This window comes from Mytilus californianus, unplaced genomic scaffold, assembly GCF_021869535.1.
Source record: "Mytilus californianus isolate M0D057914Y unplaced genomic scaffold, xbMytCali1.0.p SCAF_6, whole genome shotgun sequence".
Taxonomy (NCBI): domain Eukaryota; kingdom Metazoa; phylum Mollusca; class Bivalvia; order Mytilida; family Mytilidae; genus Mytilus; species Mytilus californianus.
Window position 1 is genome coordinate 113,675,467 of NW_026262712.1, and position 116,515 is coordinate 113,791,981.

General features: G+C 32.1%; 2 protein-coding genes and 1 long non-coding RNA gene across 4 annotated transcripts; 1 reads left to right on the top strand and 2 right to left on the bottom strand.

The window, feature by feature from the left end:
- The first annotated feature begins 21,377 nt into the window (after positions 1 to 21,377).
- On the top strand, positions 21,378 to 80,588 carry LOC127706728 (uncharacterized). The gene is made up of 10 exons (XM_052211386.1): positions 21,378 to 21,433; positions 25,763 to 25,841; positions 27,195 to 27,273; positions 59,649 to 59,699; positions 61,731 to 62,045; positions 62,608 to 62,967; positions 66,136 to 66,231; positions 76,498 to 76,563; positions 77,238 to 77,339; positions 80,521 to 80,588. The coding sequence occupies exons 4-10, from the start codon at positions 59,651 to 59,653 to the stop codon at positions 80,586 to 80,588; spliced, it is 1,056 nt and encodes a 351-aa protein (XP_052067346.1). The 5' UTR covers positions 21,378 to 21,433; positions 25,763 to 25,841; positions 27,195 to 27,273; positions 59,649 to 59,650.
- A 15,409-nt stretch (positions 80,589 to 95,997) lies between these two features.
- Positions 95,998 to 101,704, bottom strand: LOC127705128 (uncharacterized). 2 transcript variants are annotated; one of them, XR_007983703.1, is made up of 4 exons: positions 100,278 to 101,704; positions 98,544 to 98,684; positions 97,194 to 97,365; positions 95,998 to 96,128 (listed from the first exon to the last, which is right to left on the bottom strand). It is a non-coding gene; the product is annotated as an uncharacterized LOC127705128 (long non-coding RNA). The 2 variants fall into 2 exon arrangements; XR_007983702.1 differs by lacking the exon at positions 95,998 to 96,128 and having other exon boundaries at positions 96,401 to 97,365.
- Positions 101,705 to 103,221: 1,517 nt separating this feature from the next.
- Positions 103,222 to 105,877, bottom strand: LOC127705208 (uncharacterized). Its single transcript, XM_052209527.1, has 3 exons — positions 105,651 to 105,877; positions 105,098 to 105,222; positions 103,222 to 103,324 (listed from the first exon to the last, which is right to left on the bottom strand). Exons 1-3 carry the CDS (start codon positions 105,778 to 105,780, stop codon positions 103,226 to 103,228), a joined length of 354 nt encoding a protein of 117 aa, XP_052065487.1. The 5' UTR covers positions 105,781 to 105,877; the 3' UTR covers positions 103,222 to 103,225.
- Positions 105,878 to 116,515: the final 10,638 nt, after the last annotated feature.

A 116,515-nucleotide genomic window follows, 5' to 3' on the forward strand; every position in this document is an offset into this window, starting at 1 on the left:
GAAGAGATGTTTTCAATTATCTTAAGTAAAAAAATTGACACATATATTGTTTACAAGATATACATTTTTTTTACAAAATGAAGAAATATCAATAAAAATATATGGGGAGGAGATTGTATTTACAATTCTTTTGCCACAGACCAAAGAGGGGTAGCAATATTTTTTATGTAAACTTTGAATACATAATACATAGAATAAAAAAAGATGACCAACATAATTTGTTAGGAATTGATATGGAAACTGAAGGGAAAAGAATAACTTTGATAAGCTTATATGGTCCAAATAAAGATTCACCTGAATTTTATACTAGAGTTAGCGACACAATAGAAAACTTAAATAACCAATCAGTCATTATAACTGGAGATTATGATTTAGTCCAAAACCAAAATCTTGATACACATAATTACCGAAATGTGAATAACCCGAAAACCAAAGAGAAAGTTTCAGATATAATAGAAAATTATGATTTAACAGATCCCTATAGGTAATTGTACCCTGAATTAGAAAAAAAACATACCTGGAGAAAAACTAATCCCATTGAACAATCAAGATTAAATTTCTTTTTAATATCACAAGGCTTAATCAACATGTACATGATGTACACATTCTTATAACATTCTTATAACAGTTATAGATCTGATCACTCCCCAATAATGTTACATTTAAAGATGAATAATTTTATGATTGATAAAGGTCTATAGAAATTTAACGATTCACTTCTACATGACATTGAATATTCAATTGCTGTTAAAGAGACTATAAATAAGTAAAAGAACAATATGCATCAATAGTATATAACAGAGAAACATTAGAACAGATAAATGACTTAGAAATTCAATTTTTCTATAAATGATCAGCTCTTTTCAGAAGCTTTATTAACAGAAATAAGAGGAAAATCAATTTCATATGCTTCTTTTAGGAAGAAACACAGTTGTATGAGACAATTTTTATACCGTTATTACTCATTTATTAACAATATTTACTTTTATAGCAGAGCAATAACTTGAGATTTGATAAATGTATTTAGACCTTATTGTCTCAAAACATATTGTACATATACAAATAATAGCAAAATCCATCAAAGGTCAACTATGCCTTTCGGAGTTGAAATCTTAGTTTTAGATCATTTGTAAATTTATCAACGGCCATTTTTAGAAACGTATGTAACAAATCATGAAAACACCATATGACTAACTACTGAGGTGGCAGGTACCAGTTCTTAGCCTCTGTGTCAGTGTCCCACGTAGAAAATTAGTATTAAAAACTTTGGCTATCTTTGTCACTTCACTGGGCAGTGATAAATAAAAAGATTAAAATTCCAAGTTTCCATTACACAATGATACCTTCTCTGTTTACATTGATATGCAACATTCATGGTTTTACATTTGTTTGACATGAAAAAACTAGAGTCCCATATCCATGCTGTATGAAAGTTAGCTATACATTTTTATCATGTTTTCCATTAGTCAAAACAGGTGGTTCTTTAAGGACACCGCAAAGTATCAATTTTGATGGTAAGAATAGGTTCAGCTATTGTTTATTCGAGGTGCAGTTGTGATTAAACAAGATGATTTTGAATGAATTTCTTGTCAGTAATTAGCAGTTTTGATGCAATGAGGTCTGGAATAGGGTGCAAAATTGAAAAATTTACATGATTTTGTCCGTTGTCAGGACAAAGGAGCTAATGCGGGATAAAGAAACAATATCAAAAAAACATTGCCCAGAAGTACTTCATTATTAATTTCAAAAAGAGGGGCGAAAGATACCAGAGGAACATTCAAACTCATAAATCGAAAATAAACTGACAACGCCATGACTAAAAAAGAAAAAGACAAATAGACAAACAACAGTACACAAAACACAACATGTAAAACTAAAGATCAAGCAACAAGAACCAGGGGTGATCTCACGTACTCCGGAAGGGTAAGCAGATCCTGCTCCACATGTGACACCCGTCGTGTTGCTCATGTTAGTACAAACCCGGTAAATAGTCTAATTCGGTAGGTCACATTTGTGAAAATGGAATCAATTAGTTTTTAACACGAAAAAAATATCTAGGCATGTTTAAGTCTTACAGATTTATTTACAGAATTTTTTGAAAAATTTGGCATGCACTTGCACGTAAATTAGTGAAAAAAACTGGTTTCTGCCACCTTTAACATATATAATGAAATTAAAATGGAAGGCATAAGGTTAATTTCACCTTTTAAAAAAATAATTTCAAGTGTTTTTACTCTAAATCACCCCCAGAACAATAAAAACATACAGTTTCAGGATGGACTCATGGTTTTTGTAAATGAATTGAAATTCAAGGAAGATAACTCTATTCAGATAATGATTTTTAAGTTTTATTCACAAGTTGAAAGAGAGTGTTTTCTGCAAAAATGTTACTTCCAGTTGACTTTTTAGTAAGCATATGATATTCCAAAATGTAAAAGATGTATTGTAATCAATAATTTACGATGAATCAATGTTTTTCTGCTTATATTTTGAGTGGAAAACATCACTTTTTGTGTATTAATAGTGAAAATAAGTAAATATCCCAAATGTCTGACTTTTTTAATGAAAAAAAATAAGCTTAAGATTTAGAGGGAAAAACATAAAAATAATTTTCCCATCGACTCAGCTACTTTATCTATGACAATTTTAATCCAATGGATCATAAATTGAATGTTTCACATTTATGTCACAATGAACTGTGCGTAAGGAAAGAACATTTATCATTTAAACCACAGAGTATAAATAACAAGCGCAAGACTTGCAACAAAAAATGCAGAATGTTTGTTACACTATGGATACCCAAAATGTTTACTGTAACATTCAGGTAAAGTCTCTCCTGTTAGCATGTTGATGCTCATTTATCATGTTCTCGTTTGCACAGTTAAATAATGAATTTGCCATTAACTTCCTATTTCCTTTGTTTCTTCCAGTTTTAAATCTAATAAACTTGTACTGACGAGTAGTTTTTCTTAATGTGTAGTATTCACCCGTTTTGTCACGCAGTCTCATATTTTTGATAAATGGGTCTGTCTTTCTGTATTTAAGTCCTATGGCGCTTGCAAGTAAAATACAGGATTTCCCATTTCCCAGAGATGAGGAATGAACCGCAGAATGACATAAACCTTCAAAATTCCTGGTCCAAATTGTATTTTTTGGTACAAATGAAAATACCTTACTATGTAAACTTTCACACTTGTTGGTTGTTGAAAGACGGGAAATTTTCTGTATCTCAGAGTTGGAAAAGTTCTTTACTAAGATTGATTTCAATATATTTATGTCATTCTGGTTCAATTCATAATGCCTGCCATATGGCAAGTAGCTTGTATTATACATAAATAAAATAAGCAGAGCAAACCAGATAATCTTTTCTACAGTTTCTATGATCATTTGCAAAACACTGAATAACATTTTCAACTGCTCTCCTGCAGCGCTCAATACAAATACACTCATTGGCAGAGAGCCTTTTAATTCGAGTGAACTCGATTCTTATCCTGGCCCGTTTACCACTTGCCAACTTTCTTACAAAAATATCCTCGTCGAACACATGCATTGAGCTGCCTAGTTTTACATTTCTCACATGTTTTTGTAAGGATCTCAACTTGTGGACAAAGCATTTATAATGGCGAATCGGTATGTTATTACCTTTAGAATAATCATAAACAGATTTGGAAATTTGGGCAGAGGCATCACTGGTAACAGAACGTACTATTAAAATTTTCTTACTGTTAATTTCATGTTGTTTTACAAACTTCCCTTGAAGTCAGTTGAAGCCATTGACTAGTCAGTACTGTAGTTTTTTTTACATTTGTCATTGTAATGGTTTCAATTTGATTTAGGACATAACGTGTTGGCTGCTATTAAATTTACTGGTAGCTTCCTACTTGTATTCTGCTCGATAAAAGGACAGAATGTTTAAGATGCTGCTGGGGGGGGGGGGGGGGGGGGGGGGGTTGTTGTTAAAAGAAGAATCTTCCTTCGCCTCAAAGGAATAGTCTTGTCCTGCCAATTCAAGGACTTTTTTTCACATATTCCTGGTTCTCCATCATTGTTTATTTATTGATGTCAACCATTAAATCTGAAACTTTGTTAACCTTTCTTTGCATTACCGTCCGACTTAAGCACTGAGTATTAAGCCAAGACATTACTGTAATAATATCTGAGATTCCAACTTTTGATTTGATCACTGGTATCAACAAATGCATTGTTTAGTACACCGCTGTCTGGGCCTCAAGGAGATTTCAGTGTTGAATAAAATTTTACAGATTCAGATGAAAAGCCTCAATTTGTACACACTACTTTAACTGAAACACAAATACCAGACCTTTTCGACATTACAACATCTGGATTAACAAGCGAACAATTGGGCGGTATAAATCCAATGATTAGGTTTGTTAATTTTTTAAGTGTTACAATTATATTTTCCTTTGAATCTTCAGAAACTGAAAAATCATTAAAATTTTCACAATCCTTATCTTTTTCATGTCTCATTTTTGAAGGAACCAGGTGTTTAGTGTCTGCTGTTTGACTATCAGTCAGAACTTTTGCAGCATCATTGTATTCCTGTGAATTTGGACGTTTGAAATCAGAAGAAAAGGTTCCCACTTGATTTGTAAGAATCCTGTGTATTGGAAAGTGTTTATGTCCCTTCTGAAACACTGTTTTTTGCATTGAACGATTTCTTATGAAACTTCGACGAGAATAAACCATTTTCAATTAGAAACGACTATCACTTTTTCAACTTGTTTGTATGAAATGGAAAGGAATTTATGATGGGTCAATTTGAAATAATAGAGTGCAATGAGAATTAAAAATAGAAGGGATATAGTTTCAACATCTCTGAATCATATGTGTTGATAGATTTGGAACTTTATGTCCTGTGCTGAGTCATCTTAAAGAAATTGATAAATGCTGTCAAAATATTTACTAATTACACCCCTTTGACTGTCATATATTAAATCTAACATAATATATCAACTTTAGGTATATAGATTCTGAATGTAACATTATTTAACACAAAAAAACAATTTCTTCTTCATTTTAAAGGACTTTTTTAATGGGCACATGCCTTGGATAAAATTATAATTTTATTACATATTTTAAACTGAAAATCTTTGAAAATTTGAACAGTGGGGTAATATTTTTCATATTTTTTCATACACAATATAATGTTCTCGGTCTTTTTACATGTTTTCTTTTAATAAAATTTACTGCATAATCAATCTTTATGGTTTTTATTTGTGCAAAATACATTGAAGTATTTTTAAGTATTTTTCTGTGATTGTCGTTGACGGATGGAATTCTGAATGAAATTCCGCAAAGACACCATCTTCCATTGAAAGCCTGTAAAATTTGTTTCATGAAGAAATATAACTCTCATTTTAGATTTTTTTAATTCAAAAAAAGACTAATAAACTTGCATATAACATCAAAAGTCAAACACATGCAATATAAAAAATGCTTAAGGTGGCAGGTACCAGTTCTTAGCCTCTTTGTCAGTGTCCCGCGTAGAAAATTAGTTTTAAAAAAACTTTGGCTATCTTTTTCACTTCACTGGGCAGTGATAAATAAAAAAGATTAAAATTCTAAGTTTCCATTACACAATGCTACCTTCCTTGTTTACATTGATATGCAACATTCATGGTTTTACCTATGTTTGACATGAAAAAACTAGAGTCCCATATGCATGCTGTATGAAAGCTAGCTATACATTTTTATCATGTTTTCCATTGGTCAAACAGGTGGTTCTTTAAGGACACTACACAATTACAAATTTTGATGGTAAGGATAGGTTCAACTATTGTTTATTCGAGGTGCAAGTGATTAAATTAGATGATTTTGAATGATTTTCTTGTCAGTAATTAGCAGGTTTGATACAATGAGGTCTGGAATAGGATGCAAAATTGAAAATTTTACATGATTTTGTCCGTTATCAAGAAAAAGAAGCTAATGCGGGATAAAGAAACAATATAAAAAACATTGCCCAGAAGTACTTCATTATCAGTTTCAATCAATTCTTAACACAAAAAAAAAATATCTAGGCATGTTTAAGTCTCACAGATTTATTTACAGAAGGTTTTAAAAATTTGGCATGCACTTGCACGTATATTAGTGAAAAAAACTGGTTTCTGCCACCTGAGATCATGATACCATTGAGAAATGGTTGTCTCACTAGCAGCGGAATAAAAACAAAAACATCATGTAATTTTTTTTTTTTTTTTTCAAGATTTTCAGCCAGCAAATTAACATTTACAGCCGATTTAAATTATGTATAAATACACACGACTATTTTTATTAGAAGCATATATATGCAGTCTCTGTTGTAAATACCTATATAACCTACTATCATATTTTTGAAATTTTTTAATTGTACAAGCGTTTTTGTGTTCGGTTTTAATTGTATAAATTTCAAGATTATAATAGTTAAATCAGAATAGATTGATATGATTCATTTTACATCATAATCATACTGATGAAGAATATCTGTTATAAATATAAATATAAAATAACAAAAACACCAAAATTCAGACAACATATGTAAAAGATAGAGAACTTCAATTAGTAACGTGTTCCGTTTTTTGTTCGGAGAATGAGCTGTGAATTTATTCGAAAAATACCTATATGGTATAAATACCTATATGGTCCGGCCCGTTAATTATCAAACAAGTATAATACTTATATGGTCCGACAATACACATACGGTCGGACCATATGATTATACACATATAGTCATGACCATACGCGTATGGTCCTAATACTCATTTGGTCTGGAACATCCAATGGATGGATCTGTCGTAGAGTTGTCACTTGTTTAGACGTACTTATTTAAATAATTATTTCTGTGACTGTATCATACGATCTTTTACGATAGATACATGTATTTAGCTAATCTGCAATCAATTTTATCTTCATGCCTAATATATCATGTACTGTGTTACAACTCTAGATTCTGCTGACGAGGTAACACTAGGCCACCGAAAGCTATATTATTAGTTCAATCTAGGTGTCCGAGTGGTCTAGAGCGATGGGCACAGTGCAGGCGGTGTTGTCTCGATACCCTAATAGCATGAGTTCGAATACCGGTGAGGGAAGAACAAAAAATTGCTTCCGCACATTTGCAAATTTAACATTGTTGTGCTGATATTTAGAGTAGTTATATATATATATATATTTGGTCATTTGGAAAATGTTGTTTGTGCCGTATTTAGACCCCTCTACTGAGAAATTTGTTTTGCATGCACACGTATAAAAACTGCGGTTTTTATCCAACGCAATCATACGTTTGAACGTTGTTTTCAATTTAGACTTGTAAATCAAAAGAAGGAGATGTGGTATGAATGTACGGTATTATTTGATTATTTACACAAATAAAACAAAATGAGTGTGTTTATCTAATTCTTAAATTAAATTAAAAGTCAAAGCCAAAATAATTTTCCGTATTTGGTAGATACCATTCTAATCGGGTTTCGCTTATAAGTCGTGGGATAATAAAATGAACCATGGAAGTCTTTGCAAGGAAATCTAACATATTTTATTACAAAATACATTCATTAAGTTCGGATTAAACGTATCATATTTCAGACTTTCAACTGTTAAGAATGTGTCAATACAATAGCAGACAGCGTTACGACTTAAAACAACTAGATGAGACAAATCAGAAAGTGTTAAGACTTTTACGAGTGTGCTGAGACACTTTTTGACTTAATTCTTTTTAGAATGTTAAAACAAACTTCAGACATAAATTGGTCATTTTACAATCTGGTGTTTTTGTAGTGAAGGTTACTTTTATTTTTTAAAAAGCTGGTCCTTTGGTCTCTGGTAGAAATATATCCCATTCAAAAATTTAGAAAGTTGCTTTATTTTTTATATTGAATGTTGCATGATATCTAAAAAGATATATTCAGCTCAATTATCCTGGATTACATAAAAAGAGGCTCTCAAGAGCCTGAATCGCTCACCTGTATTTCAGAGGAGAAGATTTTTAAATGTTAGCAAACTTGATGAACAAATTGTGTAAAATTGTCTTTAAAGGGCAATAACTCCTTAAGGGGTCAATTGACAATTATGGTCTTATTAACTTTTTTGTAGATCTTACTTTGCTGAACATTATTGCTGCTTACAGTTTATATATATCTATAATAATATTCAAAATAATAACAAAAAACCGCAAAATTTTGTTAAAACTACCAATTTGGTGGCAGCAACCCAACAATGGATTGTTCGATTCGTTTGAAAATTTCAGAGCTGTTAGATCTTGACCAACTGAACAATTTTACTCCGTCAGATTTGCTCTAAAAGCTTTAGTTTTTGAGATATAAGCCAAAATCTGCATTTGACCCCTATGTTCTATTTTTAGCCATGGCGGCCATGTTTGTCGATGGATCAAAACTTCGGATACAATTTATAATACTAGATACCCTAAGGAACATTTAGTTAAAGTTTGAAGGTATTTGGCCCAGTAGTTTTACCATGTGTGTGGAGGGTAATATTTTCTTTTTATTGTAAATCATTACAATTTTGGCATGTTGAGAGAAGTGTTAAATATAAAGCAAGGAGAGAAAAAAAAAAGATTCCCAGACGTATAATTTCTTAAAGAATAATAATAATTCAAAACATGGAGGACACATGTACCTTCTTCCAAAAATTCATAAAATTAATCTAGAAATAAGTAATGAGGCATTGCGAACTGGTCAGCTAGCAGGACACATTAATGTTCGTTATCGACCAATCATCAATAAGTGTAACTCTCCCGCGAGAGTTACTTACTTGATCTAATTATAAATATAAAAAAGAAGATGTGGTATGATTGCTAATGAGACAACTCTCCACAAGATACCAAATGACACAGAAATTAACAACTATAGGTCACCGTACGGCCTTCAACAATGAGCAAAGCCCATACCGCATAGTCAGCTATAAAAGGACCCGAAATGACAAATGTAAAACAATTCAAACGAGAAAACTAACAGCCTAATTTATGTACAAAAAATGAACGAAAAACAAATATGTAACACATCAACAAATGACAACCACTGAATTACAGGCTCCTGACACACAGAGTGGACGTGGCCGGGTACTTGTATATCCCTACAACAAATAGACACTAGGTACAGATCTGAGAGTACTCGCAGTTACTGACAGCTAGTTCAAAGCCACTAACAACTAATTAAAAAAATCATGCATCTAAGACTAAATTATCAATTAATACACATCCAACATCCAATTATTGAAGAGGCATAACTTTCACATTCAAGATACAAAAAAAATCATTAATAAAATAGTCACACGAGGTAAAAAAGTATGCATTCTTATTGCCTATGATGTACGTCAATGTACACAAATATGATCATTGATAATTTAGAAGAAACTGTTATCAATGCATTAGAATTTATTGACACACAGGAGAATATACTTTAAAGATTCTCAACAAAATAGATTTAACTGCATTTGTTAAATTATTTTTTAGAAACAATGAATTTGAGTTTAATGGACTGTTATACAAACACATTATAGGAGCGCCCGTTGTCACCAACATACACAGATCTGCATCTGTCTACCCTATTCATTAAAATCTTAGATTAGATAAGTTCCAAATGAATGAAAACATCAAATTACACTGTCAATAGGGATGACGGTTTTATGGTCTTCACAGGCAAATAAGAGCAATTTGAATATTTCTTTAACCTTGCAAACGAAATTGACCATCTACTTAAGTTCTAATATGAGGTGTCGACATCTAGTATGACCTATTTAGAGGGTGGTAAAGGGTTATTTTCGTGCAACGTTTTCGGCCTTTTTATTTCACGTGTTTCCGTGTTTCGATGTTTTATTTCTCGTTTTCTCGTGTTTGGTTCGATGTGCGGGCTTCGTGTTTTCCCTTAATTATTTTCCGTGTTTCGTGTCGGTACTCTTATTTTCTCGTGCTTGTCCCGCATTTGATTAAAAAGTAAACCGGGACTAATTCAAAGTCAGCCAAAATATTGTTTTAAATTATAAACTAATTAACTGGTCCCAAGGTATTTATTAATAGCCTATTGTATTACTATGATAATTCGGATGCAACTAACGGACGCTAAAAGGTGACCACATGCAGGTTCGCCATGTCCATTTATAATGACTGCATGATCTCCAAGAACGGCTGAGTAATAACTTTTGGTACTTTTACCTTAATATTTACGATTGTATTCCTTGGCTTCGTTTTTCAAGAGTGTTTTTTTTCCGTGCAACGTTTTTGCGATTTGTTATTTCACGTGTTTCCGTGTTCAGACCCTCCCTTTTACCACCCTCTATATATATTTAGATACCGAAGTGTACGAAAGTGAACGATTCCATAATAATAGAATTCTTGATGTTAAGTCACATTTATTAAAAACACAGAAACGTATCAATATTTACCAATCACTAGTGCACATCCAAAACACACATAAATTTAAGAGCATTACAGTGTGTGAATAATATAAGAAATTTCTACTTCTACCACTAAGTGACCACCGTCATTTGGTTGACTATCCTATCACTGTTTGGTGTGCGCTTGCATACTTAACAAGTCCAAAAATAATTTGAACAGAAAGGAAATAATTTGTGCTGTTCATAACATTTATACATGGCGCAAAAAAAAAAACATGGGACTTGAAATTTAATGTGCATACAGTAGTCTCTTGAACGAGTCAAGACTTTCTGCAGCGGTCACTGAAATAATAGTGACCTCAATGAATTAAATAAACATTTAATTAACTTACAAGATAACTTTATTGATAGAGAATACTATAAAAAGGAAACAGTAAAAGTTGTAAAAATGTATATTAACGAACAGTCTTTATTTTACTTGTTTTATTTTCATTTGAAACAGATTTTTTTTATCCGATTTGTCAAAATGACAAGTGTGCATAATGATTCTATTGTTACAAATCAAATCCCAAAGCCCACTATAACTCATTATGTAGAAACCACAGCACTATTTTAAAATATCTCTCTGTGAGTATCTAGACACAGATGTTTGATACCATAGGTCGTTATGATTAAATCTTGACCATTTAACTTTCACTTGTTTATCAAAGGGTACAACTGTCAACTTTGCTCAAGTCAGTAAACCTTTGCAATGCATAAAATGTAGCTTTACAATAAATATACATGTTTGAAAAGGATCTATAGATTGTTTATTATCATGTATCAGATAAGTGAATTAGCGATCTGTGAAAATTCTTTATTGCCATGTTTTAAATAATTAGATACACCGTATGGAGGTGCTCTTAATTGCAGGAAGCTAATACAGATAAGATGAATAGGTGTTCTGAATGAACAATAATTTAGCTTCCGAATATTCCTCCATAGACTATATTTCTAACTAATAAATATGCGTGAACCCTCAGGGGTTCACGCAAAAATAAACGTTGATACAAAATGATGAGTTTGAATAAAGTTTTAATTGAGACTTTTATTACAATTGTTGGTATTTGTAGATTTGGTGAGAAAATATTATTCTATTGATGTTCAAATCTCTAATATAAAATAAGGAGATGTGGTATATCTGTCAATGAGACAACAACGATCCACTGAAGTTCAAGTGAAGTGGATGAAATCAATTATAGGCAACCGTAAACCCATTACAAAGACACAAATCTAGTTAAAACAAAACATACTGATGGAATCGTTTGGACTTATTATATAGAATTGAGAATGGAAATGGGGAATATGTCAAGGAGACAACAAGATATGCATACATCACCTGTCATGCGAATCACATTCAGTCAAAATGTCACAATTTGGAATAGGACATAATCACAAAAACATCAAGGTAGAAAGTTTTAAAAAGGATTTTTCTCTTTTGATCGTAACAATTATTCTATTTTTTTGTGAAGGTAAAAAATAAAATAAACCAATATGTATCTGTTGCAAGGGACGGTGACAATGCCAGAACTGTAACTTTTATAAGCTGTTGTATAAACATGATAAATGTAATATCTTTAGTATAAAAAAAACAATTTCAAAAAGCATTAAACACTACGTTTTTTATGTACAATTGCTTTACATGGAAGTATTTAAATTGATATTTTCCTGTTAAACTGTATCCTCATTCATTGACGGTGTCATCAATAATTATCCTTATATATCATATTCATAATAAGCAAACAGTTGAAGTCACACTGCACAAAAAGATAGATTTTTGTTTAGTGTTTTGTGGACTTGTTCGTTTGGCGTTGTCAATTGTTCTTCAAGTTGAGTTTTTGAAGTCCCCTTGGTTTTTCAGCCTTTTTTGTAATAGAAAAATGTGCTTTTTTTTACTTAATTTGGTGGATGTTCAATAACTTTCCTAGAATTATTACTATTACAACAAATACTGATGAATCCATAATATTTTCGTAGAAACATTTTTGATATATGAGTTTCCTGTAAAAGCAATTCCTTGCGTCTTAACGTTGGTGCATTAGAATTATTGCATGTTTCTATAATTTGTAATTGGGGATGTTAAAAAACTTACCACGAAATATTATAATAACATAAAATACCACATAATCCATAATAGTATCATGGAATAAATGTTCTTTATGAATCATACATTAAAGCACAAATGATAAATAAATGAAACCCTAATACATGCGTTTCCTGTTTAAACATTTCCTCGTTTGTTAACGTGTATACACAACGGTCAATCCAAATTAGTACATGCATATAATGGTAGGGTTAATAGTGCTCAGTTATTAGTTTTCATTGTAGTGTTTTCTGGATTTACTTCTTACTGACAAGATAGCTTCATACCAATTAGGTGATCGCAATATTGTGTCTTCATCATATGAAAATCAACCACAATCCTCCGGACATGAGTTTCTTAATTTGCCATCATCAATTATATTTTTTATACGAGTAGAACTTAACACCAAATTATGCAACAACAACTGGTTTTAACTGCTAGTAGTCCTATGTCATTTAAAATCATTTCAAATAAGATTTCAATTAAGGTAACAAACAAAAACTGAGTGAATCACAACTCTTAAACGAGGGTGAGACGGATGCATGGACATGATTACCGTCTCCTTCAAAACATGCATCACCCACCATGCAAATACAAATACACACTCTCACTCAGAAGTGTAGTAATCGGTAATGGAACATTTTCAATAAAGTGAAAGATAAGACTAGAACCTCGTACCTTAATAACTCCAAGTTGATACGATATTCCAGGGCTTGTATTTCCTATAATGATTTCCTTGATAGCGGATAGCTTCTCACAAGGAAGCTATTAAACCAATAGTTCCAAATGGTGTAGTTGAAGTAATTTCTTCGTAAGTTTTACAGACGCCATCACGAGTTAGTTGACCGGTATGGAATTTCCGTTTCACAAATGATAGCGGATCTGTTTCTAATGTCGTAACTACAATCATGCCCCCTTTTCTCGAATGTGACCTTTCTAATCAGACTTATTACCGGGTTTGTACTAACATGAGCAACACGACGGGTGCCACATGTGGAGCCGGATCTGCTTACCCTTCCGAACCAGCAGATGACCTCCAGTTTTTGGTGGGGTTTGTGTAGCTCTATCTTTGGTTTTCTATGTTGTATTTTGTACAATAGTTTTGTCTGTTGGTGTTATTTTTTTCTTTTTCAGCAATGGCGTTGTCAGTTTATTTTTCGACTTATGAGTTTGAATGTCCCTCTGGTATTTTCCCCCTCTCTTGCAGAATGGACAAACATACGAGACTATTTATTGCGATTTCAGGAAAATCTGCATACTTATGTAGGTATCAGTTATCTGAATGCGAGTTATAATTATTGCGATACTCACCTTGTCGCATTATGCGCAATAATAAAAACCTATCAATAATTTCTGAATTAACAGTACCCCAATTTTGAATATTCCTGACTTGGAACAGACATTTCCGTATGTATGAAATGTTGGATTCATCCTTGTTTTACAGTTAGCATAACCTCTCACTTGTATAAATCTGTTATATTGACAACAATGTGTGAACAAAACAAAGAGACATAATAGGTAAAAATGTCAAAAATTGGTGTACAGCAGTCAACATTGTGTTATAATCCTAATCACTATATAAACAAACAAATATATTAACAAAGAAACACAAAATGGCATGTATACACTCAAAAGACAAAGTACATAAGAAAAAAATGAAAAACAAGAATACAATGACCATAGCACAACAACACAATGGCAGGATGTATAAATACCGAGTCACGCCTTAAAGATGTTAGCAGAAATGGACTAAACAAAAAAAGGTTAACAAAGACAAATAAAACGAATACTATAACATGTAGTTTAGATAACGTCAGTAGTACCTAGAATCTATATTTCAAGGCCACCATGTAATTTTTGTGAAGTTAAAACGGAATATTTATCAACAAGGTCTTGGTATCTTCCAAAGATTTTTTTTTTAAAAAACGGACGCCACGTTCTTTGACCCTGGTTCATCAACTTTCTGCCAAGACATTGATGAAGTTTTATAAAGTCTGAGTAGCAGCTGCAATCTCTTAAATACCGAATGAGTTGTGAAATGTATATCCCATAGGCAGGTGAAATTGGTATGTTGCTGCTAAACTTCTGGTACTAAGATGACCGCTTATGTCACATTCGAGGTATAAGTAGAAGAATAAGGCAGAGGAAGCAGTATCTGTTTTATCTTTAAATTTTAGTTCTGGATGATATATTAATGGAACCCAATCAGAAAAGATTGGATTGTTAATGGAAAGAACATCATAAATATATCTGAATGTAAAATTAAATGTTCTGGCTTCTTTGATCTTCTTGTTTTTGACTGAAGTGTCTGAAGGAACTCCCACTCGCATTAAAATAAGGTCGGCAATGAGAGTTCCCATAGGAATGCCGACAATTTGTTGAAAAAGTCTACCTCCAAATTCAAAAAATATGTTTTCAATAAGAAACTTCAGCATACTGATCACTTGTTTCACGGTGTATATGAATAAGATGTGGTATGAGTGTTAATGAGACAACTCTCCATCCAAGTCACAATATATAGCATATTTTACCTTTTTCCACTATTGACAAAATATGCGGTATTGTATCCCAAAGCAATAAATCTATAGCCTATGCTACCATTTTTATATTGAAAAGCATTGTGAACTATTTCTTTTAGACATTGGTCGATCATTTTTACAGTTTATTCACTTTTGGATTCGACGTTTTATCAGACCTTATAGCTTTGGCCTATTGTGACAAAGTGTCCAGTTCAACTTCTTCTCGTTCCAGGACTAGGTGTAGTCCTCAATGGAATCCATTATTATTTTGAAGTTATGGTTCCAATTGATGTGTTGTGGTTCTTTGAACTTAGGACCATGAAATAGTACCTTTCGGAGATGTTCATGTTGAATTATGTTTAGATTCCCAGTAATGACGTGGCAAGAGGGGCTGTAAATATTAGTCGAGTGGGAACAGTCACATGTCAGTGGTTTTGTTTAGGTATTCTTCTAAATCAATGTCCTGCAATGCTCCCTTATAGTTAAATACTTTAGGTGCAATGGTTTTGGTGGAACTGTAGCTATGATACAATCAGAACATTCTGATTTTGAAAATGGAGTGGAATTCTATATGTAACATCTTTCGGATGAAGAATGTTGCTGATGTTGATAGCATCTACTTCCTTTTTATGAAAACTTAACTGGAAGGAATTTCCTATTTTCATCATGTAATGGTTCCGTTCTGACTGCTGTAAAAAAGCAGTAAAGAGCTACATCACAAATTATACTTACCAGTCTGTATATTGGAGAAAATGTATTTATGAATCTCTTGTCAAGTTCATAATCCCTAAAACATTTTTGAAATAACAGGCATTGAAAAAAGAAAAGTTCTAATGTAATGTAACCCTAGCGGATAATTAGGATGTGAAGGAAGGTCATCAAAGCATTCTAGATTTGGCAGACTTTTTTTACTTTGAACCGATGGTAATGATGTTTGCCATGACTATAAAAAAGAAGATGTGGTATGATTGCTAATGAGACAACTCTCCACAAGAGACCAAATGACACAGAAATTAACAACTATAGGTCGCCGTACGGCCTTCAACAATGAGCAAAGCCCATACCGCACAGTCAGCTATAAAAGGCCCCGAAATGACAATGTAAAGCAATTCAAACGAGAAAACTAACAGCCTAATTTATGTACAAAAAATGAACGAATAACAAATATGTAGCACATAAACAAACGAAAACCACTGAATTACAGGCTCCTGACTTGGGACAGGCACATACATACAGAATGTGGCTGGGTTAAACATGTTAGCGGAATCCCAACCCTCCCCCTAACCTGGGACAGTGGTGTAACAGTACAACATAAGAACGAACTCTAAAAATCAGTTGAACGAGGCTTAACTCATCAGATGGATAAAAATACAAATACTACAAATACAAGTGAACGTGGCCGGGTACTTGTACATCAAAACAACAAAAAGACACTAAGTACAGATCTGAGAATACTCGCAGTTACTGATAGCTATTTCAAAGCCACTAACAACTAATAAAAAAAAATCATGCATCTAAGACTAAATTATCAATCCGTACACATCCAACATCCAATGGATTTAGTGTAAAGACGTCATAAACAGTCAGAGAAAAACATGACCATGTGCAATGCCAGATTGTAGATCCATGAATGTGTATATGTATATAAAAATAACATTTAGTTAGGGGTCTTAAGTTAGTATTGCTGGGGTCTTAAGTTAGTATTGAATAAGCTTATTACATTTACATCACGGCAGCCTGGACTTAAAACAAGTTTTTCTCCTTTGATGTTTATTACTGCAACCATATGTCATTGCAGTACCTAGTTCCCTTATCTAGAAACTTTCTATCTTTTCGGTAAGGAGTACTTAATATAGTGCTATTGGTGTGGAGATAGATTTTCTCGATAATAAAGAAGGATCATGGTCAAGTGATAAAATGGTTATAAAGAACCCTGAATTGCGGATCTTTATTATTAGACCGGAGTTGATTCATCCTTTTACGCAAAGTTTGTCGAGTTTCACCAATGTAGCCCACACAAAGTACATTCAATTCCGTAAACGACATTGTCCGTGGAACAGTCCAGAGGCTCAAAAGATATGTATAATAAGTTTTTCCTGTTAAGTTATTCATGTTACTAGTGAAATCTGCAGTAGTGATTAACATATCACATATCTAACATGTGCTCCTTTTTCCTTTTTTATGTTTACAAGTAGAAATAATAGGACTCACTAGTAGCGAATATCTTTAAACAGTCAAAAATATTAACAGTTCATGGTTTTAAGTTTCGAAAAGTATCTGAATTTCAAAAGTAATATTTACCTCTAGGCTGTACATGAGTCCCGTAGGATGTTCAGCGGAACACATAAATCAAATGCTACAGTTTTCCGTGTAGCAAAACTAGCAGAGGACTTTGATAACCCGGGCGACGTCCTAGCCGGTTTGTTCTTTGTATCCTTTGTATTCATCATGCATACCAAGGTAATGATCATGATGCCCTCGGGGAATAATTCGCTAGCAGTATAGTTTCTTCTAGGAAGAAATTTGACAACGACTAGATTGTAGTAAAAAGTAGAATAACAAAAATACCGAACTCCAAGGAAAGTTCAAAACGGAAAGTCCCTCATCAAATGGCAAAATCAAAAGCACAAACACATCAAACGAATGGGAAACAACTGTCATATTCCTGACTTGGTACAGCATTTCCTTATGTAGATAATGGTGGTTTAAGCCTAGGTTTATACATAGCTAGCTAAACCTCTATGGTGTTATTTTATGTATTTTCTAACCATGACAAGAATAATAAATTGGAATTGTGTTTGTAATGCTTATAAGCAAAAATGAAAGACAAGTATACAAAAAAAAAAAGACCATAGCACAATAACACAATGGCGGGATGTATAAATACCGAGCCACGCCAAAAGGATGTTACCAGAAATGAACTGAACAGTAAAGTTGATAATATACAAAGACATAGATAAAGAACACTATAACACGTAATTAAGATGAAAAACAATATCAGTTCATAGAATCTATATGTGAAGACCATCATGTATTATTTGTGAAGTTGATACGGAATATTTATCAACAAGGTCTTGGTATCTTTCGATGAATAATGTTATTTCAATTTGACATAATTTCATTACATTTTTATTATTATTATTGCAATAGTCCATACAGAATACAAAAATGTGGTAAGACAAATAATGAGAACCAAGATGTTTGATAATAACTTTACGGAAAGTAGCTGCTACTATCCTGGTTGAGTATGCTTTATTTAAGTCCACTTGTGCTGCGATAACTAACTTATTGTGAAAATGTTATACTTTACATACCACGAAATTTCAAATATCAACATGATTTCACAAAAGACATAAACACAAAGAGATACTTACAACAATTGACAAGATTCGTTTTTGATAAGTTTGTTAAGATTTCTAATTTGTTTATTTATTGTCATTGTTGTTTCCTTATTTGCATTCACATTGGAAGCCATTGCATTAAGACTACTAAGCTGTTGGTTTTTCTGTTCAAATCGAAGTTGAAAAATAATAGCAATTATAACTTGATGTCTTTTTATTTATTGTATGATATGTTTGAAGCGTACACAGGGAAATATCACTCACAGGAATTTCCCATGAATTTAGATTCATGTGAATCTCATGTGAAATTGAAACACAACAAACTTATTTGTGAATATCAGATAAAACTGATTTCACAAGAGTTCACGTGAATTTAATGTGAAAATCACATGTTTTTTTTCACGTGAAATACACGTAAATTTCCAAAATAAAATTATTCAAATAACATCTGAATTTTCAAATTTGATTAGATCATGACAAATACCAATTCTTTTTTTTTTGTAAGGTTTATGTGAAATTCACGTGAAAAAATTCACATGAGATTCCTGTGAAAATTATGTGAAAAATCTCGTTTGAGGTGAATTTCACGTAAAATTTTAAGATTAATGTGAAGTTCACATGAGCATTCATGTGTTATTTCTTGAAATGCATTATTTTCAAGGTAAAAACATTTTACGACATTATAATTAGTATAATTACTGACCAATTATAGAAAAAAGCTCACATATTCAGTTGTTTTTACAAAGACAGTGCGTAATGTTTGCAGCTACCTAAATATCTTTCGACGAGTTTAAATGAAACCACTGATACTTCTTGATCCATTTCAAATAACAAATCAAGGTAACGTGCAAAATTTGGGGGGATCACATGAACTCCAAAATGGGAGCGAAACAAGGTGTGTGGATAGGGTTAGTGTCTCCAGCGCTGCACACATCACCCGCCATGATTAAGATCAGTCGTAAAAAATGCACCCTTTCCCAATTTGTCACAGTTTGACATCGCGAAAAATAACATTTCAGGTTAGCAACCCCATCCCTCTCCTGTAACTGTGATGTATGCCTTTAACTGTATAAAACTGGTCTACGGAGATCAGCTTCTTTAATTCTGTTGAGAAAATCTTAGAATTTTTACACACCACGAATTTTCAAATGACAACATATTTTCTCAATAGAGATAAACACGAAGGGATAACAACACAAGATTCCTGTTTTATTCATAGTTTAAACTTGCTGAAATTTTCATTTAATGACATTGTTTGTACATTAATTGATTTCGTATTGTTAGCCTTTGTATTGGGGCCTAGTATATTTTCTGTTCACAACGAAGTAGAAATATAGAAATTAAATAATTCTACTAATCGCGGACTACTGAAAGTTCTCGTTCATGTCTCTGTGTGTTGAGTTTCCATATCACGCCTCTGCAGTGATATTGGATTTTCTCTGTCTAGGAGAAACATATTGTATGACGTCATAAGCCTTCGTCATTGACGTTGACTAGGAATATATCGATAAAAAGCATGTAAATATTGTTTCTCGGATACATTTCATGTCAAGGCTATGGCCGTTGATGAGATCGTAGCCGAAAAACTCATCCCCGTATATGATGAACCATTGATGAACATAAGGTTTTTTAATTTAATTTATGGGTTATTGGCTGCATCAAAAATAAAATTGAGAATTGAAACGAGGAATGTGTCAAAGAGACAACAACCCGACCAAAGAGCATAAAACAGCGCAAGGCCACCATTTGGAGTAAAAATGTGTACTAGTTCAGGCCCTATACCTCTACCCTAATTTAGAATAAATAAACACGCAGCAATACGCACAAAAAAAATCAGTTCTAAAGAAGTCCGAGTCCGATGTTAGAATAGGTAACAGAAGAAACTAAGCAAAATGCCAATGATAAACTTAAATTAACACATGACTACTAGCAGTTACTGTAATGACATCCCAGTTCTAGACCTCAATTAAACTGATTGAAAGATAATGTCTTCATCATATAAAAATAAAGCAAAATCCCTCCCGTTATAGGTTTAGTATCATACCATCATAAAATATACGAGACGAACATAATCCGTATCATGCCAACAACTGGTTTTAGAATCAATGTGTTTATTTCCGATGAAAACACCCTATGAGTGAATCAATATACATTTCCAAAGATGCCATCTTTGATGAGCTGTCAACAGTATCGTAACTGTATCTCTTCTGAATAAGTCTGTTTGAAGGTTTAGTTAGCTTTTGGGGTGAATGGCGACATTTGTGTGCTTTGTATAGAATATTACCATAAAAGATTTAATGTGAAATACCTGAACGTATAAGATGTCTAGTTAACTATATTTCCTTCAAAGTTTACACATTTGTCGACCACTTTTAGAAAGTACCTCTTATTTATATTCTGTTCCGTTCAGACTTTTTTTCTGTGCAGTGTGCATTTAGGGTTTGAAATTGCCGTTACCATGACTCCAGATTGAATGAAATGTCAGGAAATATAATTCGTCATTCGAAAGGGTGTCATCCGTCTTTAGAACTCTCAAAATGGCCATCGTTGCCATGGAAACAGTCTAAATGTGAAAAAAATGAAAATTCAACTTTAGCTACCTGAATAACTTTCGACAATGAAAAATGGAGGAAATTATGTTTCAAAATTTATCTCAAATAACAAATCATTCTAATCAATCAATCTAAGAACCAAAAACTGTGTGAAACTCATAAACTTCAAAATAAGCAAGACAGGGTGGCTGGTTAGGATTTTCGTCTACTGCTATCAATTTTCAGCAACGTTACACATAAGACGACTATCTTGTATTTGAATATCTAAAGCAATACTCGTATTAAATGTCTAAACATAGATTTAATTATTATTCTATTGATTAACTGTTCTAACTACATGTAACTAAATTGTTTGTTTTTTACCTATGTTATAATCTTATCATACAACCAATATTGTATCATTTGTTCGTACTTATGAACCTATATATTTGAATTTTTTCCATTTAAATGACATGAACAGTGCATAGTTTGTTAATCTAAAAATAGAAAAAGTCAAGTTAGAACAACTGTGGTGTGTAACTAGATTGTTTAACATTGATATTCGCACAGAAAAAGGTAAGACCAATTATCATCTTTCGATCGACATTTTAGTAAATCAATGTATTTTATTTAAATTTAAAATTATTTCATTCGGATTGTTCTTCCAGTGTTTAACTCTTTTAGTAATTACAGAGGATATACACTATCTTTCATTATGCGATTTAGTTTAATATATATAACATCTGTAAATTACATATGGTGGTTAGAGAATTCTTGAACAAGAAAGAGTAAAAGTTATGGCCATATGATTCAGTTTTGATCGTACTCCTTGTTTTTGAGGGAAATTGGTATACAAACTGTTTTACCAAGTCAATTAGAATACGTATTAAAAAAATTAACCAAGTCAATTAAAATACGAATCAAAAAAATTAACCAACATATTCTACTTTTAAAAGAATAGGGTTGACATTTAAGGCATTTACTAGACATTTCTGTTTCGTTGACAGAAATGTGTTATCCAAAGTTTTGAAATACTGTGAGCCTAAATCAATCAATTGAAAACACAACTTTAAAATACTAATGGATTCAGTCGGGGATTATACCAGAAAAAGAATTAAACGCGAGAAAAATGACGTAGATAGTGTTTTCTAATGGATTGAGGCTGAGGGGTCGTTGATACAAATCAGAATTAAAAAAACTAAATATGTCTATGAATACATAAACCATAAAAACATAAATGTTGCAAACCAGTGTCTTACCTCCATGACAAATGTGTTGTTGTTCCCGCAGATAAAGCCACAAACAACATCGTGTTTGTGTATAAATAACATTACAAATAATGCTTGATAAATGAATTAGGTATTGACAATTCAGTTGGAAACTCAACATATACCTCTACGACACTTACCATGGAGGAAATCCTGAATATTCATAGGTCTGTTCTATGTCCTTTTGGAATTTCAACCAAAGATGAAGAACATGATCTCCCTTCACTGTATTGGATACCCAAGTTACATGAGTGGGTCTTCCAAGTGCTCCACGAAACTCTTATTAATATCAATTTGAAAAGGAATCAAAGCTGGGCTTTAGAGTTATTGTAAAACTACCTATTGTAGAGGCGGCGAGTATCAGACGTAAATTCTAAAAACTTCCAAAGATATATTAAAGGACATACAATCTTAGACTTTTTCATCTTGCAATAGTATTAAAACATTTGACTTTTAAGTATTCACCATTTCAAACTAAAAGACAAATAAAAAAAGTTGGCCCTGCTAGCGAGGGGTAAAATATGAATATAAATGCCCAACACATGGTTAAATGAAACAAATCTACGGCTGCCATGAATTATTTCGATTCTAACAGAACAAATTCTGAAATTTTGCCAACCGTAAAAGCCCTATACAAACGATGCTGTTTTGGTTGTTCCGTTTTATCCCCCGTATAATCATATTTATAACATTATATTATTCAATTATCAATGAAAAAATTCATATTCCTCACCTAAATTTGTTCTTTTTTGTGTTATATTACTACATTCTGAGGAGTACAAGAAGCCGTAAAAAGCCCGGTGTTTACATTTGAAGCCGGAAGCATACATATGACGTCATTTTCAATGAGATTGCAGCCGAAGAACTCATTCCCGTATGATGACCCATGATGAAACATAAGTTTTTATTAAAACAATTTTGTGGTTTTTTGACTGCACCATTCAAGTTAACTATATTTCCGTCAACATGTTCAAAATCTACACATTTTTAGACCACTGTTGGAACGTAACTCTTACTTATATTTCTTTTCGTTGAGACTTAAGTTTTTTTTTTTCCTGTTCTATGTCCTTTTGGAATTTCAACCAAAGATGAAGAACATGATCTTCCTTCACTGTATTGGATACCCAAATTACATGAGTGGGTCTTCCAAGTGCTCCACGAAATTCTTATTAATATCAATTTGAAAAGGAATCAAAACTGGGCTTCAGAGTTATTGTAAAACTACCTATTGTAGAGGCGGCGAGTATCAGACGTGGATTCTAAAAACTTCCAAAGATATATTAGAGGACATACAATCTAAGACTCTTTCATCTTGCAATAGTTTTAAAACATTTGACTTTCAAGTATTCACCATTTCAAACTAAAAGACAAATTAAAAAAGTTGGCCCTGCTTTGTTTCATAAAAAAAGGCCAATGTTGAGACAAGTTTCTTGTCTTAGGGAGGGATAAATTGTACTTTGTAAAAAAAAAAAACTCTGATTAAAAAAAAAAATCTCTGAAACTGACATTATCAAGATGCTTGATTTAAGAAATAATTCATGGCAGCTGTAGATTTGCTTGCATTTAACCATGGTTTGGGCATTTATATTTGATTATTTTATCCCGAGCGATAGCGAGGTGTATAATATGAATGTAACTGCCCAACCCATCGTTAAATGAGAGCAAATCTACGGCTGCCATGAATTATTTCGATTCTAATAGAACAAATTCTGTAATTTTGTCAACCGTAAAAGCCCTATACAAACGATGCTGTTTTGGTTGTTCCGTTTTATCCCCCATATAATCATATTTATAACATGATATTATTCAATTATCAATGAAAAACTCATATTCCTCACCTAAATTTGTTCTTTTTGTGTTATATTACTACATTCTGAGGAGTACAAGAAGCCGTAAAAATCCCGGTGCAACCGATGTAATACAGTACATTATATATAAGGTATGAAGATGGAATTGTTATTTTTTGAGTTGTATATACAGAATGTACACAGCCATGTATCACCATCACTGCTGGTGATCCGATGGATAAATCTGTTGTAGAGTTGTCACTGGTTCAGACGTACTTATAGATATAATTATTTCTGTGACTGTATCTTGCATTAATTTGTAGGATTCTTTACAATAGATATTTCAGCTGATCTGTAACAATTCCATCTTCATGCCTTCTATATCATGTACATGTACACCCGGCCACCGAAAGCTTTATTATAGTTAAGAGTAGTTGGTCGAGTGGTCAAGCGCGTCTAATACAGTGCAGGCGATTTGGTGGCACGATATATCAGTAGCATGAGTTCGAATCCCGGCGAGGGAAGAACAAAAAATTTGCGAAAGCAAATTTACAGATCTAACATTGTTGGGCTGATGTTTAGACGAGTTGTATATATATATATATATATATAAGCAAGTCTGAATTGAAAACAAAGTTCAAACCTATGATTGCGTTGTGTGCATGCAAAACAAATGTCTTTGTAGAGGGGTCTAAATACAGCACAAGCTACATTTTCCAAAATACCAAAAAGTAAAAAAGCATTTGCAGCGTTTTTCATCACACGAACGACATTCTCCAGAAGTACTTCTATTATCAGACACTTCAGCCCGCACCAGAATGTAAATAAAATACACAAAATATGTTTTAGATTAAAGTTTCTGTAATATCGATTAAAGGGTATATCTGTCACTTGATCATATATATAAATATATACAAGATATTCTATGTAAATAAAATGCACAAAAGATATTTTAGATTTAAAGTTTTTGTAATATCGGTCTAAGTATTTAAACCGTATATTTTAAATGCACTGCAAGTTTACGACAAAGGAAATAAATTGACATAACAGGTCGATAACATAAATATTTCACGCGAGTCATTGCTTATTCATTTATGACTTGTTTTTTCAAAGATAGTGCGTAATGTTACTAGCTACCTGAATAACTTTCAACGAGGCGAAATGTAGGAAATTATGTTTAAATATTTATTTCTAATGACAGCTGCTATCCATGCATATCGATATGCGAATCCAAAGTGTTATAATCGGAAATATAATATTTTCAGTAACGTTGCAGATAAGTCGACTGTTTAACTTCTAAATATATAAGGCAATACCCATATCAAATTTCTAAACGCAGATTTTATTATCATTCTTTGAATCAACAGTTTTTGGTAAATATCGTATCATACTATGAAGATTTAAATATTTTCTTTCGTACAAATGAACCTATTCATATTAGTGTTTCAATTTAAACGACATAAACAAAAATGTATATCTCGTAAGTGCGATATGGCCCTGAAGTGGCCCTATTTCTAAAAACAATTTCAAATTAGTATTTTTTAAACAATATCATAATACAGATGTAAATCATAACTAATACAGTTACTAGATAGACAAATGTATGTTTTTGTTTGGTTCAGACCTTTTTCAATACCTGATATCCAATATGAGTAAATAGTCATAAGACATATACCCGAGCAAAATCAGAGATTGTCAAAAGCTTTTTCCCAATGATTTCAATAACTTTTTTTCATATTTGTTTAGATTTTCTGGTATAATTGTTTCTTGTTCAATTTATTTTTAATTTAATAATGTAGTGAATTTAAACATATGTGTACCCATTAGGAACTTTACTTTTTTATTTTTAGATAAAAGAACTTTTCACCAACTTACCCAACTTAAGTATGTAAAGACCGACTAAAATTGAATCCGCACAGACAGAAGACGGTAAGACCAATCGACGTTTTATTAATCAATGTATTTCATTTAAATTTGACATTATTTCATTAAGATTGTTCTTCCAGTGTTAAGTCTTTTTTTTAGGGGGTTGGGGGGGGGGGGGGATAATTACCGACGATATATGCTATCTTTCATCATGCTATTCAGTTTTGTATATATATAAAATCTATATTAAATCATTCAATAATTACAATTACAATAACCATATAAATTAAAAATACTGGTTAGCGAATTCTTGAACAGCAAGGAGTAACAGTTTATGGTCACACGATACAATTTTGATCCCATTTTTTTCTAAGTTTGTAATAAAGAATAAATAAAATTAAGAAGATGTGGTATTATTGCCAATGAGACAACTCTCCACCAATTCAAGTTCAAATGAAGTGAATGTAAGCAATTAAAGGCAACCATACGGCCTCAAGATATTTCGTTCCATTTGACAGACATACAGACATACTGAACTTGTCTTATTCGAAAAGTATTCGAAAAGTAAACACAAGCCGATTCACGTAAAAACATAAACTTAACAGGTCGATATCATGGATATTCACGTGAGTTATTGCTTATTCATTTATGACTTGTTTTTTCAAAGATAGTGCGTCATGTTCCTAGCTACCTGAACAACTTTCAACGAGGTGAAATGTAGGAAATTATGTTTAAATATTTATTTCAAATGACAGCTGCTATCCATGCATATCGATGCATCACTCGGTATGCGAATCCAAAGTGTTATAATCGGAAATATAATATTTTCAGTAACGTTGCAGATAAGTCGACTGTTTTACATCTAAATATATAAGACAATACCCATATCAAATTTCTAAACGCAAATTTAATTATCATTCTTTTAATCAACAGTTTTTGGCAAATATCGTATTATACTATGAAGATTTAAATATTTTCTTTCGTACAAATGAACCTATTCATATTAGTGTTTCAATTTAAACGACATAAACAAAAATGTATATCTCGTAAGTGCGATAAGGCCCTGAAGTGGCCCTGTTTCTAAAAACAATTCCAAATTAGTATTTTTTAAACAATATCACAATACAGTTGTAAATCATAGCTAATACAGTTACTAGATAGACAAATGTATGTTTTTGTTTGGTTCAGACCTTTTTCAATACCTGATATCCAATATGAGTAAATAGTCATAAGAAATATACCCGAGCAAAATCAGAGATTATCAAAAACTTTTTCCCAATGATTTTAATAACTTTTTTTCATATTTGTTTAGATTTTCTGGTATAATTATTTCTAATTCAATTTATTTTTAATTTAATGATGTAGTGAATTTAAACATATATGAACCCATTAGGAACTTTACTTTTCTATTTTTAGATAAAAGAACTTTTCACCAACTTACCCAACTTAAGTATGTAAAGACCGACTAATATTGAATCCGCTCAGACAGAATACGGTAAGACCAATCGACGTTTTATTAACCAATGTATTTCATTTAAATTTGACATTATATCATTAAGATTGTTCTTCCAGTGTTAAGTCTTTTTTTTTTTTTGGGGGGGGGGGGGTGGTAATTACCGACGATATATGATATCTTTCATCATGCTATTCAGTTTTGTATATATATAAAATCTATATTAAATCATTCAGTAATTACAATTACAATAACAATATAAATTACAAATGTTGGTTAGCGAATTCTTGAACAACAAGGAGTAACAGTTTATGGTCATACGATACAATTTTGATCCCTTTTTTTTCTAAATTTGTAATAAAGAATATATAAAATTTAGAAGATGTGGTATTATTGCAAATGAGACAACTCTCCACTAATTCGAGTTCAAATGAAGTGAATGTAAGCAATTAAAGGCAACCATACGGCCTCAAGATATTTCGTTCCATTGGACAGACATACAGACAAACTGAACTTGTCTTATTCGAAAAGTATTCGAAAAGTAAACACAAGCCGATTCATGTGAAAACATGGAATATCGTACTTCGTCGCAAATATCCCAGTGAACTTGAAATAAAGGATACTACTGATACTTGAAGGACTGGTTCATACCTTGATATATCCCTCAATATTGACACAGATGGACGACTTTACACTAAAATCTATGACAAACGGGATGATTTTAACGTCCCTATTATCAATTTCCAATTTCTAAGCAGTAACATACCCTCTGCCCCATCTTATAGTGTTTACAAATCTTTTAAAATTGATACACTATGCTCGTGCATGTTAGTACTATAGACTTCATATACAGGAGTATGCTCCTTACGCAAAAACTGCTCCAACAGAGTTATGAGGAGGAAAGATTTAAAATGACACTCCGTAAATTTTATGGACACCATCACGAATTGGTTGATCTATACGATGTGTCTGTGTCTAAACTAACAAACGACATTTCTACCACGTCTTAGATTGTGGTTTATTATCTACGTCGTCTTGTCTGCTAAGTACCGAACGTGACCTGTTCCCGAATATGACTGTTTTGCCGAATGTGAATTTGCATTGCTATACGACGTGTCTCGGTATTTATACATTCCTGTATTTAGTTATGATGTTTCTTTTGTAAGTCTCGTTGGATATTGTGTTTTATTATACTTCATGTTAAAATGCCAGATTTTGATTGACCAATACGAGGGAGACAATTTTCTCTATCCCATGGCTGAGCGGGAGACAATTTTTTGATTGTCACCCTCTCCTGCAGACCAATCAAAAATCGATAATGTAAAGGACAATATGTTGCATTTACATCAATTAATTGAAAACAATGATCAAGTTCTACGTTTTGGCCCAGAACATTTTCATAGACTGTCAAAATGAAACAAAATAAACATGTTGCTTCACTTCTGTTGAATTTTCTAGTATCTGTAACGATTTAATGTACTTGACGTCATAGTAAAATACTTTAAATTTAAAATTCAACAGTAAAAGACAATAATGATAGGACATTCAGTATAATAAATTAAATTACACATATCTGAGAGGGTGATAGGGCAGATTAGTACCAATCGAAAAAAAAACATTGTCAACCTTGGCTTCGCCTCAGTTGACAATGTTTTCCCGGGGTAACAATCTGGAATATCACCCTGTCAGTTATGTATTATTTGTATAATGTCTTATCGTTTGTGGTATAAATTCTGTATGTTCGGTACATTTCACATGTCTTATTTGTCTGTATAGTCGAGCTACTCGTGGTTCTTCTACAGTTTTTTGTTTTATGTTGTTTGTTTGTTTACTGTTTTGTCTAACATCATCTTGCATTATATAACAGTTATTTTTTTTAATTTTCTATATGTCTTTAAATAAAGGCAACAGTAGTATACCACTATTCAATAGTCATAAATCGATTAAGCGAAAACAACTCCGCGACACAAACCAAAACCGAGGGAAACACATCAACTGTAAGAGGAAAACAACGGAACAACAGAAACAGTAAAAGTTAAGATAATAAATCAGCTGTTTCTTTTTTATGAGTTAAAAGCTACTCTATGCACGGATTTTTTTTTTTGTTTATACACAGTTTTGATTTATAAAAAAAACCGACATGGTTATTAAATAAAACAAATAACACATTTACAAACACATTTCCCTTTAAATATTCTTGTCATGGTTAGAAAATACATAAAACAACACCATTACAAACTCAATCCTAATTTTATATTATAGTTCGTGTCTACAATAAAACAAATCTATTCTATGTTTAGAAAGTAACATGTGATAATATAAACGTCACAAAAATACGTCACTTTTTGTGACGCTGATACATTCATGTGACGTGCAGTTTGAACTTCGTTTTTGGAGGACTGGTGTACTGTGGTAAATTCATTGGAGGTGTCCGTTGTTATTCTGTGGTTCACATGTTGTAATGTACTATTATATATTTTATGTATGTATTTCTCTGTCCTGAGTGTTTATTTATACTGTATTCCTGTCACGTAATGTTGTCATTTTAGCGATATTTTTAACATTACCATATAAGCTGGAGGTTTGACTAGCCATAAAACCAGGTTCAATCGACCATTTTTTCGTAAAATGTCCTGTACTAAGAATATGGCAGTTGTTATCAAATAGTCCGTTTTTATGTATGGTGGCGTTTGTTCATGTTGCAGTTCAGTGTTTCTATTGTCTGTTGTTTTCCTCTTGTAGTTGATGTGTTCCCCTCGATTTTAGTTTGTAACATGGATTTTTTCGATTAATCGAAAATGACTATTGAACAGCGATAAACTACTGTTGCTTTTATTTCTATTTATACCTATGCTCTAGATAATGCTTTCTGAAAAAAATCCATTTTTTATTAAATTTTCATGATTTAAAATAACGGCATTTTTTGTTGTAAGTTTTTCTAATTTTTATTAAAAAAAAAATCATCGCTGATTTGTTTATTATAATTGGTACAACTTACTTTCATACATAATCAAGCCAAGTTTCATTTGAAAAAGAAACCTCCATGTACACGTTTTCTAGTTCATAATTAAGATCAATCTTAAAAAAGATGCATCAGTTCCCAATATGTCAGAGTTTATCTTTTTTATAGCTTTACCAAACCATTGCAACATTATTTTTTTTTACAATCACGTGTTGCAGAATCGCAATATTGAAGACTTCAAGTCAAAACCTTGTTCCTGTGCTAGTTCCACTTCTATTTACAATCTGACTGGTCACGTTATTACTGTCGACCTAAACTTTGTCAATAACACTTCTCTGCGAAATTTTTTATCCAACGATTAAAAATATCATGACCTTAAATCAATCAATTGGAAACACAACTTTAAAATACTGATGGATGAAGTAAAGGATTATACCCGGCAATGAGTTAAACGCGAGAAAGAAGACGTAGATACTGTGTCCGTATGCATTATGACCGTAAGGTCGTTGATACAAATCAGAATAAAAAAAACCTAAATGAGTCTATGAATAAACATGCGACCTCAACCTTTAAATGCCTTAATCTTGCAAAGTACCTGTCCTATTTCCGTAACCAATATGGTGTTGTCACTTTAGATAAAGCCCCAAACAACATCGTGTTTGTGTGTAAATAACATTACATAAACTGCTTAATTTTCACAAATGTCTTATTTGTCAGTATTTTTGAGTTAATTTCCATTTTCCATGGATAAAGTATTGTGTTAGACCAAATAATTATGATGTCGTCACAGCATTTATTTAAAATACCGTGATAATCATAATAATTGTTTGGACTAGTATTGTGAAAATAATTGTATGAATTTCAAGATTATATATTTGTCACAAAAAGACACTGTTTGTTTTGTCCTGTGTTTTCGTTAATGGAATATGTTCGTTGTTATTCAGCGGTTTACATATTGTAACGACTATCACATTATTTATATTCGCGTTTTTCTGTGCGGAGTGTTCTTTCGTTTGTTTGTGCTGTATTCCTGTCACATAGTATTGTCACTTTAGCGATACTTTTTAACATTGCCATATAAGCGGGAGGTTTGGTTAGTCATAAAACCAGGTTCAACGCACCATTTTTTTCTTAAAATGTCCTGTACCAAGTCAGGAATATGGCAGTTGTTATCAAATAGTTGGTGTCTATGTATGTTGGCGTTTCTTTTTGTTGCACTTCAGTGTTTCTGTTATTCCATTGTTTTCCTCTTATTGTTGATGTGTTTCCCTCGGTTTTAGTTTGTAACACCGGATTTGTTTTTCTCTCAATCGATTTATGACTTTTGAACAGCGGTACACTACTGTTGCCTTTATTTAGTAAATGAATTTTAGGTATTGACAATTCAGTTGGAAACTCAACACATACCCCCACGATACTAGCTAAGGATAATCATACGTCTGTTCTAGGTTCTTCTGGAATTTCAACGGAAGATGAAGAACGTTATTTTTTCTCGATGTATTGGATACCTAAATTACATAAGTGGGTCTTCCTAATGCTCAAAGAACCTCTTTCTAAATTATTAACATCAATTTTAAAAGCAATCAAAGCTAACCTTCAAAGTTATTGCGAAACTACCTCTATTCCAGAATTCACGGAACTTCCAAAGATGTGTTAGATGACATACATGTACAATCTAAGACTCTTTCATCTTGCAATAGTAATTACACTGTTGACTTTTTGAGTATTTACCATTTCAAACTAAAAGACAAATTAGAATAGTTGGTCCTGCTTTGTTTCATAAACAGAATGAAAAACGTTGAAACAAGTTTCTTGTCTTAGGAAGGGATAAATCGTACTTTGTTAAAAATAACTTTGATTCAAACAAATTTGTTTCTGAAACTGCCATAATCAAGATGCTTGTCTTCTTAATTGATAACATGGGTTGGAGGCTGTGTTTCTTCAACAAACAATCGACATTTTCATGGGTACCAATTGTGCGCTACTTCTTGCTGACTTATTCATTTAAGGCGGACTTCATAGAGAAGCTTCTTAGGATGAATAAAAAGAAGCTAGAATTATCCTTTAACTTCATTTTCCGCTATGTATATGATGTCCTCTCACTAAATATTCAAAGTTTTGTGACTATTTTGAACGCATATGTCCCATTGAAAAGGATACAACAGATACAGTTTAGTCTGCATCCTATATTGCTATACATCTACACATTGACGATGAGGGTGGGCTGAGAACATAACTATAAGACAAGGGAAAGGATTGCAGCTTCCAAATTGTGATAAAGTTCACACAATTGGGAAGCTGAAATATAGCTCCCTCATGCAAAGCTCTTATTCCTTGCCGGCCTGGCTGTACTTTTTTTTACCTTTTTTTTATTATAGCTGTTCATCTTTTTAAAACGTTTTGGATTTTCTAATATTTTGGCCTCTAGCATCACTGGAGAGACATTTATTGTCGAAATGCGCCTCTGGTGCACAACAATCGGTACCGTTAATGTTATTACTACCACTGGGTCGATGCCTTTGCTGGTGGGCTGTTAGTCTCCGATGGTATCACCAACCAAGTAGCCAGTACTTCGGTACTGACATGAAAATACGGATTTTTCGGTATTAAAATTTGCTGTTACTAAATGCTAGAAATTATTTCAAATAAAGGAACATATCTCTCTCATGCAAAGCTCTGGTTCCTTGTCCGGCTTTGGCTATTTTTTTACCTTTGGATTGACAAATATTTTGCCCTTTAGCATTACTGAAGAGATATTTATTATCGAAATGCGCATCTGGTGCAGACAAATCGTTACCGTTAATGTCCCATGTAGCAAACACATCTCCCATTTGATTCCATATTCCAGGGATTGCGTTTCCTATCATGATTTCCTTGATAGAGGACTGCTGCTCAGAAGGAAGCTATCAAACCAAGAGTTCAAAGTGCTGAAGTTGAAATCATTCTTTCAAAAATTTTAATGACGTCATCACGAGTTGGTTTTACAGATGACGACGGATATGTTTCAAAAGTCGTAACCACAATCACGCCCTCCGTACCTCCGTAAAAATAAGACCTATCAACGGGTTTGTACTTAGATGAGCAACACGATAGGTGCCACATGTAGAGCAGGATCTGATTAACCTTCAGAAGCACTTGAGATAACCCCCGTTTTTTAGTGCGGTTCCTTTTGCTAAGTCTTTAGTTTTCCATGTTGTATTTTGTACACTGTTGTCTGTTTAATGGTCTTTTTCGCTTCTTGTGTTGCCATGGCGTTGCCAGTTTATTTCAAACTTATGAGTTAGAATGTCCCTTTGGTTTCGTTTGCCTCTCTTGGACGTCTAGATAACATTTCACGTTAGCAACCCCACTACCTACCCTGTAAATGTATAGTATGCCCGCAACTGTATACAACTGTTCTACAGAGATCAGCTACCTTTAATCGGATTGAAGAATAGAGGCGAAAGACAACAAAGTGGCATTCAACCAGATACCAAATCAAATTGACAAGATTCTTTTTTGCTTAGTAAATTACACTTGCTGAAAATTTTATTATAAGCATTGTTCGTACCTTAATTCATTTTATATTGTTAGCCGTTGTATTGAAACATCTAAATTGGTAGACTTTCTGTAAAGGTCGAAATATAAATAACGTTTAATAAGCGGATTTTCTGTTAACGACGTAGAATGAAAAAAAGTCATTTTAATTACCTTACTTTTGCACTGTCTTCTAAATGTTCTCATTCATCTCTCTGCGTGTTGAGTTTCCATATCACGCTTGATTTTTTAAGTCAAGTAGAAAAGAATGTATGACGTCATTATCCTACGCCATTGACGTTGCCTAAGAGCATATCGATAAACAGCATACAAATGGTTTCTCTGATACATCTCATCTCAGGGCTATCACCTCCAATGAGATCGTAGCCGAAAAACTCTTTCCCGTATGATGACCCATTGATAAACATAAGTCTTTTCTGAAAAAATTGTTTGTGGTTTGTCGGATGCACCATTCATGTAACTATATCCCCTTCAACATGTATAAGTATATACATTTTTTACCATTACAGACGCGTAGCGTTCAAATTTACATTGGTACGGCAGGAACTCTAATAGATCGCGAAGTAACTCATCTCGTCTCACAAAGGGTTTTTTGTTTGGCAGGGGTACCGTTTCCACAAAAGTCCCCCGGATATTTTGGGATAAATGGTGCAAAATTCTGCATTCTGAACCTCTGACACCAAAATTTCATGCCTGAAAACCCCATTTTTAAGAGCAACATTTTGACTTACGACACTTTTTTTTAAAGTCAACTTTAAAATATAGACAAATGAATTTGAAACGGGATATGTGTCAAAAAGGGCTACAATCCAACTGGATAGAAAAAGCGCAATGTCTTAGTTAAAATTAATACTTTCACTTTGTGTCTGACACCTTGTTATGGGTCTTTGCATGCTGCTACTTTTTTCGAAAGAAAAATGCGTGAAATTCTGTACACCGGTTGGAAAACTTATTTTAGATTATCAAATCTTTTCTGTACGTAGTCAGGGGGTAAAGGGAACTATGATCAAAACGATGAAAAGATTATCAAAATCCCTTGTACAAAGACTGAGAAATATATAACCTACGGGATTTCTCATATAATATCAAGTCTGGGTAAGACAAATGAGGAAAACTATGACACTGCGAACAAATCTATGTTCATTGTGAATATGGTCACACTGCCATAACGATCAAAAAATTCATAATGACAACTCTAGAACTTTTAAAGCGATAAACCAAAATATAGTAACAGCATAACAATGTTCAAACAACTTATTTGAAAGAAGGCTAGCAAGGTACACAAAAATCAAAGTGGTCTGAATGTTTAATTTCGAATCAATATTTCCTTTAAATTTGGTTGTCATTAAATGTTGTATCTGTTTCTTTAAAAACGAATTCCTTAGCCACATCATTTATGTTCAGTCAATCAGTTTTGTCTTTGTGTACATAGAGAATCATCAAATTGTTCAATTTCGCCTGTTTCATAGTAGAACGCAAGTAGCTTTTCATTCTGCGGAGGGAGCTAAAATATCGATCGCTGGTCGCATTTGTTGTTGGCATGACAAGAACAAGCTTAATCAATTTAACAACTCAGTTTAGCCATACTTTCTCACCCTTTGACAGGAATTTGACGTACATTGTATTTGACAATGTCAGCGAATAAAACGTCCTCTCTTTTGCTGTCGAATTCAAAATTTGCAGAAACAATCTTTAGTTTGGATCTCAAATTATCCTTTTGGAAGTCATCCCCGTAAAATGTCGTAATGGCATTTAATTCATCTTCAAATTCGTTCCCTCTTATATATTGTATCAAAGCCTGTTCTGCATTGACGTACATGTCAATGTCGTGTGTGTTTATATTTTTGCTGTCAGTGACAAAAATTAAAAATAAAAATGAGTCACTGCGGCCATGGCTAGTGTATCATTATGTACTTTTCTTTCGAAGAATCATGCAAAGGGGGTACATCGACTTGACTTTGAGAAAGTAACTCTTATTTATATATATTACCGTTGAGACACTAGTTTGGGTTTATTTCCTGTGCTATAGTTGTACTATATATGTATGTTCAAAACTTGTTTGAGTACTTGTATACTGGGTTCTTATTTTAGGATATAGATAGATGGGTAATATATGCACATGAAATACTTAGGCAAGTTGCAAGTAGGGTTCTGTTATACTGTATAAAGGAAATGTTGGGGTGTCAGTTAATCACAGGTGCTCACAGTAACTACGACAGTAATTTATTTCGTCGTTTATTGTCGTATATTAATGTATTATATTAAGTATTGATTTAAGTTAATTCAAATGCATTGGACATTTTGTTGTATGACAAATTTGAATGGTGTTGCCATATTATATATTAGATTATTATGTTATCAACATTGTTTGCTTGAAAAAGTAGCTAAAGCAAGCAACCAAATATTTACCTAGATTTTTGTTTCATTTATACCAAATATTTTGATAAAGAAGAATTTTGAATTCGGACGAGCATGGCGAAGGAGAATTTCGATTCAATATATTTATAATACAAAGAATATACGTCTTGCTACTTGAATAATGATTTTTAATTCCGCCATTCTTTAAATCACATATGTTTTTCTGTTTACTTGATCATATATATATATACAAGATTTTCAATGTAAATAAAATGATCAAAAGATATTTAATACATTTAAAGTTTGTTTTTCAATATCGGCCAATGCACTGTGAGTTTACGATAAAGGAAATAAAATGATTCAACAGTTATAGGTCAATTCGACTTTTCAAATAACAAAAAACTCGTTTCGTATGTTGATGGATATAAGAAGATGTGGTATGAGTGCCAATGATGGTATGATTTTGATAATTTGTGTGCATTTTGGTTTTCCGTCTTTGACGACAAGAGCATATTTGTCATGGAGGAAGAGCATGTGCCTAGCAACAAATTGTTTTATGTTAAGCACATTGCCTGGCTTAATCCTTTACTGAATTCATAAATATATCACAGTTGTGTCTCGAAATTATGGAAAAAAGTAAAATCACAAAAATACTGAACTCCGAGGAAAATTCAAAAAGGAAAGTCCCTAATGAAATGGCAAAATCAAAAGCTCAAACACATCAAACGAATGGATAACAACTGTCATGTTCCTGACTTGGTACAGACATTTTTCTTATGTAGAAAATGGTGGATTTAACCTGGTTTTATAGCTAGCTAAACCTCTCACTTGTATGACAGTCGCATCAAATTCCATTATATTGATAACGATGCGTGAACAAAACAAACCGACACAATAGGTAAAAATGTCAAAAATAGAGGTACAGCAGTCAACATTGTGTTATCATCTTAATCACTTTAAAAACAAACAAATGTAAAAAAGAAGCACAAAAAGGCATACATCAAAATTAACATCCTCATTTTGCTTTTTTATTATACGATTTTTTTTATCCATAAAGGATGGAAGGTTTTAAGTACTGGCGTAGAATCGCGCGTTTGACGTCACACAGGTAGATATAAAATAATGGATTTATGCTCACGGTATTTCGGTCCCATGTCATTAATGTTTAACGAGTTTCGAAAAACAGTCCTGTCTTTAATGTACTAGTATCAACGTGTCCAGCTGGAATATATATTAAAGGGGAATTTCATTGTTTAACAGATATGTTTGACATCGTCAATATTGACATCCTGCAAAATGTGAATTCGGTTAATAATTAGCGGCGCAAAATAAAAGCAATCATAGAAACACTTTTCGTGCACAATATATCATACTTCACAATACATCTAATATCTTCCCTGTTAACATGAAAATCTTAATATGGACAGAAATCTCATTATGTTTTTGTAAAATTCATCAAAAAAGTTTCATATATTATATTTCTTAGGCATTGTATCTTGAAAACAAATTAAAAAGTACCAACATTATAATCATTTTTTTTAAATTTGGAATATGTGCAAATAAATTTATGTTTTTATTTTCATTTTATAACATGCAAACTCACATTTTACATATATCAAAGCTGACCCACGCTTAGCAAATGAAGCGAAAAACAACTTAATAACCGATGAAAAGTTTGAATTTAGACCAGGTAATTGAACAACTGATGCCGTCTTCGCACCCAATTCCCTAATTTCTACGTCTTTACGTAGTTTTATAAGATTTTATTGCTGTTTTATCATTAGGTTTGGCTAGCCATAAAACCAGGTTAAACCCACCATTTTTTCTTAAAATGTCATGTACAAAGTCAGGGATATGGCAGTTGTTATCAAATAATTCGTTTCTATGTATGTTGCAATGGCGTTTTTTTTTTTTTTTTTTTTTGCACTTCAGTGTTTCTGTTGTTCCGTTGTTTTCCTCTTATAGTTGATGTATTTCCCTCGGTTTTAGTTTGTTACCCGGATTTTTTCTCTCAATCGATTTATGACTTTTGAACAGCGGTATACTACTGTTGCCTTCATGCATAAACAATACAAAAAGCATTGGATAGTGTATTCCATTTCAAACTTTGGTTAAAAATAATCATGTGTGGTGTAAGTGGAAATCTGTTATTAAATCTTTGTATGCCAAAATTAAATGTTGAGTTAAATTAAAGGGAAATTTTTCAAGTTTCTTCCAACGTAATTTTGGATTGTTCCAAGAAAATATTTATTTCCTTTTTATATATTGTTTGTATATTAATGACATTGAAACTGAACTTAAGCGTGTCAGTCATATGAATTAAGATGCTAAATTCATATTTATATTTACTTACATGTATGTATGCAGATGATACAGTTGTATTTAGTGAAACTATTAATGGTTTACAAAAGCTGATAGATAGTGTAGACATATATTCTAGAGAGTATGGTGTATTTAACAAACAAAAGTTGTATTTAAGAATAGATTCCAAGATTAAGCGACTAAAATTTGTATCTTAATTGTGTTAATAATGAATTTTGTGATAAATTTACAAACCTTGGCATACTTTTTAAAAACAATGGTAATTTTGTGCAAACACAGAAATAGTTAGTAAGCAAGGATAGAAAAGCATTTACGAAGTTATGTTGTGAAGTATATGACGATTGCTTTAACCATGAAACTATGTTATCTCTTTTTGATACATATGTATGTAGTATATTAAATTATGGTTTTTGCATTTAGTGTTAATTAAATGGTATACAGTGATTTGAGATTATACTCTATGTATAAAGAGAGATGTGGCAGAATGCGTGATAAACATCCGATTGAAGATGCATGCTATTTTATTTTAGTATGTGACAAATATTTTGATATAAGAGAAAATATATATTTAACCATTTTTTATTGGATCTCTTAATGTACCTAATAAAATTCTTTATTCGTTATATAATGCTCATATTTCATTATTTATATTATTTATTGTCATTCTCCAACGATGATTCAATGGCTAAAACTGAATTTAATTGATAGATTCGACAAGACTTATCGTTATCTGGATGATAATTTTTAGTTAAATAATCAAGAAATTTCTAACTATACTGCCGAAATTTATCTTAAGGAACTTACTTTAAAACATTAAAATTAAACTGTCCTTCCCTAGATTTGGATATTTCAGTTTTACACGGGAAAAGGGACAATTTTATTAGTGGTAAATTATAAAGTCAGGGATTTTGTTACCACAAATTAAATAAAACCTTCACTAAATTCTTCCATTGATATACAGATTTGGTTTGAAAATTTGGTTGTATCTATAGAAATATTATTTTTGACGGGATAGTATATCCTTATTTTTACGGAGACGTTGTTTACTGAGCCCGGATATTTAGATACGATCCGGGTACATTATCGATCCTTTTAATAAACTTATTCTAAAAGATTACCAATTCAACACTATAATTTGATCTTTGAATATTGTTTTCATAAGTATTAATATTGATTTTGTTATCAGTAAATTAAAATCAAACTAAATATTATTATTTTTTTACATATGTAAACTTCAATCTGTCGATACCTGTATCTTGGCATAGCACAAGGTCATGTTTTTCTCTGCCTGTTAATGACGTCATTACACCAAATCCATTGTGTTATCATCTTAATCACTATAAAAACAAACAAATGTAAAAAAGAAGCACAAAAAGGCATACATCAAAATTAACATCCTCATTTTGCTTTTTTATTATACGATTTTTTTTATCTATGTAAAATCCACCCATAAAGGATGGAAGGTTTTAAGTACTGGCGTAGAATCGCGCGTTTGACGTCACACAGGTAGATATAAAATAATGGATTTATGCTCACGGTATTTCGGTCCCATGTCATGAATGTTTAACGAGTTTTGAAAAACAGTCCTGTCTTTAATGTACTAGTATCAACGTGTCCAGCTGGAATATATATTAATGGGGAATTTCATTGTTTAACAGATATGTTTGACATCGTCAATATTGACATCCTGCAAAATGTGAATTCGGTTAATAATTAGCGGCGCAAAATAAAAGCAATCATAGAAACACTTTTCGTGCACAATATATCATACTTCACAATACATCTAATATCTTCCCTGTTAACATGAAAATCTTAATATGGACAGAAATCTCATTATGTTTTTGTAAAATTCATCAAAAAAGTTTCATATATTATATTTCTTAGGCATTGTATCTTGAAAACAAATTAAAAAGTACCAACATTATAATCATTTTTTTTAAATTTGGAATATGTGCAAATAAATTTATGTTTTTATTTTCATTTTATAACATGCAAACTCACATTTTACATATATCAAAGCTGACCCACGCTTAGCAAATGAAGCGAAAAACAACTTAATAACCGATGAAAAGTTTGAATTTAGACCAGGTAATTGAACAACTGATGCCGTCTTCGCACCCAATTCCCTAATTTCTACGTCTTTACGTAGTTTTATAAGATTTTATTGCTGTTTTATCATTAGGTTAGGCTAGCCATAAAACCAGGTTAAACCCACCATTTTTTCTTAAAATGTCATGTACAAAGTCAGGGATATGGCAGTTGTTATCAAATAATTCGTTTCTATGTATGTTGCAATGGCGTTTTTTTTTTTTTTTTCGTTGCACTTCAGTGTTTCTGTTGTTCCGTTGTTTTCCTCTTATAGTTGATGTATTTCCCTCGGTTTTAGTTTGTTACCCGGATTTTTTTTCTCTCAATCGATTTATGACTTTTGAACAGCGGTATACTACTGTTGCCTTCATGCATAAACAATACAAAAAGCATTGGATAGTGTATTCCATTTCAAACTTTGGTTAAAAATAATCATGTGTGGTGTAAGTGGAAATCTGTTATTAAATCTTTGGTTGCCAAAATTAAATGTTGAGTTAAATTAAAGGGAAATTTTTCAAGTTTCTTCCAACGTAATTTTGGATTGTTCCAAGAAAATATTTATTTCCTTTTTATATATTGTTTGTATATTAATGACATTGAAACTGAACTTAAGCGTGTCAGTCATATGAATTAAGATGCTAAATTCATATTTATATTTACTTACATGTATGTATGCAGATGATACAGTTGTATTTAGTGAAACTATTAATGGTTTACAAAAGCTGATAGATAGTGTAGACATATATTCTAGAGAGTATGGTGTATTTAACAAACAAAAGTTGTATTTAAGAATAGATTCCAAGATTAAGCGACTAAAATTTGTATCTTAATTGTGTTAATAATGAATTTTGTGATAAATTTACAAACCTTGGCATACTTTTTAAAAACAATGGTAATTTTGTGCAAACACAGAAATAGTTAGTAAGCAAGGATAGAAAAGCATTTATGAAGTTATGTTGTGAAGTATATGACGATTGCTTTAACCATGAAACTATGTTATCTCTTTTTGATACATATGTATGTAGTATATTAAATTATGGTTTTTGCATTTAGTGTTAATTAAATGGTATACAGTGATTTGAGATTATACTCTATGTATAAAGAGAGATGTGGCAGAATGCGTGATAAACATCCGATTGAAGATGCATGCTATTTTATTTTAGTATGTGACAAATATTTTGATATAAGAGAAAATATATATTTGACCATTTTTTATTGGATCTCTTAATGTACCTAATAAAATTCTTTATTCGTTATATAATGCTCATATTTCATTATTTATATTATTTATTGTCATTCTCCAACGATGATTCAATGGCTAAAACTGAATTTAATTGATAGATTCGACAAGACTTATCGTTATCTGGATGATAATTTTTAGTTAAATAATCAAGAAATTTCTAACTATACTGCCGAAATTTATCTTAAGGAACTTACTTTAAAACATTAAAATTAAACTGTCCTTCCCTAGATTTGGATATTTCAGTTTTACACGGGAAAAGGGACAATTTTTAGCTCCCTGTCTTTAATTTTCTTTTTTGGACGATGATGTTCCTTTGGCAACATCTTATGGTGTTTATATATTACAACTCGTTCGCTACGCCCATGCTGGTGTGATGTTTTGGATTTCAATGAACGTATTCTATGTACATGTATTACTGAAAAATTATTACACAAGGGTTTTCGATATCACAAACTAGTCAAAACATTTACTAAATTTTATCATCGGTACAAGGACATCATTTGTAAATATAAATCAACATGCAGACATCTTATACGTTCAGGTATTTTACATCCACTCTTTTATGGTAATATTCTTTACAAAGCAAAAAAACAAATTTCGGCATTCACCTTTTAAGCTAATAAAACCTTTAAACAGACTAATTAAGAAGGGATATAGTTACGATACTATTGTCAGGTCATTAAAGATGGCATATTTTGGCTTTAATATTGATTCACTTATAGGGTCTTTGCATCGGAAATAAACACATTTATTCTTAAACCAGTTGTTGGCATGATACGGGTTATGTTCTTCTCATATATTTTATGATGGTATGATACTAAACCCCTAACGGGAGGGATTGTGCTTGATTCATATGACAAAGACATAAGCTTTCAATCAGTTTAATTAAGGTCTGGAGCTGGCATGTCAGTAACTGCTAGTAGTCCTTTGTTAATTTATGTATCATTGTCATTTTGTTTAGTTTCTTTTGTTACCTATTCTGACAGCGGACTCGGACTTCTTTTAAACTGAGTTTTAATGTACGTATTGCTGTGTGTTTGTTTTTTTCTACATTGGCTAGAGGTATAGGGGGAAGGTTGAGATCTCACAAAACATGTTTAACACCGCTGCATTTTTTGCGCCTGTCTCAAGTCAGGAGCCTCTTGCCTTTCTTAGTCTTGTATGATTTTTAATTTTAGTTCATTTATATATTTCGGAGTTTAGTATGACGTCCATTATCACTGAACTAGTACACATTTTTTTAGGGGCCTGCTGAAGCACGCCTCCGTGTGCGGGATTTTCTCGCTGTGTTGAAGACCCAGTGGTGGCCTTCGACTGTTTTCTGCTCTTTGGTCGGGTTGCTGTCTCTTTGACACATTCCCCATTTCAATTCTCAATTTTATTAGTGGTAAATTATAAAGTCAGGGATTTTGTTACCACAAATTAAATAAAACCTTCACTAAATTCTTCCATTGATATACAGATTTGGTTTGAAAATTTGGTTGTATCTATAGAAATCTGATTTTTGACGGGATAGTATATCCTTATTTTTACGGAGACGTTGTTTACTGAGCCCGGAAATTTAGATACGATCCGGGTACATTATCGATCCTTTTAATAAACTTATTCTAAAAGATTACCAATTCCACACTATAATTTGATCTTTGAATATTGTTTTCATAAGTATTAATATTGATTTTGTTATCAGTAAATTAAAATCAAACTAAATATTATTATTTTTTTACATATGTAAACTTCAATCTGTCGATACCTGTATCTTGGCATAGCACAAGGTCATGTTTTTCTCTGCCTGTTAATGACGTCATTACACCAAATCCATTGGATGTTTGATATATACTGAATGATATTTTAGTCTAAGATGATTTTTTTATTGGCTTTGAACAAGCTGTCAGTAACTGCGAGAACTCTTATATCTGTACTTAGAGTCTTTTTGTTGTAGAGATGTATAAGTACCCTGCCACGTCCTCTCTATGTTGTTAGTCGTATTTCTGCTATGTATCGATCGGATGAGGAAAGCCCTTTTCAACTGATTATTATAGTTTGTTCTTATGTTGTACTGTTACATGTGGAGCAGGATCTGCTTACCTTTCCGTAGCACCTGATATCACCCCCAGTTTTTGGTGGGGTTCGTGTTGCTTAGTCTTTAGTTTTCTATGTTGTGTTTTGTGTACTATTTTTTGTCGGTTTGTCTTTTTCTTTTTTAGCCATGGCGTTGTCAGTGTATTTTCGATTTAGGAGTTTAAATGTTCCTCTGGTATCTTTCGCCCTCATTTACACCACTGTCCAAGGTTAGGGAAGGGTTGGCTCTCCTTCAACCAAGTTTAATCCCGCCAAATTCTGTATTTGCCTGTCCAAAGCCGGAGCCTGTACTTCAGTGGTTATCGTTTGTTGCTGTATACCATATTTATTTGTCATTCATTATTGTGTACATAAATTAGGCCGTTAGTTTTCTCGTGTGAATTGTTTTACATTCGTCATTTTGGGGCATTTTATAGCTGACTATGCAGTATTTGGTTCACTCATTGTTGGAGGTCGTACGGTGACATATAGTTGTTAATTTCTGTGTCATTTGGTCTCTTATGGAGAGTTGTCTCATTGGCAATCATACCACATCTTCTTATTTTCTATTTTTATATTGATTGTAACGGTAAAAAGTAAAATAATAAAAATACCAAACTCCAAGGAAAATTCAAAACGGAAAGTCCTTTAACAGTACTCATTGTATATGTCGAGCATCCACATAGGATATCAGTTTATTGCGAAATCCAGGATAAAATTACAGATAACAACATTTCGCATATCGACAGAAATTTCTTCATTGATATTGATATGAAGAGATTCCATCAACCAAATGAAGAGTTTCCTGTATTTAAAACCAAGATTCGATAAGGCCCTAAAGTGGGCTCTATTTCTAGCAACAATTTCAAATTAGAATTAAAAACCAATTGTTCAGAGAACAATTGAAGGTCTTTCCACCAGTAAAGATCTATTTAGATATTAAAATATTAAAAATCAGTCTAAAATATCAGTTCCTATGGCTTTATGATGTATAAAAGATGAATTTAAAGCAAAGGTCAAAATCTAGAACGTCCTATTAACCTATGACCTTGACCACAATATCAAGGTCACAAACCAAGGACCTCGAATCAAAAGACCCTAAGTCTTTAATATGTATGGTTAATGAGTTATATCCCTTTACGCATAATTCTAAATATAAGATGGGCGAAAACTCCCATTTATTGTCTTCGCACCCTTTCAACCAAAATTAATAAGTTACGAGATGTTGCAACTAACAATTTAGTAAAAATAATTTGTCGAGATGTTATACGGTTTTTGAAAATATGTAAAAATAAGCTAAAATCAAAATTTATAATATGACCTTGACCTTTGACCTTGACCTAATTTTCATTTTTTTGAACCAAGGACCTTAAATCAAAAGATCCTATGTCTCTATCACTTATGGTTTACCAGTTAGAAATGCATATTACTTATATAAAATGCATAAGGGGAAATAACTCTCATATGGAGTCTCCGGAAAGCTTCTGTCTAAATAAATATCCTAATCCTGAAGATGTAACGAGCAATTTGGTAAAATAAATTTGTCGTAATCTTTTACGATTGGGAAGGAGTAGTGATTGATTGATTGATTGATTGATTGATTGATTGATTGATTGATTGATTGATTGCATGGCACTTTCTCTGTCCGACGCAGCTAACTTAAATAATGCACCGAACGTGACTGCGGACTTATACATCCCGCACAGCCAAACGGACGCCTGAGATGTCCTCATAAAATTTGATCCTAGCATCATTCGTTTATAAATTTTCTCTAGTTTCTATGTTACCTCTGACTTCCATTTTTCATCTATTTGTTGTGTATGCATTTTGATTGAATTTGTAGGAAAACTGAGTAAATTTTATCTTGGAAGTTTTATTTTCCTTATTTGGTTATGCAATGTTTTATTCTAAATTTAGTTCCGCGCGCGAGATGGTGTTGTGAAGTCACGTGACCCTCGAATATATATGTCTGGAGTTAGAATATTAATTTCTTTTCAGGGGAGACCGTTGAACAGAGCACATGTGTATTGATCAGAGAAACACGATAACTATTGTTTTTATTTTGTACAGGTCATTGATGTCGGATCATGCATACATATTACGTACACATTTTTACGTGAGCACAGATTTGTATTTTAATGCATGTTTAGAAATTTGATTGTAGGTCTACGACATTGATTTTAATTTCGCAATCAAGCGGACCGCACGTGTCTCATCGATTAATTTCAGAAAATACATGAATTGGAGCAGATTTTTGCAGGGATGGATTTCTATTTCAGAAAGAAATTTGTACATAAGAAGGATTAGCATTTTACAGTATAATGTACGGGACTAAAAGCGATTTTCTTTTCTTTGAAATGGGATAACTTAAAAAAAAATCAGTTGAAAAAAAGGGGGGGAAGTGTAGTGGTAGACTGTGGTTCATTATTGAGATAAGAAACATTTACAACATTATAGCTGCAAAGTTTGAAGTTTTGATAAGTAATTTGTTGATTCGACCATAACAGGGACATTGACCCTGCAATAAAATGACGCGTACCATTTCGACAAAAAATTTCTAGTAAACACGTGTCGCGACAATCTTTTTGGTTAAATTGTTTTGTCGATATCTATAACTCTTTCTATGAAGAAGCGATATGAACTTAATGTAAAAAATCATAACATGACCTTGACCTTTGACCTTGACCTAGTTTTCTATTCTTTAGGACCAAGGACCTCAAATCAACAGACCCTAGGTCTCTATCACTTATGGTTTACCAGTTACAAATGCATATCACTTATTTCAAATGCATTAGGGGAAATAACTCTCATATGGAGTCTTCGTATCGCTTCCGTCAAAATTGAACAAAAAATCCTGAGGATATAGCGAGCCATTTGGTAAAATAAACTTGTCGCTTTCTTTTACGGTTACGGAGGAGATGCAGTCACAAGGAAAACAGTGTTCAGGGAGATAACTCCTACAAAGAAAATTGTTCGGCTTAGAATGGGTGAAAATAAAAAGCGCATACACTGTATGATACTATATAAGAAATATCTAAGCGACATCTTGCGAAACAAAAATTTTACGCGAGAACAAAATTAGGCGGAAGAAAAAAATAATAATAATAATAATTAAAAACTAATTGTTAATGACATTTTAAACCGAATTTTTACTATTTTCATATCAAAATACTTGTTTTTTTTCAGAGAACAATTGCAGGTCTTTTCTCAAAAAAACAAGTATTTTGATATGAAAATAGTAAAAATTCGGTTTAAAATGTCATTAACAGCGTCAAATGATAGCTTATAGTACGCTGATTCCAAATATATATGATTTCTATCCAATATTTTTTAAATAAGGGAAATAATTTATTACTTCCGGTTTGAAAAAGGTTACTTCCGGTATTATTTAACTGTTTAACTGACACTGATTCCAAAAATATATGGTTCTATATACTTTTACATTCAAAAAGTACAAAAAAAATAGCTACAGCACAGGGTCACTTCCGGTTCCTTTTTCAAGGTCATATGGCTTGCAACTAAATGCAAAAAGTCCCATGGCTTTATCATGTATACAAATGAAATAAAAGCAAAGGTCAAAATCTAGAACGTCAATTTTATCTATGACCTTGGGCTCAATTTCAAGGCCATCAACCAAGGACCTCAAACCAAAAGATCTTAATTATATTCGGTTCATGAGTTATATCACCATATGCATATTTTTGAATAAAGAGGGGAGAAAACTCTAATTTGATGTAAGCGCACCCTTTTAACCAATATGTATGTGTTACGACATGTCGCAACTTGCAATTAAGTAAAAATATGTTGTCGATATCTTATATCGTGTTTGAAAAGTGGTGAAAATAAGCCAAAATCCAAATTTAGAAATGACCTTGACCTTTGACCTTGTCCCTATTTTTGGACCAAGGATCTCAAATCAAAAGACCCTAGGTCTTCATCACTTATGAATAACAAGCAACAACTACATTTTTCTTATTAAAAATACAAAAGGGGAAACAACTCCCATATGTAGTCTCCGGACCGCTTCGGTCAAAATTATTTTTAAGATCCTGAAGATATAACAAGCAAATTGGTGAAATAATTTTGTCATAATCTTTAACGGTTGCGAAGGAGATTTGTACACAAGAAAAACTGTGTTTGGGGAGATAACTCTTACAATAAAAAGTGTTCGGCTTAACAGGGTCAGTTTCAAAATCGTAATAACTGTTCGATATAATATGCAAAAAATCTAAGCGACATCTTGCGAAACAAAAAAGCACCGTCAGAAAAAAGTGGCGGAAGAAGAAAAAAATAATAATAATAATTAAAAACCAATTGTTCAAAGAATAATTGAAGGTCTTTCCACATCAATTTTCGAAATAATTGACAGGAAGCTACTTCTGGTTTACTCAAAGTTATTAATAGCGTCAAAGTATAGATTTCTTCATACTGATTCAATAAATAAATGGTTTCTATATACTTTTGCCTGAAATAAGGGAGATAATTGTCAACTTCCGGTTTAGAAAATGTAACCCCGGTCTCATATGATAGCTTTATTCACACTGATTCCAAAAATATATAGTTTGTATATACTTATACCTATAATAAGGAAGATAATATGCTACTTCCGGTTTAAAAATGTCACTTCCGGTCTTAAATGATAGGTTAACCTATGATCATTCAAAAAACATATGGTTTCTAGGTATTTTTCCATGAAATAAGTGCCAAAAATACTACTTCCGGTTCACTCAAGGTCACTTCCGGTTTACTTTTTTCAAGGTCATATGTCAACCAACAGTTTGCAAAAGACCCTATGGCTTTATCATGTACCAAGTAGGAGTAATAATCAATTAACCTTAAACTGAATCATTTCAGGGACAATAACTCCTATAAGATATCATTGGATTGTTTCAGACCTAACGTATCATATCTTAATCACAATTAGGCAAACATTTTGCACTAGTTCTTAGATTTGTAATTTTAAAAGTGACAGAGGAGATCAAATAACAAGGAAAAGTCAAAATTTAGAATATGACCTTGACCTTTGACCTTGGCCTCAATTTCATTTAAATGAACCAAGGATCTCAAATCAATATACCTTAGGTCTAAATCACTTACCATTCATGCTATACATTTATATATCCCTTATGTCAAATACAGAAGGGGAAATAACTCTCATATGGAGTTTACGTATCGCTTCGGTCAAAATTGGACAAAACATCCTGAGGATATAACGAGCAATTTGGTAAAATAAATTTGTCGCTTTCTTTTACAGTTACGGGGGAGATGCATGCACAAGGAAAACAGTGTTCGGGGAGATAACTCCTACAATGAAAAGTATTCGGTTAAGCAGGGTCAATTTCAAAGGCGCATAAACTGTTTGATATCATATACGAAACATCTAAGCGACATCTTGCGAAACAAAAATTTATCGCAAGAACAAAATTTGGCAGAAGAAAAAACATAAAAAAATTAAAAACCAATTGTTCAAAGAACAATTGAAGGTCTTTCCACATCAATTTTCTAAATAATTAATGAGAAGATAAATCTGATTTACTCAAAGCTTCTATTGGCGTCCAATCATAGGTTTCTTCATACTGATTCAATAAACATATGGTTTCTATAGACTTTTGCCTGAAATAAGGGAGATAATTGTTAACATCCGGTTTAGAAAATGTCACTTCCGGTCTCATATGATTGCATTGTTTACACTGATTCCAAAAATATATAGTTTATATATACTTTTGCCTGTAAAAAGGGAGATAATTGGCTACTTCCGGTTTGGAAAATGTCACTTCCGGTCTCATATGATAGATTTATTTACACTGATTCCAAAAATATATGGTTTATATATACTTTTACCTGTAAAAAGGGAGATAATTGGCTACTTCCGGTTTAGAAAATGTCACTTTTGGTCTCATATGATAGCTTTATTTACACTGATTCCAAAAATATATGGTTTATATATACGTTTGCCTGTAAAAATGAGATAATATGCTACTTCCGGTTTATAAAATATCACTCCCGGTCTCAAATGATAGATTAATGTATGACATTCAAAAAATATATGGTTTCTATGTACTTCTACATGAAATAAGTGCAAAAATGACTACTTCCGGTTCACTCAAGGTCACTTCCGGTTGACATATTTCAAGGTCATATATCACCCAACATTTTGCAAAAGATCTTATGGCTTTATCATGTACCAATATGAAGTAATAATCCATTTACCTTAGAATAAAACATTTCAGGGGCAATAACTCCAATAAGATGTCGCTGGATTGTCTCAGACCAAATGTATCATATCTTCATCACAAAATAACAAACATTTTGCACTTGTTCTTTCATATATAATATTAACAATATCGGAGAAAATGCAAAAACAAGCAAAAGACAAAATTCAGAACATGACCTTGACCTTTGACCTTGACCTCATTTTCGAAGTTAGGATCCAAGGACCTTAAATAAAAAGACTATAGGTTTATACGGCTTACAGTTTATGAGTAACAAAAACATAACGACAAATTTATTTGATGAAGGTAGATAACTCCTTTAAAATTTCATCGAATCGCTTCGATCCTAATTAGCCAAAAATTCCTGAGGATGTAACGAACAATTTAGAAAAATAATTTTGTCGATATCTTTTTTTGTTACGAAGGAGATGCACACACTTGATAAACAGTGAATAGGGAGATAACTCTTACAAAGATAATTGTTCGGCTTAGCAGGGTGAAATTTAAAAGCGCATAAACTATACGATACAATATGAGAAATATCTAAGGGACATATTGCGAAACAAAAATTTCAAAAGTTGGCGGAAAAAAAAATAATAATAATAATTAAAAACCAATTGTTCAAAGAACAATTGAAGGTCTTTCCACATCAATTTCCTAAATAATTGATGAAAAGCTAATTCTGGTTTACTCAAAGCTACTATTGGCGTCCAATCATAGGTTTCTTCATACTGATTCAATAAACATATGGTTTCTATAGACTTTTGCCTGAAATAAGGGAGATAATTGTCAACTTCCGGTTTAGAAAATGTCACTTCCGGTCTCATATGATAGATTTATTTACACTGATTCCAAAAATATATGGTTTATATATAGTTTTGCCTGTAAAAAGGGAGATAATTGACTACTTCCGGTTTAGAAAATGTCACTTTCGGTCTCATATGAAAGCTTTATTTACACTGATTCCAAAAATATATAGTTTGTATATACTTATGCCTGTAATAAGGGAGATAATATGCTACTTCCGGTTTATAAAATTTCATTTCCGGTCTCAAATGATAGGTTAACCTATGATCAATCAAAAAATATATGGTTTCTAGGTACTTTTCCGAGAAATAAGTGCAAAAAATATTACTTCCGGTTCACTCAAGGTCACTTCCGGTTTTATTTTTTCAAGGTCATATGTCAACCAACAGTTTGCAAAAGACCCTATGGCTTTATCATGTACCAAGTTGGAGTAATAATCAATTAACCTTAAATTTAATCATTTCAGGGACAATAACTCCTATAAGATATCATTGGATTGTTTCAGACCAAATGTATCATATCTTAATCACAATTAAGCAAACATTTTGCACTGGTTCTTTAATTTGTAATTTTAAAAGTGACAGAGGAGATGAAATAACAAGGAAAAGTCAAAATTTAGAATATGACCTTGACCTTTGACCTTGGCCTCAATTTCATTTAATTGAACCAAGGAACTCAAATCAATATACCTTAGGTCTCTATCACTTACCATTCATGCTATACATTTATATATCCCTTATGTCAAATACAGAAGGGGAAATAACTCTCATATGGAGTTTACGTATCGCTTCGGTCAAAATTGGACAAAACATCCTGAGGATATAACGAGCAATTTGGTAAAATAAATTTGTCGCTTTCATTTTTTGTTACGGAGGAGATGCTTGCACAAGGAAAACAGTGTTCGGGGAGATAACTCCTACAAAGAAAATTATTTGGTTACGCAGGGTAAATTTCAAAGGCGCATAAACTGTTCGATATAATATACCAAATATCTAAGTGACATATTGCGAAACAAATATTTATCGCAAGAACAAAATTAGGCGGAAGAAAAAAAAATAATAATAATTAAAAACCAATTGTTCAAAGAACAATTGAAGGTCTTTCCACATCAATTTTCTAAATTATTGATGAGAAGCTAATTCTGGTTTACTCAAAGCTACAATTGGCGTCCAATCATAGTTTTCTTCATACTGATTCAATAAACATATGGTTTCTATAGACTTTTGCCGGAAATAAGGGAGATAATTGTCAACTTCCAGTTTAGAATATGCCTTTTCAGGTCTCATATGATAGCTTTTTTACACTGATTCCAAAAATATATGGTTTATATATACTTTTGACTGTAAAAAGTGAGATAATTGGCTACTTCCGGTTTAGAAATTTCCCTTCCGGTTTCATATGATAGATTTATTTACACTGATACCAAAAATATATGGTTTATATATACTTATGCCTGTAATAAGGGAGATTATATGCTACTTCCGGTTTAGAAAATGTCACTTCCGGTCTCATATGATAGATTTATTTACCCTTATTCCAAAAATATATGGTTTATATATACTTTTGCCTGTAAAAAGGGAGATAATTGGCTACTTCCGGTTTAGAAAATGTCACTTCCGGTCTCAACTGATAGATTAATGTATGACTATTCAAAAAATATATGGTTTCTATGTACTTCTACATGAAATAAGTGCAAAAATGATTACTTCCGATTCACTCAAGGTCACTTCCGGTTGACATTTTTCAAGGTCATATGTCACCCAACATTTTGCAAAAGATCTTATGGCTTTATCATGTACCAATATGAAGTAATAATCAATTTACCTTAAAATAAAACATTGCAGGGGCAATAACTCCAATAAGATGTCGCTGGATTGTCTCAGACCAAATGTATCATATCTTCATCACAATATAACAAACATTTTGCAATTGTTCTTTAATATATAACATTAAAAATATCGGAGAAAATGCAAAAACAAGCAAAAGACAAAATTCAGAACATGACCTTGACCTTTGACCTTGACCTCATTTTCGAAGTTAGGATCCAAGGAGCTTAAATAAAAAGACTATAGGTTTATATGGCTTACAGTTTATGAGTAACAAAAACATAACAACAAATTTATTTCATAAAGGTAGGACACTTCTATAAAATTTCATCGAATCGCTTCGATCCAAATTAGCCAAAAATTCCTTAGGATGTAACGAACAATTTAGAAAAATAATTTTGTCGATATCTTTTTTTGTTACGAAAGAGATGCACACACTTGATAAACAGTGAATAGGGAGATAACTCTTACAAAGATAATTGTTCGGCTTAGCAGGGTGAAATTTAAAAGCGCATACACTGTACGATACAATGTAAGAAATATCCAAGCGACATATTGCGAAACAAACATTTATCGCAAGAACAAAATTTGGCTGAAGAAAAAAAAAATAATAATAATAATAATAATCAGAACAAATACAAAAGGTCTTTCCACCGAAAAGTGGAAAGACCTAATAATAATTAAAAACCAATTGTTCAAAGAACAATTGAAGGTCTTTCCACATCAATTTTCTAAATAATTGATGGGAAGCTTATTCTGGTTTACTCAAAGCTACTTTTGGCGTCCAATCATAGGTTTCTTCATACTGATTCAATAAACATATGGTTTCTATAGACTTTTACCTGAAATAAGGGAGATAATTGTCAACTTCCGGTTTAGAAAATGTCATTTCCGGTCTCATATGATAGATTTATTTACACTGATTCCAAAAATATATGGTTTATATATACTTTTGCCTGTAAAAAGGGAGATAATTGGCTACTTCCGGTTTAGAAAATGTCACTTTTGGTCTCATATGATAGATTTATTTACACTGATTCCAAAAATATATGGTTTATATATACTTTTGCCTGTAAAAAGGGAGATAATTGTCTACTTCCGGTTTAGAAAATGTCAATTTCGGTCTTATATGATAGCTTTATATACACTGATTCCAAAAATATATGGTATATATATACTTAGGCCGGTAATAAAGGAGATAATATGGTACTTCCGGTTTATAAAATATCACTTCCGGTCTCAAATGATAGATTAATGTATGACCATTCAAAAAATATATGGTTTCTATGTACTTCTACATGACATAAGTGCAAAAATGACAACTTCCGGTTAACTCAAGGTCACTTCCGGTTGACATTTTTCAAGGTCATATGTCACCCAACATTTTGCAAAAGATCTTATGGCTTTATCATGTACCAATATAAAGTAATAATCAATTTACCTTAAAATAAAACATTTCAGGGGCAATAACTCAAATAATATGTCGCTGGATTGTCTCAGACCAAATGTATCATATCTTTATCACGATATAACAAACATTTTGCACTTGTTCTTTAATATATAACATTTAAAATATCAAAGAAAATGCAAAAACAAGCAAAAGACAAAATTCAGAACATGACCTTGACCTTTGACCATGACCTCATTTTCGAAGTTAGGATCCAAGGACCTCAAATAAAAAGACTATAGGTTTATACGGCTTACAGTTTATGAGTAACAAAAACATAACGACAAATTTATTTCATAAAGGTATATAACTCCTATAAAATTTCATCGAATCGCTTCGATCCAAATTAGCCAAAAATTCTTGAGGATGTAACGAACAGTTAAGAAAAAGAATTTTGTCGATATCTTTTTTTGTTACGAAGGAGATGCACACACTTGATAAACAGTAAATAGGGAGATAACTCTTACAAAGATAATTGTTCGGCTTAGCAGGGTGAAATTTAAAAGCGCATAAACTATACGATACAATATGAGAAATATCTAAGCGACATATTGCGAAAGAAAAATTTCAAAAGTTGGCGGGAAAAAAAAAAATAATAAAAATAATAATAATAATCAGAACAAATACAATAGGTCTTTCCACAGAAAAGTGGAAAACTAATAATCAGAAGAAAACCAATAGGTCTTTCCACAGAAAAGTGGAAAGACCTAATAATAATCAGAAGAAAACCAATAGGTCTTTCCACAGAAAAGTGGAAAGACCTAATAATTAAAAACCAATTGTTCAAAGAACAATTGAAGGTCTTTCCACATCAATTTTCTAAATAATTGATAGGAAGCTACTTCTGGTTTACTCAAAGTTATAAATAGCGTCAAAGTATAGATTCAATAAATAAATGGTTTCTATATACTTTTGCCTGAAAACAGGGAGATAATTGTCAACTTCCGGTTTAGAAAATGACACTTTCGGTCTCATATTATAGCTTTATTCACACTAATTCCAAAAATATATAGTTTGTATATACTTATGCCTGTAATAAGGGAGATAATATGCTACTTGCGGTTTATAAAATGTCACTTCCGGTCTCAAATGATAGGTTAACCTATGATCATTCAAAAAATATATGGTTTCTAGGTACTTTTCCATGAAATAAGTGCAAAAAATTCTTCCGGTTCACTTTTTTCAAGGTCATATGTCAACCAACAGTTTGCAAAAGACCCTATGTCTTTATCATGTTCCAAGATTGAGTAATAATCAATTAACCTTAAATTGAATCATTTCAGGGACAATAACTCCTATAAGATATCATTGGATTGTTTCAGACCAAATGTATCATATCTTAATCACAATTAAGCAAACATTTTGCACTAGTTCTTTAATTTGTAATTTTAAAAGTGACAAAGGAGATCAAATAACAAGGAAAAGTCAAAATTTAGAATATGACCTTGACATATGACCTTGGCCTTAATTTCATTTAAATGAACCAAGGAACTCAAATCAATATACCTTAGGTCTCTATCACTTACCATTCATGCTATACATTTATATATCCCTTATGTCAAATACAGAAGGGGAAATAACTCTCATATGGAGTTTACGTATTGCTTCGGTCAAAAATGGACAAAACATCCTGAGGATATAACGAGCAATTTGGTAAAATAATTTTGTCGCTTTCTTTTACGGTTACGGAGGAGATGCACACACAAGGAAAACAGTGTTCAGGGAGATAACTCCTACAAAGAAAAGTATTCCTTAAGCAGGGTCAATTTCAAAGGCGCATAAACTGTTCGATATCATATACGAAACATCTAAGCGACATCTTGCGAAACAAATATTTATCGCAAGAATAAAATTTGGCGGAAGAAAAAAAAAATTAAAAAAAAATTGTTCAAAGAACAATTGAAGGTATTATTACAACAATTTTCTAAATAATTGATGAGAAGTTAATTCTGGTTTACTCAAAGCTTCTATTGGCGTCCAATCATAGGTTTCTTCATACTGATTCAATAAACATATGGTTTCTATAGACTTTTGCCTGAAATAAGGGAGATCATTGGCTACTTCCGGTTTAGAAAATGTCACTTCCGGTCGCATATGAATGATTTATTTACATTCACCTCAGATATCCAAAAATATATGGTTTATATATACTTTTGCCTGTAAAAAGGGAGATAATTGGCTACTTCCGGTTTAGAAAATGTCACTTTCGGTCTTATATGATAGCTTTATTTACACTGATTCCAAAAAAATATGGTTTATATATACTTATGCCTGTAATAAGGGAGATAATATGCTACTTCCGGTTTATAAAATATCACTTCCAGTCTCAAATGATAGATTAAAGTATGACCATTCAAAAAATATATGGTTTCTATGTACTTCTACATGAAATAAGTGCAAAAATGACTACTTCCGGTTCACTCAAGGTCACTTTCTGTTGCAATTTTTCAAGGTCATATGTCACCCAACATTTTGCAAAAGATCTTATGGCTTTATCATGTACCAAGTTGGAGTAATAATCAATTAACCTTAAATTGAATCATTTCAGGGACAATAACTCATATAAGATATCATTGGATTATTTCAGACCAAATGTATCATATTTTAATCACAATTAAGCAAACATTTTGCACTAGTTCTTTAATTTGTAATTTTAAAAGTGACAGAGGAGATCAAATAACAAGGAAAAGTCAAAATTTTGAATATGACCTTGACCTTTGACCTTGGCCTCAATCTCATTTAAATGAACCAAGGAACTCAAATCAATATACCTTAGGTCTCTATCACTTACCATTCATGCTATACATTTATATATCCCTTATGTCAAATACAGAAGGGGAAATAACTCTCATATGGAGTTTACGTATCGCTTCGGTCAAAATTGGACAAAACATCCTGAGGATATAACGAGCAATTTGGTAAAATTAATTTGTCGCTTTCTTTTACGGTTACGGAGGAGATGCGTGCACAAGGAAAACAGTGTTCGGGGTGATAACTCCTACAAAGAAAATTATTTGGTTTCGCAGGGTAAATTTCAAAGGCGCATAAACTGTTCGATATCATATACCAAATATCTAAGCGACATATTGCGAAACAAATATTTATCGCAAGAACAAAATTAGGCGGAAGAAAAAAAAAATATATATAAATCAATTGTTTTAAAAACAATTGTTAAACGGTCTTTCCCCTCCGAAACATGATGCATTGGTTTTTTGCTTGGTTGGTTGGTTGGTTGGTTGGTTGGTCGGTCGGTCGATTGATCGATTGATTGATTGATTGATTGCATGGCACTTTCTCTGTGCGACGCAGCTAACTTAAATAACGCCTATATTCTGACCGAACGTGACTGCGTACTTAGACATCCCGCACAGCCAAACGGACGCCTGAGATGTCCTCATAAAAATTGATCCTAGCATCATTCGTTTATAAATTTTCTCTAGTTTCTATGTACCTCGGACTTCCATTTGTCATTTATTTGTTGTGTATGCATTTTGATTGAATTTGTAGGAAAACGGAATAAATTTTATCTTGGAAGTTTTATTTTCCCTCATTTTGGATATTCAATGTTTTATTCTAAATTTAGGTCCGCGCGCGAGATGGTGTTGTGAAGTCTTGGAAGTTTTATTTTCCCTCATTTGGATATGCAATGTTTTATTCTAAATTTAGGTCCGCGCGCAAGATGGTGTTGTGAAGTCACGTGACCCTCGAATATATATGTCTGGAGTTCAGGGGAGACCGTTGAACAGAGCACATGTGTATTGATCAAAGAAACACGATAACTATTGTTTTTATTTTGTACAGGTCATTGATGTCGGACCATGCATACATATTACGTACACATGTTTAAGGGAGCACAGATTTGTATTTTAATGCATGTTTAGAAATTTGAGTGTAGGATTTCAGTAATACATTGATTTTAATTTCGCAATCAAGCGGACCGCACGTGCCTCATCGATTAATTTCAGAAAATACATGAATTGGAGCAGATTTTTGCAGGGATGGATTTCTATTTCAGAAAGAAATTTGTACATAAGAAGGATTAGCATTTTACAGTATAATGTACGGGACTAAAAGCGATCTTCTTTTCTTTGAAATGGAATAACTTAAAAAAAAATCAGTTGAAAAAAAGGGGGGGGAGTGTAGTGGTAGACTGTGGTTCATTATTGAGATAAGAAACATTTACAACATGATAGCTGCAAAGTTTGAAGTTTTGATAAGTAATTTGTTGATTCGACCATAACAGGGACATTGACCCTGCAATAAAATGACGCGTACCATTTCGACAAAAAATTTCTAGTAAACACGTGTCGCGACAAACTTTTTGGTTAAATTGTTTTGTCGATATCTATAACTCTTTCTAAGAAGAAGCGATATGAACCTAATGTAAAAAATCACAACATGACCTTGACCTTTGACCTTGACCTAGTTTTCTATTCTTTAGGACCAAGGACCTCAAATCAACAGACCCTAGGTCTCTATCACTTATGGTTTACCAGTTACAAATGCATATGACTTATTTCAAATGCATTAGGGGAAATAACTCTCATATGGAGTCTTCGTATCGCTTCCGTCAAAATTGGACAACAAATCCTGAGGATATAGCGAGCCATTTGGTAAAATAAATTTGTCGCTTTCTTTTACGGTTACGGAGGAGATGCAGTCACAAGGAAAACAGTGTTCAGGGAGATAACTCCTACAAAGAAAATTGTTCGGCTTAGAATGGGTGAAAATAAAAAGCGCATAAACTGTATGATACTATATAAGAAATATCTAAGCGACATCTTGCGAAACAAAAATTTTACGCGAGAACAAAATTAGGCGGAAGAAAAAAATAATAATAATAATAATAATCAGAACAAATACAATAGGTCTTTCCACAGAAAAGTGGAAAGACCTAATAATCAGAACAAATACAATAGGTCTTTCCACAGAAAAGTGGAAAGACCTAATAATCAGAACAAAATCAATAGGTCTTTCCACGGAAAGGTGGAAAGACCTAACTAATTGACCAATATTACAGTGAATCATAACTAATACAATGACCAGATAGAAAAATGTATGTTTTTTGTTTGGTTCAGACCTTTTTCAATACCTGATATCCAATATAAGTATATAGTCATTAGACATATTCTCGATCAAAATCAGAGATTGTCAAAAACTTTTTCCCAATGATTTCAATAACGTTTTTCTCATTTTTTTAGATTTTCTGATATAAATATTTCTTTTTCAATTTATCATTGATTTAACAATGTAGTGCGTTTAAACATATGCGTACCCAGTAACTTTAATTTTCTAGTTTTAGTTTAACGAACTATTCACCAACTTAAAACTGTTCAGACTTGGTGTATGACTCAAACATATTTAGTCTATACATTGTTTGATCTTTTGTCAAGCTGGACAGCATTTGGTATCAACTCGGCCGTGAAATACAATAAATATTGATTTTGCAGAAAATTTATTAACCATATCTTTATCAAATATATTTTAACCTGGATTAAAGTTTCCATTCAACAAGAATTTACACTTAGTACTCCAAAGATAAATCAATTTTTTGTAGGTATGGTCCGACGTCTGATACCTATCATTTTGATATCAATTCTTCATACAGGTAAGTGCTGAGAAAAGTACTTCACACGATAAAAAATCAGTTTCATTATGTTGTTCCGGCCTGACTTTTTAAATGTTGTTAGGCATATGCATCCATCAAAATATCATAAAACGGTTTGATATAACTGACGAGATATGTAATTATAAACATTGATGAGACAGCAATCCAAAGCAATTATACCAAAATACGGTAACATACAGTAAAAGAGAGGCGAATGATACCAGAGGGACATTCAAACTCATACGTCGAAATAAACTGACAACGGCATGGCTAAAAATGAAAAAGACCAACAGACTAACAATAGTACACAAAACACAACATAGAAAAACTAAAGACTGAGCAACACGAACCCCACCAAAAACTAAGGGTGATCTCAGGTGTTCCAGAAGGGTAAGCAGATCCTGCTCAACATTTGGCACCCGTCGTGTTGCTCATGTTAGTACAAACCCGGTAATAAGTCTAACTTAGTAGGTCAAATTCGGGAAAAGGGGATGAGATTTTAGTTACTAAATTAGGAACATATCCGTTATGGTGTAATACTATCATTGATTTTCCCCTAGTAGTCTTTGTTTAATTTGCACTTTTCAAAACATTGTGCAGAATTTATCTTTGTTTCAAATAAAGAAATACTTGGCATGATTAAAGTTTTATCCTGTCCAGTTGTATAGACAAAGTTTTACATAACATATCAGTGCATATAAGAAAATAACAATCACTGAAAGTTAACCAAACAAAATTTCATCCCTTTTCTTCCTATGAACAAGCTTTAGTAACCATGTAACCTCAAGTTTCCAAAGTATTCTATAGAAACACCAAATAAAAAAATAATGGTGCTTTGAAACACCCAAGATATATGTTTATGACTCAGAAATGTTTTACTGCAGTGAAACGTAGGATTAATCTCCTACAACTGTCAAATTCAAGGGAATATTTTTTTTCGACCTTTTTCGTACGCAACCGGATGTGACGTACTATGATTTGGTGGTATTACACCTTATCATCTGTGAAACTGATATTCCATAACGGTCAACCAATTCGCGATGGCGTCCGTAAAACTTACGAAGAGATGATTTCAACTTCACCACTTAGTTTAGTAGCTTCCTTGTGAGCAGCAACTTTTTGATTGTCAAGAGTTGACAAATTTACTAATCACAAAAATCAATCAACAGATATTATAGAATAACGAGCGCTTTAACATCAGGTGCTAAATGATATTCGAATATATTTTTTTTTTATATCAACAGTCATTGTTGCTTTAACAAAATATTCATTTTAAGGTCTTGTATAAAAATTAGATTAAATATTCGTTTACATACACCTTTACACCCTTTTCAATTCAAACTCATAAGTCGAAAATAAACTGACAACACCATGGCTAAAAAAGAAAAAGACAAACATACAAACAATAGTACACAAAACGCAACAAAAACTACAAAAAACTAGAAAAATAAAGACTAAGCAACACGAACCCTACCAATAACTAGGGTAGATCTCAGGTCCTCTGGAAGGGTAAGCAGATCCTGCTCCACATGTGGCACCCGTCATGTTATAACATTTACAATATTCAAATCTCAACTTTAAATGTCTTTTTTTTTTATAATTCTTCTCTGCTTTTATTTATAATAATTAGACAAACAACTGTACTATTTATTTTTTTTTTTGTTTTTTTTTTTTTTTTGTTTTGTTTTTTTTCTCTCTTTGGAAATTGGCTTGCAGGATTGCATATTTCGTTAGTGCAGTTTTGCAGAGTTCACTTTCATATTTCATCAACAATGAAAAGTCATTCATGTATAGCACTTTATAGAGCATGGAAAGCAATGTACTTGTTCTATGAAAAATAGAGGGGAAAATAATGATTTTCCATTGGACGAGAATGGTTGAGTATGTTCTAAGTTGTAATAACAATACAAATTACTGTAAAACATAACATAAATCTTCTTAAATCTTTTTTTTAAAAAGGGACATTTATATAACCAAATACCGACCACACACGTGACACATTTAATTTATATTTTTTTTTCATTTATGTAGCAGCAGTGTGGAGCAGTAATTTTCCTTGTTTGACATGGGAAATTTATCAAGACAGATTGAAGTTAATCTGTAGAACAAAATATTTTTCAAAACCTGTTGCATTGATCGATAGTCATGGAAAATTGTTTGCGAACTGCTCATTTACAGCAAATGCTCATTATTGTACTCCTGTTGAAAGAAACGCGTTGATTGAGGTAGACTTTTCAAGAAAATATATTGCCTTTACAATACCAAAATTAGATGACAATGTGAATGGCATTTGGACTTGTTTACAAGATGAAAAGAGATTTACAACACAAGTGTCGTTATCAAAAGGTAAAAACATGACAAAACTTTATCAACGTTAAATCTCTCTCAATTATCATAATTTATAAGAACGCATTATTTTATTCTGTGTACTGATGACTAATTTCAGAAAAATACCATATGTTTACCTCACTTTGTGTAAATAAATGAAACCAATTGACATTAACCAGTAACACTTTTCAAAATGTACTTGCAAAGGGTATTTGGCTACTAAGATTATGGTATAGTATGGTACAAACTAAAATCACAATGTGTGGTGGGGAGATATGATACATTTTAGAAGCTATCAACAAAATAGCACTTAACCGAAAAGTTGAACATTGAAACGTATCCCACACAAATGAATTACGGTATCAGGTTAGCCATAGTAATTTTAGTTATAAGGCATTGACTTTTGGTTTGCAGTGTGTGTAAATAGATACTTTTACTTGAGCAGGTGTGCATTCGATATAATAAAAATAAACACTATTAACCTATAAAAAGGCAAAATCCTTGAAATTACGGGTTGCTTTCCCATATTTATAGATTTCATTAAAGATCACAATAATATAACATGTATTTGGTATTCCAGGTATTATTGGTTCCACAGAAATTCATATTACTGGCACATTGCTTGATACTACAGGACACGATGCAAAACATGCCTTAAACTGTTTTTCGTGTCGCGAACCAGATGGCGATAATGTAGAAATTCTTGTGAATGGTCGAACTGAGGATAGTATCACATATAATCATGATACAGGCAAATGTATTCATCGCAGAGGAAAATGTCATCCTGATGAATGCAATTGCACTTCAAATGAGTTTAAGTTTGTAATCGAATACGAACTAGAAAGTAATGATACCGTATATACGTGTGATATGTTGTTCACTGATTCACTCAACAAAGCAAAATTTTCCATGTTTTCTTCTGTAGTTTTCAATGGAGAAGGTAATCATATACATATATTACTTAACTTCAAAGAATTCATGAAATCACACTTTTATTACGAAATGAATTATCTAAAACTTAAGGTTCTGAGTCATAACTGTATTATGTGATTGTTGTGTAAGTAGACCAAAAATCTACTTTGTAGTATAACGGAACAATAAGGACATAAGATACCAGTGACAACACTATTGCAGATAAAAAACGTACAGCCCTTAAAACATTATTCTAAAAATTGACGATTCAGCAAGACGATACCCACTATAACAAAACTATCAGTACATAGAGAATAATAGCATTTTTGTTTTTGATACTAGCTTTATCAGCAAATTTGAGAATATGAAACAACGTGAAGTAGTTGGTAAAACTATTTTTACGCGTACGAAACGTTGGGATAGTTGTTCGGTTGTATGAATGAAGTCGCTTGCATTTAATTAATAAATTGACGCGTATAGACATGGACACTATACATGACGTCATTGCCTAACATTTACGAGTATGAGTTCATGTACATGATATAAAAAAAAATATCAGGCAGTATAAATCAAAGGAAAATGTACAAATTGCAGATAAATGTAAACTATATAGCCTTTAAACTAAATCGAATTGCCAATTTTGAATGAAAACATGATATTCATAGTACTAAAGGTCAACATGACTGTTATCTAAAGAAACTTCACGGAACAAACAATGAAAAAAGTTTTAAAAAAAGGGTTTCAGTTTCGTTTAAAACAGAAGTAGTGGTTATCTCATGGTATGGTCACAGTAGGATATGATGCTAAAAGTCATGACACACAATCATCACACTAACTTGACAACACGAAAAGCAAACGAACATCGGTTTCATTGATGTTTTAATATTCTAGCTTCATTGAAGATTTTAAGATGGAGTAAAAGCTTGTTAAACCTGCAATTGTAAAGGGTTTCACTATATATCTTTGCTTATTGTCGAAAATGTTTGACCTGTACATTGGAGCACAAGTAGGATTTTTTTTAACTTACATTCTAACTTAGCCTCAAAGATATCAAAAAGACTATCATCTATTGTTTCTGAATCTCAAATAGCAAAAACATCAGCAAAGCACGGGATTCATCAAAATATTGGTTAAATGTCAGGACTGAAAAAAATATGATTACGGGACAAAAAATCCCATCTGCATAAAATTAAAAGATAACACTTTTTAATTTCGGGAATCTGAAAAATTTAGATGCATTCACCTTTATCACGAAAACTTCAATCTAATCATTTGAAAGCCAGGGATGTTTTAATACCTTTAAATGTGAGGATCTTTATGATAAAAAAATATTTAAAAATACATTAAAAGATTGACTATCCAAATTCATCTAAGATCATTATTGCCTGAAGGAGTTAGAACCTTTGTTTCTTATTGAGTTCTTCATTTATCAACGAGAAATGTACAAAACTATGTAATAAACCATGTCAGGACAGGACAACTGAGCTGATGCTACCAACGGGGACTAACAGATATCCAGCAGATATCGACTAATTGAAAGTAATTATACTTAATAAAGTTTGTTCGTTCGAAGCGCTCCCCTTAATTTACTTTCACTAGGAACGCTAAAATATAAAGATTTTAAAGCCAGGAATGTTTAAATACCTAAAACCGTTTTAAGCTATATGACCAAAAGAGACCTGTGCGTACTGTTGTGCGTTTGTTTTTTCTACATTGGCTAGAGGTATAGGGGGAGGGTTGAGATCTCAAAAAACTTGTTTAGCCCCGCCGCATTTTTGCGCCTGTCCCAAGTCAGGAGCCTCTGGACTTTGTTAGTCTTGTATCATTTTTAATTTTAGTTTCTTGTGTATAATTCGGAGTTTAGTATGACGTCCATTATCACTGAACTAGTATACATATTTGTTTAGGGGCCAGCTGAAGGACGCCTCCGGGTGCGGGAGTTTTGCGCTGCATTGAAGACCCATTGGTGGCCTTCGGCTGTTGTCTGCTCTATGGTCGGGTTGTTGTCTCTTTGACACATTCCCCATTTCCATTTTCAATTTTACTGAAAAGAAATAGCAAAATTCATCTATGGGCAACTTTCCTTGAAGAAGTTGGAACCTTAGTTTCTTATTCATTTCTAAAATTATCAACGGGGAATTTAAAAATAGTTTGTTAATCACACATTCCTAGGCAAATTAGTTTTACCGATGTTCAAATCTATCAAAACTACAACGAAGATGCAAATCAAGGTAAACAGAAACTGATGGAATCGTATGCACTCCAATACGAGAGAAACCGGTCGTAGTGTAGGCACAGTATAAGCGTCTCCACCTTTACTTGCACACTCAGTAACACATAATTCAATATCGGGAAAAGAAAACAGTTGGTTAATTCATAAATCATACGTCTATTCTTGCATCTACACGGTATACCAGTTCGTGATGGAGCATCATACCAAAGGGACATTCATAAGTAGACGAAAATTGACAATGCAATGGCAAGAAAAGTATACAACTAAGACACAAACAACAGCCCAGAAAACACCACATACTAAACAACATAAACCATATCAAAAACCGTGGTGAGATCACATACGTTTTTAATGGAGTTTGTGTAATAAACGTACACACCAAAAGAGAAACAGTAATGAAGTACAAATACGGGAAGTTATATAAAGAGTAAATAAGCCATACAAATATATATATATACATTTGTATATAAATTCAGGAAAAAATATAAGTACGAGAACACGTGTTGTTTTTATAAATGTCTTCGTCAACTCAAACTTTAAGGTAAAATGTTTATTTAACAAAAATATTCCTGCTTGGTACAGGCATTTCAACGTCCCCATACATACAATATAAAATTATTAATTTTGGATGCAATAATATTTGCTTTAAATAACTTTATTATTGTGTACTTTAACACAATGATATATATATTTAATTCGTCTCAAATTTAACCCAATAGAGTAATCTAGGGCGCTGGACACGGTGCAGGCGGTGTTGCAACGTTGTCACAGAAGCAAGGGTTCGAATCCCGCTGAGGGAAGAACAAAAATTTGCTAACGCAAATTTGAAGATCTAACATTGTTGGGCTAAATTTGAGACGAATTATATAAATATTATGGTGTAATCCCTGTATAACCACGTGTTATCCGATGGAGAATGTCTGTCATAAAGTTGTCATATGATAACTTTTTGTACTTATTTAGGATTTTCCGACGAAACCACAACTGTCTCCATAATCAAAGCTGGTGATAAGATATGGAATGATATAATCACAGTTGTAGTCAAGGAAATTTCTACAGGTTAGAATCTATATCAAGACAAAAATGATTCAAAATAATTCAAGCAGACTTTATTCTGATCACTAAGTGTGTTTATTATTTCAGTTTTGTGCAATATATCATTCCTGGGTACACTCCTTGATTTCATATTTTGTTTAACATATACTTCTAGACTTTTCATTCTATGTTCTACTCAACGTACTACTGCATTTATCGTCGTAATAGGTACAAAATGTTCTCATTTGTAGTTGTTTGCACGTCAGGAATGCTTCACGTTAAGGTGTATGCATTGATTATTTCATGAACATACATAAAGCTTCTATCATCCGTCAAATCTAAAACGAGACAAATCAAACCTGATAAAACACTCTGAAAACAAAATGTTCAATTTAACTGACATCATCTAGATATTGCATGTTTTTCAAAATATATTTGTTTTTTCGAATAGGCATTCTATGAAAACCAAATATGTACCTCTGCAAGCTGACTTGCTGTTTTATTCTTTTTCGAGATAGACCTCATACAGGAGCTTCTCAAAAACTTCAAACAGAAAAGAAGTTGCATAAACTTTAAAAGACCAAACAGCCTATTCATTTCTACCTGTAATTTTTAACATTTTGTGGGAAGGTATTTCATGATTTTGGAAAAATTATATAATGAAAATAATTTGGGGACACCAACTTCGTTTGACCACTATAGCAAACCAGTTTCGTGTTTTCCCACATATAAACATTATTTGATTGTTATTTAAAATTTCATATAATCCAATCTTATCGACCATACAAGCCTAGTTCATGTTTTCACGTTACACAGTAGATTTGTATCTATCAGTTAAAAATTCTAAAATTAAAGATTCTTCGAGTTTTGTTTTTAAAAAGTGTGCTTTAGTTCATTACCGCCGAAAAAATTATTATTGATGCGCAATGATTAGAAACACTGTATTGGCAGTATTTGGCCACAGCTTTATTATAAAATTATAAACACATATAACTAGGTAAACAATTAAGATATATATGTGTATAGTAAATAGATATTTGAATGGACGTAGTCACCTTTCATATTGGCAAAATACGACACGATAACTAGATAACTAACTAGATAAACAATTAAGATATATATATAGTAAATAGATAATTAATTGAACGTAGTCACCTTTCATATTGGCAAACTACAAAAAGATAACTAGATAACTAATTATTTACAATAAATGAAGCATCCAATTAAATGAATCCTGCAGGGAAACAGAGATTCGTAAATTTTTGTGTGGTGGTCCTGGGATACAGAGACCCACACTATCAAATGTTTTGAATGCTAAATAAAATATGACGCCAAATGACGCATATTTAAAGGAAACGCAGCGAAATGTGCCCATAACTAAATATCTCTACGGAATGTTCATATAAACAGGCACAAACAAAAATTGTTCTTACATGATACGAACGAAGTCACAGATTACTGGATTTATAAATGTCTAAAAATACAGTCTAAAAACACAACACACATTGAGATGGCATAGCTATACTAGCAAACTACGGACAAATACACTGTAGATAATTAACTGATGTTCCACATATACTGCTTAGTTGACGGTTCATCCGATCGGTTGTACAAGGATCATCCTGAAAAATATATTAAAGATACAGCAAAAATATGTTCATGATATATTATGCTAGGTAGTATAAGACATAGTTGTGGGTGGGTGGGTCTTTCAATCACCAAATAATATTCCGTCTATTTCTGTCAAATGTCGGAATGAAAAAGATCGTGTGCGCAGTCATATTGCGCATTGACAAACATACATATGATAGCCTACATTTAATAGAGGTGACACGGCTAATAACACAAGTAATCTATGCTTACACTAATAACCGAATGTATGCTGAATCATAAATTCTAATATTATTGATGCGCAATGATTAGAAACACTGTATTGGCAGTATTTGGCCACAGCTTTATTATAAAATTATAAACACATATAACTAGGTAAACAATTAAGATATATATGTGTATAGTAAATAGATATTTGAATGGACGTAGTCACCTTTCGTATTGGCAAACTACGACACGATAACTAGATAACTAACTAGATAAACAATTTAGATATATATATAGTAAATAGATAATTAATTGAACGTAGTCACCTTTCATATTGGCAAACTACAAAAAGATAACTAGATAACTAATTATTTACAATAAATGAAGCATCCAATTAAATGAATCCTGGGAAACAGAGATTCGTAAATTTTTGTGTGGTGGTCCTGGGATACAGAGACCCACAATATCAAATGTTTTGGATGCTAAATGAAATATGACGCCAAATGACGCATATTTAAAGGAAACGCAGCGAAATGTGCCAAATTGACCAAGACTGTCGGGTCAACCGCCATTAAAAGCGGATAGAGCTGCGTAGAAGCTGTGTGCCAAATACAAAAAAAAACAAATATTAAAGACTCATAAATCTAAACCCTAACGATAACTGAATTCTAATGAATATCAAGCAATTTCTTAATACACATTGTGGAAAGAATGTGGAGTGTAGACAAGAAAGGCCTCTTCCGCCCCTTGAAATGTGATAAGCAAAATGTATTACCAATATGAGTCAAATGTACACCATCTTGGCATTTAAATATGGAATTGGGAGATACATCGGAGTAGAGTATGTATTGATTGGAATATCCCCCTTGACGAATGATAAAACTAGCCAGCCATCTGATTATCCTCTTTCTGGTTCTTATCATTGTTTCTGTTTCTGCGGAATAATATCATGTTTATTTGGCAAACTTAAGACCACAACAATCTGATATTCAGTAAAAGAACAGAAACTATATTCACAGTATTTTTACTCATCTTATATGTAATAGACCTGTCGTAGTGTCAACTCAATCATTTCCGCCTATCTGCCTATGTGTAAAATCAGAGATATTGAAAACCGAATTCCAGTTTTATCTTGTACAAGATGAATGCCACCTGGTATATTCCGAGCTTGAATAAATTCGTGTTTTACAAAGGTGGAAACCACAATCCCAATGGTTACTGGCGAACCTGCTAATCTTACATAACGGTTAGTATTACTAAAGTGATTGCAAGTTCTAAACATAAAATTATAAAAAATGCAAATAGTTATACACATTGTTGTATTTGAATATATGAACGAAATGACTTAGACTTCCATCTACACATTGCCTGAGTTTTAGAATCAGGTCAACCATTTATGGCAGCTCTGTAGCAGTGCCTTTCCTGAAGAAATGAGAACTATGTATTCCTTGACTTAGTCCGAAAATATTTAGTGACTTTTAGTGACTCCTAAACTGATATCTAGAGAAAGGAGTTCTATCAAACCAAGCATTCTGAGAGTAATGCATTGCAATACATAGTCACTACAGGTTAATAATTCATTGTACTGGAACAAAATATTAACTTGATCTATAACTTGCCATGGTGGAAGCCATATAACAAATATCAAGTCAATATATTCAAGCATGACGAAAAAAAAATGTGGAAAACTGATTATTAAGTAAATTTTTATTAAGTCCAGGGACCATAACTCTGCACAAAATCATCAAACCGGAACAAAACTCGAAACTTGAGCTGTAACTTGTCATGATAAAACTATATACCAATTATTAAATCAATATCTTCAAGCATGACAAAATAAAATTGAGGAAAACTGATAATGTCTGTGAATTTATAGAATATTAAGTTCAAGGACCAAAACTCAGCACAGAAATCATCAGACCGGAACAAAATTTGAACTTGATCTGTAACTTTTCAAGATGAAACTATATACCAATTATCAAATCAACATCTTCAAGCATAAAAAAACATGAGAAAAACTTATTATTTGAGTGAATTTCTTAGTCGTAGGACCATAACTTTGCACAAAATCATCAGACTGGAACAAAATTCGATTTTGATCTGTAACGTGTCATGATAAAACTATGTACCAATTATTAAAACAATATCTTAAAGAATGACGAAAAAATGTGCGGAAAACTGATTATTTAAGTGAATTTTCTAAGCCCAAGAACCATAACTTTGCACAAAATCATCATACTGGAACACAATTCGAACTTGATCTGTAACTTGTCATGAATAAACTATATACCAATTATCAAATCAATATCTTCAAGTATGACGAAAAAATGTGCGGAAAACTGATTATTTAAGTGAATTTTCTTAGTCCAAGGACCATAACTTTGCACAAAATCATCATACTGGAACACAATTCGAACGTTATCTGTAACTTGTCATGATAAAACTATATACCAATTATCAAATCAATATCTTCAAGTATGATGAAAAAATGTGCGGAAAACTGATTATTTGAGTGCATTTGACCATAACTCTGCACAAAATCATCAGACCGGAACAACATTCATACTTGATCTGTAACTTGTCATGATAAAACAATTCACAAAATATCAAATCAATATCTTTAAGCACGAAAACAAAAATGTGGAAAACTGATTTGCCGGATTGACGGATGGACAGACAGACAGACAAACATAGTGAGAACCTTAAGTCCCCTTCAACTCCTCCGGTAGGGGACTTATAACAAAGCAATTGACCAGCGACAGGTCTAAACTTTGTATGTTATTTCGTTTAAGTAAAAATAGGATAAACATCTCTAGGCCGCTCATCAATAACATGTGTGGTTCCTTTGCAGCACTGGTCAGTCTTAGATAAAATTAAATGGAGTTCAATACTATATATATTTGTCTTGATATCTGGCGAGATGGTAATATTATTTGTAATTTAGTTCATTTGTTAGAATAATTATTATTATTATTTTTTTTTTTTTTATTTTTTTTTAGTATTAATCATTAGGGTAGAGATCGTTTGCACACTTACGCAAGTTACTTTAACAAACTTGATCACCAAAAGTTTTAATGTTTGAAAAGATTATCGTCTGCAAATTGTTGACATGAATTTACAATCTCAGAGAGTTAACGGTTTCCTTACATTTTATATATATCATCTCTAAGGTCAAGAAAAGTTCAAATCGTAGTCGGCATCGCAGCTTGTAGATACGTTACGTTAGGAATTTATTATCTCAGACTGTAACGTATCTAATTAGTAAGATTTTGTATTCGAAAAAGAAACATTGAAATTTGTGTTAAATAATGTGAACAGTTGTACAAGGACTATCAAGTATATATTGTAAACATTAAACGTAGATAACAGAATATTCGTTTTAGTGACAGCCAAGTCGGTTTAGGATATAATGATATTGCTATAACATAGTCTTCGAATGCCAAGTCCCAAACCATCGAATTTTATATCGAACTTAATTCCACTGCAATAGTATCTCAGCAACAATATCTTTATATTCAAGTGCAAAATCTTTGTTTGTTATTTTTGTATGATTCAAAACTGGTTTTATAACAAGTTTCCCCTGTTCATATGAAACTTTTTGCTGGTCATTATCAATTACAGAGTTGTTAATAAGTAGAGCAAAATCGACATACTCGCCCGTTTGATTTTTTGTTTTTGTTTTAAGTTCTGACTTACATGGAATGTTATATCATAGTCAAGACTAGGGAATAACTAGTTGTTTGCGTGAGATTTGAAAGATCTTTACCTATTGCATTACCTGGTCGATTTACTACATCAAAAGAACATCCTCCTGAAGTTGAGGGATCGTTAGATGCTGGTACTGAACCTGGATGAAGTTGTGTTTCCTCTTGTCTTGATGCAGCTTCGAACGTTGCAGTGGCTTTCCACTTTTTGGATGACCTTCTTGTATTCATCTTAGTGACAAACAACTATAAGAATATAATTGAACAACCAAAACAGAATATTGCTTTGTACTATAAATAAAGAATTTGTCACTTAGCGACCTTTAAAAGTTCATTGACGCCTATAACCAACCAGATTAAACATTCATCTGTCAGGAATGAAATATTTTTGTCTACGTGAAGTGATACCGTTGCACAAATGTCGGTCAGCATCCGATAACAATAAAATATTCTGGTTTACACGAGCGAGGAGGCTGATTAAACAATCTGTACCGAATGACTAGGCAATAGCAGGATGCTGTTAAAAATAGCGCAAGTGAGGTGATATGTGCTGTTTTATATTATAATATCGGTCAAGTAATTAAGCGGACACAGTAGTAATTTAACAGAATACTAGACGATATTTACATCACATGTATTATATATGATAAAAAAAAAACAAACAACAAACCAACCCATCTATAATGATGATAATAGAATTTATGATTCAGCATAAATTCGGTTATTAGTGTAAGCTATGTATGTCATTGGCCGTTCTACTTTTTGTCTAATGTGGGTTATCACTTATCTGATTGATCACGCGCAGTATGACTGCGCATGCAATCTTTTCAATAGCTACATTCGACGGAAGCAGACGGATATATTTTGGTGATTTCAAAAACCCACCCACCCACCACTATTTGTTTCAACATTGCATATTATATATGGACAAATTTTTGCTGTGTCTTGATATATTTTTTCAGAATGTTCCTGCTACAATTAAAGGTGTGAGACGTCAACTAAGCAGTCACTGTATATGGAGCGTATCAGTTTAGTGTCTACTGTAAACTTGTCTGTAGTCCGTAGTTTGCTGGTACAGCTGTACCATCTCAACGTAATGTGCGTGTTCTGTTTCAAGACTATGTGTTTTAGATATATATAAATTGAGTAGTCTGTACATTTCATCCGTTGCTTGCATACGCCCGCTTATATGAACATTTAGTACTGTATTAAGTTATGGGCACATTTCGCTGCGTTTACTTTAACTATGCGTCATTTTGTCGCATATTTCATTTAGCATCCAAAACATTTGATATTGGGGGTCTCTGTATCCCAGGACCCACCACACAAAAAATTATGAATCTCTGTATCCCAGGATTCATTTTATTTTATTGGATGCTTCATTTATTGTAAATATTTAGTTATCTAGTTAGTTATCTAGTTATCTTTTTGTAGTGTGCCAATATGAAAGGCGACTACGTTCATTTATCTATCTATCTAATTATCTATCTGCTATATATATATATATATATCTTAACTGTTTATCTAGTTATATGGATTTATAATTGTGTAGTTTGTAATAAAGCTGTGGCCAAATACTGCCAAACTGTGTTTCTGATCTTTGCGCATCAATAATAATAACGATCTATAATGATAATAATAACATCTATACTGATAATAAGACAGCTGACAAATTGTTGATTGTGCATATATAATGATTCTTACAATTATGGTTATGGTGATGCATACATGAAAAGATAAAAAATAATTATGTTGAACATGCGTAACTTTCAACTAGCATTAAGCTGTGACCGCCGGAGTGAAATTTTCAGATCGGTGTCAAGCGTTGAAATGAAAAAGAATAAAACGTGTATATCTCTATGTAACAGTACATAAACAATTTTTAATAGCTCAATTCTTATACATGATAAACACCGATCGCTACCTCCGGATAGTAAAAGTATCATAACATGTAAAAATAAGCAAAATAAGCAATAAATTAAAATTAATTTGCTATAAAACACTGATATTCTATTAAATATCCCACAATTATTGCAGGAGACTAATTATACCACCAATATTAAAAAAAGTGGTACTAAACCTACACACTGAGGATCCTATATCTTTTTAATCACCAAGATAATTTTCTTTCAATCACCAAATAATATTCCGTCTGTTTCTTTCAAATGTCGGAATGAAAAAGATCGCGTGCGCAGTCATATTGCGCATTGACAAACATACATCTGATAGCCTACATTTAATAGAGGTGAAACGGCTAATAACACAAGTAATCTATGCTTACACTAATAACCGAATTTATGCTGAATCATAAATTCTATTATGTAAGATATAAAAAAAGTGTCCAGTATTTAAAAAATATCTATCACTTATTTCTTCATTAATATTTCAATAAGGTAAGCGTTTTGTGTACTCTTTCAAATAAAACCCATTAAAGATTATGTTACCGACCTTTCAAAACAATTACGCGTTTTAAGAAAAGAGTTGTCTTTCATCAGAACACTTAATCTGACCTCGTAGTACAAGTTGTCGCAGATATCGCAAATTGGACGTTTGAAACTAACATTCAATAATAACAACAATGTACACCTACGTAGTACATCTATCACACTTATGTATCAGTATTTGTCAGATATTATCTGTGGCCGCACAACTTTTGCCTTCAGAAACACCGTCCATTGGAATGTAAACTTGTTCGAAATCACCTTCTACTCCGCTTTAAAGAGTTCGTTCTTGCCCCTTCCTCTGTTTGGCAAAATTATTGACATACAAAAATGAAAATGAAAAATAAAACTAACTTACTTCTAATCTATTAGACTATTTATGTGTTTAGTTAAGTTTTGTTTTGTTTTCCTCGTCACTTTCAGAAGTTCGTCCCAGCCAACTTTTTAGTCTACTCCTCTGCCATTGTAATATTGACGGACGGACAGAAGCACGGACGGCCTACGAATCAACATAATACGTCCAGACAAAGACTGGCGTATAAAAACCATTCCATCTATCTTATGGATTCATTATTTCTTAACATTTAAAATATAAGGATTTTGAAATGATAGGTAGAATTAAGTATTTAATTCTAAAAAGTACATGTAAATAAACTCATCATATATACCAGAATTAAAATTTTATACGCAAGATGCGCGTTACGTCTACAAAAGACTGATTAGTGACACTTGAATGAAAAATAGTTTTAAAGAAAGACCAAATTAAGCCCGACGTTGAAGAGCATTGCGGACCTGGTTTGTTTTATGTTATGTTTCCGTTGAAAACTATAGTTTTCTAATAAGTTTATATATATATTATAAAAGTTTAGTTTTACAAACCTCAAATTTTGATTTTAATTCACATTTTTAAACCTTTTGCCTTAAGATCCAGTGAGAACAATCAAAATCTTTATATTTTTCCCTAACGACAATTTGAAAGAAACATATGATAAAATACAATGCATCTTTTTTTTAAATATTTTGTCAATTGAACAGTATAAATAGGATTGAACTTCATAACAAGATCGGAAAATATGTACGTGAATCACTAAAACTTCTCCATCCAAAGAATAAGTAAAAATTATGATTTGTTTAGCGAAATATTGCGTGAATATATAAGATATAAGAACTATTTTTAAACCCCTCATTAGTGTATTAAAGCTACACTCTTAGGCATTTATTTATATGCGAAAGCAAATTATTTACAGATCTAACATTGTTGGGCTGATGTTTAGACGAGTTATATATATATATATATATATATGTATATATATATATATATATATATATATAAAAGTCTAAATTGAAAAACGATATATAGATATATATATATATATATATATATATATATATATATATATATATATATATAAATATATATATTGTATTTAGACCCCTCTAACAAGAAATTTGTTTTGCATGCACACGTATAAAAACTGCGGTTTTTATCCAACGCAATCATAGGTTTGAACGTTGTTTTCAATTTAGACTTGTATATATATATATTTAAACACGCTCATTGATACATTAAAAAAGTTCTATTACATTTTAAATAGATATATGCAATATTTCGGTAGACAAACTAGCTTCATCAGGCGTGTGCATCTATCCAGGAGACAAAATTGTGGTTTTTATCCAACGCAATCATAGGTTTGAACGTTGTTTTCAATTTAGACTTGTTTATATATATAATCCAATGCAATCGTAGGTTTGAACGTTGTTTTCAATTTAGACTTGTTTATATATTTTTTCGTTTGGGCTTGTATTATATATGCCTTCGGGTTTTTATAATCCGTTCATCCTATTTCGACTCTTCAAAATTCAAGAGTCAATCCTAAATTGAGGTAAATTATATGGCCTTCCAAATACCGTTTCGATTCCTAACATCACTGAAGAGACATTAATTGTCGAAATCCGGATATGATGTACTAATTTTGGCACCTTTTTTTGCGGTATACCATCTTTTCCGCAAGTTTATTGTTTTCTGTTTGGTATTAAATTAATAGTTAAGATCCATTTTGTTACATTTGGTGATCCATTTATTTAACAATCGCCAATGGCAGTCAGCAGGGTTTAAGAACATCCGTTGTTCGACCTGCTTGTTAAAATATACTTTTTCACTTTTTTATACGTGTGCATGCAAAACACGTTTCTTGGTAGAGGGGTCTAAATACAGCACAAACAACATTTTCCAAAAGACCAAAAAAGGGAAAAAGTATATTTTAACAAAACGCATATACAGAGTGGAATGATTGATACTTCGTACAAAACAAAATTGTATTTTACAGAGTTTGTCCCAACACGCACAACGCAAATGAAGGTTATATCGGATAACAATCCGGTGGAGAATAAAGGTATAAACATAACATTGCATAATATTTGCTATTTTCAATTAGAGAGGTTTTGTTTCATTGGTTTAAATTGCATATTGGGGTTTTTTTTTTTTCTTTTTTTTTCATTACCCTTTTTTCTAAAATCTACTTTTAATCAAATACAAAAAAAATCAAATTGTTAATTTACTCTTAAAACAGTTATTGTGACTCAACGCGGGAGCATGGAAATGTATGGGAAAATATGGTAAATATCTATCGGAAATATCTATGTATAATTAAGAATGATTGAATTGCTGTCCATCTAAGTTCTTCTTTGATGAGCAAATGAACTCAAACCTTTTGACGAGACTTTTACGGTATTCTTCGATACATAGCTTTTATTTTGTTCGTTAAACTCCTTTTGCAGACTTTGTACCAAGTCAGAAATATGACAGTTGATTTCAATTCATTCGATGTATTTGAACGATTTTGCCATTTGGGAATGGACTTTCCGTTTTGAATTTTCCTTGGAGTTCGGTATTTTTGTAATTTTACTTTTTATTATATCAAAATTAAATTCATGCAAATGCAATTAGTCATTTAATGATTTTGTACTAAGTTCATATTTGGGAAACTGATGATAAGTTCACACGAAAATACAAAAGCGCTTGACAAATATTAACACTTTTACCCTTGTTTATATTTTATTAATTCAGGTGGACTTCATATTTTTTATCTGTCCTTAACAGTATTCGCATGTGTAGTGGGGACTCTTTTTGCGGTGTGTTGTGTTCGCTTTTATTTGAAAAGTAAAAGATGTAAGTACCATTGCTTTTTTGTCTGGCAAGTTATTTTTTATATGTGATGTATTGATTCAAGATATAATGTATTGATTTATATATTTGTAATTTATTTACTTCTTTTTGTGAACTGTTGTGCCATAGAGTACTCTAAGATTGACAATCATTCCAATTCTTCGTGTGATTGTAACTAAAAATAGTATTGTTGCGATAGAGTGCTTTGGAATTGACATTCATACACACATATTTCGTTTTTCAATGAATTTTCGAATCTTTAAATTTTATGAAAAGAGATGTAGAAAATATCAATTGGATAATCAAACTCATAGGTTGAAATCGAACTGACCATGCCATGACAAAAACGCCCAAAATTCAAACAGCAGTCTAAAAAATACACCATAGTAAACTAAAGACAGAGCAACACGAATCCCCCTCATTAGAAAATCAGTAATCATCAAATTATTAGAACGAATTTTAAAAGCAGTTTGTATTATTGTTGAATCAATTGAGCAGGTGCATTAATTACCTAATTTCTACAAATTTTCTTAAAATAAAGTTTACAAATTTCGTGTTTTCGAGGCGCTTTCTCCCCACAAGGAGACGTGGGAATAGAAATATGGTCGCTTATGTCTTTTTCCGACCTGCAGTAAAACCCTTGCCAAAGGGGATGTCCGTTTGGCTATTAGGGATGTACAAGTACGCAGTCACGTCCGATCAGAATTGGTACGTCAAATCCGATGCAGAGAGAGTGAAAGCCTTTGCAACAACTCTTTTGGGGTCCGCACGTGGCCTGTTTCAAGGCAAAATTTCTATCCAATATACCCTCATTTTCCAGTGGCCGTCCAAATTTCCCTAACCTTTGTTCTGGACGGCCTCTAATACATGACCTACCAATTGTATTTATTGTCAATTTGTTCTCGTCCAGAACATATATGAAATAATTGCCACTGGACGTTAAGCAACGCACAATCAATCAATCAATCGAGACACTCTGGATTTATTTCATCAGAAACGCTCAAACTTAAATATTTGAAAGCCGGGGAAGCATAAAAACGTAGAAACGTAAGGAGCTACAACACGCTGTAAAATTGTCTATGTTAATATTCAAACATTTTGATGTTGTATTGTTTCTCTACTGCCCCAGACTATGGGGAGAGTTTAGCGATCACAAACATTCTGAATGTGTCTGTCACAAATCAGGAGTCTGTAATTCAGTGGTTGATTGTTGGTTACTGTCGATCATATTTTGTTTTTCGTTTATTTTCTTATACATAAATCAGGTCGTTAGTTTTCTCGTTTAAATCGTTTTACATTTTGTCATGTTGGGTACCTTTGTAGCTTATTATACGTTAAATTTGCACAATGTTGAAGACCGTACGTTGATATAGAGTTGCTTTTATCTTTGTCGTTTGGTCTCTGTTTAATATTTGTGTCATTGGCAAACGTACTTGTTCACACTATACGGACTTCATATACAGGAGTGTGCTCCTTACGAAGAAACTGCTCCAACAAAGTTATGAGGAGGACAGACTAAAAATGACACTCCGTAAATTTTACGGACACCATCACCAATTGGTTGATCCATACGATGTGTCTTTGTTCAAACTAACTAAGGACATTTTTACCACGTGTTAGATTGTGGTTTGTCATTACGTCCTCTGATCTTTAAATTACCGAACGTGACTTATTCCCGATTGTGACTGTTTTTCTGAGTGTAAAACCGCATTGCTATAAGACGTGTCACGGTACCTTTCTATCCCAAATTCATGTATTTAATTTTGATGTTATATTTGTTGTTCTCGTCGGATTTTGTCAAATGTCTTAACGTCTTTTCTGTTATATTCGTGTGTTATGGTAAAGATAATTAATCACCCCCTTCATTTATTAGATTTTAGTTTGGTTCAACGAAATTTATACGATATATTTGGTTTACAGTTTGATTCAGAAGAAACACCGACATAGCTAGATAATACAATTAATTGTCTAATTACTACCATTTGATATTAATAAGTATTGTAATTTTCATTGTTATTAATAAATGTAATGTCAGTATTACAAATATAATCTTTAATCAATCCTAATCCTATCTTATTTTTGGAAATATTTTTACAAATTCAAATGTGACGTCACTTTGTGTGTTTTTTTAGAATTTCAAATGTGACGTCACTTTGTGCGTTGAGGCTTTGGCTAACTCGGCTGTGTATTTTTTTATGTGTTGGATTAAGTTGTTTTATGTAATGTATCCGTTTTTATTCTGTAGTTTGTCCCCACTTTGGTTTTATCATGTATATCTATTATATAGTCATTTTATAAAATTTACTGTTTGCAAAATTATAAATTATTCTAAATAATAAGGATGTTCTTGTCCCAGGCAGAAAACCCTGGCCGTGTTAGGCGCAATTTTTTGGAAGTTTTGGTCCTCGATGCTCTTCAGCTTTGTACTTGTTTCGGCTTTCAAACTTTTTTCATCTGAGCGTCACTTGTTGGTCTTGTGTGGACGAGACGAACGTCTGGCGTATTGAATTTTAAGCCTAGTACCTTTTGTTAGCTATTATTCGTGCGTTTCTTTGTCCTATATGTTCTCCCATTTATTTGTAGTGTGGTCCTGTCATGTGATGTTGTCGTTTTGGTGTTGTGTTTGACGTTGCCATAAAAGCGGGAGGTTTGGCATGCCACAAAACCAGGTTCAACCCACCATTTTTTTCTTAAAATGTCCTGTACCAAGTCAGGAAAATGGCCATTGTTATATTATAGTTCGTTTCTGTGTGTGTTACATTTTAATGTTGTGTTTTTGTTGTGTCGTTGTTCTCCTCTTATATTTGATGCATTTCCCTCAGTGTTAGTTTGTAACCCGGATTTGTTTTTATCTCTATCGATTAATGAGTTTGCGAACAGCGGTATACTACTGTTGCCTTTATTATGTACCCCATCCTTCTTCTTATTGCAATCATACCACAACTTCTCTGGTGGATAATTGTCTTATGGCAATCATACCACATCTTTTTACTTTTATATAGTTCAGTATAGCTATGGTTTCATATAGAAAGACTATACAAAGGCAGACAGAATCCTCTTAAAAGTATTTCTTGTACTTAAGAAACATATAGTATAAAAAAAAGATGTGGTATGATTGCAAATGAGACAACTCTCCACAGAAGACCAAATGACACATAGTGCATGTTTTTATTCTGAATTGTAGCGACACAGGGAATAACAGTAATCGAAGAACGTACAGAATGCGTGCCCCTAACAGGTAGGTTTATATGAACAATATTTACGCAAGTTGTCCATTTTCATAAGAAAAACAAAAACAGTCAAATAATGTAGTGAAAGGAATGATTGGTTATTTGATTAATAACATAACTATGTGGAACTGTTTTAATTGACATAAATTAATTTCTCCCTTCTATCTAAAGAATTTTCGCCATTAAGGAAAGGCAAACAATCAAATTCTAGTAATAGAAAGGTATTTTCAAGGCATATGATACTATATATGGTTTTGGAGTGAGATCACAAGGATTTTGAGATATTTTGAGATATTTGTCAAAGCAAGCAAACCTATCTTTAGTTTTTAGGTAGTCATTTGAATGTTCCAAAAATTAGTAATTTGATCTGGAGTTCAAAGGTTAAATCTAGAGGTTATCCACAATGGTTCAAAATAAATTGTTTTTATGTAATGCACATATATCAATATCAAGTATATCAATATTCATAGTGCGGTTGTAGTTGGGTTTTTGATAACATCTAGAACGGCATTACAATTTGGCTTGTAAAATAAACATTTTCTCCATATGGAGGAACCAGTTGAACATCAACATAGAGAACAGTGAAATTTTTTTTCTTTTTATTTTTTGACATGGCGGTGTACGAAACTTGGTAGGCAAGTAAATGATGAAAACTCATGCAATAGGATTGTTTGGGGTAGTTACAAAATTCCTGTGTCAACTAAATAAAAAGTCAAATAAAAAAAAAGTCGGTTAAAAGGGAATTAAGAAAGCAGATTCAATGTTATATAACCAATTTTTAAATTTGTTAGGCTGCAGAAGCGAACACTAAATATATAGCTTGGCCCCAACTTCAGCTGTCCCCGTTTCGTTTCTATGTAGAATAACCGATGATGTTCCATCACTTAACTTATATCATGCAGTAAATTTGTTTATTTTAATCTTCTTTTTATGTGGATACACTTTTTTTTTACTTAAGACAATATAAAGTTTCAAATAATGTATAGTGATTTTTTCTCTTGTTAAAGTCCTTATGTTGACCTCTAGATATCTTTTTGTTATCTTTCGACGTTGCAAAATAGACAACTGACATCTGAAAAAAATTCTTTTCGTAAATGCAAATGAAAAAGTATTTTCTTTGGTCAGAAAACATCAGATTGTTGAAAACTATACATCCCGTTCTCTGAAAATTAAACACTTTTGAGAATCAAGTGGTTTCGTTTTTTCAATGCGTCCATCGAATCGGATAATAAAGATATTGTTATTTTAAAGCACATGCAAGTATAATCATATTCAAGTTGTATATGTGCATTCTTACAAAATGACCTTTTACAAAACAAATTAAATTAAAGCTGGTTAGATAGGTCATTTTGGTTTTTGTCTGTTTTGGAGAACCTTGCATACGGATTGTACTACATTTTCAGAACATGATTTTATTTATATGCAACTAAAATATCTAGCAAGCTAGTAAACAAATGTAATAAGTTTTTGACATTTTTCTCGAGAATATATTCACATTGCGGATGATGCATGAATAGTAAGAGACGCTTATCATGTCGACACAACCTGTCTCATGCGAATCCCACTCTCTCGTTGGGTAAACTACTGTTGCCCCAATACATGTTAATGTACCTGACACAAGTCAGGAACCTGCTGTTGTATGTCATATCTAAAGGGTTTTATTTTTTTTTTAGAAAATTGTGTTGATTGCAGATCTATGATAATTTATTTTTCACTTATTCATATCTGTATAGACTCCTGGTAATTTATCCACACATCCTTAATAGTTTACCTTGATTTCTTTCTTCTTCTATTGGATTAATGAGATTTTAACATCATTTTGTGTAATGTTAGCATTCAGGGTAAATGACAACGTATGATATAGACAACCTTACCGTGTTAATAATTGTATTGATGATGATGAATAGCCTTTAACGTCCTTATCAATTTTATTTTTCGGAATTGATTTTGATCGTTTTTCTTTTTAATCATTTGTACAGGGGATATCATATCTTGTCTACCGGTTCACTCAACCAAATAATCGGCCGTGTATGCTCATGGAATCTATTGTTGGTTCAGTTTTAGTCTATGTTGTTTCTCCACAGAAGCCCAATCACATGTGCAACTAGTAAAATAAAACTGCTTACCCTTCCAGATAATCTACACAATACTCATCAGTGGTTCTCGAATCATTCAAGCATTTAGTTATTTACCAAATATTGTGTCAAAAAATAACATGTGAATGCCTTTTTATGTTCTGAAGGAATTCAATATTTTAAGACATTCAACTGGCATTTCAGTATTTTTGCATTTACTAATATAAAATTTAGCAGACATGAACCAACGAGAACCACTAAATTACAGGCTCCTGACTTTTGACAGGCACATAAAGAATGTGGCATTTCTAAACATGTTTTGGAGCACTGAATCAAACTACTTGTATCCTGAGTTGTTCGTTGCTGTTTGTCTTGTTTGAAACTCTTTTTCGTTCAAAACAGACAGGTGCTGGTTGTGGATGTTGTATATTATACCAATATTTTTTTGGTGATTCCTTTTCTTCTTCCGCCCCTGATCTTTGTATTGTAAAAGACTATGCATGGAACCTTTATGTCCGGACTGATTAGGATTGATGGATACATACGAACAGTTTAATAGAAATAAGAAGATGTGGTATGAGTGCCAATGATACAACTCTCCATCTAAGTCACAATGTGTAAAAAGTAAACAATTATAGGTCAAAGTACGGCCTTCAACACGGCCTTTAACCCTTCTTTCCAAATTATCGTGCGTCTTTTTTTCCTTGATTAAGTTGATGATCATCCTTTGCAAATGGCAGAATGTTCAACGTGTTTTACTTTTATTACACAAAGCTATGCTAAATTAAGGCAAAAGTAATTCACCAATGTTTAAACTTAATTAATCGATTAAGAAGGTATATCAAAGTTGCAAACACAACTAGGAGACTTGCATGAACTCCAACAGGAGTGAGACCGGGCGTGTCGACAGTGTAAGCGTCCCATACTATACATGGGTAACCCACCATGCGACGCCTACACTAAGCCAAATTGTGACAATCGGGATCAAAGGGGGATTAAATTCATAGTTAATCCCATCACATTTTGCGGGTGTACCAAGTCATTCCAACTGGTAGTTTTTAATGATTTATTCGTCTTTCTGTCCGGAGAAATAGGTTGTTTGCGGTTGAATTAGTCTGTTTTTAGTCCTATATTTTTTGTATATCGATTTGATTTATTTGTTCCCCGTTATTTGATCAATAATCTTTCGTGTGTAAAGGTGATGCAATTTGGATTTGTTTATTGTTATGCTCCGATGAAGTTACGCCTTGTAATTCAATGAAAGTAATATTTTTGTTACCAGAAATCTTTTACCGCGATTGAAAACAAATTTCTCAAATTGTCCAATTTGTTCATAATTTGTTTACTAATATACAGATGTAAAGTGACAGTATGATTCCATTTGCAAGAATTTAATAAAAAGTTGTATTGTGCATTCAACTTTTCTCATAAACTATCATTTTAAGGAAGTTTTCTCCTTTGCCTAAATATTTATTAAAGATTAAAATTATACTTTTGTCTGTCAGTTACTGCGTCGGTGTTTGTTTTTTTTTTTTGTTTTTTTTTTTTTTTGTTACACAAGACAGACCAAAATAACACGGGGACATTCAAGTTCTAAAGGCGAAAACAATCTGACACGCGACGGCAAAAAACCGACCAAAAGACAAACACTAGTACATAAAACACAATATAGAACACTAAATACTGAGCAACGAAAACCCCACCAAAAACCGGGAGCGATCCCAGGTGTTCCAGCCTCTTGATCATCCAATTTTGTCAATGTAGCGGAACTATAAACAACTCAATGCAATGGGGGTGTTAAGCTAGCGACAAAACCAGTTTCTATGGACAATGTCAGTACCACGTCAGGGATATGGTAATTGTTTTTCACGTATTCCGTTGATTGGTAGCGTTTGATTTTGTCAGTTTTAACGACTTTCACTTTTTGAATTTACCTTGGAGTTCGGTATTTTTGTTATATCTTTTTGGGGGATATATATTCTTTCACTTAAAAGATATAACAAGTAAATGAAAAAAATTACCTGTAGTTCATGTTAGATTTTATTTTATATCAGTTTACATAAAGATTCATCTGAGAGATTCTGCATCACTAAAAGTCTATTATTAGCAATAAGAAATTCCTTTTTTCATTTAAAGAGTTTTCAAATAATTCAGCTCGAGAAGGTAAGAATTACTTGAAAATATGAATATCACTCTTTGCATATAAAATCCTTTTGCGAGGAAGATGGTATTGAAATTCTTTCAAGTATATCCATCGAATCATATTGAAGAAGTGAATTTTAATTTAATACATTATAAATCTTAGAACAAGATACATGTTTGGACACTTTTTATAAATGTGAATATTTTTGCTTGTTTTTTTTTTTTTATTTTTTTGTTAATTCAATGCCTTAGCTTTCGCGTAGGTGTTAAATTTGTGCAACAACGATAAGTTTCTATTTTGCATCAATATAATTACTTTCTACAAAACATTAGCGTACGAAATATTTTGCGCAAATTATGTGATGGCAATATAAGCGAAAATACCCCCCCCTCCCCCCCCCCCCCCCCCCCCCCCCCCCCCCCCCCCCCCCCCCCGTGCATAAAATTTCCAGGTAAAAACAGTAAATAAGCGGCAATTGTAATTTAAAGATCTTTAAAGCTCATACATTTATTAGAAATATAATTCTTTTTTAAAAAATCACAAAAAAGGTAAATATGTTTTATATACTAAAATTTTGACTAAAAACATGTTCGCATAGACTTTCTTCTAAAAGAAAAGCCTGTATTTTATCCAAATCCTCAAAAATTTAATACAATTCATTTATTGTTTTTTTCCCATACTCGCCGACATACTTTCTATATGAATTTACCTTTATCATGATATACATCGTTAAAAGTTCCGCGAAGGGGAAAGCGGTAATGAAAGATGCGGTGAACAAAAATGGAAAGAAGATATTTTAAATGTGTTCTGAAACAGAAATTTTAATATACGAAATCATTTAAAAACTGTTATAATTGGACTGTATGAAGAATATGTAAAATACTAAAATAAACATCATTTGAGCACATCACTCATTTTTCATGTGCTCCAAGATTCTGTGTTAATTATATATCAAGGTCACTTGAGGAAAACTTCGGCACATAAACCCGAAAGTTGGTAAGTAACCAAATTTTCGATCAACAATTATTGATTGATATGTTTATTGATTAATATATTTTGTCGATTATACGTTACGTATTCATAATGAATATAAAAAAACGTACAACGAGGACATAGATTTTAGAAGATGTGGCATGAGTGCTAATGAGACAACTCTCCATCCAAGTCAAAATTTATAAAAGTAGACCATTATAGGTCAAAGTACGGTTTTCAACACAGAGCCTTGGCAGAAAAAAAACAGCAAGCTATAAAGGGTCCCAAAAATTACTTGTGTAAAACCATTCAAACGGGAAAACTAACGGTCTAATCTATATAAAAAACGAGAAACGAGAAACACTTATGAACCACATCAACAAACGACAACTACTGAACATCAGATTCCTTACCGGGTTTAAAATAGTTTAGTATATAGGCGTACATTGGTTCAATAATTTCCAGATACTCGTTTCATATTACTTTAACAAGAAACAATTGAAAGTAAAAACAATAAGAGAAAGTCGCACGAATTCCAAAAGGAACAAGACCTGGTGCGTAGACAGGACGAGCCTCTCTTGCAGTACATGTATCAACTATCATGCGAATCCAAAAGCAGTCAACATGTCACATTGGGAAATGAAACACAACCGGTATTTGACAGATCAGACAACTATTCTCGTATGTAAAGATATGAGACTGCGAAAATATATCGGTAATGATGCCGTGTAACTGAAGAAAGTGGATTTTACGTTTAATTTTAAATGAAATTGATCTGTAATATATAGTTACTGGAGAAGATCCAATGATATAGTTTGAAATAAACGGCCACCAGACAGTAGTTAGATGCTTGTCTTGTTCAAACATCCTTTTATCTTGCAATGTATAACATTATTGGTTCGTGCTCATCCACAACTACGTAATGACTCTCTCTCTTTATTATCCAAATATCAAAAAGCTGAGGGAATCTCCAAACGGAGCAAGGATGAGTGCGTTTATTCTTTTTTTTTTTTTGCCGGTTACGGAGTCATTATAAACATATATAAATATAAATTCAATAATATGTACTGAAACAATATTTTAGTGACGCTCTTGTTCAAAGTTAATAGGCAAAGTAGGTTTGGCATTATATATATATATATTGTTAATTTGGTAAATCTACTGTATTACTTCGCTGTGAAGACTTCGTTCAAATATTGCGTCATTATTTTTCATCCAATATTCATATTTGATAAAAGCTGTCATATATATGATTTTGAAGAAATCAAGCAAATAAAAACCCAAAACTGTACTGTCTATATATTAATTGCTAACACCCCACAGTTTGCGCGGATACTAGGTCTAACTATCATTTTTAATTTGCATTATTCTATTTTACAGAACAAAAACTGATACAACGAAGTATATCCAGAAATGTAAGTTTATACTGTCGGCAGACAAATTTACATAGTGAATGATCTGTAACAAATAGGGACATTATAATACATGAAGAGAGCTTAACAAAGCATTATAATACTTGAGGTTAAGAAATAGACCTGATGATCTCTCCTGTAATGGCTGCGCCCATGAACAAAAATTTGTAGCAGTACATTTTGAGATATTTTAGAATTTACGGAGATGTAGAGTCTTTAAAAAGTGGTACTGATGATTTTGTTTCAATGAATTGACATAACTATAAACAAAAATATAATGTCTCGTCAATATTAGGCAATATTAGCCCATATCCATGTACCGCGGATGAGCTGAGCACAACGAAGTATATTACATAACGAGTAATGAAGTAAATATTTACTTTTCTATATTATTATAAGAACCAAAGACAAATATGTATAGTCCCTGGCATAACCTAAAGTTTTCTATAAACATATAACCAGTGGTATTATAACGATACAATTCTCAACACAAAAGAATACTACATCATACATGTACATGTAGTGCAGTACCAGTAGTCAGATAAAACTATAAAATTGGATTGTTTTTAATCCAACATGGCATCACAAGAACAATTTGATGATTTGAAGACCCTTATTATGGGAATAGATAAGAAAGTTACTGGTTTTTCTACACAGCTGAATAAAGTTGAACGCAACTTGACAAGTATGATAAACGAGGTAAAGGCTGATGTAAATGTGCTTAATGTTAAGTATGAAACCTCACACAAAGAGCTTAACACTCTTCGTAATGAATTCATAGAGCTCGAAAGAGGTGTTCAAGGTATGGATGCACAGATTCAATTCATAGAGAATGATAAACTTGAAAAACAAAAAATAGAGTTACAAGAGCAAATTGATGACCTTAAAAAGAAAGCCTTTCTACAAGAAAAACATGATAGGAAGTATAACATACTAATATACGGAATAAATGACAGTCAAAAAGATGAGAATGTGTATGCAATAACAAGTAAACTCTTCAGTGGAGACATGCATATTGACAACAGAAAAACAAATTCTATACTCATCGCAAATGCGCATAGAGTTCCAACACATGGGAAAGGTCCAAAGCCTATCATAGTTCGTTTCCTGCATTTTGGGGATAAGCAACTTATCATGTCCAACGCGCACAACTTAAAAGGGAAAAAAATACGCATACTTGATGATCTGCCAATTTCAATGAAGGAGGAGAGATTTCTACTTTCGCACAATGCATACAAAATAAGAAAAAGGGACAAGTTACAAACAAGAATTCGAGCAAAGGGGGCCCACATGACATTAGAGACTCGTAAAAATAGTTCAGAAGAATGGTCTCCATGGGAATAACTGCAGTTTCATATACTTGTATATACTATTCTAAGATAAAAACCGGTTTATTATACAAAATGTCATATATAATACTATTGAGTATATAAATTAACCATGAATATAAGAAGATATAAATTTAATAATAAATTTTACAAAACATAATAAATGTATATTACATTGAAACAAGAATTTTGTATTGTTAGATTTCTATTTACAGGCTTCTAGATTGATAGTACAAGCAGTAAGTATAGAAAAAAAAAAGAATCATTGCTTTTTCATTTGGCTTACATTTTATTCTGCTTCTCTATGTTTGCTCTATTTTGTTCGACTAGCTTGATTTGATATATAGCATTACATGCCTTTATTTTTGCTTTTTTAGTTATGCGTTCTTTGAATGTTGAGTAAGTGCATGCATGCTTTAGCTTACATATAGATATTATATGTTGTAATGTGATTTGTTTGCTTTTTTCGTTCTGCATTTTGTTTTCAGCTGTTTATATTTCTAGAGAAAATGCATGCTTTAGTCTATTTTATAGATAGCACAATGTATGTGAATTTATAAGATGACCTTAAGAGGTGTATATATACACAATTGGAGGATGAGCGGGGGTGCTTTTTTATACCTTTAAGACTCTACATTTCTTGAAAATAAACATTTAGATTGAAATAAAACATGTACATTGTGTACCTTCAATACTCATAAAGGGATAGAAATTAATATCTTAAGGTGAGCTTTAAAAAATTAATATTTAGTTTTTGATCTCAATTATAGTAAATAAACAAATTGTGTATGCTTATTTAAATCTTAAGATACAAACATAAGACAAACTTGACCAGATCAGATAAGGAAGCACAAAACAATGGACATTTTGTGGTAAGGTGCTTCTTGTGTGGTCTCTTCTCTTTTGTCTAAATAATTATTTTCAATATTTTATGTATAAACCTAATTCATTAATTATAAGTTTGTAAGAAATGGTGTTTTAAAAATATTGAGATGTAGTACATATTATTATGCAGATCAGTACAAAACTTAGTCTGGCCTAAATTTGATCTAAAAACAAATTGAGTTATCTCCCCTAGAACACATATGTAAATCTGCATTAAGATGAGAAATATCTTAGTTTCATATTATATGTTTTATATGTGTTTCATCTTCTTTTTTGTTTGTTTATTTTATGTATATATATATTACAAAACATGGATTTCTGGTATTTGGCATATATATGAAATATTTTTTAAGGAAGTGAAATATTATGAAATCAGTCCTTATGTCTCGCATGAACTATTTTTTCCTTTGTTTTTACAAATATCATACTTCACAGTTGAAGAACAAATATCATGATGGAAGGAAAAAACATTAAAATAATGTCCTTCAATTGTCAAGGACTTCACATGAGGGAAAAAACGGGGAGATGTTTTTGATTATCTTTATTCAAAAGATGTAAATATATATTGTCTCCAGGATACACACTTCGTAGAACAAGATGAAGTTTTGATAAAAAACCAATTGAAAGGCCATTGTTTTTTTAATTCATTTGCTTCAAAAAAACGAGGAGTTGCTATTCTGTTTAAAAATGATTTTGACTACGAAATACATAAAGTTAAAAAAGATGGAGATGGCAATCTGGTGGGATTGGATCTTAATGTTGAAGACAAGAGATTTACTCTGATAAATGTTTATGGGCCAAATATTGATACTCCCTGCTTCTATGACAAATTAACAGAAATAATAGATTTCTTTGGAAATCAGCTTTGTATTAATTGTGGGGACTTTAATCTTGTTCAAAATTTCAACCTTGATACCCATCACTATATAAATATAAACAATCCAAGATCTAGAGAGAAAATTTTGGAAATTAAAGAATATAAGAATCTCATCGACCCATTTAGAGAAATATATCCTGATCTTAAACGATTTACATGGAGAAGGAAAAACCCTTTTAAACAATCTAGATTAGATTTCTTTTTGATTTCTGAAAGCCTTATAGATGACATTTGTGAAGTAAACATTGGTAATAGCTACAGATCAGATCATTCACCAGTGATTTTGACTTTAAAAATAAATGACTTTATAAAAGGCAGAGGCCTCTGGAAGTTTAATAACTCTCTCCTTCAAGATCCTGAATATGTAAAACTAATAAAACAACAAATTACTAACACAGTTGAGCAATATGTAATGCCAGTGCATAGAGGGGATGCTTTACATGGTATTGATAATTTAGATATTGAATTTTCAATTAATGACCAATTATTTTTGGAAACCCTTCTCCTTGAGATTAGAGGTAAGACTATTTCTTATTCAACATTTATAAAAAGAGAAAGGACAAAACAGGAAATCTAACTGACTGAGGAGATACAAAATTTAGAAAATAAGGTAAGTACAGAGGACACTCTTGATGAAATAGAAGCCAAAAAATGTCAACTTAGAATTTTGAGACAGAACAAGGTTAAAGGTCAATATGTTAGGTCAAGAACCCAATGGATTGAAGAAGGAGAGAGGCCCACTAAATTTTTGTAATTTAGAAACACAAAACTTTGTCAATAAAACTATTAAAAAACTAGTTACTGATGAAAATACTGTAGTAGAAAATCAAAAAGAAATCTTAAAACAATCAAAAATATTTTATGAGAACCTTTACAAAAGACAAGAATGTCTTAAAAAAGTAAACTTATCAAGGGAATTACCATCTTTGACATCTAAATTAAATGATATCGAAAAAGAATCATTAGAAGGTAACATTTCTTTTACTGAATTAACACAAGCTTTGAAAAGGATGAAAAATAATAAAAGTCCTGGGTCAGATGGTTTTACTGCAGAATTTTTTAAAGTATTTTGGATAGACATTGGAAAGTTTGTCTTGAGGTCAATAAATTATTCATATCAGATAGGGGAAATGTCTGTCACACAGAGGCAGGGAGTTGTATTCCATATGTATTCCAAAAGAAGGCATGTCAAAACAGTTCTTAAAAAATTGGCGTCCAATTACACTTTTGAATTCAACATACAAACTAGCTTCTAGTTGTATAGCTGAGAGGATAAAGTCAGTTCTAAACAGAATTATTGACTCTGATCAAACAGGCTTTATCCCGGGTAGATTTATTGGGGAGAACTGTAGACTTATATATGATATTTTACACTTTACAGAAGAAAATGATATCCCTGGTATATTATTACTCATTGATTTTGAGAAGTCCTTTGACTCTATATCATGGGCCTTTCTCTTTGAAACACTGAAGTATTTTAATTTTGGAGACTCTATTATGAACTGGATAAAAACATTTTATAATGATATTACATCTACTGTCACCCAGAACTGCTGTCTGTCAGACTTTTTCCGTGTGGAGAGAGGCTGTAGACAGGGGGATACTTTGTCTCCTTACCTTTTCTTGCTATGTGCTGAAATATTAGGCATTTTAGTAAGAAGTAGTGATGAGATAAAGGGTATTACGATAGATGATTCAGAGTATATCTTGTCTCAATATGCAGACGACACATCACTTATTTTAGATGGGTCGCCTTCCTCACTGGATGCATCTCTTCGTATATTACAATTCTATGCTGAGATATCAGGACTGAAAATTAATTTAGACAAAACAAACGTTATATGGATAGGTAGTAAAAGACTTAGTCAAGACAAAATATGTAGAAAAAATATTACAAAAATGGTCAAAACAGTCACTTACCCCGTTTGGTAAAATAACAATTATAAAGTCACTAATTATATCAAAATTAAATCATCTGTTCCTGTCCATCCCAGGTCCAGATGATAATATGATACGTCAACTTAATAGTAAAATTTATTCATTCATTTGGGATGATGAGCCTGACAAGATAAAGCGGGATCTTCTATGCCAAGAATACTTTAGAGGGGGCCTAAAAATGATTAATTTGAGACATTTTATACAAGGGTTAAAACTTACTTGGGTTAGAAGATTATTTAAGTCAAAATCCAAATGGATCCAATTATTTACCTCCACCCAAACTCAGACATCCATTTCATTTTGAGGAAGTCATTTCGACATCTATATGGCATAACGAACATATTAAAATTGATAACGTCAGCGTTTACTAAAAAAATTGGTCACATCATGGGGTATGGACTGTAAATGACCTGTTAGATGAACATGGAAATATATTAACATATGAAAATTTTGAAATTATGTATAATTTCAAACCCATGTTTCTACAGTTTTATGGGTTATATTAGCACTAAAAAAATGGCTACAAGCCATTGGAATTAACACCGAAAGAGAGAAAAAACATCAGGCTATTATACCTTTTAACATTAATATTTTCTTTAAGTCCGAAAAGGGCTCAAAGGACATGTATACTATTTTAAATCAAGGAACTTTACCGATAGATTTTGTAGCAGAAAAAAAATGGAAAGGTATTCTTAATAAAGTTATAGAAAATTGGAAAAAAATACACTTGTGTGTTACCAAGGTTTCAAAAAACACAAGGTTATGTTGGTTTCAATATAGAATTATTCATTATATCTTAGGGACTAATGCTCTACTCTTTAAAATGAAACTTGTTAACTGTAATTTGTGTACATTTTGCAAGGAAGAGCCTGAAACTATAGAACATTTACTTTGGGGTTGTCATATTGTAGCCGACATTTGGCACAATCTAAATTCTTGGATTTTCGATATAGTTCATATAGAAATTCCACTAAATTTGAATATTGTCATTTTTGGCCTCTATGAAAATTATAAATTGAATTTTATTAAAAATAAAGTTATCTCACTGACAAAGTATTTCATTTACAGATGTAAGATGCAAGATATAAAACCTCATATTAAAGGTCTTCAAAATTACATAAAAGAAAACTTGATTTTAGAGAAACATATTTCTTCAAAATATTTAAGTATGGAAGAACACAACTTGTTCTGGAACCCCTGGGCTAAGATCATTAATTAAATTTAAATTAGGTTAATGTATATACATATGTGTATATATATGAGTATTTGAAAGAACTCGTATACTGTTATACCATATACATGCTCATATATTTCTTGCTCTACTATTACTATTATTACTATATTAATGAAAATGTTATTACTATACTTCATCCATAGATTTCATAGTGTTAGTCCATAGATTGCTTATCATGCTTATTTATTTCACTTGCTTGATTATTGTACCACAAGATAAATATATGTTGATACCTGTAAATTCATGAAGAAAAAAAAGAAATTACAAAAAAAAAAGAAATAGACCTAAAAAGAGGTGCGGTAGATACCAGAGGGATAGTTAAACTCATAAGTCGAACACGAAACTGACAATCCCATGGCAAAATAACAAAAAACGACGATAAGACAAACAGAAGTAAACAAAACACAACATAGAAAAATAAAGACTGAGCAATACGAATCCAACCGAAAACAAATAAGATATGCTATACAATTTTGATTTATTTTTCTTTCATTATTTTTGTTCTCCTCATACATTCCTTTTTCAAAAAGAGATAACAAACAGGGCAATTGTTCTGATGGTTTTTGTTTTTGTTTTGCAAATGTAATTATACATCATATAAAATTGTACATTTGGCAAAGTTGATAAACGTAAAAGACACTATTTCAGGATTGTCTTCCTACAAAAAAAATTAAACTGTATTGCCCCCATACCGCATAGAAAGCTATAAAAGACAACAAAATGAAAAAAAAATATGTAAAACAATTTAAACGAGTAATCTAAAGACCTGATTAATGAATAAAACAGTTAACGAAAACAAATATGATATACTGCACAATACGACAACCGTTTAACTACAGGTTTCTGATGTGGGACAGGCGCATACAGATTGTGGCGGGTTTAAACATGCTTGAGGCCCCCAACACTTCCCCTGACCAGGAACTGTGGTGTAACAGCACAACATAAGAATAACTATATGAATAAGTTAAAAATGGCTTAACTCTTTAGAACGATACAAAGTACATAAACAACTAACACAACCACAAAAGATACTAAGTACAGATGTGAGAGTACTCGCAGTTCATGAAAGCTAGCTGAAAGCCAAAAACAGCTACTAGTAATTGAACTGGTAACTGTGATACATATAATTTCAAAGACAATGTTTTCCTTAAATTCTCTACGACATAATAATAATATATTAACATAATTTTTTTCATCTTATTATTTATAAAAGGAATGTATAACTATTCTCGAATTCATCAGTACATGCGTATATTATCGGTAACCTTTAATCCTATATATTATAAGACAATAACTTATTTTTGTAGAGTACTGACTCACACTTATGTGACCCCTATGAAACTCAAACATATCAATCAAAAGATCGATCAGCTGCATCTATTTTTATTGATGGCACAGAACAGTGTATGTGGTATCAAGGTGACACAATGCAAGTCCAAAATCGTACATGTGTCCGTACGAAGACGAAAATAAGACATTGGAGTTTGCCTCTTATGCAAAGAGATGGTGGTCAAATTTAGGATTTAGGATCAACGGTACCAATTTCATTGCACCAGATCGACGTTTGGACAGTAAATGTCGATCTTCAGTCTTGTATTAGGTATTTGTTATATACACACTTAACGTTTATAATGATTTTCCTTAAAGGAACGTCAATAACAAGGACTCGTGCTGAAAGTTTCATGTAATACACAGGTAAAATAGCTACGGACGTAATACGTCCGTAAAAAATCCGTAATACGTCCGTATTATACGGAAGATCTACGGACGAATAGTACCACGGACGTAAAACGTCCGTTGCTTCTAATCCGTAATACGTCCGTGTCGACCCGTAAAACATCCTCTATACGGACGTAATACGGATTTTATATTGCTACGTCCGTAATACGGATTTTTAGTACCACGTCCGTAATACGGATTTTTTGTACCACGGACGTATAACGTCTTTTATTATTATGCATTGCTTGTACTCATATTATGCTGAAGATGCAATAATTTTTATTTTTTTCATAATTCAGCCTATATAAAAAATGAATATGTGTTTTTTTTTTAAGTAATAGTTTGTTTAAGTTATCCATGTGTTGTTTTATCTTTACTTCATCTCATTGGTACATTCATACCAAACACATACCATGAATATATCTGCTTTTAGGGGATTTTACAACATACTAAAATATATCAAAGCATACATGTTGATAGCCCTTTTTTTATATCAAAAGTCAACACCACAATATCTCAATTTTCTGTGTATCTCAAAATTGCATTTCCATTCTTGCCAGTGGCAATTCTAATAAAAACCTGACTGTCCTCAAACCCTAAAAAAAATTAATTCAATCTTTTAGTTGGTAACAGAAATACTTGCATAAAGTATAAATAGTTGACTAATTAGTTATATATATATAAAATGAAGTTGAATGTTCCTTTGTACAGATAATTATCCAGAAAGTGTATGTTTTTTATGACTTAAAATTACATGCATGGTAACTTAAAGGAAAAGAAAGTCTGAAATCTTAAAATATATATAATTTAATTTCTTTAAAAATTATAAACATGATTAATACAAATGATATAGAAATGTATAAATTAATGACTGTAACAGTAATATGAATTATAAATAAATGACGAATAATTAAATAGATGAAACAGTTTATAATAAGTCCATAATCTCCGTGCAGATCGACTGTAATCCTTTAATTTCCTGGAATAAAAAAAGAAAACTTGAGTATTTAGAATAAATGAAAGCTTTAGAAACAGTGATGGTCAACAGGAAATCAAATTTTAAGAAACATTTTGCTCATGATTACTAACTGAACAGTTTTTTTAAGTTTCTATACACATTCATCCGCTAGTTTTCTCTTTATTGCTTTGGTTGAAAGTTTAATGGGTTTGCTTCAAATTGCTTGTTCAATTCTTATACAAAAGGGGATATTATATCCCAATTTTTATCATCATGACTTTTTTGTTGTTGTATGATGATTTAACAGTCATGCTTTTCTCTGACGATTTATTGGAAGTATTCACTCTGTTGAATGTGGATGGATTGATACTCTAGTCTGAGAAAACAAAGTTTTTCAAAATCTTTTCATTCCATTTATTCCTTTTGTTAAGCTAAAATCATTATGTATTAATAATATTTTTTTCTCAAAAATTCTTCAACATTCCTGTTACCATATATATCACTTATAATCTTTTTTATCCAGTAAGAACCTGAGTTTTCAATTGACAAAGGGAAACAACATGTGTGAAAAGTGTGTAACTGAGATTCAAATTGGTCATGTTAATTGGTATTTGTGGTTGACCGACTATTTATGAGTCTATACTTTTTTGGTTGTAGTTGGTTGCTGGTTGCAATATCTGTTTATCATTGACAGTTTTTTCATAACTAGACCATTGATGTATTCATTTAAATTTTCAAGTTTTTACATGTCCTAGCCTTTTATAGCATTTTATAGCTTACTATACATTATGAGTTGTGCTCATTGTTGAAGGTTGTAAAGGGACCTTTTATTGCTAAAATCTACTTCACATGGACACTCTTTGTTTAAGATAATTGTCCCATACCCAATCAAATCACAACTCCTTATTAATCTAAAATTTAAGATTTCATGAGGTAACTTGATGCTTTAGCATGTTTATAGCGATATAGCAGTTGAAAGGGGTCTTTAAATGTGCATTTTAACACAACAATTTAGGTATGAATAACATAGTTACTGTACGTACATATACTCCTTCATATTTTGTTTAATAACTTAGCTATTCTTACCCAAAACTTCCAATCTCTTAATAATTCGACGAGAATCAATTCCTGCCAATTTCTCCCACTTCTCGTCATTAGCCCCCTTGGTGGTTTCCATGAAGTAGTTCTTAAATTTATCCCAGAAATCTGGAATTGACTGCTTTGTTGCAAAGAGTCCCCTCTTATGCAGGAATGATCTCTGAATATAAAGTTTTATTATATTAAATATTTTTTAAAATCAGTCATATAATCTAAATCACAGCTTTTCCAAATAACAATGATTTAATGTATTTTACAAAATACATTTTCAAACCAGTCACCACATTACAGAATTGATTAATGTCATTTGTCATTTTTTTTTCACATTGAAAATAATTAAGCAAAATTTCATTTATTCTGAATGTTTAAACTTAAAAACACAGCCATGACACATGAGTTCAGCACAACTTTCAAAGTATGATGTGTATCAAGAATAAGGTAGATTGTTATACCTAAAGAAAGTGTTTAAAAACGCATTAAACGATTAGATATAATATATTTATTTCATTAATTTAATCAATATGGAATTCAAATCAAATTAGGTTAACCTTTCAGGTCTTACTGAGATTAAGTACATTGACCAAGCTAGCTTTTTGTCACAATCTTTTTTATAGATGTTAGAAGAATTATAAATTCTAAGAGAAAACTTAATGTGTTTATAGGAGTAAAATTTGAGAAAAAATTCTGAATAACGGTCATTTTTATGAAATTTTGTCCAATTTTCAGCATAAATCAATGGATCAGAACCAAATGTAAACTTGATCTGTAACTCATCTAAGAAGACTGGTACACATACTAAAAATCAGATCAATATGTGAAGTTGTTTAGAAAAAAATTATAAGTTCCACAAAAAATGTTAAATCGTTCAAAGTATAAAACCAGTTGTTTCAATGAAAATTAGCAGATCATAACCAAACATAAACTCAATCTGTAACTCATCATAATAGACTCACATACATAACATCAGCTCAATATGTAAAAGTGTTAAGAAAAAAAAGTCTGTATAACTACTACTTTCATGAAATTTTTAGTCCAAACGAAGCCTGTAATTTCAACAAATATCAATGGAGCAGAACCAAACATAATTTCAACCTGTTATTAACTCATCATGGTAGACTCACATACTCAACATCAGCTAAATAAGTGAAAGTGTTTTAAAAAAGTCCCTATAACTGCTATTTTTAAGAATTTATTCAAATCCAAAACCGGTAATTCAGGCTACAGCGGAGCAGAACCAAACAAAACTCAATCTGTAACTGATCATAATAAAAATCAGCTCAATATGTGAAGGATCATATTGGTGTATGTAAATTTAAAATACATTATAAATATACTTACAAGTACCAAACAGAGTTTAATTCTCTCTTGGGAATCATAACTCTCCAAAGCACTGCAGAAACTGCTTAGGATGACTTTTGCAAAATCATCTATCTGCAGGCTTTGGAGGTCATTCTTCCCCTCTGTCAACTCTTGGAAAATCTAAAATGTACATATTTATATATAAATTAAATTGTGTAAAGAATAAAAGATATAAGACTTATTTGAATTGAAGACTTAATAATGATTTAAACAATGCACACAAATCTTTCAATTCTTCAACATTCATTTTTATCACCTTGTGTCATCCATAGCAGATATACAGTACCTGAAACTAACAGGGGTTATGATTTCAGATTTTTATAATTTTTTTTTTTAAAAGTTGGTATATAATTTATCATTACCATGATTACAATTTACTGATATATACACAGCTACTTTTGCTAAGGTACTTATTCTGTACCAAAAATCTGTAGTACAGGAAATCTAATTTTAATATTAAGTACTATTTTGTTACTTTTAAATTATTGTAATATTTAGGTACCTGTATTTTACAGTACTTGATTTGTACTTGAAATTGAGGTACTACAGATTTTAGGTTATACTGTTTTAGCATTTTGAAAGTTTGTCTATTTCAAATCTCTTAAAATTTTCAAACATGGAATATTGTGATCACTGTTGGTATTATTTCTGTACCAAAAATTTGTAGTATTAAAACTTGTAGTACAAATCAAGTACTGTGACATAAAGGTACCTAAATATTACAACAACTTTAAAGTAAAGAAATAGTACTAAATATTAAAAGTAAATTTCCAGTACTACAGATTTTCAGTACAGAAATAGTACCTATGCAAAAGAAGCTGTGTATATCAGCCTTATGGTTTTGCTCATTGTCAAAGGCTGACCTATATTTGTTGTCATTTTGGTCTCCTATGGAGAATTGTCTCATTAACAACAAATTATACCACATCTTCTAATTTTTACATTAGATACATGATTTGTTTATATTACTTTCTTAATTAATGGTTTTGAACTAGCTGTAATTAAGTTACTGCGAGTATACTATTGGAACTGTAGCTGTGTGTCATATTTTATTTTGATGGATGTGTAAATTCCCTGCCATATCTGGTCGGTGCTTTTGTGTTACATGTTTTTCTGCTTTGTATCAATCTGATAAGTTTCAGCCCTTTTTCACTTACTTTTATGTTTTGTTCATATGCTATACTGTAACATCACTGACACAAGTTAGGGTAGGGTTGATTTAAATGTTTTTTTTTAGGTCATTAGTTTTCTCAATTGAATTATTTCATATCTTTCAGGTTGTATTGAGCCTTTTATAGCCATCAATACAGTATGGGTTGTTCTCATTGTTGAAGTCTGTAAATGCAGTTGCCTTACTGCTTAATTCCAATTTATTTCAACTTTGATTGAAAAGTTGCCTCATTGACAATGAATCCATACCACATTGCCTTATTTTTATATATAAAAAACATTGTACATTGCCCAATTACTTTGTCGATGAATTGTAACAGACTTCTTCGCAGAGGCGGATTTAGAGGGGGCCCAGGGGGCCCAGGCCCCCCCCCCCCCTTTTTCTGGGAAAAATGTTTGATTATATAGGGAATCACTGAAGCATGACCGAAGCGGGCCCCCTCTTATGAAGATTTCTGGATCCGCCACTGCTTTGGGCATTTTGGTAATATAATTATTCTACTTTCCTTTAATAGTTATAACAGAATAATTAATTCAGTTTACCTTTCTACGTAGCTGATTTCTTAAATCTGCATACTTTGAACTGGCAAATGACACTACCTGTTTAACTTCATTCTGTTAAAAAAGAAATTTTAAACTATATTAGACTGGTTTACATAAGATAAGTAAACAATGAAATTACATTGAAAAGGAGGGATATAAAATTTATTCCGGAATCAGAGTTCTGTAAGTGGCTAGCTCATGGAAAGGCTCATAATTTATTTTCCATGTGAACCTTTAGTATTTTTAAACTGCAAAAAGGAATCTGATTGGAAATGATGGCTATGATGTGAACAATTTAAATCATATGTTTACTCAACATTGTCACAGGATAACAAGAGGGCTATATATTTGTATAATATAAAAGTTACAGCACCAATTTATGATCATTCTTATATGATATACATATATATCTATTAATCATTGAACCAGATTGGTCTGTTAGCATATTTTGCTTTGCTTTATACTTTGGTAAACCATTTTGCCTAAACTAATTTCATATTCTACAGTGTGATCTGTTCATGCATGAGATCTAGGAATTTTCAGCAAATTGAGATTAAAAATCAAAACCATAACATAACTGTTATTTCTTCTTTTAAGGCAAGACAAAAAGAATTATTATATGACTAAAAATTTTCTGTTTTCTCATTGGCTAAAAGCATAGGAAATTCTCATTGATAAAAAGTCATATTTACCGCGCAAAAAAGTCCAAGAGGTTAATACAAGAGTTGGAACAGCGTCCCTGTATCTAAATATAAATATTCCAAGGCAGAGACAATGACGTATGTTCAGGACGTCAAGAAAATTCATGTTTTTTTCTTTTCCTTTTGGTTTTTGGTGTATATTTATCTTTTCTTCTTTTTTTGTGTGAAATTGTTGTATAGTTTTCTTTATTTAAATATTTTAACTTAGCAACTGCATTATGATATATTTTATTTTTTTTAAACAGGAAGCAGTTTTATAAGTATCTTGAGCAAAAACTAGAAATTTGGAGAAGGATAAAAAGTTATATAATAAGACAATTATTAACTTTTGATTGTTGATACAATGACACTTTGCTGTTGTCCTTGGTTAATATCATATATATATGGGGTTGATAAATCATAATGTATCAACCTCATCAAAAGTCAATAATTGTATAATAATGCATTCGATAAAGATTGTAAAATGTTTGAAATTGGAATTTAACATGACATATCATATGATTGAAAAGTCTCCTGCTGAATATTATTTCATTACTTGTACACTTCATTCCATTCAATTAGATAACTGTATTGTATTTTTAGCTTGGCCTTTTGAAAAATTTGGAGATAACTGTATTGTATTTGACGCTTTGCGGACGTCCATCGGTAGTTTTACTGTTGCAAATTTAGTTTACTGGCGACGAGTAGCAGAGACAGGTAAACGGGTATTTGCGACAGTAAAACTACCGATGGACGTCCGCAAAGCGTCAAATACAATAGTTATCTGTATTCTAATGCAAATTAAACAATTCATTCAATTTAAGTCATTATTTCAGTGTAAAATTTTCATTAAACGAAAATTCTGCGAAATGATGTTATCTTTTTTTGCGCCTAAACTAGGTGACGTCATAGGTGTGCTTCCGGCATGGGTTTCACTATGTCCTGACAATGTCCTGACGATTGTCCTGACCGATATGAAAATGTTAAATACTTGTTTATTATTAAAAGGATTGATTTCAAAATTGGAACCAAGTAAGATGACAACATATCTTAAATAAAGAGTTAGAAAACTTGACCTGACCAACTTCGACATTATCCTGACAGATAATGAAAATGCTAAATACTTTTTTATTATTGAAAGGATTGACTTAAAATTTGGAACCAAGCAAGATGACAACATTTCTGAAATAAATACAAGAAAAAAATTAAAAAAAATATTTTTAAGAGTTAGAAAAAACTTGACCTGACCAATTTTGACTGTTGTTGACTTATGTCTATGCTTTGAATACTCTTTTGCTGCATACGCCAAATTGCTTTCAAAATAAAAAAAGAACGTTATTCATATATCTAAATAACGAACGCTTGCACATATCGTAATATGTTTAAATTATTTATAAATGTTTGTTAAAACTATTGTAGGACCACATTTAGTGCCGTTTAGAGGTTCTTGTAATATCAAAGACACAGTAATTAACATAAGCAGGTGCGTGATAACTAACCTTCCTTTTTTCAAATTTGTACTATTTTCCTGAAAGTTTAGTTATATTGTCGTCAGGACAATGTCTAAGTTGGTCAGGTCAAGTTTTCTAACTCTTACAAATATATTTTTAAAAATTTTTTCTTGTATTTATTTCAGAAATGTTGTCATCTTGCTTGGTTCAAAATTTAAAGTCAATCCTTTCAATAACAAAAAAGTATTTAGCATTTTCATATCGGTCAGGACTTTGTCAGGACATTGTCAGAACATTAGTGTAACCCTTTCAGCATCAAACGTAAACACCGGGTATTTTCTGGCTTCTTGTCCGCTTCAAAATGTAATAAAATTTGCTGAAAAGAAGATTTGTAGGTCCAAATGTGAGTTTATTTGCTTATATTATTGCAGAAATTATATGTCAATATATTCCGGAATTCAAAATGTCGGCTTCCTTAGTTACAGACAGGGAGATAGAGAATTTTACGCTTGTCGTCATCCAATCAGAGCCATTGATACAAAATAATTGAATTAGAATGCAAATTTTACTGTCGCAAATTGAGTTCTTCTAGCGAGTATTGTAATTTAACTAAAAATTAAAAAAATTGCAAATCTTTCGCTTAAGAATTATAAGGTTTAATCAATTTAAGGGTTATGCCATTGTGACTTTTGTGTGTAAACTGATTCTCTTTAGTACTCACAAACTTTACATAAAAGTCCTTTGATAATTCTTGTTTACAAAACAATTTAGTAATTCAAAAAATTAACTGCCTCTTTTTTCCCCTTCAAATTACCTTTTACAATATAAGAGCACTAACCTTAAATTCTACATCAGAAGTTGGCTCCAGCCATGGATTAGAAGTAAATCTGTCTTTCAAGTAGCTGCAAAGTTTTTTCTACAAAATAATTAATCAATTGTTTTCAGATGATAAAAGTGAACATTGGAACTTTATTCTCTTTGCTGGCTTTATTAATCACATAATCACAAGTTTAAATTTCCATATCGAAATTGTACATAAACACGTTGAAATTATGAGATATTTCAAATCAACCTCTTTTAATAGAAGGTTACAATAAAAGTATGTTCTTATGTAAGCCAAAATTTGTTCCTGTGAAAGTAGTTCCAGTGGAACTAATGTCACGGGAAATATTTTCTGGGAGATCTTTTTTTACAGATAATTTCTGTATAATTTGTTCCATCTCTTAAAATATGGTCCACACTTTACCTGGTGAAATAAGTTCTGGATGGTAAAAATTGTTCCTTACATAGTGAAATAAGTTCCAGGTTTGTGAGATATGTTCCTTACCTGGTGAAATAAGTTCCTGTCTGTGAAATATGTTCTACTGGTTAAACCAGTTATTTTACATACTGAGCATTTAATTTGTCATCAGTGAGTTTAAAGTTATCATTCAAGTACATTATAAAAACATGTATTAATTATATCAATAATGTAATAAATAGAAAACTTAAACATTCAATTTGGATCCTGTGGAGTATAGCAATTGTTTAATTTATACATACATGTGTACTCCACAAAAAATACCAAAATGACACTTTATTTATGAGCCAGGAAACAGTAGAAGGAGAATAATTATTTAGAAATAAATGTGGATTGTGTCCACATGTGGACACAGATGATGCCCCTGCTTGCATATCATATAGTTATAAAGGGACATAACTGAAGAACGGTAAAAGTGACGCTACCCAAATTTGAACTTGATCTGAGTTTTGTGGTAATAAGCATTGTGTGTAAGTCTCATAACATTTGGTTGAGGCTAAATTAAGTAGAGAACAGAAACTGAAAATTCAGCAATTTTTCTATTTGTAAACACGCATAACTCTAGAACAGTTGTGTATATGTTTTATAACATTTGGTTGAGACAAACTAAAGTTAGAGAACGGAAACAAAAAATTCAGCATATTTTATGTTTATAAAGGGAAATAACTCAAGAATGGTAAAAGTGACGGCACCAAAATTCAAACTTGATCTGTATATTGTGGTAATAAGCATTGTGTATAAGTTTCATAACATTTGGTAGAGGCAAAGTTAAGTTCGAGAACGGAAACGAAAAATTTAGCAGTTTTTCCATTTGTAAAGGGCCAGAACTCTAGAATGGTAAAAGTGATGCCACCAACAACAACAAATGGAAGTTTTTAACGACCTTGACTGGCTATACAGCCCTTGCACGGTCGGCCCTGGCTTGCGCCTTTTTGGGCATCAAAATTCAAACTTGATCTGTATTTAATGGTAATAAGCATTGTGTATAAGTTTCATAACATTTGGTCGAGGCAAACTAAAGTTAGAGAACGGAAACCAACTTTGGGACGTACGAACGGATGTACGTACAGACGGACAAGGGTAAAACTTAATGCCCCCTCGGCTAAGGCGGGGGCATAAAAAAGTATAGTTTAAGTTGAACATTTGTCCTAATTTGAAACAAACAAAGTGAGTGATCAATTATATTAAAAGACATGTTCAAACAATAGACACACCAGAACAAATTTTTGTTACACTTGCACTTCTTAAATGTTTTTGCTGTACATTGTCTTCTGCAATTTAATTTTTCCAAATAAATGATTTAAAGAAAACATTATCTTACACTCCAATTATAATTCATCGAAAGAAATTTGTAATACTTGATTGTTGATAATACTTTGTATATATTACCTTAAATGTACAGGAATCAATACTAAATGCAGCTTTCTTTTCTGCATTTAGTAATTTCTTCTGCATTTCTGTCATATTCTCTTCCATCTTGCCCATCCTATTCTGCAGACTCTTCAACTCAGCCACTAAGGAAGATATAGATTGTTATTTATTATAAATTTTGCGCTTGGTTATAATATGTATATTTCATCTCAATTCCACTCCTGAGAAAAATCTGCACATTGCAAGCAATATTAAGTTATTAAAAGATCATTTGGTTTACTTAAATTTGTGATGTAAATAAAAAAAAACTATCTATTTAAATATATATGCAGGTTATTAATCAGTAAAGTGTTAAGTATTTATATGCTTCTCTCTTGAAAACATCTTTCTAATTATTCAAATAATATTTTAAAAAACCTGAACTGAAAATGTCTTACCTTTATTTTTTTTTTAAATTTTTTTAAACTGAATCACTAATTAAAAGTTTTACTAGTAATAGTATGTATTTATCATGACAAAATTTCTCAATTAACAACTATTTATTTTATGAACTGCCAATATAAATGCTTACATATCTGCCTTCCAATGTTGTCATCTAGTGATGCAGAACTTTGGACCTCCTCCGGAAATAAGTCCTGAGACTGAGAGGGCAAATCATCCTGTCTCTCTTCTTGAGAGTCCTGACAAAAAAAAAACACCATTCATTTGTTGACACTTATAACATGAATGTTATTGACTAAATAGTTTTGGTTAAATTATCATTTATACATGTACAAAATGTATCTGTACTGAACAGAAACAGACAATTTACAATTTTTAGGGAAAGTTAACTGTTTAAATGCTGTTCTATACTCGACTAAATCATTATAAAATAGTAAATTTCCCCCCAAATTGCACTGATCAAATATTTTCATATTTTTATCTCCTCATAAATGACCTACCACAGATTAGGTAACCTGTTGAATAATTGTAGAACCCAGAGTCAAAAGTTAGTAAAATGAAAACGTTCTATTCATTACACAAGAAATCATAGTCTCGCCTTCATTAATTTACCAATCATTGATATTATGATGATAGCCCTAAATATAAAGCAAAGAACCGTTAATATGAGGTCACTGTCAAATAAAACCGGTGAGACTGACATGAACATCATAAAAAATTTCCATACATCAATATAGTTGACCTATTGCATATAGTGTGAGAAAAACAGACCAAAACTCAAAAACTTAACTTTGACTACTGAAACATGAAAATGAGGTCAAGCCAAGATGATACCTACCAGTTAGACATGTTCACCTTAGGCCAAAAAAAAGTATGTGTTTACTGTACCCCTACCTACCCTAATTTTTATCACCTACAATAAAGTTTTTTTGGCCATTTTTGATTAAGCACTGTTAAAGTCACAATGTTGCTCCATTAGACTCAATGTGTAAAAAAAAAAAATCCCTACCTACCTACCCTGTTTTTTTTTCAGCATGTGACAGTAAACACACAAACTTTTTTGTTTGGCCTTACAATCATTCCATACACCAAATATAGTATGACCTATTGCATACAGTATAAGAATTACACACCAATACACACAAACTTACCTATAACCAGGGGCGTAGCTAGGGCAAAATGATGTGTACTCAATGCCGAGGAAGGAAGTCATTCGGCGAGGGGTCGTGGGTAAATGGTGCAAAATCCTTCATTCTTGCGATTTCCTGGGACTTAAAATGACAGAAATCTTATTTTCATGAGTAACAAGTCAGCTTTTGAAAATAATTGAATTTGAAAAAACAAAATAATTGGAGAAAAAAAAAATTCAAGTATGTGTAGTGGGTTGAGCTTGATTAGATGTTAAGAACAATTAAAATATATATATATAGAATTATAGTGCCAAAACCATATATATATTTTAAATTGTTAACTCATCAGTCTCAACCCACTATCCATGAGAAAACCCAAACTTATTGACCAACACTGTGCAACTTAAACGTAAAATTCATAAATTAAAAACTTGTTATTGTTAATATAAAAAAGAAGATGTGGTATGATTGCAAAAGAGACAACTCTCCACAACTGCACAAGAGACCAAATGACACAGAAATATATAACACTACAGATACAACGTACGTCATCGGCAAATGATGTGGATTTTATTTAATATGCTAATTTCAATATGCAAAAATTTGAAGATAAAAACAAACTGAAATAGGCACATATTTCTGTTAATTAGCGAATTTTGGTTTTCTATCCACAATATGATATATGTTACAAAAATCAAGTGGGGATGCAGAAACGCTGTCTGAGCTGCTCACATGAATACGGTAATCACCGTAATCACATCTCAAGGTTTGTAAATTACACGTTTTTCTCTTTTTTGCATTGTAGATGCGAACTTTCCTTGTTAAGTTTTGTTCACACAGGTACTTACCTCATACGCACTCATCTTCTTTGCCTTTTCCAAGTTCTGTCAAAATCAGCTGTCGTCTGTCAGATGACGTAACTGCGCACCTGTCTTGAGGGTTAATTCGTCCCAAAGAAATGCGCGAACTATTAAGAGCTTTATTGAGTATTAATTGCTTAATTTAAGCTAAATAAAATTGAGAATGGAAATGGGTTATGTGTCAAAGAGACAACAACCCGACCATATTATATACAATAAAATACATTTTACTAACATAGTTGGATATATATTACATTTTTGTTTGTGGCGAAATAAACGACAGGGTCGATTCGGTAAACATGAGTACATTCGGAACATTGTTTTGTACCTTTCGGAAGAATGTCGTCTGGTAATGTTTACAAACACTTCAAGTTGCCTTTGCCAAATTGTATATTTTTAGTCCGCTCTTAGCTTTTTATAACATTTTTTTTATTCAACATACACAATGCCTAAGCTATACAACTGCAAGCCTTGTAATTATAAAACTAACCGAGAGCAGCATCTACAGAGACATTTAGAAAGTAAACAGCACGCTGCAGCCTTATTTTTTGATGATTCGGATAGCGAGGATGCTAACGATAGCACTGATAAAAACCCTAACTTTTGTGACATCAGTGATCCGTCGACCGATGATCATGTTGCTGACGTGATGGTCCACACTGTGTTGGAAAATGAAAGCACCAGCCTGTCAATGTCGGAGGGAGAAGACGAGCAGAGCGATTCACAGGGAGAAGGCAGTGAAACAGAAGATAATACAGAGCCAAGGCATGGTAATACACAAAATAATTGTATACCTCTATGGAAATATTATATAAATATCCTCAAAACCATTTAAGGCCTTTTTTTAAACCAGTGGTCAATTACTACCCCCAAGGATTTGTATACATTAATTTTGTACATGTACATGTACCGGTAGGTCTTTTCACCACCGAACACCACCGCACACCGCCGAACACCCCAAAAATTTATCTTTTTTAACTCTTTTTGTTATAAATGTGACCTAAATATAATATTTAAGTTATTATTTCAACAAATAATAAGGTTAAGAGATAAAATATCTATATCGAACAGAAAAGGATAGTCTATAACACTACAACTCTGCAAAGCACCACTGGACACCTCAAATAATTTTTTTTCTTTATTTTTTTTCTTCTTTTATAAAATAGTTGTACCAATAACAAGAAAAGAGACATGAACAAATGTTAAATATTTCGGGAAACTAATATCCTTCATCAGTAATTGATGTCAAAATAAGAGATAACTGTATTGTATTTGAAGCTTTGCGGACGTCCATCGGTAGTTTTACTGTCGCAAATTTAGTTTACCTGGCGACGCGTAGCGGAGACAGTTAAACGGGTATTTGCGACAGTAAAACTACCGATGGACGTCCACAAAGCTTCAAATACTATACAGTTATCTCTATTCTAATGCAAAACAAGTACATAATTCAATTTCAATCATTATCTCAGTGTAAAATTCTCATTAAAGAAAATTCCGCGAAAAGATGTTATCTTCTTTGGCCCCTAAACTAGGTGACGTCATATGTATGCTTCCGCCATCAAACGTAAACACCGGGCGTTTTCTGGCTTCTTGGCCGCTTCAGAATGTAATTAAATTTGATAAAAAGAAGATTTCTAGGTGCAACATGTGAGTTTTTTGCTTATCATTGTAAAAATTGCATGTCAATACATTCCGCAATTCAAAATGTCGGCTTCCTTAGTTACAGACAAGGAGTTAGAGAATTATACGCTTACTAACATCCAATCAGAACCACTGATACAAACTAATTGCATTAGAATGATTCTTATACACGCACAATGTAATCCGGAAAAAAAGTGATGAATCCGGAGACGTTTTTCTTTATATGGATTATATTGATAATCTATTTTAACAGAAAAATGATGCATATAAACATCTAAAAAATTGTTAAATTAGACGTAATTTAATTGATTTTACCGTTTTATTGTATAAAATCACTGATTTTCTCAGTGGTTAATGGTTTTTTTGGGTGTTCGGCGGTGTTTGGTGGTGTGTGGTGGTGTTCGGTGGTGAAAAGACCCACCCTACATGTACTATACAAATCCTTGCTACCCCTTTGATATATTTGATGTATCAAAAAAGGGACCCATTCCAGAAGCTGATATGTACAATGTATATACCTTCTGCCATATAGGAAGAGACCCTCCGTTAATAAAACCTTTATACTGTTAAATATAACTTAAAATTAGCATATACATCAATCATAATATGCCTTTTATGTGGACTTAATTTGTGAGAAAAGTGTTCATATTCATAGGCGGATCTAGGGAAAATTTAGTGGGAAAAATGTGGTTGATTATATAGGTAATCACTGGAGCATGACTGGAGCGGGCCCCCCTTAGGTCAGTCAGCCCCCCCTCCCCTTATGAAAAGTTCTGGATCTGCCACTGATATTCATTGAAATTGGTCTTGAATTATTGACTGAAATGGTGAACAAAATGTCACATATGAAATGTAGAATATTCCAAAAAACCCAATAAAGCAAATTTATGTCATTACTGTATGATGTTCATATTTAGTACTAATTATATTTACAGACATGCATGTATTATGATTCCAGAACATGATTGCGGACTGGGTTTTAAGCTTACACCTACTTCGGTATGTGTTTCACCCAACTATGTCCTGATACTCTTGGCAATGATGGTTAATCTAAGTTGCATGTATCTGTATTGACAATATATAGTACTAAAGTCTATGAATCTTCTATAACTAATATTTTACTGTCAAAAACTTTTGTATACATGATATATAAACTAATCAACCTAAAGGATGAATACTACAGTGAAATTAAAAAAATCTAGAAATGAACATTTTACTATAAGTCAGAAGACAATTAGTTTAGGAACAACATAAGTTTAACTTTGATTGGTCATTGAGCTCCATTTCAAGATATTTAATTATTTAAAAATGGTGAGAAAAAGCTAACATAAAATTTTTCTTTATATTTGCATTGGTATTACTTGGGTCTCAAAATGAAATCGAAAGAAAAGAAATCTAGGATCTGCTAAAATTTCAGTAAATACTTTTTTTGAGCTATTGAAGACTTATATGTAAATAAAAATTGGTGTTATGATGCAAAATATTTACTGGTATCAAGGGAAGACAAGAGTGCACACGCTGAAATATTTCGCCTTTTTTACTAACCATTGATATTATGTTGATACATGTAGTTCTAAAAGTAAAGCTTTACTACAACTAACAAAACATGCCACACCGACATATTGAAAAGAAGATGTGGTATGATTGCCAATGAGACAACTATAATAATAATAATAATAATAATAAATTCTTTATTTAAAGAGAGTAAACTCAGTTAGTTACAATAAACTAATCTTCCCTGAGGCCCTCACATACAAATTACAATACAATAAAAAACAGATATTTACACATAGTTAATTTACAGTCAATTAGTTCCATGTAATATTACTAACATGATAAGATATAAGGCTGTTCAAGATGCACATGTAGTCAAAAAATCAAATAAAAATAAAAGAATATACAAATACATTGTAGAAAACATAATCTTATCAGGACTGTGTTAAGAACTTCTTGATACTTTGTTTAAAAGTATAAGTGTTTTGAGCTTTACGCATTTTGTGTGGTAGTCAATTCCATAACACTGATCCAGAATAAACAAAAGATTTCTTAAATAGCTCAGCTTTTGGCTTAGGAACTATCAGATTACCTTGAGTGACACCTCTCAAGGAGTAAGGATTATTATCTGATTTCAGTTTAAACTTTTGAACTAGGTACATTGGTGCTTCCATACGCATACATTTATATAGAAGTAAATATTTGTGGTATTTGATTCTATTGTCAACTGTCATCCACCCAACTTCTTTAAATAAGGGGGCTGAGGGGGATAAAGGATCTGCACCTAGAATTAATCTTGCTGCCCTTTTTTGGAGTTTTAAAATTCTTGTTATCCCTTCATTTTTAAATTCACCCCAAATAATACAACAGTAGTCAATCAGGGGCAGACTATACCACAAAAGACCAAATGACACAGAAATTAACAACTATAGGTCACCATACGGCTTTCAACAATGAGCAAAGCCCATACCGCACAGTCAGCTATAAAAGACCCCGAGATGACAATGTAAAACAATTCAAATGAGAAAACTAACGGCCTAATTTATGTACAAAAAATGAAAGAAATAACAAATATGTAACACATAAACAAACGACAACCACTGAATTACAGGCTCCTGACTTGGGACAGGCACATACATACAGAATGTGGCAGGGTTAAACATGTTAGTGGGATCCCAACCCATAGATGGATAAACATTAAAATACTACAAATACAAGTGGACGTGACGGGGTACTTGTACATCCAAACAACAAAAACAAAAAGACACTAAGTACAGATCTGAGAGTACTCACAGTTACTGACAGCAAGTTCAAAGCCACTAACAACTAATAAAATAAACTGCTTCGCTGAGCGCAGCTGGATACGCCCGCAGAGGTCCAACCCTGAACAGTTGGAATTTTCAGACGAATCTAACAGTCCATTGTTGGGTTGCTGCCACTAAATTGGTTATTTTAAGGAATTTTGCAGTTTTTGGTTATTGTCTTGTATTATTATTAATGATAAAGATAAAATGTGAACAGCAAAAATGTTCAGCAAAGTAAGATCTACAAATAAGTTAATATGACTAAAATTGTCAAATGTGTCCTTAAGGAGTTATTGCCCTTTAAAGACAATTTTTCACAATTTGTTCATCTAGTTCGCTTACTTTAAAAAATCTTCTCCTTTGAAACTGATGAATCAATTTCAGCCAAACTTTGGCCGAATGAGTTTCAGAGTATCTAGTATAAATTTTGTATTTTATTTTCTTGTACGTCAAGAAACATAGCTACTATGGCTAAAATAGAACATATGAGTAAAATGTATTTCTTTGCTTTTGAAGAAAATATGACAGATACAAAGAACACCTCAATGGAATTTTTAAGCCACTCATTAATATATATTAAAAAGCAAAAATAATCAAGCAAAAAATTACAGGAGACTGATTTATGCTCTTGAAGAACTGCTGAAGTTATTGTCTGAAAACGGGAAAATCCTCCTTTTTTTAATGAATAAAACCCCATAACTCAGAAATGATAAATGAAAAATTTATAAAATTCTAAACAGAGCTTACATCAATAGATATAAACAATTCACCAAAGGTTCATAAGAACTGCTTAAAGCATTTTTGACTTTTTGTCCGAAAAACTGGAAAATCCCCCTTTTTTATTAATAAAACCCTGTAACTCGTAAACTTAACATCTAAAATATATGTAAATTGAGAGGGAGCTCATGTCAATAGATATAAACAATTAACCACAATTTCTTGCAAGTTGGTGAAAGCATTCTTGAGTTTTTGTCCGAAAAACTGGAAAATCCCCCCTTTTTTAATGAATAAAACCCCATTACTCGGAAACCTAAAATCTAAAATTTATAAAAAACGAAAGGGAGCTCACGTCAATAGATATAAACAATTTACCAAAGTTTTATGCAAATTGGTTTAAGCATTTTTGAGTTAATGTCCGACATGTTGACGACGGACGTACAGATGGACAGCGGTATACCATAATACGTCCCGTAAACGGGCGTATAAAAATCATGCATCTGAGACTAAATGTACATTATAAAATATTTTCATACACAGGTAAATGAAAATAATTTTGTTGTTAAGTATACTTCTTATTCTGTCTGTATAATCTTCCGTTAAGGAAAACCAAGAAATCTTTACTTTTCTTTTTAAGTAGACTCTGAACCATGAATTAAGGGAAATTCATGGAAGTAAAATAATTATTTCTTATTTTTAATTTTTGTGGTTATTGTAGCTAGTGCAGTATAATTGATTAGTATGTTTAGACAAAAGACATAACAGAAATATATAAAGAACTGATGTGATTTCCGAGTATTATCACTCAATACTAATACTTCTAATACAATTCAACGCCTCTAATTGTACTAACTTACCAAATATCCTATTATAAGCACTGGTAATATGTTATTCGTTGCGTCCTTATTCCCGCCAATACGCCAACTCTCGTTACCTGGTAACTATTCGAGATCTTATCCTGAGTTAGGTAGTTTACCATGGATTATTCCGGGAACCGGGCTACGCGGTATTTCTAACTACCGTACTGTCTACATAGTAATGTCACGTCCATTATACCATATTACACAACACTCCCTCCCCCCCCCCCCCCACTTTGAAAGGAGTGAGTTTACTTCCTATTCGAATATTCACTATCTTCCTTTAGTCCACCCCGTCTGGTCGCACCACGGGGATAAAAATAAATCTCCAAATATATATTTATATATATTTTCCAATGTTGACATATTAACAACATACATATATTTCAAAAATCCACAATTGCTCCGTTGTCGCTCTGCAAGTTATTGTCTGAAAACGGGAAAATCCTCCTTTTTTTAATGAATAAAACCCCATAACTCAGAAATGATAAATGAAAAATTTATAAAATTCTAAACAGAGCTTACATCAATAGATATAAACAATTCACCAAAGGTTCATAAGAACTGCTTAAAGCATTTTTGACTTTTTGTCCGAAAAACTGGAAAATCCCCCTTTTTTATTAATAAAACCCTGTAACTCGTAAACTTAACATCTAAAATATATGTAAATTGAGAGGGAGCTCATGTCAATAGATATAAACAATTAACCACAATTTCTTGCAAGTTGGTGAAAGCATTCTTGAGTTTTTGTCCGAAAAACTGGAAAATCCCCCCTTTTTTAATGAATAAAACCCCATTACTCGGAAACCTAAAATCTAAAATTTATAAAAAACGAAAGGGAGCTCACGTCAATAGATATAAACAATTTACCAAAGTTTTATGCAAATTGGTTTAAGCATTTTTGAGTTAATGTCCGACATGTTGACGACGGACGTACAGATGGACAGCGGTATACCATAATACGTCCCGTAAACGGGCGTATAAAAATCATGCATCTGAGACTAAATGTACATTATAAAATATTTTCATACACAGGTAAATGAAAATAATTTTGTTGTTAAGTATACTTCTTATTCTGTCTGTATAATCTTCCGTTAAGGAAAACCAAGAAATCTTTACTTTTCTTTTTAAGTAGACTCTGAACCATGAATTAAGGGAAATTCATGGAAGTAAAATAATTATTTCTTATTTTTAATTTTTGTGGTTATTGTAGCTAGTGCAGTATAATTGATTAGTATGTTTAGACAAAAGACATAACAGAAATATATAAAGAACTGATGTGATTTCCGAGTATTATCACTCAATACTAATACTTCTAATACAATTCAACGCCTCTAATTGTACTAACTTACCAAATATCCTATTATAAGCACTGGTAATATGTTATTCGTTGCGTCCTTATTCCCGCCAATACGCCAACTCTCGTTACCTGGTAACTATTCGAGATCTTATCCTGAGTTAGGTAGTTTACCATGGATTATTCCGGGAACCGGGCTACGCGGTATTTCTAACTACCGTACTGTCTACATAGTAATGTCACGTCCATTATACCATATTACACAACACTCCCTCCCCCCCCCCCCCCCCCCCCCCCCCCCACTTTGAAAGGAGTGAGTTTACTTCCTATTCGAATATTCACTATCTTCCTTTAGTCCACCCCGTCTGGTCGCACCACGGGGATAAAAATAAATCTCCAAATATATATTTATATATATTTTCCAATGTTGACATATTAACAACATACATATATTTCAAAAATCCACAATTGCTCCGTTGTCGCTCTGCGGAGTTATTTTAAAACTAACATATCATTCCTCGATATATATATTACACACAATCTTCACTGTAATGTCCATTCAAAATTTACAACTGATTTCCTTTATCCTCTATGTACACACGAATCTGCTCTATATGTACATCATAGTATCCTGTCTTATATATGAAGTTACCTTGCGGTACTGGAGTCTTGGCACCTCGGACATCTGAACTTTACCATAGTGTCAGCCAGCGCTGGTGTCAAATCTATACAAGCTCCATGGTACCACTCATCGCAAAAATCACACTGTATCATAAACAGTCCATCATCTGGTTTTCTGCACAAACAGTGTAAGTCTGGATTAGTCGCCTTGGTCACATCTTCACCGTCCTGTAACCGGTGCTGGCACTGTTTTAACCAGGGTGGTACTTCTCTGTCTTTACATGGCTTTAAACGGTCATGATTTATTGTCAGTACAGTTTTTTGCAATTTTATCTTGTACACATACGAAGATAATTTGGCACATACAAGTCCTGGACCTTTCCAAGGTGGGTCCAATTTCTTCGCTCTACCTTTAATTTTTGCCGTGTCTAAAACATAAACTAAATCTCCTATTTTGTATTCTCTCTCCAGAATACGTACATCATAATCACGTTTCATGGTATTCTGTGTAGTTTTTAGCGTGTTGCGCGCTATTTCATGTGCAGATGTTATGGCATCTCGGAGTCTTATCACAAAGCTTACTTTCAAAATTGCGTCCTTGGTCTGTAAAAACCTGAAATGGGAATCCAAAACGAGAGAAAAACTCGTTCACAGCAGCTCTTGCCGTATGTTCTGCAGTTTGTGTTGGTAACGGAATACATTCCATCCATTTGGAAAACTGATCAACCATAACTAGTACATGGGCATTCCCAAATTTCGTCTCTGGCAGTGGTCCTAGAAAATCTAAGTGGACACGCTCCATTGGTGCACCTGCATGAAACTGGGTGAGCGGACATTTAGCCTTCCTGTTTGGCTTCTTGTGTAAATTGCATGTACTGCATGTTTTGACAAAGTCTCTTATTCGTTGTGTCATACCATACCATTGATATTTCGCCTTGATTCTTAATGTGGTCCTATTCATACCTTGGTGACCTGCAGCAGGAATATCATGACATAATGATATCACTTGTTCTACAAGATCTCTTGGTACCACAAGTCTTGGTGTTCTGTCTTTCTTGTCCAAATTTCTCAATA

Coding starts and splice junctions, on each gene's coding strand:
- LOC127706728 (XM_052211386.1), top strand. CDS start 59,651: ATGGTCCGACGTCTGATACCTATCATTTTGATATCAATTCTTCATACA. Junction 59,700..61,730: donor GATATCAATTCTTCATACAG/GTAAGTGCTGAG, acceptor TCATTTATGTAG/CAGCAGTGTGGAGCAGTAAT. Junction 76,564..77,237: donor CAATCCGGTGGAGAATAAAG/GTATAAACATAA, acceptor TTATTAATTCAG/GTGGACTTCATATTTTTTAT.
- LOC127705208 (XM_052209527.1), bottom strand. CDS start 105,780: ATGGTGTTTTTTTTTTGTCAGGACTCTCAAGAAGAGAGACAGGATGAT. Junction 105,223..105,650: donor CAACATTGGAAGGCAGATAT/GTAAGCATTTAT, acceptor TATCTTCCTTAG/TGGCTGAGTTGAAGAGTCTG. Junction 103,325..105,097: donor TTGATTCCTGTACATTTAAG/GTAATATATACA, acceptor ATTATTTTGTAG/AAAAAACTTTGCAGCTACTT.